A 113093-nucleotide genomic window follows, 5' to 3' on the forward strand; every position below is an offset into this window, starting at 1 on the left:
TGCCCCGGGTGCTGACAACCCACGCTACGCCACTGCAGGCAGTTTTGGAAGGGGGATTGTGGTGCCCGCTCTTACTATGTGCAGAACCGCCAAGCAGGGCTAAGCATAGCACCAGTGGATTCTGCCGCAATTTTTAGACCACATTCACAATCCATATATTTTACTATGTTCATCTTCATGGCTATGCCATGATGCAGATGGAAAAACATGCTGAAAAAAAGTGCCCCTACTAAATTCTGGTCTACACATGTTGCTGAATGAGATGATAAAATCCTGAGGAACTGGATCAACGCCCATGCTACTTGAAACTGTTTCCCCCCCTTGTTGTAAGTTTCCTCGAGCATGGTATGAATTGTGAAAAGGTGGCATACAAACAAAATTATGTACGTGTGTATGTACTGTATAAAGGTAAGTATCTTTGTCTTGGGAGAACTGCGATGGACAAACCTTTTAGAAAGTCAATAAAATCTCACAATGCTGCCAAGATCTTCTCATCAGATGCAAGGGGCAGGAGGGTGGAAGCAGGAAGAAGTTTAAAGGTAAATGTCCCAAGTCCATTAATACGGATTTGATATTAAAAGGCCAGTACCAAAGTTAATTGTTAAAATTCAAGGAAAGCGGTTGAACTTTGTGTCTGATACTAAAATGAAGTGGGTCGAGTTGCTTGAGCATAAAGCTTGATGGAACTTGGTAGGACTATCAGCTATCACGCAAAATTAAGAACTTAGGTCAGAGACATGTGGTTATTAATCTGATTCAGTCTTGTTTTGATCACTGCCAATTTATTCAACAGGAATAATAAATAAATAAATAAGTATCATATCTGAAAAACAGAAGAGTTTATGTCTTAGTTCTTCTGCAAAGAGCTGTGCAAAATTTGTAGCCACAGAGAATTTTCATAACCATAATAAATTTTATTTACACAAAAGGGCTTGATTCACAGTAAGACTCTGTGGCTAACAGGACATTGGATATGGTATCAGATGCTTCCATGCTTTGGCACATACCACTCAGTCTCAAAAACTTGCCAGAAATTGTCCATTCTAAAAATGAATAGGAAGGGTATGAACAATAGATGAGTACACCAAAGTGTTAAGTTGTGAGTGAACATATCAGACGACACAGCGATTCTTCAAACAGCTCTTGCTTATTCACAGGCCAGAACAGAACTGAACTGAAGGGTTCAGCCAGCCTGCTTATATAGAGCTCTACTACAACGCAACAGTAACAACTTTCTGTAACTATCCAATCACTGAACATCACTTTCAATTCCTTATTTGCCTATGTGAACCTGAGTGAAAACTATCTACAGTATTCCCCCTGCTGGCCCAGGGTGAGAACTTCAGTACATAACACAAAGGGCACAGGAATATTTTGGAGACATACAGAAGATTTTGGAGACATACAGAAGACTACTGCTTTTTAGTCACAGCCGAGAAGAAATCTGAATATGTCCATCAGTATCACTATGGCTTTGGGAATAGGAAATCAAAGTTAGAGGAGAAGTCTTTTCCCATTGGCATCAGAAGCTGTGTGAATTTTGGGGCTTCCGGAGGCGGCGCGAAACGAGTAATGGCGGTCCTCTTTGCGCTGCGAAGAGGGGCTCCGCAGAAAAGGGTCGTTCGCTGCGGCAAAGCGACGACCCATTAAGAAAAACTACGAGCAGAGTGAGCTCGTGGCCGTGGGATCCGGCGGGCACCTAGAGCGACCCCCAAAACGAAGAAGGGACCCCGTAAGGGGCTCCGGAAGCGCGGAGGGGAAGCGGTGCTGTGGATTCATCGCTCTTTCTGCGGGAGTGAAGCCGCGCGGCTGTTGCGGATGAGCGCCGACCTTTCTTCCTTTTACATTGGATTACAAACCAACTACTCGTGAGTAAGATTTACTCAAAATTGGATTACAAATTTACGAATTTGGCTGAAAGCGGGAGGCGAGAAAAAGGAAGTCCGTCTCCCGAGGATGCTAGTGATCAAAAGCAAAGATTTGACAAGCTGGAAGCAGTGCGGAGAGATTTTAAAGTGAGACATCATACGTTCGGAAAAGTCGGAAACTGAAGCAGGCAAGTTACCTTTATTTCCTTGCTATTTTCTGTACCCTATCTGGGGACTTTCTCCTCTGCCGGACTTTTTTAAATTTTAAAGACTTTAAAACCCCCAGTCCCGGACTTGCAGTGGGACAAAAGGCTACTTTGCGGATACACTTATAAATTTGAAATGGACACTTAGAGGCATTACTGTTGGATACAATTAAACAACTGTACTTTTGCACCTTTTAAGAAGCTTATGGCAACATTGTGAGAGCTCTGCTAGAGGGAAAAGGTCTTTTCCAAGGATCAGCGTTAATTTACTTAACTTAAGGAACTTTAATGGCGTCTGAAACTTTGTTTCTTCTTCCCTGAATTGCAACTTACTCCCTCTAGTGGAACTTGGGACTTACAATTTCCTGAGAACTAACTTTGCTTTGTTTTTCTGTGGTTGGATTGTTTACGCTTGTGCCTGCCTTTCTCATGAAACTTTTGACAGCCTGACCTTGAATCCAAAGACAGGTGTGGAATGAGCGATAAAGTAAAAACAAGAGCTGCGTCGAAGGCAGGGAAAGGCAAACTGACACAAACAACCCTGTTTTCTCAGGGACGCAGATCTTCAGTCCCTGCTGTTTTACAGACTGCACCCTCGCCAACAACACCAGCTGAAGAAGCTGAACAACCAATAGGTGAGGATATGGCATCTGGAGGATCTAACACTCTTTTAGAGGAAATGTTACAACAATTCGCAATTTTGAACAAAAAAGTGGATGATCAAACTGCAAAAATTGACTTAGCCACATCTTCAATTACCAAACTTTCGGAACAGGTGGCTAAGCATTCACAGGATATTGGAAACTTAAACGACGTAACATCTGAAAATCGAAAATTGGCGGAGGCTGCGATTGGGAAAGCAGAGGCCGCAGCCAAAGGAGTGGAGGAATTGAAAGGAGAGGTAAGACCGCTCCACAAACATATCACAGACCAGCAGGCCTACCTGTCTTTGGTGGAACTGCGAAACAGGGAAAATAACCTGAGATTACGCTCTATCCCAGAGATTGAGAAAGAGGACCTGACCGGCTTTCTAACGGCAGAATTTTCCAAATTCTGGGGTATAAATCAAGACACAGATTTCAAAATAACGACTGCATTTAGATTGGGAAGAGTCGCTGGGAAGGACAGGCCTAGAGACTGTTTGATTATTTTAAGGACTAAACAGGAGAGAGACAAGCTACTTGATTTACACTTCAATAAAGCACTTGTGATCCAGGATAGAAGAGCACAAATTTACAAAGATATTCCCAAACAATTACTGGATCTAAGAGCCAACTACACTGACCTAACTGGACTTCTGAGAGGTAACGGAATACCTTACAGGTGGGAGTTTCCACAAGGCGTCTTATTTAAATACAAAGGAAAGAAGATAAAAATCAAAACGAAAGAGGATTGCCAGAAGTTCCTACACGATCACGGAGAAGACCTACAGAAAGGAGCAGCTATTTGGCCACCACCAGAGTCTGGGAAAGAGTTACCACCTTCGGACTCGGACAAAAAAGAAGACACCCCACAAGACTAACAACAGATTGATACAAGATGTCTTTGCAGCTGTATAGTTGGAACATTAATGGCGCGAATTCCCCAGAAAAACGCAAACGGATCTTCCATATCTTAAAGAAAGAGAACTTGGACATAATTTGTTTGCAAGAAACCCATGTGACAAGGGCTCACAGGAAGGTGTTAACAAATAAAAGATTAGGCCAAGAATTTATCTCATCAGATAGAGTCAAGAAGAGAGGCGTGGTGATTTACGCCAAAGAGACTCTTTCACCGAAATTTTTGTTTAAAGATGAACAAGGAAGAATCCTGGCTATTGAGATTTCGACCCAAGGAGAGAAAATTTTGATATTAGGAATTTATGCACCAAACGAGGGGAAATCAGAATTTTATAAGAAGCTGCATGAGACATTATTGGACTATCTGGACTATTCGAACATCATTATGATGGGAGATATGAATGGGGTTGTCTCTACCTTTATGGATAAGTCACAGAACCAGAATTTGACTAAAGATGGAAGACTACCAAAAACTTTCTTTGAACTAACTGACAATATGGATTTAATTGACTCATGGAGGACGAGAAACCCCCTTGGTAAAGAAGGAACTTTCTTTTCTGAGGCCCACCTGTCATGGACAAGGATCGACCAAATTTGGACAACTAGAGGGCTGGCACCTAAGACCACAAAAATAGAAATCTGCCCAAAGACTTGCTCCGACCATAACGCTTTGAAAATGGAAATGAGATTTACTACTGCCGACTCCTTCAGATGGAAAATGAATGACAACCTGCTAAGAGATCAAGAGATTGTAAAGAGGGCCCAAAAAGCTTTAAAGGATTATTTTGAAATCAACTTGAACACCTCGGTGGAAAAAAGAATAATCTGGGACGCGAGCAAAGCTGTTATGAGAGGGTTTCTGATACAACAGAATACGATTAAGAAAAAACTCTGGAATGGTAAAAAGGACAAGATATTGGAGAAGATAAGGGACGGCGAGAAAAAATTAAGATTAAACCCAAAATCCAAAGAGACCTTAAGAGAAATTAAATTCCACCAGTCACAATATGCGCAACTGATCAACCAAGAAGTGGAATGGAGAATTAAACAAATGAAACAAAGATCATTTGAATCGGCGAATAAATGTGGGAAACTGCTAGCTTGGCAGTTGAAAAAGAGACAAAAATTAAACTATGTTACCAATCTAGAAGTTGAAGGAAAGAACATCCAGAAACCGGGAGAAATTAGAAAGTGTTTCCAGAAATATTTTAAAAAATTGTATACACAAGGACCCGAGGATGTAACCGAGATAGAACAATTCTTGAAAGAAAATGGTCTTCCAGAAATATCTCAAGAGAAGAGATCAACCTTGAATTGTAAAATAACACAACAGGAAATCGAGGATGCCATTCAGAATATGCAGCTGGGCAAATCTCCAGGACCTGATGGACTTACCTCCAAGTATTATAGGACGCTAAAAGACTATTTGATACAACCACTAGAGGAGGTTTGTAACCAGATTATGGGGGGAGGGAAGGCACCAGATACGTGGAAAGAAGCATTCATCACATTGATACCCAAAGTGGAAACTGAAAAAACTCAACTTAAGAACTACCGTCCCATCTCACTCCTAAATGTGGATTACAAAATATTTGCGGATATTTTGGCCAACAGATTTAAAAAAGTATTAAATGAGATAATCCATAAAGACCAGGCCGGCTTTCTCCCAGGTAGACATTTGTTTGACAATACCAGGAACATTATTGATATCTTGGAACTTTTACAAACAAATATTAACACTAAAGCAGTATTGATCTTTATAGATGCGGAGAAGGCCTTTGACAACATTTCCTGGAAATTTATGAAGAAAAATTTGGAAGGGATGGGAGTGGGAAGGGGGTTTGAGAATGGAATAGAAGCAATCTATTCAGAACAAAAAGCTAAGTTGATAGTGAACAATGTGGTGACAGAAGAACTTCATATTGAGAAAGGAACACGACAGGGGTGCCCCCTATCCCCTTTATTGTTTATTTCAGTCCTGGAGGTTTTGCTGAACATGATAAGGGAGGATCGGCAGGTACAAGGAATACGGGTCGGAGCGAAACAATATAAACTGAAAGCATTTGCAGATGACCTGGTTTTAACACTACAGGAGCCAGAAGCCAGTACAAAAAGAGTTTTAGAACTGATCCAGAAATTTGGTTGGGTGGCGGGTTTTAAATTGAACAAGCAAAAAACTAAAGTCTTAGGGAAAAACTTGACGGCCATGGAAACAGAAGGGTTTCAGAAAGAGACAGAACTAAATATTGTTAAGAAAGTGAAATACCTGGGGGTCAATCTGTCTTCTAAGAATTTGAATCTATTTAAAGATAATTATGAGAAATGTTGGTTAGAAGTTAAAAAAGATTTAGAAATTTGGTCAAGACTGAAACTATCCTTGTTAGGCCGAATCGCAGCTATAAAGATGAACGTTTTGCCAAAGATGTTGTTTCTGTTTCAAGCCTTGCAGATTGTGGACAGAGTGGAATGTTTTGGAAAGTGGCAGAAGGACATTTCTAGGTTTGTCTGGCAGGGCAAAAAGCCCCGAATAAAGTTTAAGATATTAACTGATGCAAAAGAGAGAGGGGGGTTTGCCCTGCCGGACCTAAGGTTATACTATGAAGCGGCAGCCTTCTGCTGGATGAAAGATTGGATTCTATTAGAAAACACTGATGTCCTAGATCTGGAAGGCTTTAACAATTCGTCAGGTTGGCATGCGTATTTGTGGTATGACAAGGGTAAATCATATGGAATGTTTAAAAACCATATTGTCAGAAAAGCAATATATATGGTCTGGAAAAAATACAAAGACTTATTGGAAAGTAAAACTCCGAGGTGGATCTCACCAATAGAGGCCAAAGCTCGGAAAACAACCAATATGGAGGCTTATTGGCCGAAATATTGGGAAATAATAGAAAATATTGAAGGTAACTGGAGATTGCAGAGCTTTGAAAAATTAAAGGATAAGGTGCAAAATTGGCTGCATTATGCCCAAATTAATGAGGTTTTCAAGTTAGACAAAAAAACAGGTTTCCAGGTGGAAAAATCGAAACTTGAGACAGAGTTGCTTGAACCAAAGACCAAGTTATTATCCAGAATGTATAACTTGCTGCTTAAATGGAACACTCAAGATGAGACAGTTAAATCAGCAATGATAAAATGGGCTCAGGACATTGGTTATAATATTATGTCTGATGACTGGGAAAGGTTATGGACCACCGGTATGAAGTTTACTGCATGTAATGCTTTGAAAGAAAACATTATGAAAATGGTATACAGGTGGTACATGACCCCGGTTAAGTTAGCTAAGATTTACCATCTGTCCGATAACAAATGTTGGAAATGCAAGGAAGCTGAGGGAACATTCTTTCACCTCTGGTGGACCTGCCCAAGACTGAAGGCCTTCTGGGAAATGATCTATAATGAGTTAAAAAAGGTGTTTAAGTACACTTTTCCCAAGAAACCAGAGGCCTTCCTTCTGGGCATTGTCGGCCAGAAGGTGTCTAAAAAGGATAGAACCTTTTTTATGTACGCTACAACAGCAGCAAGAATTCTTATCGCTAAGCATTGGAAGACCCAAGATTTGCCCACACTGGAGGACTGGCACACGCAACTGATGAACTACATGGAATTAGCCGAGATGACTGCAAGGATCCGAGACTTGGGAGAAGAAGCAATGGAGGAGGACTGGAAAAAATTTAAAGACTATTTGCAAAAGTATTATAAGTTATATGAAACATAAGATGTCGTGTGATTGGGAATCTAGCCCCAGTAACAAAACTTAATTATTTATGAAATTTGATAAGATTTACGAAAGAACCAAGGTTTAAATGGGTAAAAACGATATTATGGTATATTGCTTAGAGTATATGTTGATCAAGAGGTTTAAACTTAAATTGTAATTGAAAATAGAAAGAAACACACGAAATAAGGATATAATTTGCTGATAAATTTATTGTCAAGAAATGCATTCTGCGAGGGATGGGGGAAGTCCAATGGAAATTTGAAATGAGTTATCGAAATGGTTGTGTTTTTCTTTTTCCTTCTTTTTTTCTTGTCTTTTTTTCTTTTTATCTCTTTGTTATTTCTGCAAAAAATGTAATAAAAATTATTATATAAAAAAAAAAAGAAGCTGTGTGAATTTTGGTTGTGTACACAGTCCTGTTTATTCTGGCTCCAGTACACTTCTACCACTAATTTGTGAAGTGTTGTACGCACAATGTTCAACCACAATGCACATCTATCCTGTAGGTTCTTGAGAAATGCTGCATTTTGATGTGCTTTCCCGCAAACCAGCTTTGATCTGATTTGAAAATCCAAGCAGTATATAGACATCCATGCCCCTTGACCAGCCACTGGTGTGGACACAGAGCAGGCAACTGGTTTTCCCCTACTGCAGATACTCCTGGTTAAGAAAAACAATGGACTATTAACATATCCACACCTGCAGAGTGTGTTCTTTATTGCTATTTTCCCTTCCTTTTTTAAAAATGTTAAGGCTCCTCCTGTCAATCCCCCCCCATGCTTAACCAATTACTACTTCTTTCTACCACAGCTAATCTGATTTCAGGGCTCCTCCTGCTTGCCTGTTGGTTTAATTACAGTCTACCACACCATACATTCAAAGCACCTGGCTTCCCCTAAAGCATTCTGGGAGCTGTAGTTTACCAGGCACAGAGCTACAATCCTCTGCACCCTTTACAAACTCAACTTCCCAGGATTCTTTGTGGGCAAACACATGCTCTTGAAAAGGATGGGCTGCAAAGAGGGAAGGAAGGAAATGAGTTGCAACTGTTTTAGATGGGTAGAATTTGATTTATTTATTTTTAATGTATTAAAGCACACAAAATATTTAACGGCTAGAAGAAAAGGTCCTCTATGCAGATTCCATTACTGTTTCATGCTGAGAATACGTAAGTAACTGTGAGGGGTTGGGGTTCATGCTCACTATGTTGTAGACTGGACATAAAGACATGTACATGGAAAAGCCCTGTACTATTGTAGGTACTCTGTTGTAAATTTTGGTTGCACCATAAAATGGAAAAGCAGCAACTAGACATTGCTGAGCCCTCCCAATTAGAAGACTTGAGAGAAACAGTTTACCAGTTTTAACTAGTTCACTAGCTGTACGCTTTACTTTAAATACAGTGGTACCTCGGGTTAAGTACTTCATTTGTTCCGGAGGTCCGTTCTTAACCTGAAACTGTTCTTAACCTGAAGCACCACTTTAGCTAATGGGGCCTCCTGCTGCCACCGCGCTGCTGGAGCCCGATTTCTGTTCTTATCCTGAAGCAAAGTTCTTAACCCAAGGTAATATTTCTGGGTTAGCGGAGTCTGTAACCTGAAGCATATGTAACCTGAAGCGTATGTAACCCGAGGTACCACTGTAATAGAAAGTAGCTTTAGATACTCCTTGTAAGGCTCCAGAAGACCTGAACTGAGAAATCTGGCAGCAGATTTTTCTGCACCAGTAAAATAGTTCTAGGGCAGAGAAAGTGATTGCTCTGCTCTGCTGTGTTGGCCAGAGAGGGGTATTGTAGCTATTTGGCCCAGGTGATAGGGAGAGCTTACTGGGGTCTGGTTAGCTTTAATTAATTGTTGCCTTGTTCTCGGTTTCTCTTAACAACTTGTCATGTGGTGTATTTGCCCCAGAGACCTCTGTGCATTGCATTGTTTACCTTACCGGGACTTGCGTACTCACCATTCGTCCTTCAAACTGATATCTTGCAGAGCTGATGTTGCAGGGCTGTGACACTCCTGCTCCAATTATGTCCATATCTATTAAGATGTCTTGGAAACTGCAACTGGTCTAAAAGGTGGGTGCCAGAATAATCCCAACATCAATTACAGTGATTCCTTTTCCCCCCTGGGTTCCATTTAATATGCTGGTGCCAACCCTGGAAGCCCTCAACAGCCTTGGTAGGACCAGGTTCCTTTAAGGCTCAGCTTATGAACCTGCCCAAGCCCTAAGACTGACTGCAAAGAGTCTGCTCTCTCTCTCTCTCATTATTGCTGGAGGAAGAACAAGTAATAGGGCCTTTTTAATGGCAATGCCGAAACTTAGAGATGCCCTCCCTGAGTATATCCATTGGTTTCTCTTTCTGCCTTTGTTTGGGTGGCTTTGGAAAATGATCTGTTTAAACAGGCATTTATTGTGCTTAGTGATTTGCTGTCTTAAGTTCCTTTTTGTTTAATCCTACTGCTCATAGTTTTTAATGGTAGGATTTATTTCTTAGGGTAGGATTAAGCAATCAATAAAACCTATCCTTTGCCTATGTATTTATTAAATGAAGAAACACTGTCAATATGTAATCTAAATCTATGATCAAGTGTATGTCTACTATGGATATTTTTCTGGCATTCAAATCTGTTTCTTTGTGTTCCAGCATTTGGATATTTTAGGTTTCATCTTCATTCTTATCCCCCCTTCTCCTTTGATCACCATAGTTTACACAGATTCTATGGAATAAACTGAGATGAGATTTTTCTAAACCATTTTTAATGGCTGGTGTGGGTGCACTGATGGCCTTTGGGAAAGCCAGTACAGATCATTTGGAAGATTATTTGTGGTTCTACCTCGCAAAGATTTTGATGTGGCCAACCAAAATGTTTCCTCTTTTTAGGAAATGATTTTATCCTTCTCAGAGCAGTTTTCACGTACAGGCTCTTAATTAATCTTGGGGGAAATCCCAGGTACTTTAGGCAAAGACCTTTTGTGAGCAATTTTGACAGTGAAGCCAAGCCAAGCCATTCAGTGCCTGCCTTTCAGGCCACCCAGTTAAAGACTGTTGTTATGCTGGTGCCTGCAGATGTGTCTTTTCTATCAAAGAAGCTTGTGTCTCCCCCTTATTGGGTACAGGACCCCACAAACTGGAAGGAACTCGAGGGATCATGCAGACTGAACCCCCAACTCAAAACAATGTTTTTTTTTGTGGGATGGGTTACAGAGATGTTTTCCCTTTCACTTCCTCTCCTCGATGTTCCAAGAATACCTGGGGATGGCAGAAGGCTCTTTCACTTCCCCTTCAGCACACCCCAGGAAATGCAGATTGAGCAAGGCTGATGGGTTAATCCTCAACAGCCCCACCAGCGGCAAAGTGACAATCCCATCTTTCAGGGATCAAGCTGTCTCCTAGAAGTAGTTCTGTGTTGTGTCTAAGTGAGGAAAGTACTATTTCCAGGTTCCTCAAAATAGTGCAATGACTTCAAAAGTGAACTTGCATCAACTTTCAGAACCATGTGATTCTCACCACACGATGACTGAAAACCTAGACCAGGCGTGTCCAAAGTCTGTTTCGGGGGCCTAATTCGGCCTGCCGGTTGGTTTAATCTGGCCCCTGTGGCAGTTTATTTCCTGGGGTAAAATCACAAAAAAGGTAAACAACTTCAATCCTAACAAAAGGTCAACAACTTTGGTTGGCCCTTTGGTCGGCCCTCACAGCCCTTCACTTCATCAAATCTGGCCCTCTTTGAAAAAATTTGGACACCACTGACCTAGACCTTGGGCCATTATAAAGAGATTTAGTGGTTCTTAATTGATTGGTGATGTCGTAATGTTGTATTGTATTATTTATGCAAATTGATTTTCTCTGGAGTTAAAGATCTGACTGGGACAAACCTTGTTATGTTGAGCTCGTATTTTGCGCAATTTGTATACGGTGTCTGTTTGATAATGTGTGGTTTGCTATGCCTAATAAAGGATATATTTATTTAATAATAGGAAATTGGTGGCCACCTAAAGCTACAAAGGAGGAAAGAGGGGTCAGGCTTGAAGGAAGTGCAGCAATAAGATTTTGCATCTAGCAATGTGGAGCTTGCCTACCTGTCTTGCTAGGTGCTGAATGCGCATACAATATCTGAAGAGTCAAAATGTAGTGCTAGCAAATAGCTTTTGCTGTTTCATTCAGCTCCCTTGGCTCCACCCTTATTCTAATAGGAAGCAGAGCAAGTTCATCTAGAATGAGCTTCTTTGAGAGAGCTGGAATTGCTTGAGAGATGGAGAGAGCAGGTGAGAACACCCACCCCACTGGCCCAGAAAGGAAGGGAAAGAATCAATTGACTTGACCTGGATGATAGTGTACCTGTCTACACCTACTGGTTTCCACTAAATGCCTTAATGGGAGCAGCTGCACGTATGCCAGGAGAACAGGACTACGTGCATCATCTTTATCTCAAATTCAGCCCCTCCCTTTCCTCCCCCATCCACTCGCTGCCTGTCATTTTCCTGTGGTGTGTACATTCCATTCTCAAGCAAGGCACAGGGACGTCTTGTGTTCCTGCATATGTGTATCCATCTTCATTTTTAAGGGCTCAAGTCCAAGAAGGGTTTTCCCCCGTTCCATCCCTTTTCCTGGGAAAACCCACTGTTTACATCAATGAGGGACTCAGCTACGTTAGTCATAAAACAGTGTTTTGAATGCATTATAAACTTGTAACACCAGATGGTGCTGAAGTGCAATTTTTTTTTTTTTTGCGGTTTTCCATAGCGGATTTTTTTCTTTTGTTATAACGATTTAGCTTCTGACAGATTTACATTTGTTCCAATTTAATGATATACAATCGGTTTTCCTGGGGAAAGGGGCAGGATGGGGGGAGGGAAACTTCTTGGTCCCATACCTACAAATCACAGTCCTGTGCCTAGAAATTGCAGCACAAACAGAAGTGTGGATGAGCCCTATCACTCAAAATGCGGCCATTAGTGGTATTAGTTGCAAGCTCTTGGGATGGGGTGAAGGACTTTTGGCCCATGGCTCTCAGCCAGCCAGTTATTAGGTAGACAGGCAAATCAGTTTAGTTTAACTGTTTTTGGTCTCTGCTTTTATTTCAAATCATGGATAACACTGTTAAATGCAGGCCCCATCTGTACGGTACAGTGGTACCTCGGGTTAAGTACTTAATTCATTCCAGAGGTCCGTTCTTAACCTGAAACTGTTCTTAACCTGAAGCACCACTTTAGCTAATGGAGCCTCCCGCTGCTGTTGCGCCACTGCCGCACGATTTCTGTTCTCATCCTGAAGCAAAGTTCTTAACCTGAGGTACTATTTCTGGGTTAGCAGAGTCTGTAACCTGAAGCGTATGTAACCTGAAGCATATGCAACCCGAGGTACCACTGTACGTTTAAAGCAGTATCATAGCCTTTCTCCTGAGAGTTGCTAGGAGACCCCTAGTCCCCTACAGAGCTACAATTCTTGGAGAGATTTAACAGTCAATGCCTCTTCCCAGGGAACTCTGAAAACTGTAACTTTGTGAGTGAAGTTGGTGCCCCACAACAACTGTCAGCGCCCTTAACAAGCTGGGCTTCCCAGGGGGAAGACATGGCCACTTAAAGCGGTATGATACTGCTTTAAATGTACAGGGCAGATAGGGCCTTAGTAAGAGCTGATGTAGTAATTGGGCTGCTGGCGGATAGTTGGTAAGGAGCCTTTATTATGTTCATGCAGTGAAGTTATCTCCAGACAGTTCAGTGGGAGACTGCCCTGTGCATTCAAAGAGTGTGCACAGCGAACTCTCCTAAGCCACACAGAGCATATCTGAGTCCCTGCAGAACTTTGGACTGATCTAACTCACCTCTTCCTGCACAGCAGCTGCTCCTGTTGTATTGAAACAGGAGTCACCAGCTCTTGAACTCCTGCCCGCAAAGTTTGTCCCTTAATACTGAACTACCCACCTCCCCTTTGCCTCCTATGGTGCTGCACTCCCCAAAGATCCCACCCCTAATGACTTGTCTCCCTGTGCTTATGCTGTGTTCCTATTTCATGGCAGAGGAACCTCATTTAGAACCAGGAGTTGGCGACATCTTTGCTGGGAGACATATTCCTACTTGGTGAAAAGGGATTACAGAAATGGCCTGTGGGTGGCCTGAAAGGACACCTAAAAGGATTGCAAAATTTGAAAAAGCTTGGTTATGGGGAGTTGGCATCCATTAGTGATTAGGCCTCTTAATCTGGAATTTGACTAATGTGGGTTCTACATCCTGTTTTCCCCATCTCCCCTTGTGATTCTGGGCTACCCAGAATGCAGCCACATGACTGCATGCATTGATGGTTATTAGCCATGCTGCAGCATGTGCTCAGCTCATGTGCTGTGTGGGTTTTAAGTAGGACCAGATACTGTTTGGTAATAGCGGGGGGGATGTGAATGCCATGAATAAATAAAAATCGAGGCCTGCTTCAGTACTGAATGGGTGTGCAGTTGCACCTTCAACCATGCTCCAAATGTCATCCTTGCAACTGGCTTTAGTGGGACTGCAAGTAAGCAAGGTCATGTCGCCATCCTGCTTTCTCCCTATTGCTTCAGTTTCTTCTTTAGTGTGTTGATGACTGCATTGTCCTGGTTCAGAGCAATGATGTAATGACAACCACAATAAAGTTTGTGTGAAGCTGAGACAGTATAGCAATGCCACCATATCATGCAGCCTTGTAATTATATCTGCGTTATACAGGTGCGCACTGTTACTGCTTGCTCAACGCAGCAGCTGGTGCTTGTGACTAAGATAGACATTAAGTATTAACAATGGGCATTGCAAAACTGTTAAGAAATACCGTAATCAATGCTGAGAACACAGAGGGTGATGTGGGAAGAACAGAGGAAAAATGAATATAGTTTAGTAAATACTTAAACATCACTTGCATATCATTTGTGGAGAAAGCCCTGCAGTCACTACTGATCAAGTCCACCAGATTGATACCTATTATGGGCATGAGACAAATGTGTGGACGTTAGCAATTTCTGCTTCCGTTTCTGTCTTTGTTGGACTGCTGACACCCCTAGTTACTTCTGAGTAAGCCTGCATTAGATTGTACTGTGAGTACCCGTCCTGAACAATTCCTGGTCTTGAGGTAGCCGTGTTGGTCTGCCATAGTCAAAATAAAAAAATTCCTTCCAGTAGCACCTTAAAGACCAACTAAGTTAGTTCTTGGTATGAGCTTTCGTGTGCATGCACACTTCTTCAGATACACTGCATGCACACGAAAGCTCATACCAAGAACTAACTTAGTTGGTCTTTAAGGTGCTACTGGAAGGAATTTTTTTATTTTGACCCTGGTCTTGAGGGTATGCAAAGGTGGAAGCCTGTTCTCTGTGCTCGTATGTTTCTTGAAGGCATTTGACTGGTGACTCCTAAGACCCTGGACCCGAGGGACCCTTGATTTAGTAAGACAGGAACCTGGGAATTGCATCACTGTCTGCTTCGCTCAGTACTGTCTACACAGACTTGCAGTGGCCCTCCCAGCCCTTCCTGGAGGAAGTTGGGGATTGAACCTGCCACCTTTGATCTAGCAAGGCTTCTTTCACATTCTTAAGGGTGTGTTTATTGGAACGCTGGCATTTCTTAGATGATCATTATATTTGGAAAAAAACTTACTGAGAAGCTGTGTGAATTGCTTTTAATTCTCAGACATTGCTGGGCAGACAGCACCACAGTCGCCATCAGAAAAAGAGGACCCATTTTTGACTGGGTATGCAAGTTTCAGCACTTGGACAGATGCCATGGTTTCAAAAAGCAAGCACTGACTGAGGCGACTCACAGTCAGCAGTGGCACCTGCCTGGGAATCTGCTGGAATGTGCCATCTTCTGCATATACCGAATGTAAACGAAGCCCCGAGAGAGAGGAGCACAGAAGAAACCATGCAGACAAACCAGAGGGGATAGCGACTGCATTCCTAACCAGTGCTTGCACCAACTTTGTTTCACTTTACACCCAACCCCCACAAAATATTGCAAGAAATAAAACCAGGGGCAAGGACACAGTTTTGCATGATTTTGTTTCCACCCAGCAAATAAAGTTTGAGATGTGGCTCTCATTCAAGTTGTGGCCAATGTGCAGACTTGGGAGTCAGCCCTGCTGAACTCTGGGAGTTGTCTGTGAATCAACATGCACAGGATGCGATAGGACATATATTAATAGTCACAGTAGCTTCAGTTGAGATGCTTGCACAATTGCAGTTTGACTTGAAATACAGAAGTACAAGAACAGGATTCCTCCCCCCTGCCTCTGTCCATGAATGGCATCCGTCAACTCATCAAGAAGCTCAGTTATGCCAGAGATGGTGTTTGGCACAATATTACAGATGTACAAAGCAGAAGCTCAGCAGAATAGAATTCTGGACTAACATTACCTGGGTTTGTAGAGCAGAAGAGAAGCACCCTTGCCACTCACCAAGTGACCTAGGGCCACTGAGACACGACATTTCCTACCTCCTAGGAAGAACACCCATGACAAGGAAGCCAGTGTGGTATAATGGTTAGAGTGTTGGACTCAGACCTGGGAGACCAGAGTTCAGTCTCCACTCAGCTATGAAACTCTCTAGGTGGCCTTGGCCCCTCACTGTCTCTTAGCTTAGCCTACCTCACAGGGTGGTTTTAAAAATAAAACAGAGAGGGAGAGAACCATGTTCGCCACCGCTTTGGAGGAAAGGTAGGCTACAAATGTGACAACTGAAAGTAATAAAGAGGATAAGCCAGAGAAGATCCATAAACCAGAAAAAAAAACTTCAGAGAGCTCTTTTTCCCCTGCTCACTGAAAAAACCAACAAACAGCCCCTCTCATCTGTTCCAAATGCTAGTTGCTCTAGGACTGCAGAAATTAAGGGAGCAAATTTCGATTTCTGCTACCTGTCAGGACATTGAGAGCACATGGGAGGCTGCACACCAGCCTGCCAGGAAGATCATCACAGTAAAGGGGAGACAGCTGGATGTGGTGTGGGTTCAATTCAGGTACAACAGAAAGTAATTTGTAGCACAGGAAAGAATTCTTGAGTTCACCCTGCCAGCACAGATGGAGGCAAGTAAGCGTCTGATGGTAGGAAACTGATAACACCCAAACTTCAGAGCACATTTATACAGTTCCTGAGAATCTTATCATAAGAAGATAATTACTCACTGCCTAATTTGTGAGCCTAATTTGTCTTACTGCTTCTAAGCAATCCCTACAGTTTTACAATGTGTAAGGGTTTGCCCATGCTCACTGAATTATTTCCCCTAAACATTCCTAAAAGACACATGGAGACATGTATATATCTTCTAGTTAAGGAAAGTTCTATGTTTCCTTCAGCAAGTCAGCAAGTGAATCCTAACATTAATGCATCAACTGTAGGCTATTCTTCAAAAAATTAATTATAGCTTGATATATACATAACATGTCATCCTAACTTACAATTCTACATCCATTAAAACGCCAGTCAACCAAAACCAACACAGATTGTCAATTAGTACTCCTCTGTCTTACCCATTCTTCAATAGGGGAAAATAAACTTTGGTTATATTGGTAGCATATGACTTAGTCCTATATTGGTGGTATCCAACTTTCTTTTAATATGGTACTGTTGGTATCCAATTGGTCTTTTCCTGTTTGCTATCAAATTTATAATCTCTAATTGTTCCTAGTAGTGATGTATGGAAGTGAGAGCTGGACTATCAAGAAGGCTGATCGCCGAAGAATTGATGCTTTTGAATTATGGTGCTGGAGGAGACTCTTGAGAGTCCCATGGACTGCAAGAAGATCAAATGTATCCATTCTTAAGGAAATCAGCCCTGAGTGCTCACTGGAAGGACAGATTGTGAAGCTGAGGCTCCAATACTTTGGCCACCTCATGAGAAGAGAAGACTCCCTGGAAAAGACCCTGATGTTGGGAAAGATGGAGGGCACAAGGAGAAGGGGACGACAGAGGACGAGATGGTTGGACAGTGTTCTCGAAGCTACAAACATGAGTTTGACCAAACTGCGGGAGGCAGTGGAAGACAGGAGGGCCTGGCGTGCTCTGGTCCATGGGGTCATGAAGAGTCGGACACGACTAAACGTCTAAACAACAAATTGTTCCTAGATTTTCCTGACACTTTCCCATTAGCTTGGGTTCCTACTGTTTCCAGCTCATGGCAAAGAATATCTTGGCAATGGTCACATAGGAAATTTGCATCTGGTATTCCTTTATAACTCATCGGCCTTGTTTATAATTTAACAGGAATAGTTATGGTTCTGCCACCATCAGGATCTTTAAAATCTCCCAGACCATCTCCTGTACATTTTCCAAAAGCATTGCACTTTATTACAAGCCTACCACACGTTAAGAGTCTCACTTTAATTCTTGACATGTCTAGCCATTTCCATCTGCTAACTTGTTGACCACCTTTTTCATGGAGTCCAGTGCCATTGGGCTGCCATCTTAGTATAATTCTCTTTATAAGATACTGCAGTTGAGTAGTTTGAACACATTTGAAACAAATGCTCATACTATGCTTGGAATCTTGCTGTTCAGATCCTCATTCCATTTTGCCATCTTTCTTTAGGTTGTTATCTTGCGTATCTTGCTAATTATTGTATACAGTTTTGATAAATACCTGGACTTGTCAGCCTCTAATAATAATGCTTCAAACATGGTCTGTTTTCTCCAAATATCTTGGCTTCTATCTAAGCTATTCAGGAACTAATTGATTTGTATGTACTTGAATCTGTCAGGGTCGAACCCTAATTTATCTCTTACTTGTCTCACTGACCTTTCCAGTCCTGAAATGTTTCCAACTTATTATCATTCCCAAACTACAAGTTGCAAGACTGCCCATCTCCATGAGTATTTCTATCTTGACATCCATGTACCCAGCTTATCTTGTTTACACATTCCACAATCCAGATTTATTGACCATTAATTGATGAAGAAAACGTTGCCTTTATTACCTTAAATGATGGATCGAGCATTTCCCAAACATCAGTTAAACCTTTAACCTCAAATATTAGTTTTATGGTCCAAAATTAATGTATGTCTATAAAACCGACCATTCCAGCTTGGGAATTAAGCTGATATCTGTTACCCACGATTTATTCTGAACTTGCTTTGAGTTAGTGTCCTTCCTTCATAATGTCACAGATCCAGGGTACCAGAGTCTGTTAGTGAATGGTAGAAATTATCGTAATAAATGGTAGTATTTAGATAATACAGTGGTACCTTGGGTTACATACGCTTCAGGTTATATACACATCACGTTACAGACTCCACTAACCCAGAAATAGTACCTCGGCTTAAGAACTTTGCTTCAGGATGAGAGCAGAAATCTGGCTCCTGGTGGAGTACAGGATCAGGTTTAAGGTGCTGGTTTTAACCTTTAAAGCCCTATACAGCCTAGGACCCTTGTACCTACGGGGCCTCCTCTCCTGGTATGTCCCACAGAGGACCTTATGGTCTACAAACAAAAACATCTTGGAGGTCCTGGGCCAGAGGGAGGTTAGGCTGGCTTCAACCAGAGCCAGGGCTTTTTCGGCCGTGACCCCAATCTGGTGGAACGCTCTGTCACAAGAGACTAGGGCCCTCTGGGACTTGACATCTTTCCGCAGGGCCTGCAAGATGGAGCTGTTCCACCAGGCCTTTGGCCAAGGCACAGCTTGGTAATCCTCACAGAACTCTAGCCCAATGGTTGCCATTAATTTGATTTTGAATTGATTTTAAAATGTATTGATTTTAGAACGCTGTATTACTTTTACTGTTGTTAGCTACTCTGAGCCCGGCTTTGGCTGGGGAGGGCGGGATACAAATAAAATCTTATTTATTATTATTATTAAAAGGGTATCATTGGCTACTAACCATAGTGACTGTGCTCTGCCTCCATAGTTACTGAAGGCCACAGGTTGTGGGAGTGCTCTTGCACTCAGACTGTACTTGCAGGCTTTTTATAGGCACCTGGTTAGCCACTCTGAGAAAAGACTGGTAGCTAGATGAGCTACTGACCTGATCCTGCAGGTTCTTATGTTCATAATAGTTTTTAACAGAGTTGAAGGTCATACGATGGACCACTTTCTATCATGTTATTTTGTCCAGCTGTTGATGCTTGTCACATCTTGAAATACTGCACTGCAAAACCTACTAAACCTATAGCTGGAGAAGATAATCAGATGAGTGTGCGCTTGACAGATACTTTTGGGGTAGGCACTCCTGGATCCAGCCTTAAGCTACCTTCTAACTCAGGCTTCTCCAAACTTGGGTCCCCAGCTATTTTTTGGACTACAACTCCCATCATCCCTAGCTAGCAGGACCAGTGGTCAGGGATGATGAGAATTGTAGTCCAAAAACAGCCGGAAACCAAAGTTTGGGGAACCCTGTTCTAACTGTGCAAATCACTAGCCAAGGGGTCGCACGATCAACATGTTTTTTTTTTTTAAGTTAGTAAAATCTGCTATGAAGCTATAGCTGGGTGGCTGGCATAATGGGGTAGCAGAGACAGCAGAAGTGGTGAGAAAATCTACCCGGGAGCTGAAAGAACAGGAGCACGACTTGTTGGCAAACTTTCTTGTGCCAGGTTCTGGGTGCCCTGATCTATTGGAACAGCAATGTACTTGAAGAGTGATTCAGTCTAATCTTGTGCCATAGAAAGGGGCGGTGACTTTGTTTTGTTCAGCTTCTCCTGTGCTATCATTAGAGGGGGGGGGGGGAGAAAAGAGAAGGCACAGCCAAGTGCAGCTGGCACGCCTCCGGGTGGCTCTTATATAACCTGGGCTCTCCCAGGGCACTACCGTTGGAATAAGGTGAAAGATTCTTAAGGAACTCCTTCTATTGCTTGCGCTGCCATTGCAGGGATTCAGATTGCTGTGGCGCTGGGACTGTTCGGAAAAGTGTGATCTGGGATCCTGCTCTGCTCTTGGATCAAGTTAGGAAGCTGAAGAGGATGGCTTCAGATGAGCTGGTCTTCTTTGTCAATGGCAAGAAGGTAGGGGAGACCCCTCACATTTAATTTTCTTTTAATTGTATCTCAACCCTTGGATTAACTTCACAAGTTGCAGATTGCACTTGAGAACTGTGCTCCACATGCAGCTAAACAGCCTTGAACATTTATGAAACTGAAAAACCATCATTTCTAAAACAAGCAAACTTTATTGAACTACTAAAACTTTTTTCAGCGTAGAGTAAGGGAGACACGTTAATCAAATGACCAAGTTTGCTGCTATTGCCCTCTCTCTCTTTTAGAAAGATAGTATCCAACTTTCTTTTAGCCAAAAAATAATAATGATCTGTAATGCTTTTCAGCCTTTTTCTTCCAGAGAATGCTTCTGTTTCATTGCTGAAATAGTTACGTTTAAAAAAAGATAGACCCCAATTCAATAAACACCCACATTTCCTAAACTTACATTGAATAAAGCAGAGTGGAAGAAGGCTACTGAAAGATGCCCAGTGAATGAAGTACATGCAAGGAAAACCATCCTGTGTTTGCTTTCTATGTCATTTTAAAAATATGACTACCTGTCGGATAACATAACTATTCTCAACACCCTCTGCCTGTAGCTTGTCCAGCCAGCAACAAGCAACTGAGTGACAGCACTGGGCAGTTGCTGTTGGACTGATACCCTCCCTAAATTAAATTACAGAAGCAAGCACGATGATTGCTACAAACCCACAGCGATTTCCACCTCTCCGTAAAGAGATCAAATGCTAGCGATTACCAGCGAAGCAGCTGCTTGCCAGGGGTGGGGTGGCAGGTTGTTCCGTTCCTAATGCATTTGAGAGAGAGAGAGAGCATTGCGCCTAGTTGTTCTGTCTGACCCAGCAAGGCTATGCTTAGGTTAATTTAGCCGGAGCTGCCTGACTGTGTGGAGATTTTGCTCCGGCCACGAGACTGCAGTACACAGACTGAAACGAATCAGCACCTCCCCTCTATAAATAGTGGTATTAATCTGATTCAGCATGGTGGAATTCTGTTCCTCTGCCCGGGGCTGGAGCTGACCTTCCCGAGCAAACAGATGCTTCTATGTTGCTACTGCCCAGTGGTGTCAACCAGGGCGCACCTTTGTGCGCTGGGAGCTCCAGAGAGCTTCCATATGGGTTGCACGGTTGGGAAGGGCCCAGGGGTGGAGACGGGGGTTGAGTTGCATCAGCAAATCACAGAGCAAATTGACTTGTCCGTCCTGCGCTTTGTCCTTTAGTGGCAGCAAGGCTGGACCTAGGAAAGCAGAGTGCTGACATCTGACTGCCCTAATATTTGGGCAGGAATCTGGCCCTCTCTGCAGTGCGTGTCCTACAAGTGTCACTGTAGAAAGCAGCAATAATGGAAGGCTTAACAGGAGTCAGCAGCTTTTCCAGAAGCCACCAGGGCACAGCTGGGACCTCATTTACACACTTGTTTCTGAGATGAATTGTGCACCTGCAACTCATAGGGTTGAAGGCTGCATATACCTTGTCCTACCCCTACCTCCCCCCACCCAGCACCGCTTGCTAAAAGGATATTGGGTGGGAAGGCAGGGCATAGGACCTCCAGCCAATGTGGTGTAGTGGTTAGAGTGTTGGGCTCGGACCTGAAGGACCAGGGTTCAAATCCCCACTTTTGGGAAGGTGGGATATAAATGTAAAAAATACATCTCTTAACAACTAAATTGGATCAGGCAATCCTGGGCTAGGTGGACCTGTGGTTTGACTCAGCACAGGGCATAGGAAGCTGCCTTACACAGTTGCACCATTGGTCAAGGTAGCTCAGTATTGCCTGCACTGGCTGGCAGCAGCTCTGCAGGGCTTTGGACAGGAGCCTTTCCCAGCCCTCCCTGGAGATTGAGCCTGAGACCTTCTGTATGCCAAGCAGATGCTCTGCTTCGGAGCCGCGGCCTTTTGTACTTGTGCCACTGCCTCCCTATGCCATTTCCACTTGGGTTAGGGCTGCTTCACACATTGTATATTTTAAACTGCATTTAGACTGACGGCAAGCGCTCTTTGGCAGTGGAACGGTCTCCCTCGGGAGGTTGTGGATTTTCCTTCCTTGGAGGTTTTTAAGCAGAGGTTGGGTGGCCATCTGTCACGGATGCTTTAGCTGAGATTCCTGCGTTCCAGGGGGTTGGGCTAGATGACCCTTGGGTCCCATCAACTCTAAGATTCTATGATTCTAAGTGCACACTTGCATTTCACAAATCCAGGAAATTGCCTAAGGTTAGTACCTCCAGATAGGCTGGTATTTTACCCATCAGCCCACCCATAAGGATAGCTTACAGTAGAACCTCGACTAAGAGTGGTGGACTCGTAATCTGGGGAACCGGGTTCGCGTCTCCGCTCCTCCACATGCAGCTGCTGGGTGACCTTGGGCCAGTCACACTTCTTTGAAGTCTCTCAGCCCCACTCACCTCACAGAGTGTTTGTTGTGGGGGAGGAAGGGAAAGGAGAATGCTAGCTGCTTTGAGACTTCTTAGGGTAGTGATAAAGTGGGATATCAAATCCAAACTCCTCCTCCTCCTCCTCTTCTTCTTCTTCTTCTTCTTCTTCTTCTTCTTCTTCCCACAGCCCCATTCGTGAACAATCCAATTCACGACTACGGCAAACCTGGAAGTAAATACTGGGTTTGCTGCGATTCCTGCATGCGCAGAAGCAGCATCTGCCGACTGCACATGCGCAGAAGCAGCTGCTGATGTCTGCACATGCGCAGAACGCCGCCGCCGACGAATGTGCGCACACAGAACGGCGCTTCTCACAGCAACCCGGATCGACTCACAAACAGACCTCCGAAATGTTTTCCATACCTGAGTAGAGTTTCCACTGTATTTAGCACTGCGCGTGTGCTAAATAAAGCTGACCAAACCTGCAAGAGGTGTAGTGGTTAGAGTGATAGACCTGAGGGGCCAGGGCACTCAACCAGGAAGCTCCTTCAACCAGCCATTTACTGTCAGCCCAACAGGGTTGTTGTGAGGATAAAACAGGGAGGAGGAGACCATAACCTGGAAGCTCTGAAGATTGAGCTCTATTCCAAACCGTTTGTTCAGATCCTTGCAAACACAGCAGCAAGCAGAGGCCCGTCATTATGCAATGCTTACCGGAACAGGAGGCTTGAAGTACGTATGGGCGGAGCATTGCAACACACCCTCTGGGAATGTTGACCGAGAGCCTGGAACAGAACATGATACCTTGTCCTGCAGCTGCTGAGAAAGGTTACTTCGTCTCTGTTGCCGATAGCCTGACATCGCAAAAATAACCAGTGCTGTATTGTGCTGCGTGTGACTTCAAGGCTATGGGGCCGGGCGATAAGGGACAAACGATAAGATACGGCTTTTGCAGAGGCACACAAGCTACAAAGAAACTTCACCAGCCAACTCTTATTTCACAGGCAAATCTGCTGGTGTGTCTTTAAGCACCTGTTTCATTTCTGCAATGTATCGGCTGCTAAGATAACGTCCCTTGACCGCTTATGAGAGTGCAGCATGATTGTAGCTGGAAACTGTTTTTTCTTCTTCTTTTTTTAACATCTTGCTCTTGGGGAAATAGGTGTGTTTACATGTTAACCACATAAAGATAAAGAGCAGTAGCATGGGGAAGGCTTGTAAACCATTCATTTATTCATTTACACACTGCTGCCCGGACAAAATGAATTTACCTACTAAAGCTGCTAGCGCTATCTGAGGGGGAAGCTGCTATGGGAGCTCTGAAGGGGACTTTCCTTGGGATAATAGCACCAAAAAAACTCCACCCGCTCCTATGCTGTAGCTCCAATCCTGATGCCCCTCTCCCTTGCTTCAATTTCAAAACATGCCCTCAAAACATGTACAGGGCCAAACTATATGGTGCCTTAGGGAAGCCCCCAAGCTAGGCTCTGAGGTTAATAGCTCTTTGTTGGTTTTCTGCTCTTCCCCAGCTTGTGTTCAGTGGTATATGGCCTCTGCATATGGAGGTTCCTTATAAATAATCAATCCACCATTACAGCGAATAGCTGCTGCCATCCATATATTTGTCTAACTCACAATTAAAGCTGAATGAGTAGGTGTCTCCATGTCTCGTGGCATATATGAGTTCTGCGTATGATTCAAAACTTGATTGAACCCAGTGACCATGAAATATACTCGGAGTCGAGAGTGTATTTCATGCTCTTTTTCAGCTCATAGTGGTGAGAAGGAATGGAAGTTCCCCCAGAGTGTCTGCTTTATATACATTATTTACACAATGGGCCCGTGATTGGCTAATTCCGGGATTCTCCAGGACGCCAATCAAGTTGCGGATTCACTTCCACCTGGAGCTGGATTGGGTGGCTCCTGTGGACCAATCAGACTGCTGCATTCTGAATCCTATTGTTCTAGGACCAATCAGGCTGCTGCATTTTGGATCCTATTCAACTCAGTACATAACAGAGCAGGATTAAGAAAGGAAGGGAGAAATAAAAAAAAAACCCTGAAGCACTTTATCCTAAAGCGTATAATAGAACTGAGATGGCTCAGTTGGTTAGAGCATGTGGCTCTTAATGCCAGGGTTGTGGGTTCGAACCCCACATTGGGCAAAAGATTCCCGCATTGCAGGGGGTGGGACTAGATGACCCTGGTGGTCCTTCCATCTCTACAGTTCTATGATTCTAGGGTAAAATAAGATGAAGAATTCCCATAGACCTCAGTAGAAAGGGTAATACAGGAATCATAGAAATTGTAGAGTTGGAAGGGACCACCAGGGTCATCTAGCTCAACCCCCTGCAATGCAGGAATCTTTTGCCCAAGGTGGGGCTCAAACCCACGACCCTGACCTACACGAGCCACAGATTCCATAGATAAATTATGTGTTATGTTTGTCTGCCCTGAGTCTTCTGCCAATCTAGGTGATGTAAACATCGAATAAACACTTTTCAGTTGCCTGTGCAGTGGTAGGAGCTAGGAGCACATGATCACCTTATTGCGCATGACTAGGAAATGTGCTTAGATAATCTGTTAATAATAATCACAACAGAGACTCCATGCCCTACGGCCAGGAAGAGAAATGCAAAGGAATGTTCTCCTTCTGACCCTAAGGGCAAAGTCTTTGAAATAAAACCTAAGTGTCTAGCTAATAAGGGCAGATAAAAGTAAGCAGTGTTGCTAACAACAGAGGCTGAGCTGGCTGGGATGTTTCTGATTAATAGTTCTCCAGAACCAGCTCTCGCCTTTAGAGGTTCTGAATGAATTAAATTAATCAGGGGTCAGCAAACTTTTTCAGCAGGGGGCTGGTCCACTGTTCCTCAGATCTTGTGGGGGGCCGGACTATATTTTTATTGGGGGAAAATGAACTAATTCCTATGCCCCACATATAACCCAGAGATACATTTTAAATAAAAGCACACATTCTACTCATGTAAACACACACTGATTCTTGGACGTCCGCCAGATTTAGAAGGCTATTGGGCCGGATCCGGCCCCCAGGCCTTAGTTTGCCTACGCATGAATTAGAAGGTAATGAGGAGTTGCGTCAAATTGCGCTCCTTGGCCAGAGCAACATTTTGGCCTCAGGAGGCTGTGTTGTGGGGACATTTGCCCTTGTTCTGACTGGTCATTATTAAGTCAATCAGACTTGAAGTCAATGCTTCCTGCACTCACTCTGCAGCCTCGTTGTGAGGGAAGAGGATCTCCCAGAGGCACTGTCACCACTAAAAGGTAAAGGGACCCCTGACCATTAGGTCCAGTCGTGGCCGACTCTGGGGTTGTGGCGCTCATCTCACTTTATTGGCTGAGAGAGCCGGTGTACAGCTTCCGGGTCATGTGGCCAGCATGACTAACCCGCTTCTGGTGAACCAGAGGAGCACACGGAAACACCGTTTACCTTCCCGCCGGAACGGTACCTATTTATCTACTTGCACTTTGACGTGCTTTCAAACTGCTAGGTTGTCACCACTGCCAGGTTGATAAAACAGGTGGCAGCAGCTTAAAGTTGGCAGGGCAGTTTTGTGAAACTTTCCGCCTTTCCCAAGGGATTTCAGTTTCAAAAGACAATGTGAGAAGTCAGAACAAAGAAACTGCAAATTTTTACTAAAATATACAAAATGGGACAAACTATAGCAATGAATGCAGTCGTGAGGCGGATTAGCTGCAAATTTACAGCCTAATGCAGCCAAACATCAAAATGAACAGGCTTCTAAGCACCATAAAGACATACGTTGTATACAGAAAGATGGGAGAAAATGGCCCAGGAAGCTATCCTAGAATGATAAACCACCACCTTCAGTTTGCCACAACAGTCAGCAGGCAAATGGAACTTTCAATGGCCAAATGTGTTTCTTCAGTAGCACAGCTTGAAACATTAAGTCCTAGAATAGGCAGTGGATACTTTCAAACCCTGAAGGTGGATGGATATTCTAGTGCTGCTTTTAATCATGCCTGTAAAGCAGCTTGCACATACAACAATAACATGCAATTCTTTCTGTTTTAGTATAATTTGTAATTTTATTAAAAAATATGGAAGGGCTTGATGGAGGCCAAGCGTTGGAAGGAAAGAAGGGGTTCTGTTTCCAAAGAGGAAAGAGATGTCAGGAATCCTGCCTAGCAAACTGCAACAGTTACGACGGTTGGGTAAATTGTTATGTGTGCAGGGCACGGAATACCTGGGTATAGCAGGAAAGGATTAAAAAAGAAGTTGTAGAGCAAGTCAAACCAAATGAGAGACAAGTGGTTATTGTCTCGACACGTTTGGAAAATCAATCTCTTCATTGGGGAATTTCCTTCAGTGTTCCTTAAGAAGCTGCTTGGCACACCTTCTCTTCCTGCTAGAATTCTCAGAATGCGCTGGGACAGCAACAACTTGTACGTAACTGAGCGCCCCGAAGAACACAAAGAAGACCCTGTGGGAGCAGACCAAAGGCCCATCTGGGCCAGTATCCTTTCCTCACAGTAGCCAACCAGATGCCTGTGGGAAGCAGGAGCAAAGCACAACAGGGCTCTCTCTACCCAGCAATTGGTATTTGGAGGCTTTACCGCCTCTGGCAGTTAATGGAGAATGTCACCATTTTGGCTACTAGCCACTGACAGCTTTGCCATTCATGGATTTTTGTCTAATCCTCTTTTAAAGCCAGACAAGTTGGTGGCCATAACTTCCTCCTGTGGGATTGAGTTCTATTGCTATAAACCCTGTAAATTAATAAATGGTAGGATTTTGAATTTTTGGAGTATTGAAGGGAAGATTGGAGGTCAGCGGAAAAATACAGGCTAAGCTTCCTTTCCAAGCCAGGGCCTCAGCTGGGATAAGAGGCATTCTCGAAGCTACTAACATGAGTTTGACCAAACTGCGGGAGGCAGTGGAAGACAGGAGTGCCTGGCGTGTTCTGGTCCATGGGGTCATGAAGAGTCGGACATGACTAAACGACTAAACAACAACAACAACATGACAAAAGGTGTTGATGGCCACTGTGAGAGGAATCTTGGGCCTGGGCAGACTGAGGTTGCCATGGTGAAGAGGTGTGTGAGAGAAGTGGCAGGAAAAGACTGCTTTTGAGCAAGGTGTGCGGGGAAGAAGGGAGAGAATAAAGACGGGGCTCCAGGTTAGGCAGGCCGGCTGAAGGCTGGCTGGGGGAGTTGCCATTGAATCCTGAGCTGCACTTCTGTGGGGAACAAGCCTTGCTTGAGATGACCATGCTGTAGGATCTGGACTCCTTCCATGCAAACTGAAGGTGTAAAAAGGTGAATAAATCATATTTCTTAAAGCTAGGACAGTCTCCACTGTGTCTTCAATTCTCCAAAGGAGCACAGATCCTGGAAGCTTTCTACCACTCGGCAGAGAGTGAGGGGTGGCACCCAACTTCTGTAACACTACGAACCATGTGGAGAAGTCCTTAGTGCGTCCTGATTCTTTCAATATTCAGCTTCACTGAATGTCCCTGAATGTACTATGAGAGAGGGAGAAAAGCATCTCTTTTCCTCCGCCCCGTGCATAATTTTATGGAGCTCTAAAAGTAAAAAGCCCCCCCCCCCCGGCTGCCATAATCCCCAAGACTGTATGCTTTGGAGGAAGTTGCAGCCATACCTAGCAAAGCTGGGGATTAAAGCTGGGACCGCCTGCCAAACCACTGTGCTATGACCCATACATATGTGTACAACACATGGCTTGTAGGTACAGTGGTGCCCTGCAAGACGAATGCCTCGCAAGACGGAAAACCCGCTAGACGAAAGGGTTTTCCGTTTTTGAGCTGCTTCACAAGACGATTTTCCCTATGGGCTTGCTTTGCAAGACGAAAACGTATTGCGAGTGTTCAGATTTTTCCCCGCTCCCCCCCTTTTTCTAAGCCGCTAATCCGCTAATAGCCTTTTAGCCGCTAATCCGCTAAGCCTTTAATAGCTGCTAAGCCTTTAATAGCCGCTAAACCGCTAATAGCGCTAAGCCACTAAGCCGCTAAAGAGACTCGCGGAACGGATTAATTTCGTCTTGCGAGGCACCACTGTACGTACTTTGGATTAGCCTACTGAGAAAGCCAGTGAAGGTCATATGCAAGCAGCTATTGCACAAGAGCTGTTTTGTTGCAAAGAAATGGTTAATTTGGCTAAAGCCATGAGAGGAGTTGGCAAGGCCAAAAGTGTTAAGCCAAGACTGTAGGAATGGAGGGCAACTTGAGGTGCCACAAAGTCTGCTTTGCAGTAATAAAAATGTGTGCTTCCCCATGCCTGCCTTCTACATGTAGGAGGAAAACTGTGCCATTTTGATCTTGACAAAAAGTCCTGTCCTGATCCTGTGGGCTTGCGATAGCTGCAGCGGCAGGAACAAAGGCTTGTGCTGCCACAGGCATCTGAAGTTCCATCTAGAACCTGAGAGGCAAGGTAAACAAAGAAAAAAAAAAGCACTTCAGATGTTGTCAGGCAGATTTTAAGCTTTTACTGCAGGGGTCAGCAGCAGGGCACCCATGAGCATCAGTTTGCTTGCCAGTACCTCCTATGGCACCCATGGGGAGGTGTCAGTCAAAATCCCCTCAAAAAATCACAATGCATGAAAGTGCCCATAGCTTAACTGCTATTATTATCAATTTTTATTTTATTTTATTTCACTTATAAAGTGCCCAAAATTACCTGCCCTCCAATCACCGTACATATTTTGAAAGATAAGTGGTACCTGCCCCTGTATATTTTGTACACACACAAAAGGAAAAGCAAATGGGGAGGGAAGAGGAAAGTAAGCACCGGAGTGGCTGCTCTTTCATTGGCTAATGGATAAGACAATGCTGGTCTTCCCTTTGCCTTTCCGCAAGAGAATACAGTACACATGGTAGTTAGCAAAACTTTTATAAAAACAAGTAGAGTGTGGTGCTGATAATGCTCAGGTTGCAGGTTCAATCCCCTGCATATTACTGCGTTCCAGGGGGGGTTGGACTCAAGGTCCCTTCCAGTTTTAAAATTCCACGATTCAACAAAATAGAAAGGGGGAAAGGCACTTGGAGCTTCTAAAACAAAACAAAACACTGCATAGGACAAAAATACCACAATATAGTTAGTGTCATACTATTATTTATTCTATTTTTTTAATAAAAATAATTTTTATTAAAGATTTCTTAGTTTACAGTCACCCAATAAGAATAGCTCTCCAGATGATGTACAAAATTAAACAGGTTGAAAATCACAATTCCCATAAAACAAGAATCTATCAAGCGGCAAATAAATAGCAAACAACCTTTCCAACGAAAAGATCCATCAAGTCAAACACCATAATACAATCGCCTAGAAAACCAAAGGGATAAATCCTACAGTGCTAAAATACCCATGCCATAACCATAGCATAATGCAGAGAGCTCTTTTGTTTGTTTGCTTGTTTAAAATGATGGTTTGGGAGATTTACTGACAATCATCAGAATTTTCTGACTTCTCAAAATACTTTCTGATGCTGGTGACTCACTGACTATAGCGCATGCATGAACACATATCTTAAGAAAATCATGTTTCTTGTCTTCCAGGTGGTGGAGAAGAATGTGGACCCGGAAACTACTTTGCTAACCTACCTTCGAAGGAAATGTATCTGATGTCAGCTGGCACATTCTGCATGCGATTTTAAAATGGCCAAGGCATAGTTGTATAGATGGTCCTGCAGAATTTGAGCGTCACTTGAATTTAGAACTGGGCACCTGCTAATACTGTTTCGCCTGTTATTCCTACACCTACCATTCCCAGTCTCAGTGATGCTTAACGTAGCTCAAGACTGAGAGCAATAGCTTAATATGTGGAGATGGGCAGTCTCTTTGTTGTACCCCCCCCCCTTTTTGGCTTCTGTCAGATTGGCTCTGAAATTCGTTGAGCCACCTACTCCCATGACCCACAACTGAAAAACAGCTTGATCTATTTCTGAGTGAATTTGACTTCGTAAACGAGTCGGTCTCCCTCACAGACTTGGAAGTCTCCTGTTTGCAGTAGTTGACAGGAAGCCATGGGTAGAGGGGAGGGTAGTCTCTCCCAGTCCTGTCTCTGATGCCAGGGAATGAAGTTAACTACTTTCCTCAAGGCCTCATGGTCCAGTGCATGGCAACACACCATGCCAGGTGCAGAAATATGTCCCTCCCTCTCCCCGTTTTCCTCATGGTTTGGTCCTGCTGGAATACTGGTTTGGACCTGCTGGATATTGGTTTGGGAGGGGAGTTGGATAATCAACAGATTGGAGAGAGAATGGCTGGTTGGGTGGTTTGGAGGAAATACCTCTCTGGTTTGGATTAAAATTGAAGCAAATTCTGCAGTGCTGGGGGTTCATATGTGGTAACATAACTGATTTTTAGGGCCCAACTATTTGTTTTTTTCCACAAAAAAAGGGCTGGCCTGTATTTTCATGGACAAGTGGCCATGTAGTGCTAACTAGATTAAGAATACTTTTAAGGCAAATATCATGCATTTTTTCATCCAAAGATATACGCTAACATCCATAATAATCTTTATCAGAACTGAACATCTATGAACTATGTTGGGGAAGTGATGCCTAAATCTGATGTTTCTTTAGCTGGTCATGTGTTGTTAAGAAGTAAATATAGCATGTGTTTGTAAACACAATCTTACATTTCTTTTTCACTGGCTGATCCACTCCAGCAATTAAAAAAGGATAATTCATATCTAGATATTTAAGACCATTCTTCTGTACTTTTGTATCAGCTGATATATTTATTTGCACAAGCAAAAATAAATGAATTACCAGTAACCTTGGGCCTGTAGGAAACCAGGAAACAGAAATGATTTGGTGGAAGGATGATGAAAAACCCTAGGCCGCAATATGTTTTTGTTGTGTCCTAAGAAAGTGTTGGATAGTCCTAGACAAATTGGATAACTCAATATTTTATTTACTCTGTGCATCTGGAAACTGAGCCTGCTATAAGAAGCAGTGGCTGTAGATATATTTAAGAATTTCTTGCTCGGTTGGTATGTTTTTCCTTAACTGCCATACTGTTAGTGGGGTTATGTGGAACCAAGCTGGGCTGTGGAGAAGGTGGATGTGGTGCCTGTACTGTTATGATTTCCAAGTTCGACAGATCCCAGAAGAAAACCATGTATCCTTTGAATGGCAAGTGATGAGATGGGTGAATGGGTTTCTAATGTAGGTATCGGCAGTACGGAGGACAGATTCTCAGTGGGTGGAAAAATGTAATTGTGTAAAGCCAGTTCCTCCCATAAATTTTCAAATGTATTTGATAACTTTGTTTGCTCTGTTCCTTTGATGGGTGGCAGAAAGTTTGCCTATGATTGGAAACCTGCAGCCCTCCAGAAATTCTCGGACGCCAACTTCCATCAGCGCCAGCCAGTGTAGCCAATGGTCAGAGATAATGCGAGTTGTACTTGAGCAGTTTCTGGAGGGTCGAAGGTTCCCCATCTCTGAGCAATGGTCATCTAGGACAAAATGCAATTTATTTTAAAAATATTTGCCAAAGTAGCTGCTTGGCACTACATTCAAGCCTCATGCAGCTCCACAATATGCCAGCTGGGTCTTCTTTTATGTAATCATTTGGGCTGCAAGTATATCGTCATTCATGTGGGAGTAAGCCCCACTTACTTGATGTTGGGAAAGATGGAGGGCACAAGGAGAAGGGGACGACAGAGGACGAGATGGTTGGACAGTGTTCTCGAAGCTACAAACATGAGTCTGACCAAACTGCGGGAGGCAGTGGAAGACAGGAGTGCCTGGCGTGCTCTGGTCCATAGGGTCACGAAGAGTCGGACTTGACTAAACGACTAAACAACAACAACAAGCCCCACTGAGGACTTGCGTCTGAACAGACACGGTGCTTAGCATGGTGCTGTTAGTCTTCCTTTTAAAATGCCGAGAATTGGGGCTGGCTCACACAACAATCTCACTGTATAGAGTAGGGGGAACCAACCTGGTGCCTCCAGGTATGGTTTGGCTCTCAACTCCCATCAGTCCCAGCCAGCATGGTCAATGCTCAGGGACGATGGGAGCTGGAGTCAAGCAACTCCTGGGGGATGGCAGCTTCATCACCCCTGGCCTGTGCAATCCTTTTGGTTTCCTAGAAATGGCAAAGCACATGATTACTGTGTGTTACGGCACATCCAAATGTTTTGCCCCCTGCTGTTATCTTGATTTCCTAGCTTTAGCATCTGATAAGGGTGCTTATTAAAACCCACTGGCCTTTCCCAGATTTGTTTGCTTAGTAAGATTAATGTTTGCTTTAATGTAATGGACAGTTTTGTGCCAAAGTTCAGTGTCAGTATACTGAGTGAATCTACTCTTCTCTTGGTCTCTTCTTAGCGCATCTTCCCTGCTTTGCTTCCCTTTGTCCTGTTTCTCTTCACAGCAGCACAAACTTAATTTAAATCTTTAGGAGTTCATAGCCCACCCTTTTTATCAAACTCACCCATTTTCAGAATGTTGGCTTTAGTAGTTTGTATGGGCTTGCTTTGGAAATGATTGTTCAGCATTTTGGGGGCTGGGGACCTGGGAAACTTTATTGGGTTTCCTGTGAAATTCTGAGCATGAATTCCTTTACTGGGTTGGGAACCATGTGCTCAAATGGAACGTGGATGTATATCTGTGCGCACATCCAATGTGATACCTGCCTGTAGTGCTTGAGGAGTGTGTGTGCTATCTTCCCATCCATCTCACAACACAAGAGGCACAGCAATCACTTCCATCCTATGTCTTGAGCTTCTAGTTGCATAGAATACCTTGCAGCCCATGACTCTATCTGGGTCGGAGCCCATGTTGGATTTATATCATTAAGGCTATGTACAGTACACCTTCCTGGCTTAAAACAAGCTCCTTTCAAATCCTTGGGTGCAGCTCATCAGGCCCTGGTGATTTGAATTCCTTTACTGTAAAGTAACTTGCCACTTCTTTGCCTATCTCAGGCTGCAGCTCTCTCCTTGCATCATTTATCCTGTTATCACCAGGTTGGTCACTGCTTTCATTTTGGGTGAAGACAAAGGCAAAGTAGGTATTGAGCAGCTCCACCCTCTCTCTGTCGCCCAATCACATTTCTCTATCTTATCCATGCAGAGGGCTTGCAACTGTTGATTATCATGCAATGAAGGTCTGCCTGTCCATGTCGGATCTCATTTCTTACTGCGTCACAAAGAGAGCCTCTCTTCTTTCCAAATCTTTCACAGAATAAAACCTTTAATTCTTATTGTTTTCCCCACACAGTTTATTTTTAGTCCCACTTGCAATTGGTCGTTATGGCGGTTCTTCTAAGGGGGAGGGTTGTTAGGTATATCATGTTAAAAAAGTAGAAAGTCCCCCCCCTTTTCGTTCTGTTCCACATACCAATATGTCTGCGATTCTTTGATGTTATCTCTGTTCCTTCCGTCCAATCTTCATCATCTCAGTGGTGGAATTATTTAGCAGATAAAACACTCCTGATCTTGCTTGAAGCATGTGCGTTTACTTCTCCAATTTTTTTTTACTCTTAAGCAACGCAACCAGTTTCGCTCTTGGAAGCAGCGTCGGAGAGTTCCAAAGCCTGCCTGAGGGCTTTCCGCCCAGTGCCTCTCATCCCCTCCTTCTTCCAAACTCGGGGATGATTTATGGCAACAGCGGGCAAGTCAACATCTCCCCATAACCCAGGGAAGACAAGGGAGACTGATTTACTCCCCGTAATCAGCCTCTAATTACCTTGTGCAGGCTGGATAGATGGTATTGTCGGCCATCTTCCAAGGCGCCCCTAGCGGCCCCCCCACCCATTGGATTTCATTAGTGTTACCAGCAAGCAATTTTACAAAGTGAATAACTTCCTTAACTCACGGCTCTAGACATTTTTCTGCAAATGCTTGTTTATTCCCTATCTGTGCTCTCCACCATGTAGCAGTAACTACCATTGAAGGCATAGGAAGCACTAAGACAAGGTTGCACCCAGTGCAGGTAAGGTGTGGAGTTGAACCTACATTCTAACAGTCCCTGGCCTTCCATATTACCTTGCCCAAGGCACAATGAATTGCTAAGCCTTATGTGTTTTGTAAGCCCTTTCCCAATCAATTCAGGCATTGTATGGCAGCCAAGGAGCTGGCTAAAGGAAAGAGGAGGATGCTCTCTAGTTGGAGAAAAGTGTATGGTTCACCAAGAGTAGATACAGTTCATCAAGATGAAGTCATTGCACCCTTCTGCGCTATTTTGTAGTCATCTTGGGAGCAAAGCAGGAGTATGCTTATTACATTTACTGATGGAACCAAGTTGAAAAGTTATTGCAACTATGTATTGACAAACTATGCAGGGTGAATTGGGAAGTCTCACAGGAAAAATGGACACTGCACGAAACCCATAGCAACAGTACCGAGATTGTGCTCTTGTGCACATGGGTAGGAGAATGAATGTGTTTTTTTCTTTAACGTTTCAACCGCTGAAAGAAGAAATATTATAGTGATTATGATTGAGTACATCACTACTGGCAGTGAATCCTCAAATGAAGAATGTGTATGTTTTAGGCACGTGTTTAAGCATGGTGTTTCCATTAAGGATAAAGCACAATTGCACACATACCACAGCAGATGTGGTTAGAGATTACTTACGAAATTAGGCCTCTGAACTCTGTGCCTTCTTCGGCAAGACTTTGTTCAGTCCTGGATCAACTAAGGGGACCATTGTCATACTAATAAGAGCCTTATGTCCTTGCCTTCTTCCAGGAAAGAATAGCCAAAAGCCATGGGTCTCAGTGTGGTTTCTGCACTCCTGGCATTGTTATGTCCATGTACACGCTCCTTCGCAATCAGCCTGAACCCAAAATGGAAGCAATTGAAGATGCTTTCCAAGGTGAAAGGTTTTTGAATCTTACTAACTTTTGTCCAACCCCCACGACACAACTTGATTTTTTGGGGAGGAGACTGCATATATGATTGGAGAAGTGATGGGCTGTTACATGTTCAACCTTACACCTTGGGTATTAAGAAAAGAAAGCCAGCTGCCATCCTTGGCGGTGGTGGGAATGGCCCTGTCATTGTGACTCAGCAGAATATGTGTGCCTTTTTAAAATAAAAAGTTAACATACCCCCTCATGCATTCCAATTAGACTGTCCTTGCTGATAGAATCAGATCATTGCAGGGTGGAGGTGGGAAACTGCACAGAAGTTATTCATCTCTTTTACCATCTGGCCCTCAGATAATCCTTGTAAGGTGGAGAGCTTACAAGGCAAAATTTATTAACTAGTAATGTAGCAGCAAAGCTGGGCAAACATTTGGAAAGGAAGTTTGGCAAACAGTTCAGGTCAATTCTGTGTCACCTGGAGGTTATGGTTGTGGTGCCATTTGAGATTAGAACCCCATTTTCAAAGTTATATAGAACCACAATGATACTTACTCATTTCTCTGGGGGTGAATTTTGGATATCCTCAGAAAGTTTAATGTCCTCCATGGTAGAGCAGAGCCAGAATAAATATCATTTTTTTCTTGTACATCCTTAAGTGACTCCTAACCTCTGCAACTTGATTTGGTGATTCAGGAAATCTCTGCCGCTGTACCGGATACAGGCCCATTCTGGAGGGTTACCGGACGTTTGCAAAGGTAAGAAGCCAGAGATCAAAAGCATTTCGTAGAGTTAGGCTAGCTTTTGATCAATGCCAATGGATTATACACCTAAAATAGAAAAGGTTAGTCTGCTGTGTCCAATGTTAGTCCTACTCAGAGCAGACCCATTCGTATTAATGGTTGTACATTAGTCATGTCTTTGAATTTCAGTGGGCCTACTCTGAACAGGACTAACATTGGGTACAAACCAATTTGCTTTCACTTCTCGAGTGACTCTTCCATTTTTAGCAATCTTGCCACAAATGTTGTTACAACAAAGGTAGCGAACATGGCATCCTCCAGATGTTGTGGGACTCCAAGTCCCATCCATCTGTGGTCTAGCAACATACGGAAGGCACATTCCACAATGCGTACCTCTGCTTTACAGAGCTAGCACTTCTAATGGGGGCGGAGAGGATCTGTTCTAAAGTCTGGATTTTCTGGAACAGATCATGATTCTTGGAGGAGTTCTGGTGCAAACTCTATTGAAATTAATATGGGATGTGAAAGAACACTCTGCCCTTCCATGGCTCCCATTCATTTATGTAGGACTGGTACAAGTAAACATCCTTGAAGATGATATCCCATGTTGGCAAATTTATTTCAAACTGGTGTTCACTTCATTAATTTAAGTCTGTTTAGGAAAAGGGATACTCTAGAAAGGAGATGGTATGAGAAAATCTGGATTAAGGGAGGATAAAGTGTATTTAGGCAGTGATTTGCATGATCCGCAGTTCCCTAGTGGATAATAAACACACGGATGCAAGTATTTAGGTTTATGGGTTCAAATAGGCCACAACTTTATTGGTTACAGATGTGAGCGGTTTAGCTTAGACATTGGGTGAAGCCAGGCTATATCTCGACTCCTGCCCATCTGCAGGGAATCCATCAGCAAACCACCAATAGGGGGAGCCCTATGACTTAAATCAAATACGGGCATCCCGAGGGGTCCCTGTTGGGGTTGTGGCATGGCCCTAGCCCATGTCTGGGCATCAGGCAGAATCCACACCCCCGGATCCCTTTAACAGGATACCCTTAATGAGGAGGGGCAGGCGAAGGCTACAACTCCCCTCCATCCAAACAAAGGCTTACACAGTGCCTAATCTCACAGAGTTGTGATGATTGCTATAAGGTAGGTGAAAGCCAAATGACTGGTGCCAATTTGCCGAGTGGGAAAAATTCCCACTTGGCCCCAACAATATGGCGGCTGACGTTTGTCCATAGCAAGGTTGTGTCATAGAAAAGCATAAAAAGAGGGTGGATGGGGTGGGAGATCCGGGGAAGGGCACGAAAGGAGGGCTCCTCGTGGCCACGCCTCCCACAGTTGCTGATTGGTCAGCAGGGCCACCCATGGGCGGGGCCCCGCCCAGCACCAGTGACACAGCCTGGACAGTGACATGGAGGGCGCCAATTCCAGCCCCCCACCGGATCACTGCAGGGCCCTGGATGCCTGGCTGCAACGCCGCCCACCTGGAAAAGGTGAGCGGACTTGTAGCAGAAATCCATACGGAGTCTGGAGAATTAATGGAGGTATGGGAACCTTACTTTCCACTTTTAATGAATGAATGAGCCCTAAATCTGTATGGTTAAATGGTTTCATTAGTAAATGTGTTAAATTAATATAGCTTTCATGGAGCTTCTTTTGAAACATTTCTTTCCATCTAGGATGGGGGATGCTGTGGGAATAAAGTTAATGGTCTTGGTTGCTGCATGGCTGGAAAGCAAAATAATGTGGTAAGTTGGTTAATGGTTTAAGGTTGGTTGTCTCTTAAACCCGTCATACATTTCCAAGAGGAGAAAATTATTATTATTTTGTGTGATGTACTTTAAATCACTGCAATTAGGATATTTCATACCTGTCTTTCCCCAAATCACTATTGCAGGTTGCTGAGGGCACAGAGAGTTCTGTTGAAAATTTTCCTAGCCCCCTCAAAACTACTAGGATTCTCTCGGGGAAAGGAGAATGACTATTAAAACAGGTTTTAAAGTTTGTCGGTTATATTCTGAGATTCCCATGTCTGGTTTCAGGAAATAGTAGTTACTGTAGTATTGGAATTTCAGGAGCTTGTAGACTGCAATTCTGTGCACACTTAACTTGAGACTAAGCACCACTAAACGTACCCAGATTTACTTTCAAGTAAACATGCAAATGATTATGCTCTTAATATGCTATATGATTATATATTATGCACCAACCATCACAGCTCTGAATTCACTCATTGGCTAAAAGCACTGAAAGGTGGGAGCAGCCAGACAGGGTCATCTCACAAAAATAACTTGGAAGGTTGCTTGAACATTTTGCTTCATAACTTTCTTTCTAGAAGGGTCAGAGACTTAGGGATGAATTCAGCAACGTGCACAAGCTTTTATGCTTGTCAGATGGACTGATCCCCCTTTCCTCACCTACATTCTCTTTTGGGGGTACTTCTGACCCTTCAGAGTGGAATCTGAAAGGGATCCGGGGGAAGGACGGGGAAAGCTGTGCTGTGCTGGTATCCCCTAGTAAACCTTATTAGTTGAGTCTTGGCCTTACTTTTAAAAAAGAAAAAGAAAAGAAAGCCCAGAGTCTGGGGTACCTGCTGACTATGGGTCTGGTATACCAGTACCCCAGAACATGTCTCTTGGCACTCCTGGATATAAACATAAGTCTGCAACCATGTTCACACCTGCCTGGGAGTTTGCTCTACAGTGGTACCTCGGGTTACAAACACCTCGGGTTACAAACACTTCAGGTTACAGACTCCGCTAACCCAGAAGTAGTACCTCGGGTTAAGAACTTTATCTCAGGATGAGAACAGAAATCACACAATGGCGGTGCAGTGGCAGCAGGAGGTCCCAGTAGCTAAAGTGGTACCTCAGGTTAAGAACAGTTTCAGGTTAAGAACGGACCTCCAGAACGAATTATGTTCATAACCAGAGGTACCACTGTATTTAAAACATACTTATTTCAGTGCGGCTTATTCTCAAGTAAGTAGGGTAAGGACAGCTGTATTTGTTAGGATTTTCTCTGTTCGTAATCATCTGAAATAGTGTGTGTCCTTTTAAACCTTTTATGTGTGTGCCTTATATCTTAGTAGTTGCTGTTTTAAATGGAAAGAGAGAACAAATGACATTCCATCTCCATGTAAGAAAGTTCCTGATTCCCATGTTGCTCTTTCTCTCCCCTCCAAATAGGGTCAGGGTTGCTGTGGAGAAAAAGTGAATGGCTGTTGCATGAATGGAAAAGAGAACAATACCGTAAGTTCCTATTACTGTAGTTCCTCTTCTTCCATCTTCTTTTGTTGAAATAAATATATAGAATATCAAGCCATGCTTAAGCAAAGTACAGATAAAGCTATACCTCTATTTTTTGGTCTTGAAATGGTGTGCCCAGCAGCCTTTGGAACATAGTGAGTGATGTCTGAGGGAGGGAGGCGAACAATGAGCTGAGCCCCTTCCTGTATCTTGTTGGGAGAACAGGTTGTGAATGGGAGTTAGCAGAAGCAGTGCACAATTTAATTCAACTGCAGTTGTTCTTGTTAGGTCATGGAGGTCCTCTGTGGACCAAGGTGCTTCCATGCTATTGATGGAATGTGTATCTATATAGCTATTTAAACCATGTTAAGTATATTAAAAAGTTAAATGTTCATTATTAAACAAATATTGTGATTGTTTCAAGTCCTTTTCATAGCATGGATTTTAATTATTTTTTAAAGTATCACTACGAGGATTTTACTACTGCTCTGTGTTGGGCTAGTAATATTGATATGCTTTGTATAAGACATACAAATAGTAATCTTCTTTAACAGTGAGAAAAAATATATATGCACTAACCAATGACAATTTCTTCAGGGATTGATCTCCTCAGAGCTGTTCAATCCATCTGAGTTCCAGCCTTTAGACCCTACCCAGGAGCCGATATTCCCACCAGAGTTATTGGTAAGAATGTTCTCTTCTCATGACTTTCTTGTGGTGTTCCTCCTGCATGGAAGATTTACCTATCCATTGACTTCTGTGCATGGGCTGAGAACATGTTGAGATGATGCACTGTCTTGGGACAATAGACCATGAATTCACTTCAGCCTCTGTAGTTTAAGCAGTGAGTCACTTAAACACAAGTAGGGAGAGGGAGAATCAACAACCATAGGCAGGACTGAGCCACTGGTCTTTCAGCTTTGGGAAAATATAGTTGTACACAACAGAAGGGCTGTTATCTCTGGGAGTTTACAGTTCCATAGGGAAAAGCACTTCCTGTGACCCAAGATATGAAGCAATGGAGAACAGAACAACTTGTTATTCCATGTTTGTGTAGACTGGAGTTGTTGCATCGGTATAGCAATCCTAGGATAGCCTTGGCACAGAGATATACAACTTCTTAACTGCCTTTGTGTCTTGGTCTTTCCTCATGAAGTTCCTGGAGATGGACATATGATTGTCCCATATTATCATTCCAACTGGCCTGTGGGGTAGGATATTCTGAGGTAGTGAGTGGCTGAAGGCCGTCCATTGACCTTGAGCGATGGTTGTTAAGCTCTGCTGGTCCCCTGGTCATTCATTGTCCTTGCCTTGGTGGAGGACCCTTATTTGTGTCCAGATAATTGTCTTCAACCAGACACTGAGCACAGCCAGGAGAAGAGGCAAAGCTCAGTGGTAGAAGACCCCAGGTTTAGTTTCTGGCACTTCCAGGTAGGACTGGGAGAGAACCCTGTCTGAAATCTTGGAGAGCTTCTGCCAGTATGTGTAGATGACACTGAGTTGGACAGACCAATGGTTTGATTCACAACAAGGCAGCTTTCTATGTTCCTACATGACAGGTGCGGGCTACTTCCTGTTCACACCCACACCTAGGGGGTGGGACCAACCTGTGCATTCAGTATGATGTCAGTTGATTTGACAGGTGCATGGTCTGGCCCACTTTTCAAAGTTGGTCCAGCAGGGTGGGGGAGATCGAGATCAGGTCTGCCACACCATAAAGGTTCCTCAGCCCTGACCTATGAGGATAGGGACATCTGAACATGAGGCTGGCACATGCATCCCATCCAAACTTCATTCCTCCAGCTGCTCTATGTATGCTTCTGACAAAACTCATCTAAGGGCAGTGCTATTTTTCTAGGAAAAAGAGGTGCCGGAACTCACCACGAATATATACCTTGTTCTCTTTAATGGCAAAGGTGCCCACCTGAGAGGTGCTGGAACTGAGTTCCATGTGAGTACCGGCAGAAAAACACCTGCTTAAGGGTCAAACTACACATGACAATCACACTCCCACCCCTCCTTAAGCAAGTTTGAAAGGTCTCAATTTCTTTATGAAGGTACATGGAATTAAAAGTGGCTGAGGTTCATAATCATTATGATCTGCCCAAAGCATTGGAAGGTTAAACTTCAATGACTTTTAGAAGGCTGTTTGCTACATGTATATTGAAGGACAAAGTTACCTTGTGGTGTTGCTTTCACCTAAGATATGGTTTTGTTTTGCCTATGAAAACTTTGCAAGGTACCCTATAAAGGTGTGACACACCAAAGCACAACAGTAACAGTTGACTACTTCTAACTTTTCTGTTTCTTGTCATAGCTTTATGGTTTCAATCTTGCTTCGCCATAGGAAGAATCAAACAGAGCCTAGATTTCTTGCTCCTGTGCCAATGTATTGTGATTTTAAGCTAAATCTGGTATTGTTTCCTCAGACTCACGCTGATCAGCCTCAGAAGCAACTGTGCTTCAAAGGGGAGCGAGTGATGTGGTTTCAACCCTCAAGCCTCAAGGAACTGTTGGTGCTCAAAGCTCAGTACCCAACTGCCAAGCTTGTGGTGGGGAACACTGAAGTAGGTAAGGAAAGAACTCGGTTTCTGTTTGAGTTTTTTGTCAGTACAATGCAAAGGCTAAGGGTTCGTCCACACTTTTGCTTCTGTCAGGCCCAGAAAGCATGGGTCTGAGTGGTTTGCTATTTGCCCCACTGCTTTCCCTGGGAAAAAAACCCTCTAAATCAGAGTAAATGTCAATCTATGGAAAATCTGACTGACATTTGCTCCGATTCAGCTGTAAAGAGCAGATTTTCTCTGGAGGAAAGTAGCGTCACAAACAGAAGTATGGACAAGGCCTTAAATTGCCTGCCTGGTTAAGAATCTACCTATTCCTTTCTTTAAACCATCTTAAGAGATTGCCCTGCCTTCATTGTAACAGTTGAGATTTTTAATAGTTGAGCTTTGAGGTATAATTGATGTGCTCCATCTGGAACATAGGAAACTGTCTTATACTAAGCTGTACCATTAGTCCATCTAGCTCAATCTTGTCTGACACTCCCTGGCAGCAGCTCTCAAGAGTGTCAGTCCTTCCCAGCCATGCCTGGAGATGCCAGGGATTCATTCTGGAACCTTCTTCATGCAAAGCATGTAGTGCCTGAGATTGACATGAAGAATCTGAGCATGCCCCACCCTTGGCCAGGCTCCTGGCAAACTGCACCTTCCAGTGCAGATGTTGGGGCTTCCAGAATCTAATGGCAAGTTGGTTTTGTTACCCTCTGAGAGTCAGAGGTGACCTTTACATATTTGAAAACAATGCACATTTTAGGTAAGGAGTGGAAAGCAGCCAGACTAATTAAATCTCCCGAAAACCATCCTTTCTAAGTCTCTATTGTCCCCATTCTTGATGTTTACCCTCGTGGTTTCCTAATGCCATGTTAGCTAGAATCTTGTAATTTCCCGTAGAAATCAAACTGTGTGTGCTGAGGAAGTGTTTGTTAACTTTGCTAGCTGCAATGGAGAGTCCCTTTGGCTCTTGACCTTAAACTTCCATGGCAAGACAGTGCAAATGCTTTGTGGAGCGATTGTTCAGCCAAAAGCTCTAAGAGTCACTATAGATATCGTCACAGAAACAGGCTTTGGTGGGCTGGGCCTGTTAAGTAACAGCCCTGCTCTTTCATTGGTAAACCTGTTAAGTCTGGCTGGCTGCCATGTCTGCATTGACCTCATTGGATTGTGTTTCCTTGAGGTATTGAAATGCGGTTAAAGAACATGCTGTACCCTGTGATCATAGCACCAACTTGGATCCCTGAAATGAACTCTGTTCAGCACACAGAGGAGGGTAAGTAGCAACATGCTTATCGCCTCAGGAGACAGGCCGTGGGCCTGAGGAATGTGCAAGGAAAGACTTCTAAGCAATGCAAAGGATTCTGGATGTTGATTTGTCACTAATTAGGTCCACAGGCCTGTCTCCCGCCCACTACTGATCTAGTGAGTAGGTGGATCCCCTGCTCTGATGCCTTCTTTGTTCCTGAGGCCAAGGTGTACCGCTTGCATTTATGTAGGCAGTTCCAAAATGAAAATAATTGTCTACTTTGCATACTATTAGTGAGCATGCTGCTGAACAAACCACCTCATTTTTTTCTTTAAGGGAGTGAACCCCCATGTTGTAGTGTGTCTGTCTACGCTGATAATACACCCAGCACAGCATAGATTCAGTCACTCCTTGCATTCCTCGCAAAAAGTGGCACATCTGAAATAGTTTCCTGCCTCTGCATCCTCTAAATGTGGCAACTGGCTCAGTGGTGGCTGGTGCCCATTGGGGCTGGTGGAGAAGAAGGAAGGGAGACCAGGACAGGTTGGGCACTGCCTCTTATGGCCAAATTGACCAGTCTCCATTGAACTTGACATTCTGACAGCTTTAACATCCTTTAACTGTGCTTAGAGTCCCTGGTGCCCCAGGAACTCCCAAGATATAAGCTGAAGGTAATACAATGCTTCCAAGAAGCCACAGCCTCTTGGTTTAGAGGTCTTAAAATACTACCAAGGCCCAGGGGCGAAGGAAGGTGTCGTGACACCTGGGGCAGGCGTCACTACGTATGGTGCACGTGCGGCATCGCTACATATGACGCATGCGTATATGCTGTATAGCAGTTTGCCGCTGGCGCCGCTCCAGTGCCTTACGGACGATGCCGGGATCCTCTGCTTGAGGCTGCAGCCGCAAACGGAGGATCCTTCAAAGGTGGCTGCAGTGGCACAATGGTTGCTTGCACCGCCACGAGCCCCTGCGGGGTGGCTTCTTTTCACCCCCGTAGACATGGAACCCAGGGCATACCGCCCCCACCCCCCCCATTGCGACACCACTGCCAAGGCTTGCCAATGCCTCAGGCCAGCTCTTTCATCTTGAGAGACTACGTTATAGCTACCAGCCAAATCCCTCTCTGCTTTTCCAGGAATTAGTTTTGGAGCCTCATGCACTCTGAGCCACATGGAAGAGGTTCTGCAGAAAGCGGTGGCTCACCTTCCTCCTTACAAATCAGAGGTGTTTCAAGCGGTCCTAGAACAACTGAGGTGGTTTGCAGGGCCTCAGATCCGAAATGTTGCTGTAAGTGCTCTCAAGACCTTTTTTCCTTTTGATGTGAGCAAAGGCAGCTTTCAGGACAGTTGTTCCTTGAGACTTCATGCCAATACATTTGCACAAACTTGCACAAGATTACACGGTGCCTGTGCCTGTTGCTCATTCATCCTGACGTGTTTGCATGGAGGTTATATGATACTGACAGCTATCAGTTGCTATGCTGCAGTTTCCAGTGCAATTTTCTGTCACTTTTTGTTTGTCAGATGACTCACAGTCAGAAAAGTGGAACAATAATTGCACTGAAGTGCAGGCTAGTAATTTGTTGTTATTTTTTGTTAAAAAAATAAATAAACAGTCTATCTGGAAGTGCGGAAAGACTCAAATGAGATAATAGCAGACAGGCACGATGCGCCTTTCCTTTGAATCTTGCCTTGCTTTGCAGTTTTACTTCCAATTTGACTCTAGGCCCTTTGCACATTACTCACATGAAGGGGCATTATAGGTGAGAAGTGCTGGAGTTGGGGAATGACCACTCCACGCTTAAAACGGGGGGCGCCCTTTGTGTGGACGCGCGCAGCCCCTAGATCTGGAGCGGCTCCAACAGCATAGGCTTGGTTTTGCCTTCCCTCAGGTGGGATACCTGGAGGTCTCTGCCTACCTCAGTCAGTTGCCCAATCCCACCTGGGGGAAGCGTTGCCAAGGAGACCAGGCCAGGTAGGGGAGGGATTACCTGCCCACACAATAGAGGGAGGATCTTACCTGGGAATCCTCACTTGGCTCCAGAGCTGGGGACTGGGGAGGGAGAACGCCCAATGCCTGAGCCAAGGTCTACCCACATTTGAAATTTAATAAAGTTGTGGCCAATTTAATCCCATAGCACGTTGTCATGAGTCGTTATTTCACATGTCGGGGGGGACCGCGCGGGATTTGGGGACTCCGCCTGTCCACGCAAAGGCACTGAGCAAGAGAGCTCTAGAGTAGGGCTGGGGAACCTCAGAAAAGCCCTGATGGATCAGCTCATAGGTCCATCTGGTCCAGCAGCCTGTTTTCACAGTGGCCAACCAGATGCCCTGGGCAAGCCTGCAAGCAGGACCTGAATGCAGTCTCCTCACTAGTAATTCACAGCAACTGGTATCCAGACATATATTGTCTCTGATACCACGCTCTCCTCACCCCTGATTGTTGTCTGGTTCTGATGGGAGCTGAGATACAATGGCATATGGAGTATACAGTAGGCAGAGAGAGGCTCAGATTGGGTCCCATTCCTGCAAGTGGACTGGCTTGGGCTCCAGCAGATCCCTCACTCATGTTGCTCCACCCCTGTGTTGGGTGCTGCCCCCGCCTGGATTTGATAATTCAGTAACAGTGTTTAAACAGAAAGAAGTATTCTCACAATGTCTTTCCAGCTGCTTTCTAACCCAACCATGTTCTGTATTTGGTTTCAGGCTCTTGGGGGAAATATAATGACTGCAAGTCCAATATCTGACCTAAATCCAGTGTTTATGGCAAGTGGGAGCAAACTGACCCTGGCATCAAATGGTAAGCTTTAAGTAAGAATGGCAGATGGTGCATCACCAACCATCTTCTGGCTCGCTTAGGACAATGATAAGAGCCCAGGGAATTTTGTACCTCTGTTCTTTCTGGGGTGAATCTGGTAGCACTGCAGCGCCTGTTGTTTCCATCAGCTTTGGTGGACAACACTTGGTAGCATTGCTCTAGTAGATCCTTCTTTTGCTTTGTTGATTTTGATGGCGAATCTTTTCCAGGTCACTCTGAATGCACAGATAGTCTCTAAATGCCCTCCAGATATTTTCATTAATTTCAATGTTGGAAATTTTGCAGTGTTTGGCAGTTGATATGAGGCAGTATTTTGTATTTGGCAGTATTGGTAGCTCAAATGCAGTGGTGTATCCAAGTGGTCAAAAATTTTTACACTGTTCACAGATCAATGTCTGTCAAGGAACCTCTGCATTCCTGTCACAGAATCTTTGACCATTAAAGAGGATTGTTGGACCAGTTCATGGGTGCACACGCAGTTCACATGGAATAGTGTTGGGCAACTGTACTTGTGAGCTTAAGTGTGTTCCCTAACACACCCACACCACCCCTCTGTGGTTGTGCTTTGGCAAGCTGGGTTTGATCATATATGAGAAGGTGCTCAGACAAAACCCTCTCATTAAAGCTTGCAGGGTGCAACTCTCCTGTTGACAATCATCTCCTTCCCTGTTGCCTCTCACGCCAGATTCCCACTGAAGCCATCACATAACCACAAACACTTAGGGTGTATATATGAAACCAACCTGCCTCTCAAATGTGGCTACCCCACCCAACATCCCTCCCTCCTTGGCTCTCACCCAGAGAGGAAAATCTATGCTAATACAACCAAGAGAATCCCCACCCCACCCCTTGCTCCTCCCTAAAGGGTGTTACTCCTTTGGGGTCTCCCCATGCTGGGGATGCCCCCTGCCACAACAGTGCCTCCTTTTAGCCTCTGACTTGATACCAATTTCTGCCTGTCCTGGGTTCATGATTTTGACTTCCCAAGTTTTGTCAGCAAGGATGTCCTGCTTAACCCATTTAGAGTGGTCTTCGGGAGACCCTAACCATGCAAAAAGATGCTGATGCCAGTCAGTACCTGACAGTACACAAGAGAAAAAGCACACACATTATGGGAATAATGTCAAGAAGGACACTGACAAACTGGAACGTGTCCAGAGGAGGGCAACCAAAATGGTCAAAGGCCTGGAAACGATGCCTTATGAGGAACGGCTAAGGGAGCTGGGCATGTTTAGCCTGGAGAAGAGGAGGTTAAGGGGTGATATGATAGCCATGTTCAAATATATAAAAGGATGTCACATAGAGGAGGGAGAAAGGTTGTTTTCTGCTGCTCCGGAGAAGCGGACACGGAGCAATGGATCCAAACTACAAGAAAGAAGATTCCACCTAAACATTAGGAAGAACTTCCTGACAGTAAGAGCTGTTCGACAGTGGAATTTGCTGCCAAGGAGTGTGGTGGAGTCTCCTACTTTGGAGGTCTTTAAGCAGAGGCTTGACAACCATATGTCAGGAGTGCTCTGATGGTGTTTCCTGCTTGGCAGGGGGTTGGACTCGATGGCCCTTGTGGTCTCTTCCAACTCTATGATTCTATGATTCTATGAATATACTTTACAGCATGACTGTAGCTGCTAGAATATATTCTTCCATTAAGTATAGCTCCATAGTAAGAATGAATGAAATGGAATATGATTTCCCTACACATTCCACCCACTATGTACTGTCTTTTTTTGCAGAGGGAAGGAGGACTATAAGGATGGACGAGACATTCTTCACTGGTTATAGGAAGACTAAGCTTAAACCTCAGGAAATATTGCTCTCGGTTGAGATTCCCTTCAGCAGGAAGGTGAGGTGATTGGAATACAGTATAGCATTGCTTTGAAAGCTAGGTAGAGAGCAACAGTTACTTTAATGGGAAGGCAAAATCTCTCTTGGTTCTACTGATCCCTTGAAGGAAAGGTGGGTATGTTATGATTCCTCAGGAATGCAGTAAGATTACAAAAATGAAAGGAAAATGAAGGAAAGACTAGTTCCTAGAAAATAACCAATATACTCCCCAGCTACTTCAAGTGAAGTGCAACCCTGGGACATTTTGAAATATGCACAAGAAGGAGTATGTATGTAACACACACACACAGAGAGAAAGAGATTACCACATTATTCAGCTCCCATTGCTTCTCAGGACCTACTTCTGGGAAAAGAGCCCATTGATTAATATTTTTTGATAGTTGCTCAGGAATCAGCCCTTATATTTAAAATGGTATTATTTATTCATGTATTTATTTATTTATTTGGGGGAAGTTAGCCTAATTTTCAAGGAAACTCAAGGCAGCTAGTTAAAGGAACCAAGTTTGTTCCTCTTTTTTGCCTCTTTTTGACTGAAGTGAAAGCATTTGTTTGGGAATAAATTGTAAGGGTTAGTTGAGGACAAGTCCCTCTTGAACTCCTCCAGCTTACAGTAGTTTTCCAGCAATGGAATTCCATTATTTTAAGTGAGGTCATGTAATATTTATTTTAGGTTTTCTTTGTTCTCAAGGATTCAGCACTTGTTCCAATAGAGTATACCGTTATTAAGTTGGCATGGAATAACTGTTTCTGTGCCACAAATGAGGGACCAGAATGAACATGTAATTCAGGGGTGAGGAACTCACATTCCTCCTCCCAGCAGGCACACTCAATAGTCAGGGATGTTGGGAGTTACAGTACAACGCCTGGAGGGCCAGAGATTCCCCACCTCTACTCTAAATGGAAGGCAGGCGTATCCCCTTCCCCTGCTGAGTCCTTTGCTTTCCAATATATTAATCAGAGCCAAGTGGCTTTGTTACCACCTACCTGTAGAAATGTAACTCGGTCAGAGTTGCTGTCCTGGGAAAAGATGGGCAAAGATTGTGACCTCCTTTCTCAGTGAATCAGGCTGATTTGCACTTCATGAATTTAGGTGTACATGTAAAAATAAATAACTTAAAGCATGGCTGAGATAGACATGGAGGATATGGACACCCTTGTGAGAGAGCCAATCAATCAATCAATCAATCAATCAATCAATCAATCAATCAATCATAAGCCTGGGTTTGCTGTCACAAAACTCTATTCATGGATATGTAGTCAGAGTCTGTTATGTAGTGACTGTGCAGGAGTCCTGTTGTCTTTTACAATTGAACCCCCCCGCCAAGTTCACTGACTGGTCTGGTTTGGTCCTGCCCCTCTGTAATCACTGGAGGATTAAGGGAAGAAGCTGAGAAGTAAGTGCCCCAAAGCCTATCCTCTGAAATACAACAAACAGAAGAACTACATTCAGTGGAAAGTTTGAAAAACAACTACTCCATGCTCTAAAGTGATATGTCCTTGCATTATTTTTCAGGGCAGAGCAATATGGATCCCAGAGGTGCTGTGTCTCATAGTGCAAGATAGAAACTGGCACTGACTGCATGAAACCGTTGGTTAGATTTCCCTTTTCCAGTGTTATATCAGCCTTGGGAGGAATCCTGCTTTGCAGGAACGTGCAGCAGTGTAGTTTCAGACTCAGTACAAAGGACTGACCCAAACACTTATGTTTTGAATTGTTGCAGTGGGGTGGTTTAATCCAGGGATGAGGCATCTGTGGTCCTCCAGCTATTGTGAGAGTACAACTCCCCTGATCCCTAACCCTTAGGCATGCTTGCTGGGGTAGATGGGAGTTGAAGTTTCACAACATCTGTTCACAGGTTCCCCATGTCTGGTTTAACCTCCTTCCTATTTCTACAGTTCTGTGATTCTGTCTGCCAGTTAGTGAATTTTGCTTTTTAGAAATATAGCTCACAGCACCCTCTGCTGTGCATACATAAAACAACATTAAATCCTGCTCGTTTTAAGAAGTCTCATTTGGAAGTAACCCTGTCCAAGACTGCAGCCTCTTCTGCCATCTTACATGTGGTAGTGCCACTTGACTGCATGGCAAACTGGGCACGAAACACTAAATTCTGATACTGGAGGTAATGGATAGTCAGCTAGCCCGGGGCTACTTTAACCCACTCAGAACTTTGCTATCCAGACATTCCTACTTTTCTGTTAGTGACCAGTGTTCATAGAGAAGGAAGTGCGTGAACAACTAGCCTTACACATTATGCGCTGTTTAGTGAAGAGGTCTAAGTTGCAGAATGAATTGAGTGTGTGATGTTGTCTTGTGTTTTTACTATTTTTTTGTGGGGAGCTGCCTAGAGTGGCTGGGGCAACCCAGTCAGATGGGCAGCAAACAAACAAACAAACAAACAAATGAACGAGCAAATGAACAAATGAACGGCTAATATTGTTGATATGCATTAACAGCTGCTTTTTTTGCACTTGCTGCCCTGGGTTGAAAATGAAGTACATATTTTTGGGAACTTTCTGGTTTTTAGTTCTGGACTATGAACCTGTCCATTCTCTTGATCCCACCTGTCCTCAAAGAGAACAAATTGAGGCCAACATTTGTTTCCTTTTCTTCTCCTAGGGTGAATATTTCTCAGCATTCAAGCAAGCTTCAAGGCGGGAGGATGACATTGCTATAGTGACCTGTGGGATGAGAGTCCTCTTTCAAGAAGGAACTGATCAAGTGCAAGATATTAAGCTGAGCTATGGAGGAATGGCTCCCACAACTGTATTGGCTGTCAAAACTTGTCAGGAGCTCATTGGAAGGTAGGAGAATTAGCCCCTGATGTTGTGTAACAGAGGAAATTATTGTTGCACACCACCCCAATCTCCACGTGGTGCAAGGCTCCAGGGGTTCCCAGCATTCCCAGGGTTTGCATTTTTTTCAGAATGTGGCCCAGTGGAGACTGTGGTGTCTTTATGATATATGGTTTATTGACACATATATACAACATTGAGCCTACAGTGGAGAGGTTCACAGCAAAAAGGGCCTTGCTTCATCCATCTTGCAGCCTCTGATTCAAACAGATTCTCTATCTCTCTTTCCAGCTTGCTGTTTTTTCTTCTGGCTCACATCACTTCACTCTTCAACTCTCACATTGTCCTTCTAACTATCTGTGAGCTGAGGGCTCATTTGCCATCTCACACAGACCCCCTTTTCATTATTCCCCTTCATGGCCCATCGCCTGGGTGATCACCTCATCAGGAAGCTGGTGTGGCTTATATTTCAAAGCATGCTGGATCCAGGGGTTAGAAGGGTCTTTGCATATGCCCTACCCCTTCAAGGAAAAAAACCCAACCTAATAACATCATGTACCTGCATGTGAGCCTTGGATGCCAAACCCCTTGCTGACAGTTTCTGCTACTGTGTTTTTATTTATTTTGTATTTCTTAGATTTGTATACCACCCTTCATCAAAAGATCTTGGGGCAGTTCACAAGATAAAAATACAAGATAAATACAAGATAAATGTTGACACTGCTGGTTCTTTTTGCCCTTACCCCATCAGCAATGCAGATGCATTGGAGAGAAACATAGTCTAAGTTAGCAAAGGGGAACCTGTTGCTATCCTTATGTTGTTAGACTACAACTCCCATCATTCCTGACCATGCTGACTAGAGTTGATGGGACCTGGAGAACCCCACATAATCCGGAGGGTTACAACTCCCCTGACCTGGCCTAAGGACTGTGGAACAAATGAAATGAGTTTTGGGTTAATTTATGGTTTATGCCCCTACAGGGAGTGGAAGGAAAAGCTCTTGCAGGAAGCCTGTCGCCTGCTGGCTGGCGAGATGAACCTGTCCCCTTCAGCCCCGGGTGGCATGGTGGACTTCCGACGGACCCTTGTCCTCAGCTTCTTCTTCAAGTTCTATCTCACGGTGCTTCAGAAATTAGGCAGGGAACTCAATGGCAACGTGAGTGGTTCCATCCTCTTGCTGGGTTGAGGGTTCAGCAGGAATCCATAGTGTGTAGAGACAGATTCTATTGAATTCTAGGGGTTCCTTTAGAAATTGGCATACAAGAAGGCTGGAATGGGGTACCTGTGGTTCTTTCAATATTGTTGGACTCCCATCAGCCCCAGCAGGCATAGCCAATTAACAAGAATGATGGGACTGGTAGTCCAACAATACGTGGAAAGCCACAAGTTGCCCATCTCCACAATAGTCTTTTGTGGTAGGTGTTTTGCACTGTAGGTTCTGGGTCCTTGAAGCTTTCTGGCATGGTCTATAGTGGGCAGTTGTCATAACAGACTAAAAGAGGAGGAGGAGGGAAAGGGGGAAATCTGGAAAGGAAAAGGGGACTTGTTCCCTACTCAAATCACTCCTCTAACAGTTAGTAATGGACCAAAACTGGAACTTTGAGTGATTTGATTTTTTACACAAGTCACAAAGAGGGAAAGTTGCATAGGTAGTATTAGCTGTTCATAAGTTTTTGGGTTTGTATGTTTTTAAAAATAAGAGTAATGCTCTGTGCAAAATGCAAGAGGCATATGAGTAGACTTACACTGGATTTCAAATATGTTTTTACAGAATAATCTTGCTGATACGGTCCCTGCTAGGTATGCCAGTGCCACTCAATTATTTCACAAGGATCCTGTTAAAAATGTACAGTTTTTCCAGGTAAGTAAGAGGAACCAAATGATCATGCCTTCCAGTTCCCAGGTCTATAAAATGTGCTACTCTTTGTCTCCGTTCCCCAGGTCTCATATTGATCAAGAACTTATTCCCATTCTAACTTTGGCCTTCTTTCCTCTTATTTATTTGTTTAAATGAGCACTTCTTCCTGCATAGAATGAGCTCTGCATGAGGCTGAATGTGATGATGATTACTGCTCTATGCATCCTCATGGCCGCATTGCCAGTACTGGAATTTTAGCCTTTGGAGAAGATACTATATTTGCCAGCAATATTATCATCAACATTTGACCACTAGTCCTGGGCATGTATGACCAGCCTTTGGTTTTGTTACAGGAAGTGCCTCCTGGACAGTCCGTTGAAGACATGGTGGGGAGACCCCTTGTGCATCTTTCAGCTGCCAAGCAAGCAAGCGGGGAGGCAGTCTATTGTGATGACATTCCTCACTATGAGAATGAGCTGTACCTAACACTAGTTACCAGCACCAAAGCCCATGCCAAGATTGTGTACGTATTGCTTCTGCAACAGATATATTTCCTTACACTAGTGATAGCCGAGTGCCCACCACTCTGGCAGTTAGAGGATCACTTCAGAGGCACCAAGCACCTCTGCCTCCTCCACTCTCAAGAATATTACAAAACAACAACAACATGTAGCCAGTTTCCATCACTGAGAGTAGCTTGCAAGATGATGGGCTGGAAGAGTCAAACTGTGCTATGACTCCAGTCTGCCACATGGCAGCTGGGCAACTTAGGCTTTGGGACTTTGGCCAAACTTTCTCTAGGGAATCCTTTCTTCAGAGACTGCTTATGTGAGCTGTGGGGCTAGATAACATAGAGTAATGCTTCTCTGTGCTGTTCTGTTTCCTCAGTTCTATTGACACCACAGAGGCCCAGAATGTCCCTGGTTTTGTCTGTTTTGTCTCCGCTAAGGATGTTCCAGGGAGTAACGTCACTGGGATTGCTAATGATGAAACCGTCTTTGCAAAGGACACTGTATGTAGTTACCTTTCCCCCTTCCTTTTGTAAAATGTGCAAAACTGTACCTAAGGCAAGAGTGGCTAACCTGCAGACTCCAGCCCCAACTGCTTTCTAAGATCTCCTGATCTGTAAATAAAGTGCAAAGTACCACAAATCTCCTCCTCCTTCTCCTTGGATATTGATATTGTATCTTTAAACAGCAACAACGCCCCTCTCCAAACAATACCCCAGACCAAGAGTCTGTTCAGCCACCTCAGCTTTTGTAGTTGGAGTCAGTCAGGGCCTTGCTTTCCCATGCCAGGTGGAAAAGGCTTGCAAGGCACTTGCAGCCAAGACTGCAGATAAGATAGGAGACACACAGAGAGTACCCTGAATCTCCACTTCAAGTCAGCATTTCAGACTGCATTAACTGCTGAGTTGGTGGCGGGGTGCTGGTTTTTTTTACCCTTGAAGAGGAGGCAGATGTCTTTCTCTCCAAGCTTAATGCTATAATGCTTGAGATCAGGAGATAAAATCCATCTGCCTGTTCTTTAGAAAGGATATTCCCAAATATTTGCTTATGTTTCCTACCTAAAGGCTTCCAGTACCTTTTCACCCCTGTACTCCCCTTCAGAAATTAATAGAAGAAATTCTGTAGTGAATTAGTAGATTTATGCATGTTCAAAAAAAGAAAAGAAAAGAAAAAATTGAAGAGAACCTCTACTAATGAAGGAGGATACGTGGGACAAGGGCTGGAATTAAAATAATTGCACAGATAACCTGCAAACTAATTGCAAGATGTTGATGCCTCCCTGATGAAGTATTAACAGTTATTCATGTCAGGAACTTGTTAGTAGAATTCTAAGCATGGGAATGAATGGCAGAAAATAGGATAAGGCACAAACTTGCTGTACTTGAAATGATAATCAAGGGGAATCGAGCTGGTGCAGACATATTGTGCAAGGCTTACATCTTGTCTACTCTTATGTGAAAAACAAGTACTCCCACTTGAACTCAGTGGGTCACTTCTGATTGTGTGCATTGAAGTTTTACCTCCTACTGTTATTTAACTGCATATCTTAATTCAAAATCCTGCCCCACCCCCTTTAAATGAAGATGCATTTCAAAGATACTGTGTCCAAAATTAAACGCCACAGCACAAAGAACAAAACAGAACTGAGATTCCCAGAAGTCAGTGAATAAACTGAAGTCTTTTGACTTGTAGGTCACATGCGTTGGCCACATCATTGGTGGAATATTGGCAGACACACAAGAACATTCCCGAAGAGCTGCCAGAGCAGTGAAGATCACATATGAAGACCTTACGCCGATTGTCACCATTGAGGTAAGGTGACACTAATGCAGTCCCCTTCTGTTGGGTTGAAATAACCGACAGACGAGTAGCAAGTGTCATGTGGGAGGCATCTCTTGAGCAAGTCTCGAGGAGTCCCTTTTATTGAATATTACAGCAATTGCCACGTATGTGCTTATTGCTGATTGGTTAACACAAGTACAAAGCAAAGGTTACATATAGGCATTAATCACCAATAGATTAAAGGCTGGGAAAGGGAGCACAGAACTAGACAGGCATGAAAACCTCCTAATTAAATTATAACTAGTGATTGAATATCAAGACTTAAACTATTACTAATGATTGATATTGCATGACATGACACAACCTAACAATCGCGTTCCGTAGATGTGGTCAACAATGCGTTAAGAACAGGTCAGGGTACTGAACTCAATGTGAACTGATCAGAACATTCTCAGACTCATGTGCAGAGGCAAAAACTTCCCAGCACCCTTCTAAATGATTAGTCGAGATTTTTTAAAAAATCCTCTGGAGGCAGCTATTTGAGTTTTTACTACTATGATTCTGATATGGATGGGTGAAAATAGAAAGAGAGAATTAAGACACAGAATATTCCTTTTATTTAATAATTTATTTAGATCCATACAACTACTGTCTCTGTGCTATATGTGTACAGCCTGTGTTCTGTCCATAGGGGGCAGTCTTTTTCTGCTCTTGGGCCCCTTCTGACATACAGATGTTGGCCCCTATTCCATTGTGTTGTCCTACATGCATAAAGCCCATTCCTTATAGGCCAGAGCCATACAACCTATATCCCTGAGCTGATGGTCCTAGATTGTCTCCTATCCAAGCGTTGGCTGGACCCAGACTTGCTTAGCTCCAGCAGGGACACCGCTTGTGATTTTATCCAGTTTATATCCAGTGCTGGGCAGGTGGACCTCTGCACAGTATCTAGAGGTCCACTTCCTCTTCTCCATCTTGCAACCCACCATACACCCTCAAAGCCTGCCCTGGAGGTCCTGCAAACCTCTGGAGAAGATTTTGAGGGCATGCTAGAGGCTGCACTGTGGAAGTGAGTAAAGGAAAGTCCTGTCATGTGAGTGGAAGTCTGTTGCACTTATTTCAGCAGCAGGGTTAGATACTGATGTTAATCCCGATGAATAGGAGATCCAAGTAGGGTGGCTGCATCCAATAAAGAGATGGATCTTGAAGCTCTGGGAGTTGTGAAGAACGGAATTGGGTTGTGTGCTGCTTTTTCCACCCCTCAACACTTACACTGCTTCACCAAAGTGTTTTTTCTTCCACACAACTGTCAAAAGTAGAGGATCTCTGCTCTGTATTGCCCCTAATCCCAGATGCAAAATAGGTGAGGTTATGTTTTAGAAGTGACCCAACCATGGCTAAGTTATGCAGCACTTTATCAAGCAGAATGGAAAGGCAGAGATTCGAGGGCATCTATACACAGCAAGCCAAGCTGTCTGTTGCACTTCCAAATATCCATCATTTTCCTGTAATTTTCCCAGGAAGCCATTGAAAAACAGTCCTTCTTTGAGCTTGTGAGGAAGATTGAGAAAGGGAACATCCAGAAAGGATTTGAAGAGGCTGATCATATTGTAGAAGGTGAGATCCCTTTTTCTTCTTTGTAAGGTTATGTGCATCTAAGAAAATCATTAATGTTATGCAATCTTCACATGAATCATACTAGCGTAACAAGCTTGAGATTCCAATTCTGGAAAAATGGTTAGAAATGGGAGAACCATCAGTAAAACACATTGGTTTGGTCCACGGTTTAGCCCAAGCTCTTCCCATTTCCCAGAATTGGGTGAAACTTGGCAACATTTCCTTGAGCAAACTGGTTGGTTGGAGGATCCCAACTTGTCTGAGGGCTCCTCCAGGTTTTATCCTGATTTGCAAAGCTTATCTCGTGGAGGTTGGAGTGTATCTGATCTTCAGATATCTATGTGGGGAAGTTCTGTGACAAGGAGTTTTCATCCTGCTTGAAGAGTGTTTATACATCTCCCCATTCTCATTTGTTCATTCCACACTTTTCAATTCATCCCCCCATCAACTTCTTAACTGCAAAAAGTCCATTTCTTCCTAAAAGTAGTTTTGTTGCACTTGAATTGTGTGTAAATCTAAATGTCCTGGTATGCGCTTGAAACCCACCCACCTACAAAATACCGACAGTTGGCTGTTGATAATGAATCATACTAGCGTAACAAGCTTGAGATTCCAATTCTGGAAAAATGGTTAGAAATGGGAGAACCATCAGTAGAACACATTGGTTTGGTCCACGGTTTAGCCCAAGCTCTTCCCATTTCCCAGAATTGGGTGAAACTTGGCAACATTTCCTTGAGCAAACTGATTGGTTGGAGGATCCCAACTTGTCTGAGGGCTCCTCCAGGTTTTATCCTGATTTGCTTGCACAAAGCTTATCTCGTGGAGGTTGGAGTGTATCTGATCTTCAGATATCTATGTGGGGAAGTTCTGTGACAAGGAGTTTTCATCCTGCTTGAAGAGTGTTTATACACCTCCCCATTATCATTCGTTCATTCCACACTTTTCAATTCATCCCCCCATCAACTTCTTAACTGCAAAAAGTCCATTTCTTCTTAAAAGTAGTTTTGTTGCACTTGAATTGTGTGTAAATCTAAATGTCCTGGTATGCGCTTGAAACCCACCCACCTACAAAATACCGACAGTTGGCTGTTGACTGCTCTGGCTAAGAGCACAATGGAGTGGTCTCTACTCTGGGAGGTGTGGCTCGTTTGAGGGCTCTTGTGATGGGAGACTGTAGACTGTTGCATGCCACCCCGATCTCTGAGCGGTGTGAAAGTCCAGGCAATCCAGTTTCTTCCTGTTAAGAAGAAATTAAAGAGAAGAGGGAAGGAAGAGAGACTGTTTGGGAACTGGGAGAAGTTCCGCAGGTGGTGCTGTAGGTGGCAGCAAGGTGATGAAGGCAAGAGATAGACACAGGATCTTCACTTCCTCCCGAGCTCTTAGATTTTGAGCACCCAAAAGAAGAAATTTGGTGGCTGGAAGGCTCATTTAAGTCCCAAATAATCCTTTGGATTTAGATAGTTACTACATTGGGAGGTTTCTTCTTTCCCCCTTCCAGGTGAGATATATATCGGTGGACAGGAGCATTTTTATCTGGAGTCTCACTGTACTATTGCTGTGCCAAAGAGAGAAGATGGAGAAATGGAGCTCTTTGTATCTACTCAGAACCTAACGAAGACACAGGTGAGGCAATCCCTTGTGAAAGCGTTAAGCTGGCGAATGAAGCTGTGAAATTGAAGTACAAAACCTGTGCGATATTGCTGAACAAAAACCCACCTGGTTTGCATAAGTGCTTTGCGATTATGTTTGTCTCCTTTTATAAATACTGGATGCTTATGAAGAAGCCACAGGGCAGTGCTGGAGTAAAGGCATCCTGTGGTTTTTGTGGAGTACCATCTTTTGTTGTTCTGTGATTTGAGGTTGCCCAGAGTGTGATATTCAGTCTCCCTGGCCAGCTTGGTTAGCAGGAATTTATGGCCTGGCCTTCTATGAATTTGTGTGATTTCAGTTTATTTGCGGCACACCCATTTCCACCTCAGACGATGTGGAGCCATCTGCTGGTTGGGACCAACTACACATGTTGTTAAACTCATATTTGCATCTAACATGCAGGCTTTTAAAAGCGCATTAGCATCAGTGTAGGATGGGCTGAGAAATGGAATCAGAGAAACAGAATGTAACATTTCCCTCCTCCACTATAGACCTTTGTACCAGTGAGGAATCCACCAATACAGATGTTAATTTCAGTAGAGGAATTCTCCTCAGCCTATGTTTTACTTGAATATTAGCTGCAATGCGCTCTACGTGGGGCTACCTTTGAAGGTGACCCGGAAACTACAACTAATCCAGAATGCAGCAGCCAGACTGGTGACTGGGAACGGCCGCCAAGACCATATAACACCGGTCTTGAAAGACCTACATTGGCTCCCAGTACGTTTCCGAGCACAATTCAAAGTATTGGTGCTGACCTTTAAAGCCCTAAACGGCCTCGGTCCAGTATACCTGAAGGAGCGTCTCCACCTCCATCATTCTACCCGGACACTGAGGTCCAGCACCGAGGGCCTTCTGGCGGTTCCCTCCCTGCGAGAAGCCAAGTTACAGGGAACCAGGCAGAGGGCCTTCTCGGTAGTGGCGCCCTCCCTGTGGAATGCCCTCCCACCAGATGTCAGAGAGAACAACAACTACCAAACTTTTAGAAAACATCTGAAGGCAGCCCTGTTTAGGGAAGCTTTTAATGTTTGATGTATCATAGTATTTTAATATTCTTTTGGAAGCCGCCCAGAGTGGCTGGGGAAACCCAGCCAGATGGGCGGGGTATAAATAATAAATTATTATTATTATTATTATTACTGCTGAGAATCATTAGTGGGGAGAGTGCTATTGCATTCGGGTCCCTTCCATGGGCGTCTGGCTTGGCTGCTTTGAGAACAGGTGTTGGACTAGATTCCCAGGGCTCTTCTCATGTTTTTAGGACAGCAGCCAGGGAAATAAAGCATTTCTGCTAGCCTGCCTGCCCTGAAACCACAACTTGTCAGCACCTCCCCTGATGATGCTATTTGCACTTGAAAAACAAAAACAAAACTCTGCATGCTAGATTTGCACCTTCAAAAAGCTGCATGTTTGTGGAGAAATGGAGGCATTTATATTTTATTCTTCAAACCTACCAGTCCTTCTTTCCCACTCAACTTTGTAAAAAGTCCTGTGTAAATAAATAGACACCAAAGAGACTTGGACTTCGTGCTTCTTTGTGCTATTAATTACAGGTGAGCCAGTAAGCTAGTCAAAGATGTTTCAGAGCAGTACTAGAAGTTCCAGTGAGACGCTCATTAATTGGTGACACCGTATTGTAGTGTATATATAAATGTCTTTTCAAGAGTAGGATTGCTCTTGTGTCTTGTTCTCAGTGACTCTATTGTTGCCTGTAGGCTGATGTGGTTTTTTGTTTTTTTTGGTACCAGGAATTTGTTGCCAATGCCTTAGGGGTCCCGTCAAATCGAATTGTGGTTCGAGTCAAGAGAATGGGAGGAGGATTTGGAGGCAAAGAGACAAGAAACACCATTGTCTCTACAGTTGTAGCAGTGGCTGCAGATAAGTAAGTTGTGACGAATGGCCACATTGGGATAACCTGAAGCTGAATATTAGGATAACTCTTGGTTGTTTATAAGAGGATCAAGATAATGGACTTGTTTCAGACCTAGAACATCTGCATTTACTTTGGCAGGGTGGTTACCCTGCTCCTTTCACCACTTAGGAGTTCATAACTCAGTGATTCTGAGAACATCGCATAAGATCACTGGATCAGGCCAAAGGCCCGTCTAGTCCAGCATCCTGCTCTCAGTGGCCACCCAGTTGTCTATGGGATATGGGATACCCACAAGCAGGATTCAACCACAATAGCACTCTCCCCTCCTGAGGTTTCCAGCAATTGTTATTCAGAAGCATTACCACCTCTGACTGCGCAGACAGAGCAATAGCCATCATAGCTAGCAGGCACTGATATACTTTTCCTCCATTAATTCATCTAATCCTCTTTTAAAGCCATCCTAGATGATACTGGAGAAGACCTCCATTTTCTGTCATGCATATAGCCTCCTATTTGACAGGGGTCTTCCGCATGAATGCTCAAAGGCAAGGGAAATTTGTGGGAAAAAATTTCCATTCCTTTGCGTGAGAGAGAAACAGTGTGAACTAGACATCCACATAACTGAGCATCTTTATTTGTGTTGCTCTAGGCTTGATGGGGGACTACTCTTCTCCAATATGGGGAAGAGCAGCAGCCTCCACTGCTGTGAAGGAACATGATGGAAACCAGTTTACGGTGCGATTTGACTTTTGACTTGTTTGCTGTTGATTATAAATGTGGTGAGGTATTGTAAATGGTCAGCCCACCCACATCTTGTATCTTTAGAGAAGGTCACTAGTTGAACAAGGACTAAGTTTTGCAGCCACTAGACTCCTGGATCAACAGGCTAAAGGGATTCCCCCTCCCCAACACAGCTTTGATATTCAGAACTATTTATATCTTCCCTGGGATAGCCTGCCCCTCTCTCTACTCCACAACAGAACATGTTTTTCTGAGTTTTAGATGTTAGCCCCAGTTCAAAAGCAGGCCTTCGATGTGGTTGAAACTAAATTCAGAAACAAAGATTTTCCCATTTTTTGTTCGTGAGCTTTTTTTGCTCTTTTTTGGGGGTGGTGGTCCTTTTTTATATATCTCCTTTTTGTTAAATTTGTGAAATTTGAATAAGACTTTTAATAAAAGACTTCGGTTTTTAAAAAAATGAAATAAAATGAAATAATGAAATGAAATACTATACTATACTATACTATACTATACTATACTATACTATACTGCACTGCACTGCACTGCACTGCACTGCACTGCACTGCACTGCACTGCACTGCATTGGCTGGTACAATTGGGAGGTGAAGGAGTAAGTGCAGAATCCTATTGGAGGTGGCATGGGGTTGGGGTGGGGTGTAGTGACTTCAAAGCTGTTGTGGGGCAGGGGAGCAGAGCTGGACAGTAATAGGTCACTGGCGGACAAATCAGAAAAACTCAAGCCAAATTTAACTTGATCTAGCATGTTCATCTTCAGGAGACTCTAGGAAAAGTAGATGAAAAGTATCTTCATGGTTCATTGCAAAAGAAGAATTCTTCCTTCTAAGGCAAGCAAAAAACAAAAGCAAGCTTAATTATTAAAGTGAGACTGTTAATTTTCAACACAGTTAGTTCTGCCAACAGACAAATTCTGCATCACAGAAGCTACCAGAACCACCTGGAACCCACTGGTGGACAGAGCAGCTGTGGTCCTCCAGATGTTATTGGACTAAACCCCCACCATCCCTGAGCATTGGCCACGCTGGGCCAATGGACATCTCAAATTTGTGTTTTCAGGATCAACACTTTTATTATGACTGTTGTCTGTTTTAACTGTTTTTAATCTAAATATTAAACTGTTGTAATCGACCCTGGGGCATGCCGATGAAGAGCAGCTAATAAATTTAATAATGACAAATGACAATAGGATTTGGAGCTCAACATCTGGGAGACCATAGTTTTGCCGCCACTGATGCAGAACTTCTGGATTTCAAAACAGGCTCTGGAAGGTGTGGGGGGATCCAACCTTCTAGTTAGAACTATAGAATAAGATAATTAGTATTGGGTACTTTAGGCAGAGAAAAGAGCAGAGCCTTTAAAAGCAAGTCCTACAACAATTTATTTTAAAGTGGCAACTCCAATTCAGTGGCATGGCCCAAATTCAGAAATTCTGGAAATGGATCAGTGAGTAAGATTCATGAAATAACAGGGATTTGGGAGGCTATAGCACTACTTCCCGTGCCTTTGAAATAACTTGGAACAGGACAGGAAATTGCCATTTGCTGATGGAAGCAAAGTGATGGATTAAAAACTTTGAATGCTGATGACATTGAAATGAATTGAAGGGGTTCTAGCAACAAGGTAAAATGTAAAAGGGGATTAATAATAGATAAACTAATAGGACATGAATTTGCTGAACCAATTTTTAAAAAGGGATACGAAAATGGGAGACGTGAGGAAGTCAGGAAAATAAGTTAACTAAAGATGAGAAATTAAGAAAGAGGGAAATTTTGTTTTTCTTTTATATGTGTTTTTTCTTTTTCTTTTTTGTGTGTTTAATGTCTGTATTTTTGTATTTTTCGACTTTGTAATTTTTGTATTCTTTTTGCTTTTGTATTTTTCTAAACTTTTCTATTGATAAAACCTAATAAAATATTATAAAAAACAACAAAGTGATTGATTAAAAACACTGGGAAGTGAAAGGTCTACCATTAATTAAAATATGGAGAAATAAATGTTAGGATGTTTTCAGCTGTCCACAGTAGACTTATTGGATAAAGAGGAAGGATGATAAAATACACAGGATTCCTCAGTGAATTTTTCAATATTGGAGCAGACACACTGGAAATATTAATTACAGCTTTGTCAATGAGACACTGCACAAATTGATGAACTGGGCACCAGGCAAGAACATTTTAAAATTTTTCCCAGGCCTTCTAACTTATGTTGTAGCTTCGTTTTGCTTTAGCCCTGTGACATTTAAATTGCTCTGCCTTTTAGTTTTGATTCATTAAGGCTGCCCTCCTGTGTGCATTTATCTGGGAATAAGCTACACTGAACACAGTATGATTTACTTCTGAATAAATATGCCTAGGATTGCGTTGTTAATGTTGCAAAATCTTTCCTCCTTTACTGTTTCAAAGTCATTTTTTATAGTGATGCTTTATAATCAGTTACCTTGTCTCACCTGCATTTTATTAACTTATCGTAAGTTCGTTTTTGTTTTTTAAATCCCTGTAAGTTATTCAAATTCGGTTTTTGGGATGGCCTCTAAATTGTACATGTGTATGTATGAAAATCTTAGTCATGCTGGCCACATGACCTGGAAGCTGTACACCGGCTCCCTTGGCCAATAAAGCAAGATGAGCGCCGCAACCCCAGAGTCGGCCACGACTGGACCTAATGGTCAGGGGTCCCTTTACCTTTACCTATGTATGAAAATAAATTGTGTCAATTATATGACACTGGCTCATTCTCAGCCTGATTTTGGTGCCCTTGCAGGACTGGTCGCCCAGTAAGATGCATGCTGGATCGAGATGAAGATATGCTGATTTCTGGTGGAAGACATCCCTTTTTGGGGCAGTATAAGGTAAATTGAAATGTTGGCTGTTGTTGTTGTTTTAAGAGAAGTAGGCCATCTTGGGAAGGTCACATTAAAAAATGTAAGGGGATCTTTAGGTCCAATGGATTGTTCATTCCTACACAACAGGGATGGTCAACTTTTTTTCAGCTGACGGCCATAGTCACCCATTGCCAACCCTGTGGGGGCTGCATGTCAAAGATGGGTGTGGCCAAAGTGGTTGATTTGGAGTATAGAGCATTTGGAGATATATGGATTGCCAGTATTAGCAGTACAGTCGTACCTTGGATCTTAAACGTCTTGGCTCCCGAACAAATCAGCTCCCGAACGATCAAAACCCAGAAGTGAGTGTTCCTTTTTTTAATGTTCTTTTGGAAGCCGAACTTCCGATGGGGCTTCTGCAGCTTCCGATTGGCTGCAGGAGCTTCCTGCAGCCAATCAGAAGTCGCGCTTTGGTTTCTGAACGTTTTGGTAGTCGAACAGACTTCCGGAACGGATTCTGTTCGACTTCCAAGGTACGACTGTATGTGGAATGCTGCAGATAGGAAGAAGAACACCACTAAACATGGCTGCTGGAATCTACCAATAGCTATCTTTTAGACTTTGGGTTTATGGAGCATGAGGTATAAGACTGTAGCTCAGTGGCAGAGCACATGTTTCGCATACATCAAATAAATCCTGCGTCAATAAATCCTGAAGAGCCACTGCCTCTCAATGTAGACGGTAGTGAGCTAGATAGACCAAAGGGTCTGACAGCTTCCTAGATTCGTTTCTTCCTAAAACATCTGTAATTGTAACAGGTGAATTCTGTATTCCTCCGTCCTTTGTTTCTTCCAGGTTGGCTTTAAGAAGAATGGAAGGATTACTAGTCTAGATGTGACATATTACAGCAATGGAGGGAATTCTGTTGATCTTTCTCATGGCGTGAGTCAAGGATACATTCTGCTCTGTTTCATTTCTGATTCTAAGAGGGAGAAAAAGTAGTTTGGGGCGACTGGTTGAGAAGCATACCCAAGCCTCTGTATGTGTATACACACACACACACACACACACACACACACACACACACACACCGCACCTACCTCCTTCAGTCAAAATGGTCCCATCCTGAAATTGTGCTTCATTAAACAAAGATCAGTTGTCCCCAAGCCTTCTCTAATGGGGACAGTTTTAATGTTTGATGCAACATCTTGACCACTACTTAACCTGCAATTTCAGTTAGGGATTTAAATAGAAAGATGACAGTATTGTTGTAAAAATTCAGTGCTCCCAATAGTTATTTATTTATTGTGTCTATACTACATCTTTGCCTCCAAGGGGCTAATAGGTCTACCTATTCTTTAATTAGTTGCCACAACCACCCTGTGTGATAGGCTAGGCTGAGAGGCAGTGACTAACTCAAGGTCACCCACTGAACTTCATGGCCAAGTGGAGATTTGAAATTTCATCTCCCGGGTTCTAGTCTAATCACTGCACCACGCAATATATGAGGATGAGCATACATTTGCTGCAGTTGGTGTGTGGGTGAAAAAAACATGTAAATGATAACTTGTTAGTTAGTGCAACTTATGATTGTAGAGTCAGAAGAACAAAAGCATTGTTCGTAGATTAAGTCTTTCTTTTAAAGTTCATAAGTCTATTTTTGACCTGCTTTTTATTGGTGGTCACCAGGTTATGGACAGAGCATTGTTTCACATGGACAACTCGTACAACATTCCAAACATCAGAGGCATAGGCAAAGTCTGCAGAACCAACTTGTCCTCCAACACAGCATTCCGTGGGTTTGGGGGTCCCCAGGGAATGATGGTTACCGAGTGCTGGATGAGCGACATTGCCATGAAGTGTGGGCTGCCAGCAGAAGAGGTATGTGCAGTACTGGATTTAGGTTTTGATGAGGCCCTAAGCTACTGAAGGTAATGGGGCCCTTTATATGTCCAGCTGTCCTTTGTCAACAACAAATTGTCACTGTTTTTTGTGTTGAATATATGCTATATGGTAATTTATGTACCTAATAGATATCTAAAGCCATTTGCACGTGTTGCCATGTAACCAACCAGTCCATGCAGAATGTAGGCACCCTATATATAGAAATGAGCAAACCGGTGATATTTTAGGGAGCCGGCTAGCCCATTACTTAGCATAGGAGCCTACACAACACAAAACATTGTTGCTATATGTAAGTTTTATTTTATTTGTTTTTTATCATATATTTTGGAAATGTACATCCAGGGTTTTCCCCCCTTTAATTTTTTTGGGGGCCTCCAAAAGAGTGGGTCCCTAAGCTATAGCTTGTTTAGCTTATACTGTATGTAAATCAGGCACTGGATATGTGCTCTTAGAGGAAAAGGCTGGACATTTCCATAAACCCTGCATGCTTCGGTCGAAGGATGTTAAAGAAATGAGATGTCACCAGTTTGGTACCCATGAGCAGCTTTACATTGGGTAATGTAATCTCAGCGTTGACAATGATTGTTAGAGTCCTTTATGGGTTGGATATCTAAATGATATTACATATCAAGGGTGTTGTGTGTCATTCCTTTATACTCCAGTGGGAAGTGGTTGTTAGCCTCCTTCAGCGCAACACTTCACCCAGCCGGAAGAGTGAAAGAGAGAAAGAGAACAAATGGGTGAAGTGGAGAGAGGATGGGTGTCTGTGTGTTTCTGCTTTTTATGAATGGATGCATGTGTATGTTTGTTTGTTTGTGTGGGTGGGTGGGTGGATGTGTGTGTTTGTGAGATGGATGAAGTGTGTGTGGGGGTTGTCCCTCTGTCTACTTTTTGGTTTGGCTGTACTGAGCACCATTGCTGTGTAGCCCCCTTCTCTAAAAGGAATGCAACCCTTGACCCTGAAATGGCTGCCCACTACAGAATTTTTGGAGAGCTGACCTCCATGTTTAGGAAGGCGTGTTTAGGATCAAGATACCCAGCATTCCACATTCTGTTAAAGTCATTCTTCCAAAAGACTCGTTGGTGACCTTGACCATGTGGGTTTTGCTTTGGAAAGGTTCGAAAACTCAATCTCTATAATGAAGGAGACCTGACTCACTTCAATCAGAAGCTAGAAGGATTCACCTTGCGAAGATGTTGGGACGAGTGCCTTGCAAATTCAGACTATCACTCCAGAAGGAAACTTATTGATGAGTTTAACCGGTAGGTATCTTGCTTTTCAGAGTGATATCAAATATACTTAAATATTCTATAAAGGCCTAATTAGTAAGCCTGGAATTAAAGTATGAATCAAATTTGTCCCCCATCCATACAAATCATCTTTGCAGAAGGTGTAATCATTTTGGGAAAACATTAACCCATTGTGTTTTAAAAGAGAAGCTCAAAATCAATGAAAAGTGCAATGTTGATTTGTTGATTTCAGTTCCCTTCCTGGACCCATTCCTATGAAGTCTTGTTCTGATGCAAAATTGTGTAGGAAAAGAGAGCATGCCAGAGAAAGCAGTTTAGGGATGGGTGCATGCTGCAAGGGAACAAGAGTCTGACATCATTCTGTTTCCCCAGGAAGAATCGCTGGAAGAAGAGAGGCATGGCCATTATTCCAACCAAGTTTGGGATCAGCTTCACAGTTCCCTTTCTGAATCAGGTTGGCAAGCGCCCTTAACTTTTACAGCTGGGCGGCAAGGTTCTGTGGCAAAATGCTTCTTCAAGATTCTCCAGTAATGGGAATGTTTGAAGCGATACATCCAAGGCACATTTTAGTTCCAATCTTGTGTTAGATCATGACACTGCCCCAGCCTTGGTTATGTTGTATGTCATCCACCAGTCCGCCTTCATTCTTGTGCATCCTTTGTGACTCTTGTTTTGCTAATGTTGGGGGGGGGGTGGTACCAGCCCCCACCCTAGTCAGTGAATACATGAGCTGAAGAGAAATGAAGTAGTGCTTTCTTAAGTATTGAATCCATCAAAAGTTAATTTTTAGGCTTATTGGATCATATCTGTCTTCTCTCTCTCTCTCTCTCTCTCTCTCTCACACACACACACACACAAACACGTCTATCCAAAGTAGCATTCAATCTCTTGTTCTAATAGAGCAAGTATTTGCCCTTGCACAGTGGAACTCCGCCCCCCTTCCAAATCTGCTCTGGGGTTTCTTGCAACCCTCCAGAGCAGAATTGAGGAGGGCAAAGGGCATGCACAGAGGGAGGAGAAGCGGAAGCAGTACAGTAGCATAAATGCAAATCCTTGCGCCAATGGAACAAAGGCCTTGGATACTGCCTGAAGCGAGGAATGTTGATTTGTATGTAGACGATGCCTGTGAAGTGTGCTTCAGAGAGCTCCTGTGTCAAAACAGTCTTTGACAGCCTGTCTCTCTGATTTCTGTTGTAGGCTGGTGCCCTGGTACATGTGTACACGGATGGTTCAGTGCTGCTCACGCATGGTGGGACTGAGATGGGCCAGGGCCTCCATACCAAGATGATCCAGGTAAACTATGAATGCATTAATTGCCTGATGCTGTTTTGATTAACATTATCCATTAAGCAGCCCTGCTTAGGGAAGTTTTTAATGTTTGATGTTTTATTCTATTTTTAATCTATTGGGAGCCGCCCAGAATGGCTAGGGAAACCCAGCTGGATGGGTGGGGTAATAATAATAATAATAATAATAATAATAATAATAATAATAATAATAATATATTATCCATTAAATGTATTAAAATGTACTGCAGCATTCGTTTTCAGAATGTTATCTTACAGATGTTGCAATTTCACCCCACATCCATTCTAATTTAAATGTGGATATGTAGGATGAAATCCAAAGAATGGGTTCTTGTGGGAAGAATTTAATAATAAACAAACTTTTACTCAGAGCAGTCATGGCCATTAATGTCTACCCTGAGTAAGAGTTGATTAACTACAACCCTTACTTTCTCACAAGGTATGGAGGATGTGTAGCAGGATTACAAAGCAGCATTCTTCAGACGCGTAGCAACTTTCCTATGTGTTTTGATTTTACTTGCAAATATAAATTAAGATGGATCAGGAAAATATCCCACAGTTGCATAACAGGACAGAATACAGGACTATTCAAAAGTCTTTGGAGCTTTGTGGACTTGGAATAAGAAGAACTGTTTCAAGTCCTATGAATTTCATCGGTGGTGATGACAACTGTGGTGAAGTTCATGTTTGGGCATTGTCTCTCTGCAGGTTGCCAGCAGGACTCTTGGAATTCCCACTTCCATGATCTACATCAGTGAGACAAGCACCAACACAGTGCCAAATGCATCTCCAACAGCTGCTTCTGTTAGTGCTGATATCAATGGAATGGCCGTCTTGGTAAGGGATAGAACTCAACACACTGCTCTACAAGGGATGATACCGATTCTGTCTGCAGTCCACTGCATTTTCACCCCAGAAAGAATCTGTCTCGTTGCCTCTATGAAGATAGGCCTTGTGGGAGGCTTCTAGCAGACTTTGCTTTAGGAGGAAAGCACACTATCAGCATGTGTGCTGCTTAAAAGTGCTCAGTGTGATGACTTTAACAGTAAAGGAGCCAACTACAGTGGTACCTCCGGTTACAGACGCTTCAGGTTACAAACTCCGCTAACCCAGAAATATTACCTCAGGTTAAGAACTTTGCTTCAGGATGAGAACAGAGATCGTGCTCCGGCGGCGCAGCAGCAGCAGCAGCAGCAGGAGGCCCCATTAGCTAAAGTGGTGCTTCAGGTTAAGAACAGTTTCAGGTTAAGAACGGACCTCCGGAACGAACTAAGTACTTAACCCGAGGTACCACTGTATGTGTATTCTCTGGTGATGTGGCGAATGTTAGGTTGTTTCCAAGTTGAACAATGGTATTAACTTAGGAAATACGTTAATGCTACATCGGAAGCTCTCATCTACTGTGTCAAACCACTGGTGCGTCTAACTCAGTGTTGTTGACATTGATGAGCAGCAGCTCTCTGGGACTTCAGGCGATAATTGGTCCCAGGCATCTCTGGGGATGCTGTGGATTGAACCTTGGACCTTGCCCATTTCTAGCCAGAGCCTTCCGTTAAAAGCATAATTAGTCAAAAGAGTACAGGACGTTCTGAAGCCTGTGATATGTGGACACCTGTTGTCACATCTAGATTGATGAAAATGAGAATACCTGGTGGCAATTTGCTGTGATATCAAAAGATGCATTCTGTTTGCTTTGAACTGTTTTTCTTTCTTTCTTTTAGAATGCTTGCCAGACCATCCTGAAGAGATTGGAGCCAATCAAACTTGCTAAGCCAAAAGGTTCCTGGGAAGACTGGGTATGTTTGTGTCTGCTGCAGTTTGGAAGCATGGTGTGGATTTGCTATCATTAGGAAAATCTCAATTATCTATTAATTCATTGTGGCGTGACAGGGGCTAAAGGAGCTAGTAGAGAACTGGCTGATATTCTTGCAACTCTTCCAGCAGTTCTGTAAGTCCCAAACAAGTATGACTTCAACAAGAGAAACTTGGGGTTCTATATACCCGAGGTGGTGATGCAATTGATACACCTCTGAATTGTGATGGTTTGTGAAACTTAAGCAGCTTCCCCTCCTTGCTCCTTCCTTTAGCTTGGACCCTGTCCCAATTTATCTCATCATCTTGTGCCTACACCATCCTACACTGACTTTCTGTGTTGCGGCTTCAACGGGTTGTTGCTGGCACTCTGTTCTGCAGTGACCTCTGCTATAGGATGGGGTGTTTTCTTTACACACACACACACACACACACCAGAAAACAGTCTGTCCATAGAGCCAGTGTGGTGTAGTGGTTAAGAGCGGTAGACTCGTAATCTGGTGAACCGGGTTCGATTCCCCGCTCCTCCACATGCAGCTGCTGGGTGACCTTGGGCTAGTCACACTTTTCTGAAGCCTCTCAGCCCCACTCACCTCACAGAGTGTTTGTTGTGGGGGAGGAAGGGACAGGAGAATGTTAGCCGCTTTGAGACTCCTTCGGGTAGTGATAAAGCGGGATATCAAATCCAAACTCCTCCTCCTCCTCCTCCTCCTCCTCCTTCTTCTTCATATGAGTTGGTGAGCATAATTTTGACGTGATTAGTTCTTGTGATCTATTTTATTTTGGGCTTTAGTTTTTCTGTTGTAAATTGTTATTTAGTGTTTTGTGATGCATGTAAATCCCTCCATGAACTTGAGTGGCATTTCTGATGTTGATTTATATGACGATGATAACAGATGATGATGATGGACTAGGCTTCTGAAAGTTGCCCTTAGATTTTTTTCTCTTTATGATTTGGAATGAAGATATCTCTCAAGAGTGGAATCTGTTTAACAGCTCCATTTGTGCACTATTTCACAAAGTTGGGCTTGATGGGTCTTGAAATATACTCAGAGTCGCAAAGTGATTTCATGCTCTTTATTCAGCTCATAGTGGTGAGGAGGAATGAATGAAAGTCCCCTCAAAGTATCTGCTTTATATACATTATTTACACAATGGGCTGCACATGATTGGTTAATTCTGGAATTCTACTGTAAGCCAATCCGGTTGTGGATTCACTTATATCTGGAGCATGATTGGGTGGTTCCTGCCAACCAATCATACTGCTGCATTGTTCTTGGACTAATCAGACTGCTGCATTCTGAATCCTATTGTTCTAGGACCAATCAGACTGCTGCAATTTGGATCCTATTGTTCTAGGACCAATCAGACTGCTGCAGTTTGGATCCTATTCAACTCAGTACATAACAGGTCTAGAGGTGTTAAATGTAAGGTTTGATGATAGTAGTGCTCCCCTTTTTGAATATGGATAGAGTGCACTCATTTGTATTTTGTTAAAAAAACACACCCATTGCTAGCTTTTCCAGAATGCATTGTAGCTATTCTAGTTCAGCAGAACTAACTATAAAAAAACAAACCCCAGACACAAAGAACTCTCTGTGTTTTCATTAGGTGTCAACAGCCTACTGTGATTGTGTGAGTTTGTCGGCTACAGGATTTTACAGGTGAGTCAGAACAGGACCCAAGTGGGATTCCAAGTAATGCTTCTAAATGTTATTGAGTGCTCTTTATCTCTACTAGTCCGATACTTCAACTAATTTCATGAAGTGTGCATATAATAAAAATATATGATCTAGTAATCAAAGGCATGCAGATCTCCAAACTTTGGCTAATCATGATTACTGGTCTGATCCTCAAAACTCCCCGAATTCTTGTTGAGTCCAGTAACTTACATTTTTGCTCATCATGAAGTGATTCAGTGGGGTAAGAAAAAGAACTTTCTGGGATCATGGGAAGATGCTTCTGTCGTGCTGATACCAAAACAAGGACAAGACCAGATGCTAATTAAAAACTATAGGCCCATATCACTGCTGAACAGTGATTACAAAATATTTGCTGGCATTCTAGCCAACAGATTGAAAAAATTATTAAACGAAACTATACACAAAGATCAAGCTGGCTTTCTGCCAGGTAGATACATACACAGCAACAGATTTACTAGAATACCTAGAGGAAAGATCAGACAAAAAGGCTGCTTTAATATCAACAGATGCGGAAAAGGCATTTGACCAGGTGTCGTGGGACTTCATGAAAAGGGTCATAAAGGAAATGAAACTGGGGGAAGATTATATTAAAGCTATAGAGGCAATATATAGGAAATAAAAAGCCAAACTTATTCTTAATAATGAAATAACAGAAGAATTTTGTATAGAGAGGGGGTCAAGACAAGGTTGCCCCTTATCACCACTACTATTTATTGTGGTACTGGAATTATTGATGAATGCCATAAGAAATGATAATAAAATAAAAGGTATCTCATTAGGGAAAAAGGAATATAAGATCAAAGCATTTGCGGACGACCTGATTCTGACTGTTGAAAACCCCAAAGAAAGTATAATACAGATAATTGAAAGAATATTAAGATTTGAGAAAGTAGCCGGCTTTAAGTTGAACAAGAATAAAACCAACATGATAGTAAAAAATATGACCAAGCACGAAAAGGAAGAACTACAGGAGATATCAGGATTAACAGTTGTAAATAAGACCAAGTATTTGGGAATTTAGCTGACGAATAATAATAGTAATCTATTCAAAGATAATTACACAAACACCTGGAATGGAATCAAAAGAGATTTAGAAATCTGGAATAAGTTAAGATTATCACCTGTTGGCAGAATATCGGTGGTTAAAATGAACGTATCTATTCCAAATGATACCGATAATTGGAGGAGTGGGAAGTCTTAGATTATGGCAAAAAGAGATATCCAAATTCATATGGCAGTATAAAAAATCAAGAATTAAACACAAACTTCTATTAGATAAAAAACATAGAGGTGGACTGGCGCTACCTGACCTAAATTTATATTACGACACTGTCTGTCTAAATTGGCTAAAAGAGTGGATTGTATTAAAAGATAGTGATTTGTTAGATCTAGAACGATTTAACAGTCGTTATGGTTGGCATGCGTATTTAGCTTATGAAAAAGGGAAAGTACACAGGGGATTTATGAACCATGTCATTAGGAAATCATGTTTCTGAAACGAACCTTCATTATTAGAAAAAGTGTTATTACAAAACCAAACCAAGGTAATATCAAAAGTGTATGATACATTATTGGAGTGGGAGGTCAAATACGAACAGGTCAAGGAGGTAATGATCAAGTGGGCTTTAGATATTGGGAAAACTGTTAACTTAACAGCATGGGAAGAATTATGGAGAAAGAACTGGAAATTTACAGCCTGTGAAGTATTGAGGGAAAATCTAATCAAGATCTTTTATAGATGGTACTTAACACCTACCAAAATAGCTAAAATGTATAAGACAAAAAAAAAATCTGTGCTGGAGGTGTGGTAAAACAGAGGGGACACTTATACATGTTTGGTGGGACCTGTGAAAAAATCAAAAGCTTCTAGAACATAGTATATGACAAGCTTAAAAAAATGTTTACGTATAACTTTATAAAAAAAAATACAGAAGCTTTTCTACTAGGGATAACGGACGCAGGTATAGCAAGAGAAGATCAGAAAATATTCCTCCATGCCACAGGAGTGGCAAGGATCCTAATTGCTAAAAACTGGAAAAAAGAAATTGTGCCAACAAAAATGGAATGGCAAGACAAACTGTTAGAGTATATTGAACTGGCTAGATTAACAGAGGCAATTAGAGATCACACTAGACAAGAATTTCAAAAAGCATGGGGAAAATGCAGAGAATATTTCACAGAACAGTGCCCTAAAATTCATACCTGGACTTGTTTCGATTAATGTCTGCAGGAGACTTTGTGGATATTTAAGTTATAATTAGAAAAATCTTAATAATTATTCATAAAGGAAACAGCTTATAAGAAGTAAATAAGGATGCCAGAAATAGGATAAAGGAAGTCTTTTATTTGGTTGTTTGTATTGTTGTATATTATGCTTGTTGTTTGTTACATTTGTGTCTGATGGGGGTGGATTTCTGTGTTGGGGGTGGTGGGTTTGTGTTATGTTGTAAATATTTTTTTTTAAAAAAAGACCTTTCTTTTAGTCAAGTGATGAGTAAAATTCCTGCAGATTTCATTTTTTCCTTCTTTCTTGCCACCCTTAAGAATTCCAGACCTTGGGTATGACTATGAGAAAAATGAAGGAAAGCCCTTCTGTTACTTCTCTTATGGTGTGGCTTGTTCTGAGGTTGAGATTGACTGTCTGACAGGTGACCATAAGGTAAGTAGGCTAGGCAGATTTGTCAAAAGTATTTCTTTGTTCTGGTGGACTGGGAAAGTACCTAATAACCTGAGTATATTTGATAAGGAAGTTTATTTCCAGCTCTGGTTTTCGTTGAGTGAAATACCTGACTTCTCTGTGTATATCAGGGATGGGCCACCTGTGGCCAACCAGAGGCAGTTGAACTCCAACTCCCATCAGCCCCAGCCAGCATGGCCAGGGATGATGGGAGATATAGTCTGAACTTCTGGAGGAAACACATATAATTGGGCAATTATATACTTCACAGTGATTATCTTCTGAGAATGGTTTTCACACAAGCCACTAGCTATGAAGACTTATGCCCAAGTTTCAAAGGCTCCAGATATTTGACTTCCATCCAAGAGCCAACACCTTTTTGCTGAAGTACTCTTCACGTCTATTTCCCCATTGACCTTTGCAATAATCGTGTAACTTAGGCCACCTCTCTTAGCTCAGGCTAGGTTATTAAATAGCAGCTTCTCCCAGACAACATGGCACATTCCTGGCTGAGCTGAGAGTTCATCTCTTCCAAGTCAAAGCTCAGGCTCAGAGCTACTATGTGACAATTCAGGTTCAAGTGAGACTTGGGGAAAAGGCACATCTTAGTGGTAGAGCATCTGCTATGCCTGGAGCAGGTACTGTACTGAGTCCTTAGCTTCTCCAGGTAGAGCTGACGAAAAACTCCTGCCTGGAAAGCTGGAGAACAGATTAAACAGATGGGCCAGTGGCCTGACTCTAAGGTAGCCTCTTGATGTTCATATGCTCCCCTTTTAATTCATTGCATAAAGTGAGTCCTGTACTTACTCAGCCTTTGCTTTTGCCGATATTTAGAATGTCCGCACAGACATCGTGATGGATGTTGGCACCAGCTTGAACCCGGCTATAGATATAGGACAGGTAAGCAATACAACACGATCCTGTTCTGTGGCGCTGTAGCATGTCTGCGTGCTAGCTGGATTATTAAATTGGTCAATGAGCAGCAACAGGCCTGATAAACAGCAGCATGAACTGTTGTGGCAGGAGAGATGGTTAATTGCTAATTTATTATTAGCTTGTTTTTGCTCATCAAGATTTTGGCAAATGATTCATTTCTGCACAATGAAACAGGGGAAAAAATAGATCTAGTGTTCATTGCACTGTTCCTAAGCTTTTGTTTTGCATTCTCCAAGTCAGTTACTCTAGAGTAATTCTATTTACTTCAATAGCCCTATTGCAGCAAATAGTCAAAGGAGTCTTGTTTTAGAGAGACTAAACCTCATATTTTCGGGTTTATTTTTCATTTTAACCTGCATACCGACCAGAACCCTTAAAACTAGATATACTAGCCTAAACTTGAGGCTTCCTGTACTAGCAACTAAATACTGAAATTGGGCAGATACAGATAAATTTGTTTATGAATCATCACTCATGATGACCATGTGCCACAAGGTCATTCTGCTATTATTCCATAAATATTTGGACTACCAATATTTATTACTAATACCAGCAGTGGCAGCACTCCTGCCACTCCTGCATGATGTTCATTTAGCATCAAGCATGTCCTAGCCAATGAGAAAAATTAACTGAAAAGTTCCACATGGCTATGGGATGAAAACTGCCTTACTCATTTTGGAGGACTCCTACTTCTCAATTCAGTTCTGATTGGGGCTTCCCCAGGAGATATCAGTGGCCTTGGGTGGCATTCAAATATGTTTTACTCAGAGTAGACTAGTTGAAATTAATGAGCATGACTGAGTTAGGTCCATTTATTCCAGTGGGTCTTCTCTAAGTAAAATTTAGTTGAATACCACACCATGAGTGCTCTCTGCCAGCTTTGGTTGGAGCGGGATGGTCTTGCTGTAGTGATTTGGTCATGTCCAGACAAGACTACTGTAATGTGCTCTGTTGGGGGCTGACTTTTGAGGCTGACTTTTTATTTTGTGTCTGATTTGATTTTTGTGTGTTTACATTTACAGATAGAAGGAGCCTTTGTCCAAGGAGTTGGGCTTTTTACCTTGGAGGAGTTGCGTTATTCCCCAGAAGGCAACCTGTACACCCGTGGGCCTGGAATGTACAAAATCCCTGCATTCGGTGACATCCCGACAGAGTTTCACGTGTCTCTTCTCCGGGACTGTCCAAACAGCAAAGCCATCTATTCATCCAAGGTACAGTGCCATCTGGAGTTGCAGGTTTTCCCACAGACATTGCACATTTTGACACAAAATAAACAGCAGTGATGGAATGAGGAATGCTATTTTGCCTTATATTTCTTAGAGCAGGGGCTCCCAAACTCTGATCCATGAGATTCATTCAACTGGTCCATGGCATATCTGGGTTTGTTTCTGGGATACAACCCATGTACTAAAGAGACCAATGGACTATAATAATGTGGCTTGATCTTTACACAATATTGCCTTCTTCTGGACCTACCAGGTTCAATCCCTGGCATCTCCATATAAGGCAAGGAGAGAACGCTTCCTGAAACCCTGGAGAGCCATTGGCAGTCAGTGTAGACCATGGACCAATGGTGTGAGGTGGTCTAAGGCAGGTTACTATGTTCCCAGTACAGTGGTACCTCGGGTTGCGAACACCTTGGGTTACAAACACCTTGGGTTACAGATTACTAACCCGGAAGTAGTACCTCAAGTTAAGAACTTTACCTCAGGATGAGAACAGAAATCGTGTGGCGGCAGCGCGAGGCCCCATTAGCTAAAGTGGTACCTCAGGTTAAGAACGGTTTCAGGTTAAGAGCAGCCCTCCGGAACAAATTAAGTTCGTAACCAGAGGTACTGGCCATGGGTACTGTATACTGTGAGCTGTGAATTAGTAGTGGCTGGAGCAACGCTTAATGCTATTCAATCTCTCTAGGCTGTCGGTGAACCTCCCTTGTTCCTGTCAGCCTCCGTGTTTTATGCCATCAAAGATGCCATCGTCTCTGCCAGGGAAGAATCGGGACTGAAGGAGCCATTCCGACTAGACAGCCCAGCCACCCCAGAAAGAATACGCAATGGTTGTGTGGATAACTTCACCAAACTGGTAGGTTAACTGGCCTTCTTTCTCACGATTTCATCTTCTGTAATGAAATTCAGTAACCATTCCTTGGTTGTCCGCAGCTTTCATTTCAGTGGGTTCCCCTAACACTAATTCAGGGGCGCCGACTTATAAAAAATATTGGGGGAGCCCATGAATAATAAATAATGAATAATAAATGAAAGCTCATGAATAATAAATAAACTCATGAATATGCAAATAAAGTGGCGCCGCCTCCTCGTGAGCGAATAGGGGAGAGCGTGCTGCGCCTATTAATCAGCTCCGAAGGAAATTGGGTGGAGCTTTTGCTCGGGAGGGAGGGCAGGAGGCATGCAGCCCGCCCCTGTGCATTTTGGGCTGGGGGAGGGGCGGCGGCGGCGCTCTGCTGGAGGGGCGCCCGAGATTATTGGGGGGGCGGAGCCCCCCCAAACGAATTTTTGAGGGGGCTCGGGCCCCCTCAGGCCCCATGGAGTCGGCGCCTATGCACTAATTAATGAATGCTTCATTAATTCAAGTGTGCCATATAAATGCGTTGCTTATTGCATTCCTTAACAATAACCCCATGAGGTAAGTCAAAATTATTATTAGGAACAGGGGACAAATTTGATTCAGTTGGCATTTAAAGGCAAACTTACTTAATTCACAGTTTCCAAAGCAATGGGTGAACAAAAATGTAGCCATCCATTGAATGCCTCCCAACTTGCACTTTGCCAAATTTTGCAGAGAAGTTCTGCAGCCAAACAATGTGTACAAAAATTCACGTGGGACTGAACCAGATATGCCTACATCCTTATCATGTAGCCAGTGCTTCTAGAAAAAGAGATGCTGGAACTCACTATGAACGCCTCCCTTGTTATCTTAGAATGGCAATGGTGCCCACCTGAAAGGTGCCAGAACTGAGTTCTGGTGAGTTCTGGCTGAGAAAGAGCTCTGCATGTAGGAAATGCCAGTCAGCCAAATTAAGTGCTCAGCTTGGCAATCTTGTTCTGTTTGGCTACCCCTGATTTACACAATGTGGTTGTCCTCTAGCTGTTGTTGGATACCCAACTCTCATCAGTCCCAGTGTGGTGAAGGGACAGGGATTATGGGAGTTGTAGTCCAACAGCCCCTGGTGTAGAAGATAAGTAAATCTGAAAATGGTTACATTCAGTAGTTGCCCAGCAAAGGCCATGCCAACTTTGGGACATGGTCTAGACATTTCAGATGAAGACAACTGTTTATCATCCTTCTCTTTCAATTATTTCACTCTTATTTTTTTATCCAGTGTCCATCTGCTGAGCCGGGCACCTTTAAGCCCTGGTCTGTGAGAGTATGAATAAAGTAACCTCTAGGAACCATCTCCACTCATCAAGCTGGTTTCACCTCAGGGGACCAAAAGGAAGCAATGACTCACTGCTGAAAACAGATCTGTGTTCCTGCACCTGCCCTGCAGATTCATGAAGCTTTATAATTTAATAGCTGAATCGTCCATTGCCTAAGGAAAGGGTTCCTGTTGGTGGAATACAGCTGGCGTGAAATGTAACAAAGAGGGGGGTAATGTATGGTTTTGCTCTCTGTGAAATCTGAAATCCTTACATAGTTCATTTAAGCTCATGGCAAAGATTAGCGAAACCCGTTTGCTAATATGTTCACTTTTACAGTTTAATCGCGACATTCAATGAAATGCTAATTTGAATTGATTATGATGCATCCATTCCCCCCTTTTCAGTTTTCCATCCTTCCTCTTTTGGATGTATGATTGCAAGCAACAATGAGGGCAGGACCCCATTGCATCCTCTCTCTGAATCATAAGGATGTGGGAAGTTCATTAACATTTAATTAATGAGATCCCAGCCTCCACTCCCACCTTCTACTTTGCTTTTGTATGCTGAGGATATGAGATAACACTGGAAGCAAATGCACAAGGGTTGGCTAATGTCATGATCCTCAGTATAGTTACTGAGTAGGTAGATATGTTGATTTCAGTGCCACTTACTCCAAGTGTGATTGGAGCTGATGTTTAAGAGTTAGGGGGAAATAGCTATTACCTAGGTGGTTATGAATTATGGAGAGCCAGTTTGCATCCCATAATTAAGAGGGCCAGGTCCAAAAGTGGCCAGGATTCCTGTATCTTTTATTGACTGTGCAGAACAGATGACAAGCTATGCCTGATGAAATCCTCTCTTCTATGCAACTATTAGAAGAGCAGAAGTCTTGCCCGGTTTGTGCATCCAGCCACCTCACTTATGGTGCATTCCCCTCATTTGGTTTTGCTGAAGGTAGACCAGGGTAAATCTGTTAGGTTGCAAAAATATGAATGTGTTGAGGCTCACAACGGACTGCTTTCGCACATTACTTGGCCATACAGAGGGGTTATGAAAAACACTCCATCAGAAAGATATTTAGCTAGGCTTTCCTTTATATTCTCCATGAGCTATGATGCTTTGTGCAGCAGGCACTAAATCCCATTTGCTAGCCATTTGCAAATCTCCTAGAGTTACTATTCTATCATTCTGCAAACTTGTCGTCAAAGTTTCAGGTGAACCCCTCCGAGTGAACTGAAGCAAATTGTACAGTTATATCTGAAATTTCATGCAGATTGCTGTGATCAGTTGACAAAAGAATAGTCCTCAAACAATGGCACAATGCAGAGAGTCTTGCCAGTTGGACAGGTTTGCTCCGAGATTAACCTGTGTTTCCCAAAGGTGTATCAGTTCATAACAGAGCTGTTTGAATGAAAAGTCTGCACTCCATTTTCCCAGGCCGCACAATGTTGTATTTCCTATGCTAAACATCTCCTTTTCATATCAAAACAAAACAACCTTATGGGAACTAGCTCTCAGAGAGAATTAAACATGAACTTATCCACGAAATGTTCAGGAATCAGTGCATTGCATCGTTCAAGGAAATGGATTTGCATCATGCCTTTGGGATAGAGTTGTCTTGTTGACATTGGATGTGCTATTTGAAAGCAGAGTGCTTTCTGGAACTTCTGAGACAGAAGCATACTCAACATTCACGGATGCTTCATTTTCTTGATTGCCGCTAGTAAATGGCGTTCTCACAATGTAAGAAAATAGCCTGCCAGAAGCAAATATGTGCATGAGCCAATGACAATTGAAACACTTGCTGCTTTTCTAAGGGTTTGCTTAGTATGCTAATATGCCCATCTTGACTTAGGGGCATTAAATGCTCTTCTGGAACTGTTAAATAATTATGAGCTGACACTATTGCCATTTACCAAAATGACTCCTAGCTGTTGATAGAGAACAATTTCTGTTCTGTTGAAATAAACAGATCAATCATGTCTCCCGCGCTGGTGTTAACTCTCCTGACTTTTGTGGTTTGTGTAATACTTGTGGAGTGGGCATATTCAGAGTCCATCCCCAGTGCAATAATTCTGTACTGCAGCTTCAAGTGTGACTTTCTCTCATCCAAGAAGATCCACCCTTGACATTTGCTCTCATAGACCAACCCATGGCTTTTCTACAGGTTTCTGACCTAGAAAAGGTTCTTTTTAACAGTACCTTTTGTAGGACAAAGGCTGAGGTTTCTCTCCCTAGTCTCCATAATATCTTGCCAAGCATAGAAGCAAACTGAAAACCTGTAGTACGGTATTCTGGAAAATATGAAGCAATAGCAATAGTAACGCTGACCTACAATTGTTAGTCCACGGTAATAACGATAAGTTACCAGGAAGCACGTAGTTTTGCTGAAACTGAGGACTTTATAGAATCTTTTAAATGAACTCTCTCGTGAATTAGTGTCTTTGTGATCTGAACGTATATGAAACACTGCTTGAAATGAACTATTTGGGGGGGGGAATAAATGTGATTTGAAAAGCACTTTGTAAGTTTGCTAAATTACTCACTAGGAAAATACTGTCATTATTATGGGGGCTCTATACTGTGGATGGCTGTGCCACAAAATGTTGATATGGAGAGTAGAAGATTTTCTTGCCCTTTGCATTGGCATTCCCTATCCTAAACACAGTCATTTATAACACCACCCAATTTATAACATGAGAAGAATGTCAAGCATGTACACATATGGGAGAAAACAAAAGGGGGCACATATCAAAATGAGGTAGACAGGAGGCCAAAACTGCTTCCGACTCCTGATTACCGTACCTCGGAATCGATCCTTATTGCTTCCTGCATCGCTCCATTGTGGGTCCTGGTCACTTATAAAGCAGGGATAGAGAACCTGATTTAAGTCCCTGCTCTTAAGACACTACTACTAATTGGATGGCTTAGTTCCATTCCATTTAGTCGAAGGCCTTTACTAGGAACTGCAAGGGAACACAGTGCTGTTGTGCTCATGTCCTGGTTTCGGGCTTCCCACAGGCATCTGGCTGGCCACTGTGAGAACAGAATGCAGGACTAGATGAGCCATTGGCCTCATCCAGCAGGCCTGTCTTATGTTGCCTCCCACATGCTGTTAGACAAGCTCCCATCAGCCCCATCAAGCATGGCCCAATGGTTGGGGATGATAGGAGCTGTTATCCAGCAACCTTTTAAGGGCTGCAGATTCATTTCTCATGCTCTAGGGCAGTGTTCCCCAACCTTGGGCCTCCAGCTGTTTTTGGACTACAACTCCCATCATCCCTCGCTAGCAAGACCAGTGGTCAAGGATGATGGGAATTGTAGTCCAAAAACAGCTGGAGGCCCAAGGTTGGGGAACACTGCTCTAGGGCATGTAATAGCAGTTCAATTGCTATGGAAGCAATTACCTAGAGTGGGGTGGACTCTTCCCCACTAGAGGTCTTGAAGCAAAGGCTACACAGCCAGTTGGGGGTGTTTCAGCTCTAGCTTTCCTGCATCCAGCAGAGAGTTGGCCTATTTGGTTTACTGGACATCTCACATTGATGGTTCTATGCCAGAATCTTGGAGCAGAATATCGTGCGCCATGTGTGGGAAGAACATGTGCACAAAAACAGTTCCAAAAACTAGTGTTAATAGTGCTTTAAACTCCCATAGCGTTTCTCCGTTGGGAGCCGCCCAGAGTGGCTGGGGAAACCCAGCTGGATGGGTGGTGTATAAATCATCATCATCATCATCATCATCATCATCATCATCATCAAAGTATTCCAAAAACAACCATGAACTTACTGCCCTTTAAGCACTGATTAAAAAAGGAATACAGTGTTACCAAAACCAAAGCGTTCCAAAAGCAAGGTTTTCGGCGTTTGAGAACCAAGGCATTTGAGAACCAAGGCATTTGAGAACCAAGGTGTTTTGGAACCAAGGTACTACTGTATGGAAGGAGGGGTTTGCAAAAGAGTAATGTAGATCCCCATTCTGTATACAAAAGAGGCTGTCACTAGACCAGCTAATTTCTACTGCATTTGTCCTTGATCACAGTAAAGGCCTTTCTCTGTTCCTCCAGCCAAAACAACCCTAACCACTTCCTGGAATCAGTTACAGATAGGTAGCCGTGTTGGTCTGCCATAGTCAAAATAAAAAAATTCCTTCCAGTAGCACCTTAAAGACCAACTAAGTTAGTTCTTGGTATGAGCTTTCGTGTGCATGCACACTTCTTCAGATACACAGATACTTAGTTGGTCTTTAAGGTGCTACTGGAAGGAACTTTTTATTTTCACTTCCTGGAATGCAAGTGAGGTTCCAGAGCAAACTGCGGGGAAAGCGAAATGCGTGATAGTCAAACCGGAAAAAGTGGCACAGACCTTTCCTCTCCCTAAGGGACAGTTGGCTAAGCATCTGCTCTTCTAGCCAGCGATAGGTCCACCGGATTTTGGAGTCTATGAACTCGGGGATCTGGATATTCTCCGGAAGCCCAGCCCGGAGCATTAAATGGCGCACCTCATTGTCAAGGAACCCAAACATTATTACGTAGTCATATCGCACGAGGCACGGTCTGCACAGACTGACCGACGGTGTCCACTCCATGCTGCGATTCCTGGATCCGCTGTATAAGATGTACTGAACGAACTCCTTGAAGTTTAGGCCGTCTGCCATCCCATGCATGTAAGCGGAGATAAGTCTCTGGAAAGGCTCCCTGACAAACATCACTTTGGTGTAGGACTGCATTATAGCCTCCATGGAGGTCCGGTTATACTCACTCAGTGCCTTTCGACTGCCAAACTGCTGGTGGTGAGGAATTGGCAGCTGCAGGCTAACATTTTTCTCCAGAAGCGTCTCCAACAGCCGCTCCCAGCCTTCCACCCCAGTGGCTGGGGTTTTGCAATACAGGAAGTGCAGTTTGTGGTCCACCATAATTGAAGACAGGGCCTGGGACGCTTCTTGTTGGGTAGGTGGGAGTCGGGTGATTTTACCTCTTTCGCTGCAGAAGGACCTCAGCGCCTTTTTCCTGAGCTGCTGAATATGCAGGAGACTGTCAAATGTCTGTGGGACACCTTCTTCTGCATCCTCCATGGCCAATCTGCCTGCAAAATAGGATTGGAGGAGGGAGGGGAGTTTGTCTGTGCAAGGGGAAGGGTGCTAAGGACTGTGGACCCGGGATTAAATTATTCTCACTGGCTTGCATGGCAGCAGAATTACTATTCAGTTGTTTTATTGCCTATTACTAATCAAAATGGAGTCCCCTTGGATGTGCTTTGTTTTTTAGATGCCAGGCCTGAATCTGTCAAATGCTTTCAAATTATTATTTAGTTATCTTATTGCATTTATATCCCATCTTTCCCTCCAAGGAGCTTGAGGTGGTGTACCTGGCTCTCCCGTCCCCATTTTATCCTCACAACAACCCTGTGAGGTAAGTTAGGTGGAGAGGCAGTGACTGGCCCAATGTCACCCAGTGAGCCTCATGATTGAATGAGGATTCAAACATTGGTCTCCCAGTTCCTAGTCTGGTACAATAACCACTATACTACATTGGCTCTCCAGTCAAAGTGAATGTTAAATAGAAGAGTAAAAGCAAATATAATTTACTTGAGTAAACAGGACCAAGGAATGGGCATTTATGAATATCTCACCATATGAGATACAGTGGTACCTCGGGTTAAGTACTTAATTCGTTCCGGAGGTCCGTTCTTAACCTGAAACTGTTCTTAACCTGAAGCACCACTTTAGCTAATGGGGCCTCCTGCTGCCACTGCGCCGCCGGAGCACGATTTCTGTTCTCATCCTGAAGCAAAGTTCTTAACCTGAAGCACTATTTCTGGGTTAGCGGAGTCTGTAACTTGAAGCGTATGTAACCTGAAGCGTATGTAACCCAAGGTACCACTGTATTTTACAGAACTACCACAATTACTGCAGCAAAAGGCTACAGAAGTGCAAAAAAACTTCCTCTGTCAGAATCCTTCATTCTAAATAATTATTAAAAGTACAACCCCTGTCCTCTAGTATGCTTGATGACTGAACTCAGAGGCACTTGGCAGAATGAGAATACATTGCTGGACTGCATTGGGCTATAATTGTTTCTCAGATTGTCTTCTTATGGTGGCGGTGAATCCTACCTTGGTTCTGTGCTGTGTTTCTCCAGAGAAGGTGGTTCCACCACAAGAGGGAAATGAAAGCCAGAGAAGCTAAGGTGAGGAGTCGAGCGAGGAAGCGCATGATCTTGTCTGCGCTATCAAAGTGAACGGCTGCTAATGGAAGCAGAGGAAGCAACCTGAAGCGATGTCAGCAGGAGTCCCCTTGAGTGTTTACTCTGGGATGAAGCAACTGCGAGGGTCAGGTTAAAGTACTGTTTGCAGATTCGTGGGCATTGCCTGCTTATCTGACTCTCAGGGAAACTGGGACTGATTGAAGAGCCCCAAATCATGGTTGTGCTTCCTACATAAGGATGGTACAACATGGGAAACAACAAACAGCTTCAGGTGTCTGTGGGGAATGGCCAAGGCTGGCATCTTAATCTAAATGGAGCCATTTATCCTCTTAATACATGGTTGTAAATAAAGCCTATGAATATCCTAACTAGACATTTGGGATGCTTTGGGGGAAACCACACGCTTTAAATAGATGTGAATGGCTCTCTGATTGCTTTCTTCTGCAGAATATTTGTTATTGTTTCTAATAAAGCATTTGTAGCCACCCTTCAGGGTTAATACCTTTGTAAGGCAGCTTACAATACAATAAAAACTATCTTTAATGCAACATTTTGATAACCCCAGCTAAAAAGAAGGAAGATACTTCAATTACTTTCATTTCCCCACTGCACCCTTCTATTTCCATCAAAGGGTGCTCAAACCATGATACTTTTTAAAAGCTGTGGATGCCCAAGTATCAAAAATTGTGGATTGTCTAAAAGAGGTATTGCCCATTTCCTCTCCTACAGGCATGTCTATGTGTATTTTTAAACATAGCTTCAGTATGTGAAGATTTTGATGGAAACAAGTCTTACATTCAAGGCAAGGCAAGGCAAGGCAAAAGGCAAGGCAAAAGGCAAGGCAAAAGGCAAGGCAAAAGGCAAGGCAAGGCAAGAGGCAAGGCAAGGCAAAAGGCAAGGCAAGGCAAGGCAAGGCAAGGCAAGGCTGCTGAAATTACCTTCAGCAGACTCAGGACCTCACACTGAGCTTCATACTTTCTGGCTAAAAACGGAAGATCCACCAAAGAGGCTTACATGGAAAGGTGGAATTCATTGATTTTATAGGCAAAATCAGGGGCGTTCTGGCTAGCCTGCAGACTTTTGCACTTTAGTAGCATGGCACAGAGTGGGGAATGGGGCACAAAAGATTGTCCCAAATTTATCCAGTTCACACTTTAGAGCTACCACTTAGGCACTGCCGAAAAAGAGGACACAGATCTGTATAAAAACTGCAACTGCTAATTTATAGGGCACAGATACAGATTTATTTCTCAGTTCAAATACAGAGTACATCTCACCAAGGTGGAGAATAAGACTGTGATCAGGATGAATGCATAAACATAAGTCGTGATAAATGCATTGCAATAAGGTTGTTTTTACACACTGAATATTTATTGTTAATTTTATTATAGTTATATAGACAACTATCAACACGCCTCCCCTGGGTGGCTTACAGGACAAAGCCTAAAATACAATATTGACATACAATGCAATCAATGAAAACAATAAAACGCAGCAAATCACTTTCATTCTTGTCAGAGAGAAATGCAATCATTCAACAAACAGCTGGATAAAATAAAAACACAGGCTGCAAAATCAAAGCCCAGGTTTTAGTTGCTTTAAAGTCCCGGGTGAATAAGTTTCACTTGACAATGGAAAGACCATAGAGAAGGCACCAGCAAGAGGGTCCTCTGCTTAGTAGCCCCCACCTCATCTCAATTGGGGAGGCACACAAAGCAGGGGCTTTGAAGAGAATCTTGTTTGTCTATAGAATATTAGTGCAGGTATAAAATAAGTTATTTTGTTCTGTCTTCATCCACCTTCTCAGCATCAACAAAACCCACATACACTTGAACCTCTACCCAGACACCAGCTAAATAATGGGGTGGAGAAAAAGGAATGATTTGAAATAAGGCTGAGAAAGAGCAGCAGAAAATACCTTGGCTATTCTGTCTGGACAAGGTTCAGAATACTTATCCTAGGGTTAAGTCAAAGATGAAGGTTGCAGGTGGGAAGAGGACAGAACAGAAGAGGCCTGCTGGGTCAGATGAAAGCTCTATGCAATGCAGCATTCAGTACAGTGACCAACCAAATACCTATGGGAAGCCCATAAGCAACAGCAAGATCACCGTCCTCTGACTGATGTGCAAATGGGTGTTCTGGGGACAGATGTCTTACATCGGCTGAACAGACAATGAAAGAGTAGAGATTTTTCATTTCTGTTGTAACATCAATATCTGCGATGGAATGTAAACACACTAAATGATATTAGTCCAAAACCATGCTTGACCATAATTCAAAGTGATGTCAAATGCACTGTCCTGCTTTAAGGATAGGAAATGCGAGGAAGAGTTGCTCCCCTTGTCAAAAACCTTGATCCCCTGCCTCTGATCTTGCCATCATTTCCTTGCAAGGGATCACTTGAACTCCTAACCTCTCACTCTTTTTACCCCATTCTCCCAGCTGCACCACTGTTCTCAGACTAAAGTCACAGAAGTACTGCGGCACAGACTTACAAACTGGCACGCCGTTAACTAGAAAAGGATTTAAGGCTCTTGGTTCAAAACCAACGTTTCCAAAGCACTGGAATGATGTGGCATTTTCAGTGCAGGTTTCTCACCAAGAACCTATAAGAAAATGCAGGTGCCTAGGGGGGTGATTTTCCTGTGGACTGGTTCTCCAGAGATATTCTGCAGACAAATGTGTACAGCAGTCACAAAATTAAAAGACGCCTGCTCCTTGGGAGAAAGGCGATGGCAAACCTAGACAGCATCTTAAAAAGCAGAGATGTCACCTTGCCAACAAAGGTCCGTATAGTTAAAGCCATGGTTTTCCTAGTAGTGATGTATGGAAGTGAGAGCTGGACCATCAAGAAGGCTGATTGCCGAAGAATTGATGCTTTTGAATTATGGTGCTGGAGGAGACTCTTGAGAGTCCCATGGACTGCAAGAAGATCAAACGTATCCATTCTTAAGGAAATCAGCCCTGAGTGCTCACTGGAAGGACAGATCCTGAAGCTGAGGCTCCAATACTCTGGCCGCATCATGAGAAGAGAAGACTCCCTGGAAAAGACCCTAATGCTGGAAAAGATGGAGGGCACAAGGAGAAGGGGACGACAGAGGACGAGATGGTTGGACAGTGTTCTCGAAGCTACAAACATGAGACTGACCAAACTGCGGGAGGCAGTGGAAGACAGGAGTGCCTGGCGTGCTCTGGTCCATGGGGTCACAAAGAGTCGGACACGACTAAACGACTAAACAACAACAAGCCCGCAACATACATGCATTTAATCTGTGCACATTCAGCTTTAAGTGGTTGGCAAAACAAAACAAAACAAAAAATTAAAAAGGGCATAGAAAGGGGGCAGGTATCTGGGGGGGGGGGAGACTTTGGCAATTCCACTTGCCATTGAACCCACTATGTCTTGACTATACATGCTTTTGGCTTTCCAGAAAGAAACCCCCTTGTAAACTGTAGGCTTCCTGTACTCAATAAAAATTTTTAAAGGCACAACAGACAGGAAGGCTGAACAGAAAGTAAAGACTATTTCACAAAAATACTTAAGATCTAGGTAAGTTTTAAGCACAACTCCCATCCAGAGTTTGGGGGTCTATCAGGGATTAAAATGCTTTTCTAAAGCATCAGGGATATATGCAACAGGAATTTCAGACATTGCTTGACTGAACAGTGACAGAAACTATCACAAAGCTCTCCAGATCCCAGCCAACTTTGCACCTTCAATCTGTATCAGTTCTTATCAACAAATACATGGAAGCCTGGAAGATAGCAGGACAGAGCTAGTTGCATCTCATCATGAGAAAGTACTGGGGCTTTGCTTCACATCAGTTTCCTCTTCACATCTGAAAACAGTTCTAAGCCAAAAGGTGACCTAGCATCACTGCAGGCACAACTTTGGTACATTCCCTTCCCTTCTCTGTTCCCCATTTTCTTTCTGGTGGCTTCTCACCCAGCTAGTTTCCTCTTAGATGGGGGGATGAGATGGGATGGGAGACTCCCAGGAAGCTCATGACCTTCCAGCTTCACTTTTATAAGATGATTCGCCAAAGCAAATTCCTCATCGTCCAGCATCCCATCCTCATCGATATCAGAGAGTTTCCATATCTTGCCCAGCACTGAGTTAGGCAGCTTGGACTTCACCATCTCCCTTTTGGCATTGGCCCCCGTTATTTTCCCATCAATGGGTGACAGCGTGTAGAAGATCTCGTCGTACAGGGGCTTATCTTTGGCCACCACCCAATCTGCGTCATCAATTCCTTCTCCTGCCCCTTCCCCATAGCCATGTCCAAATGGGCCGTGGAGGGTGCCTTCAAAGGCTCCCCCTTTCACCATCTGAGCAGGCCTCCGGGACTCCTCCTGACGCACCAGGACCATGAGCTGAGCGATGTCATTGGTCAGCATATCCTCTACTGCATCCAGCAACTTGGTCTTTAGGGGCTGGAACTTGCTGAAATCCTGAGCTTGAAGCTGCTCCTGAAAAGAACGTCACAAACAGAAAAGAGGGGCGGTGAGGACTGTTTTATTGTTCAGTGTACCATTCAACATAAGAGGAGTGGCTACAACAATCCAGGCAGATCCCCTCTTCATTTGCTATCAGCTGCTTATTGAATACTTTCATATTTCAGTCAGCGGTATGGTGCGTGTTTTAAAATTCTACTGACCTTGGCTTTTTACAGCTTTTGATTCTAACGTCGTGATCCTTTCAATTTTGTTTGCTGATCGCTATTTATAGATCTGTGCTCATTTCTATTTTTATACTGCTTCAGTGTTTGCAATCGTCTATTCTGTAAGCCACTGTGAATAACTTTGTGGGAAAGTGGAGGAAAAGTAATAAACTAAACCAAGCCTATTGCTATTGTTAGCCTCACACTATATAAATCTGCCTACTTAGAAGACACCTCATTTGGATAAATTTATTGTCATTGTCCGTATATACACAGTATACACAACAACGAAAATCAAACACCCACCCAAAGACCGGGTTCACATATACATTTGCACGTATCTCCGAACTCTCATCCTATTTAGACATAATCTATAAAACATAACATAATCCAGAATATAGCATGACCTATTAAAAACATAACATAACCTAAAACCTATCTCATCCCCCCATCTAAGAGGATGCTTTTGACAAAGTGAGATTTGGCCAGCGAAAGCTTTTCCTGCATTGTGTGTGCTGTCTTTTGGGTGCCATGGGACACTTATGTTTTGACTACGACAGACTAAGATGTCTGTCATTCTGGCTTTTAGAAGCACAGCGGCTCTTCCCCCTCACAATAATATTCTAAACAAAAAACTAGGTTGTCTTTCAGGTTAAAACATTCCTTTTGAACCAAAATGTCCCAACAGAGCAGAGGTTGGTGAAACCAGCCTCCGATGCGGGCACACCAAAATCACCTATCAAACTACGGAGTGTATGACATATCTCTGTGTGGCGATGCGCCACTGTGATCGTGGCAAGATCAAACATGAAAGTAGCTTCCAGCCCTTCTTGCACTGTGGCTCAAAGGTGATTTTTTGGGGTGTGTATGTGTGTACATGTGCCAATACAGCTCCTTTCCAAGGGTGCAAGGGACCCTAGGTATGCCTCTGCAACAGACGCAGCAGCAGTGTTCATCTTTGCTCCAAACCTATTCTGTGCAATTGAAATGGAGCAGATTCTGCCATGATTCTTGGATTCTATTGTTTCTGGCCCTCACCTGCATCTTCTTCAGATTAGGAAAGTCTCCTGGTGAAATCTGATGCTCCTGTACAATCCGTCCATAGATCTCCCTCAAATTGTTCACGAGTTCTTTCTTCTTATTGTCTTTGCCAAACACCGATGGCATTTCCTTCTTAAGTGAGCTAATGATGTACGCATGAACCTAAGGGCATTTCAGAGGGTGGATACATATTTTATGCATTTGCAACAATGGGATCACCAGAACACAGCTAACATAACGTACCCTCCCAACGGATCATCTGCGCTTCATTCTCATTTTCTTCTCCCTTCTTTTTCCTTTCCTACAGCATTTCATAGTTACAAATTGCTTTATAGTTTTTCTGCCTCATTCATTCTCACTATGACTCTGAGGGTTGTTTGGGCTGAGAGGCTGTGATGTGCCCATCAAGTCTGTATCAACAATGACCAACTAGCCAACCAACCATTGTGAGAGCTGCCATGAAATCGTTGATACTGTTGGAGATAGATGTGGTGGTCTGGATTCAAACCTCCATTCTGCTGTGGAAATGCATTGGGTTTGTCAGTCACACTTTCTCAGATTCTGAACGTGAAGAAAACCCACCCCATGTAAGATCCCCATGGCAATTTTGTAGGATCACCCAACATCCTGCCTCCGTTTGCGGTACTTCTCTGTGGCTCAGACAGGGATAAACTGTCCTCGAGGATAAAATTGAGGCCCCTGAGATTTCTCACTTTCAAATCTAGAATTTTGCATAGGATCCCAGTCTGATCTTTATTCACTTTTCATTGGGTACTACTACAGCAGTATTATTACTATTGCTACAAGGGAAGACCAATGACTATGAACAGTGGTTCTTTCCCCCCCAGGGTATTAAGTAGGCATTGCTTGTGCATTGCTTGTGCATCTCATGCCATGCTTTGAACTGACCTAATCTAGTTACGCCCGGGATCTAGCTCCATTATAAATCCACCCTATGGGCATATTTTGTCATCCACACTTGTGCAATAATGGCATGCAGAGGATTTATAGATTTCAATTTCTGTGCAATTTTGGGACTGATTTCTTCCTTGCTAATTCCTCCATGACGGGGATGAACTTACTGCCAGCCTCCCTATAGAAAACTTCCTTCTGTGTCCAAATACCAAACTACCACAAGAAATCAAAAAGATTTACAGATCTCAATTTTGACCACATAGGTGGGAAACTGTTTTAACTGCTATAACAAGTCTCTGGATCTTAGACTGAGGCTCATACAACAAAAAATAATATTTAGAATATGCTGGACCCCATTACGTTTGTTTAAAAAGGGGCTATCTAAGGTATCTAACTGTTGGAGATACAATAGGGACAATGCTTCTCTGAAACATATGTTTTTTCACTGTCCTATATTGAAAGATTTTTGGCAGAAGGTAACTGAAACCATCAACAGAACTGTATGAAACAGCCTTACATTTACAGAGCAAAATATCCTCTTGAATTATATACCCAGCACATGGAACCTTACAAAAGGACAATACCACAGCAAACAGACACATACTGATGAATTGGGGAAATAAAAATGCGGCTCCCTTCTACAATTGGATTGAAGACATATAAACTCACAGCATATAAACAACTCACATATAACCGCAGACTTGCCATGGACAAATTCAATGATATTTGGAATCCATTCTTACAATACTGTAATAGGTTAAGATCTGGTGAAGTACAACAACAACCTTGTAAAATATACAGTTTTGGGTTCCCCCCTCCCCCCTTTGTTTTCCCTTCTGCATGGGTTCTGTTTCTCTTTTTCATTTTCTCTTTTTTGTTTGCGTCTCACCATGTCTGGTGCACATATAGCTATGTACTTTTTGAACTTTCAGTAAAGATGTTTTAAAATAATAATAATAAAAGAAATCAAAAAGTAAAACCTGGGCAGAGCCACTTAGAGAGACTCACCTTGGCTAGCCGTGCCCGTTTAATGAGATCATTCAGTTTCCGAAGAGCAGCATTGCGGGGCAAACTTTGGATATCTTTGAAGAGGTCTTGCTCCTCTGCTTCAAAAAGCTTGCGGTTATCTGGGATGAGCAACTGGTGTGACCAGAAGGAACCGATATAGACTCTGACTACCTCAGGCGTGTTGACAATCTTCCCCAGAGACCACATGAGAGCGCCATAAACCCTCATAAGCTGTTGGGTCTCGATCTGGTCTGCTTTGTTGAGCACGACCCTCATTTTATCTTCATGGTTCTTCAGGGCTTTGATGACTTCCGAGAACTCGTCCGAGATGTCTAGCTTGTGGGCGTCAAAGAGGAGAATGATGCGGTCCACCCGCTCGGCAAACCACTCAAGGACAGCAGCAAAGTCATAACCTTTTGGGAAAAGAAGACATCCCCATAAGAACAGAGACAAGGCCGTATGGCAGGGGCACCTTCTGCAGTCTGAGGGCCACATTCCTTTCTGAGCAGCTCTCTGGGGGCCACATTCAGTTATTTAATATAATCTTGCAAGGTGGTGCAGATCTGGTAACATGGTTTACAGCTAGAATCATAGTTATTCCAACACCTGGGGAAAGATAGGCAAATGGTGGGCGCTAACTGGTCCATCATTTTGCTTAGATCATAGAATTGTAGAGTTGGGGGTCATCTAGTCCAACGCTGTGCAATGCAGCAACCTTTTGCCTAACATGGGGCTCAAACTCATAACCCTGAGATTAAGAATCTCATGCTCTACTGGCTGAGCTATCCCAGGGTCTTAGCCAAGACCAGAGGCTCTTCACTTCTATTTTGGCAGCTAGGCTGAACGGGATACAGTGGTGCCTTGCAAGACGAAAAGAATCCATTCTGTGATTCTCTTCGTCTAGCGGTTTTTTCGTCTTGTGAAGCAAGCCCATTGAAGGATTAGCGGATTAGCGCTATTAGCGGCTTATCGGATCAGCTGATAAGCGGCTTAGCGGCTTAGAAAAAGGGGGGGGAACCCGCAGGATATCACAAGACATTTTCGTCTTGCGAAGCAAGCCCATAGGAGATTCGTTTTGCAAAGCACCTCCAAAACGGAAAACTCTTTCGTCTAGCGAGTTTTCCGTCTTGCGAGGCATTCGTCTTGCGGGGCACCACTGTAATTTCTCTTCTTTAAGCCCCCTTAACAAACTATTGTTCTCAGAATTCTTTTGGTGGGGGTGGGGAGCTACACACTTTAAACATATACTGTGGATGTGACCATAGCCCAAGGCTACATTTTAAAGGTCCTAGCATCACGTTTTAAATTAGCAGTTAGAAACAAGCTCTCCAGTGCTGTGATAGTAAGAAGCTGCAAGTGAGTTGCTGCTGTTAAAAGTATGGCTTGATCTAGGAGTGTGGCACAGGTGTGGCGACAGTTGCCTAGGTTACACTAGGCCAGAAGGCCTGACCATTTCCCCTCACTTCCTGTTAACATACCAGGAAGCCTTAATCTGCACATGCTGGCGTTGCCTCTGTCATGTAAGCCACTCAGTATCGGAAGCTGACGACTCCAAATTTGGTGAAAAGTCTTTATTTGATTTCATCATTAAATTTATACCCCACCTTTCCTGAAAGGAGCTCAAGGTGGCAATACATGGTCCCCCCTCCCCATTTAATCCTCACAACAATCCTGTGAGCTAAGAGACCGTGACTGGCCCCAAGGTCACCCAGTGAGCTTCAAGGCTGTGTAGGGATTTGAAGTCTGGTCTCCCAGGTTCTAGTCCAATACTCTATGCACTAAGCCACGCTGGCTCTCTACTTCAGCCAAGTCTTGTGACTAAAGTCTCTGCTTTCATTTAATGCACAATCAAGTTTTCAGATCCCATTAAGGAAAGTATCTCAGCAGGCCAAAATTCTCAAGAGCAATCTAAATGTGCAATTAGGCATGCTTGAATTGCTGTTAAACAATCACAGGGTGTTGTGGGGCCAATGAAGTTGAAGAATTCCACCGTTTTGGTTAGGCCTGGACCATTTGGCGATTTTACCTTCTAGATTGACCCTACGTTTTCTTTGACTAGACTGAAGCCAAACCCACAATCCCAAATATTTAGTAACGGCAACCCTGTTTAAAAGACTCCGATGCAGTGCGTATGGTGAGGATTAGTTTGCTACATGCCTGAATAGCTCATTGCTCTTTTCAAAGCATTTAGCTTTATGAACAAAATAGCCAAGGCTATAGAAAGCAGGTGGCTGCTCTGATGTAAATACCTCCATATGGGCATCTGTGCAGACTGCTACAACCCATTTCTTTGGCTGGAGGAAAATGAAATCAGAAAATGAAATGAAGAAACCTGGACAATGGAAATCTGGATAACAAACAGCCCATCTAGAGGATGCTTGAAGGAATAATGGCCTAAGCGAACAGGCCTGGTGTCCCAAAAGGACAACAGCTATTTCCTCATAGCTCATAGAACTGTAGAGTTGGAAAGGACCACAAGAGTAATCAAATCCTGATAAAAGCTGATTTCTAGTTGAGGAAATATTTGTGCAGAAATTTATAGAAAATATTTTATTTCTGGTTATTTTTTTAACATGGCAAACAAACTCAGGAGAACTGAAAGAAGAAAATGATATAAATCAAATAATATAATAATTACACACATTTACTTTAAGCTTGTAACATACAATGGACACATTCATTGAAGTTAATTGGTGCAGACTACTGGGCCTGAGAGGGAAGCATCTCAAGTTTGAGTGATCTCCCATTTTGAAAAAACATGCCTACACACAGAAGTGAAGTATAAGGTTCCAGGTGTTGTTGGACTACAACTCCCATCATCCCCATCTAGCTTGGCCAATGGTCAAGGATGATGGGAGTTGTAGTCCAGCAACATCTAAGGGCACCACATTGTCTACCCCGAGTGAGGTTAAGACTCTTTCCCCTCAACAGCGCATGACTTTTCTCTGTGTTGAGGATTTTTCATATTGTGGAAAGCATTCAAAACATGAGCTATTCTGCACCTTCTGAGCTATTCTGCATTCAAAACATGAGCTATTCTGCACCTTCTGAGCTATTCTGCACCTTCTGCTGCAGTGGTGCAGTAAATTTTACCTAGGAGATGCAGAAAGTCTGTCCCGTTTTCCCCTCTGAGATCCATTTTAAAGCTTTCTAGAACATTCCAAATCAGTGATCAAATAAAGAGTATTGTAAGGCCGCCATCTTGACTTGTGCATTTTGAAACAAGTCATAAGCTGAAACCAAAAGAACTGCACCTATGTTAATCCGCCCCCTCCAAAATAAGAAGCTGCACCTTTACCTTACCTCGGCTTATTCTTTGTTTCTCCCCTGAAAGGATCCCTGGTGTATCAATAATACTGATACTCTCCAAAACAGGATTTGGCAGCTGAGCACACATAAATCTACGGAGAGAGGTGAAGGGAGGGGGAAAACACAATAAAACGTTACAGCAAGTACAATAATTGGGCGGAGTGGGGAAGATAACAGATTTTAACAATGTGAATTTTAACGATGACTGCTTAGATGCCTACTTTGGCATTTCATGGCATATAAACACACACATAAGGTAAATAAATAAAAAACGAGTGTCTACCTGCCAAATATTTTTTGGAAGCTGGACATTTTATATAAGATGCCTGTCAAAATCCAGACAAAACCAAGTGCTTGCTCATTGGGGATCAGCTCTTTATTCACAACCCTACATTTTTGAAGTATGAAACGTCTTCAGCAGGAATAGAATGCTTATTCATGCAAAATGTTGTATGTCAGTCTTCAGATTTATGTGCAAATACAAGGGCAGAAGAGGGTCTACTGTCCAGGCCCCTGCATCCAGGCAGGAGCTGTCAAAGCTGACAGTCAGAAAAAGAGATCAGTCTATGCCACCCAGATTACAGAATGCTAAGCACGAGTTCCCATTATTTAACATGCAGAGAAAAAGATAATGAGGATTCTTTAGCAGGTTACCACAATATGAAAATATATCAAGATTTTAAAATTTAGTATGATGATTAAAAAAACAACAACCAGAGCTAGAGGGGGGAAAAAAGGTAGGATTTCTGGAATAAGAATCTGGTAAGTGTTTGGGATATGAAGCTTCATATGCACATACTGCTACATTAAAAGATATAAATAGTAGGAGTGACTAGTATAATTTACATCGTGTGTCAAGCACATATGTGTATTTCCAGCGCAATCCTTGGTGAGGTATTCAAGTTCTCCACTCTAGCTATTTGAATCATATTAAACATAAATCTCTTTGCATGAACAAACAAAGCATCTTCTTTCAAAACCCATCTTCCCACATCAAGTGGCATGCAGTCCTGTTCATCGCCTACCTTCATTCTATCACAATTATATGCACCACCCCGATCTATTCATTACTGACGAATCAGCAGAAAAACAGTACTAAAATTTCAACACTGAAGCATAACACTATCCCTTGATCGAGGGAAGTGGGTGGCACTGTGGTCTAAACCACTGAGTGTCTTGGGCTTGCCAATCGGAAGGTCGGTGGTTCGAATCCCCGTGACGGAGTGAGCTCCCGTTGCTCTTTCCCAGCTCCTGCCAACCTAGCAGTTCGAAAGCATGCCAGTGCAAGTAGATAGATCGGTACCGCTGTGGTGGGAAGGTAAATGGCATTTCCGTGCACTCTGGTTTCCGTCACGGTCCTCCGTGCGTCAGTAGTGGTTTCTTCATGCTGGCCACATGACCCGGAAAGCTGTCTGTAGATAAATGCCTGCTCCCTCGGCCTGAAGTGAGATGAGCGCCGCAACCCCATAGTCACCTTTGACTGGACTTAACCATCCAGGGGTCCTTCACCTTTACCAGTGTGGTTAGTGGTTAAGAGTGTGGTGTAGTGGTTAAGAGAAGTAGACCCGTAATCTGGGGAACCGGGTTCGCGTCTCTGCTCCTCCACATGCAGCTGCTGGGTGACCTTGGGCTAGACACACTTCTCTGAAGTCTCTCAGCCCCACTCACCTCACAGAGTGTTGTGGGGGGGGAAGGGAAAGGAGAATGTTAGCCGCTTTGAGACTCCTTAGGGTAGTAATAAAGCGGGATATCAAATCCAAACTCTTCTTCTTCTCTTCTTATCCCTTGATCTGCAGTGGGCTTACTTCAATCATCTGCACAACTGGGTGAACAGAAACAGGAACCCGCGGAGGGTACTGTACATTCAGAAGGTAGAACACATGTGAGAGCGGCTGAGTCATGGGGAAAGGAAAGAGTGGCCATGTATGTCTGAAGGAGCATGTTGCCAGTTGCCATGCTCAACTGGCTGCCCTCCAGCTGCTATTGGACTACAACTCGCAGCAGCCCCAGTCAGTGTGCTCAGTGATTATGGATGAAAGAGAGGTGCGAGTCCCACAATCTCTGGTGAGATTGGAGGAAGGCGAGTTATTATGATGATATATTTATTTGTACCCTACCCTCTCCCCCTGACAAGACTAAGGCCAAAAATAAGAACTGCTAGAAACTTTTTTTGGGGGGGAGAAACAATCATTAGAAAACAAGTAAGCATTGATAGAATTAAAACTGTGTGTGTGTGTGTGTGTGTGTGATCTATTACAAACCATATAAATAATTACAATAAAAACAGCATAGCACCAGATACAGCTACAGCTGCTGCCTGCATCCAAAGACTTTTGTTCTTCCATTCTGTTCCGCTCTGTCAGGCAAGAAGGAACAAGAACTTTCAAGAACAACGCGCATAGATTTCTAGGGAACAGGAAAAACATTTTAGCCATTTCTAATCTGGCTGCTTGTTCCGCATACCATACATCTTAAAGAACTGGGTGGGAGGGGGAGGGAACTCGTTAAATCATCCAGAATCCACTGTCTGCCAGAGGTTCTTCCTTCTTCCTAAACCACTAGAGTAATGCATATCTCTAGAGTATTCAAGTCATGACTCACGTTGTACAGTTTAACCCATTTCCCCAGCAAAGAGCAGGACGAACTGGGTGAGTGGCAGAAACTTTGCAGAAAACCAGCTTCATTGCAGCATGGTCATTTGTTGACTTTGACGATAAGAAGAACCAAAGGACCATGTAGACCAGCATCCAGATAGCACAGAATTCTAATTAGCGTACTTTTCTCTGTATAAGACTTGGTTTTGTTTGCTAAAAAGTTGGGGTCCTCTTATACATGGATAGTGCATAGGGTGGACGTTTGATTGGTTGCTGCCGTGGCTGTCAGCGGCTATTGGGCATGTAATTGGTTGCTGCGTCAATGGTTGGCACTGATTGGCTGACGTTGCGGCAACTGGGCGGACGATTAGCAGCTTCTGTCGGCGAGGAGACAATAGGTGAAATTTGTGTCACGTGCGGGGTGCGCGATTTTTTGGCAACCCCCCCTAAAGAAAACTCAACAACCCTGGGTAATTCCCCCCCATTTTTTAAAATCTGAGTCCCCCCAAAATAGGGAGCGTCTTATTCATGGGGGCGTCTTATGCATGGAAAAGTGACAATAAGAATTCCCCCACTCTGTTATTGTCGTTTCTCTCATTCACTTTGGCCTGTGTCTCACCCCTTCAGAATTCTTTAACTACAAAGAGTTTTAAATTAATCTCCAGAACCAAAGCACACAGTTTGCCACAGCTTTCAGCCCCCTCTGTTTTTTCTTTTCCTGCTCCCATTTCAATCTCCATTGACAAAAACACAGCAAGCTAGCAATTCTGATGCAGAAATTGCATTATGCGACTTGTGCGGCATTTTACCAATAGTGCACACAGTGACATCAATGCTGTTTTGTTTTGTTTTTTTGGTTGCCGTCGTATTTAATAATGCATACGAGCTCAGAGGCAAACGAACAGTAAGCTGCAGCAAAGAGCAGACTGCTATATAAACTTTGAAAATCAAAAAACTGACTAGTGGAAAACTCCTGCTATATTGGCTCCACACTGAAGACAGGGTTAGGTATTAAATCCAGCAAGAAATTTGCATTTTGTATTGTTTATATATTGTATTGTATTGTATTGTATTGTATTGTATTGTATTGTATTGTATTGTATTGTTTTCTCTTTTGCTCTTTTTTGCTTTTTTCTCTTCTTTTCTTTCTTCTTTTCTCTTTTTTCTCTTTGTAAGGTATAAAAGCAATAAATATTATTATTATTAATAATAATAATAAATAAATAAATCCAGCAAGAAATTTGGAAGAGGATTTCTGAAGTATACTTAGAAGTAGATAGATTACAGGTTACTACAGAGACTGGGGTCGCCGGGTACAAATTTTTATCCATAACACCCAAATTTGATCCAATTCAAGCCCAATATCTTTCTGTCATGGCAGTAGCATTGCAAAGCATCTTGATATCATACTAACCTGTTCAAGAAGGCATTGCCAAAGGCATTAAGTTTCCTGAAGGGTTTTTTGGGATCCACTACCAATGCATTTCCAGGAATGATGCCCTCCGTATCGCCCTGCATCACAGCAATGAAGGAGTCAGTTGTAGGTTCTGGCCCAATCCTCATCCCAGGGAAATCTTGTTCAAGAAGGTACCTAGAAATAAACAAGAAGCACAGGATGTGTCATTGGTTCAGCTTAGATGTGGAGATATAGAATGCTCAGAGGCATATATATAAAATATATAAAAGGATGTCACATAGAGGAGGGAGAAAGGTTGTTTTCTGCTGCTCCGGAGAAGCGGACACGTAGCAATGGATCCAAACTACAAGAAAGAAGATTCCACCTAAACATTAGGAAGAACTTCCTGACAGTAAGAGCTGTTTGACAGTGGAATTTGCTGCCAAGGAGTGTGGTGGAGTCTCCTTCTTTGGAGGTCTTTAAGCAGAGGCTTGACAACCATATGTCAGGAGTGCTCTGATGGTGCTTCCTGCTTGGCAGGGGGTTGGACTCGATGGCCCTTGTGGTCTATTCCAACTCTATGATTCTATGATTCTATGAGGCTTGTTAGTGGTTGCAGGTGTGGAGCTAGATTCCTTCAAAATTGTTGCACAGTACCAGATTTGTGATATTAAAACGATTTCATTTTGTTATAGGGTTGGGGGGACGTGTGTCAATCCGCTGGATATCCGTGGGTCCCTTCCAGGGCTGCGATTTTGTATCAAGGGAAACTTAGCATCTGGTAGAAGGGGCTGCGGAACCAGGAAGACCAGTTTCTTTTTCCACCTCACCTGGTTGGATGGAAAATATTAGGCCAAAGGGGGACTGTGTGGGAGACAGTTTTTGGCTGATGCTGGAAGCTGGAGACACAGAGGCTTGTCCTGCTCTGTGCTAGACCCAAAAGTATGACTTGGGGTTCTCCCTGGGAACCTAAGGGAGAGGCAAGATCTATCAGATGTTCATACACTCATAGAGTATAAAGGGACACGAGGGTCGTCTAGTCCAACCCTCTGCAATGAGGGAATCTTTTGCCCAACGTGGGGCTCAAACCCACAACCTTGAGATTAAGAGTCTCCTGCTCTGCCATCTGAGCTATTGTGCTGTGGATCTGCAAAGCCTCTTGCGTTTGGAGGGTCAGGGGAGTTAACTTCCAAAAATAATAAAAGCCTTTCAGTATATTTCCTGCCAAAAGGCAACCATAAACCATCAATTACACAACACTTTCCCTATCACTCACTTCTGTGTCTTCCTGAAGACACTCAGAGGAGCAGGGTGGGGAATGGCTTATCGTATATAAGCAATCTCCATACATCACAAGCAAGCATGTGATATATGGAGGCAGGCAGCAGCTGCGTGGACAGCCTGTCTGCTGGCTCCAGTCATGAGGCAAACTGAACATGATCATTCTTTTGCAGACAGCAGAAAATCCAGGGGGAGCAGGATGTGGATCCAGACAGCTAGGAATATCACAAAGCAAGCGACAGTCGGATGCAGGCTCTGCCAAACCTCTGGAGAAAGGAAGGCCCAGAGCCATTTCAACAGCAAAGGTTCAGCATCACAGCAAGCCTCCCTAAAAGAACCATCTTCTCCACCCTCAGCAGTTTTTAGCAAGTTTGCAGACTGCTGCCTGGAAGTGCTTTCTATTGCGAGCTATTTGTCCCCTGGAAGAGGATAGATTAAAAAAGAAGTAGAGAGGAAGGTCAGGATAAGAGCCTTTGGAAATCCTAAGGACTGCTCAACTGGAGAAATATCCACACTTATTTCCAGCACCAACCACTTATGCTTCGCATTAATCAGAAGAGGGGTCTGGGAATCTGGTGGTCTGCCTTCTGGACCAACCGAGAAGGTCAGGTCTCCACTGGGAGGGCAGCCTCAGGCTGTAAGAGCCCTTGGGTTTGAAAGCATCTCTCATTTTTTTGCCAATTTCCCCCCAGCACGTTTGATACAGCCATTCAAAGCAGGCAATGTTAGTCTAATTTCTTGGCAGATGCTAAATAATCCAGAGTACCTGAGATCATTAGTACTGTAGGATACTGTCCCTTCATTCAAATGTTTTTACATATAAGGGGGAAAGGAGCATGTCTCTGAAGATATAACATTCAGTGAGGCACGTAGACTCAAATTTCCAAGGATTTTTTTTAAAAAATTGCTTATTATAAATAATTTCTTTAACCTATGTGGACATATACAGCCTAAAATCTACAGGTAGAATTCAGCATCACACCATTACAAATATTTTGTTTGCAAGGTGGACTTATTTCCCTGTGCACAGGGTTTCCACAGGGCTGGTTACGTGAATGAATCCTGCTGAATATCATGAAATGAGGATGGCTAGGATATTTGCATTGTTGATGTTAGTTGGCAATGTTTGCATTTTGTTTCCTCTTTGTTATATTTACATTTTTTTAAAAAAAAATAGTGGGCAGTGATGGATGGATATATAAAAATATTAATGGGGTGATGTGCTCCAGGAAATATGCTGGCTTGACGAAACAGAAGGAGGTGTTGCCACTGCTGCGCTTAGTAACAACTTCTTTTCAAGTTGTTCATTAAGGAACTAAATTATGAGAAGATTCAACACTGTCCGGGAGCATCAGAGTTGATTCCACTTCTGCAATGATGGCTATTGCTTTAGAAACCAATGCTCACGGTTCAGTTAATACCACAAGCTCAGAAGGAAATCTGCATATCTGAGCCACCAAGTGGACATGCGCCAGGAATGGCTAGGCATGGCTCTCCTTACCTCTTGTCCACTGCATGTCCAAGCGTGTGGAGGGTTGTGTCTTCCCTGCAAATCATGAGTATGACGACAAAGCATTTCTTTGTGGCATGTACATAAATGTAACAATTTGTGCAGGCGAATCAGCCCACAGTCAAATTAGCCAGAACACAGTCCAATCTAGACGTGGTGTTGTTGATGTTGTTTGGTCTTGTATAGTTATAGTTTGCAGGGTGTGGGGCAGAGATGGATCAGGACTGTGGTGCGCGGGGTGTGTGGCTTTAATCCTTTGCCTCTGCTGCATGCCCAGTGTGAATAATCTCCCCCAGCCCATATCCTACTATTTGCAACGAGCAGAAAGGATTTAAAAATAAATCAGCAATGGGTGCTTTCTTCCCATTGCAAATAACATCCCCCACCTGTCTTGCACAGTGCTAATCTGGGTCCACACAGACGGAATCTCTCTGGAGTGTGTGTCTGTATGGGGGGGTGGGGTACACGCAAGGCTGAAATGATGTGAACAGCATCACATCCAGTCTGGCTCTGACTGGGACTTTTCAGAAGAATCTGATGTTGCATGAAGTACAGAAGGAAAACAGAGAGCCAGTTAGGTCAAATGGCAGCAAAACCTAGCCAGCAACTTTTGCCCAAGGAGAGCCGAGGAAATGGTGCAACAAGAATTCAGCAGAACAAGGATTTTATTATATTCAGAGTGAGGAAGAAGAGAGACAAGGAAGTTGTTGTGAGCAACAGACTGTGCCAGGACATCAAACAACACATCAGTGAAGCATGATGCATTCACTACTGGTGGAAGAATCACATGCTGGCAAGTTGATATTCTTCTCTGTGTTGCTTAAAAAGCAGTGGTGCCTTCAATATTCAGCCTGGTCAAGTGAAACAGAAGCACCTTGGCAACTTTTTCAGTTAGACTATTGCAGTATGTTCTAGGTGGGGCTGCTCTTGAAGACAGCTCAGAAACTTCAGCATTAACTTCCCACCAATAGCATCTTAGTCTTATATAGACTGAGCTTGGGTTTGTTGCCTCTCATCCAGTCCGTTACTGAGGCTAGGCTGACTGAGAAGAGAAGTAGAGTTGTGTGTCATCAGCATATTGATGGCAACACACTCAAGAACTCCAGGTGACCCCACTCAACGGTTTCATGTAGATATTAAACAACATAAGGAATAAAACTGAACTCTGTGGAACTCCCTTTTTGAAGATGTCATTGGGCCAACCATTATCCCCCCCCCCACAAGCACAACATCCTGAAACCATCCAAGTAGGAGTAGACTCACAGCAATGGTGGCCTCTACTCCCAACTCAGACAGTTTCCACAGAAAGATACCATGGTTGATGGAATCATGAGGCTGATTGATTGTAGAGAATCTTCTGACATAGGTAATCATATGGGGCAACCAAGGCAGTTTTTGTGTCAAAACCAGCATGAACCCTGGTACTACTGGTTGATATAGACCTAAAATATCAATCTTGTTCAAGGCTGTCTGGAGTTGATCCACCCACTCAAGGGCAATGTTCAGGAAGGGGAACAAGCAGGCATATATTTCTGGGTCCAAAGAGGATTTCTTAAGCAGTAACTTTCTTAAGCAGTCACTGCTGTAACTTTCAGGTGGCCTGGGACCAGGGCTTTTTTCAGTCAGAACTCGACAGAACTCAGTTCCGGCACCTCTCAGGTGGGCACCGTCACCATTCTAAGAGAACAAGGGAGGTGCTCGTGGTGAAAAAAAATATCAAGAAAAATAGCACAGCCTGGGACACTTCTCTCAGAGAGATTAATTACCTCCCTGCCAGATGTTATCAGCCATGAGAGCCAAGGGTTGAGAACATACAATGCCTGCATCCATCCAAGAACCTTGACCACAGCCTTCAGTCTTAACAAGGGAAACGCACCAATTAACACCTGACCAGGCAGTACTCTGGACAGCCCTGCGTGAACTTGTTGGTTTAATTTGGCCTGCTCTGTTCACAATTTTTATTTCTATAGATACTTCACAGGCCAGAACCTGAGCTGGTTTTGTGGTCATTTCTTCTCTGCTGAGACCTGTAGTTCAATGACAGGTGTGTGTGTGTGTGTGTGTGTGTGTGTGTGTGTAGATATCTCTAACAGCACGTTTGCAGCACGTTCTCTAAACTCCAACTCCCAAGATACTTTGAATGAAACCATGACAGCCATACTGGTTTTGTGCTATTTTATGTTTTATACCATTTTCAGTATTGCAGAGGGTTGGGCAATCCTTTCCAAGTCTACAGTTCTATGATTCTAGGGTAGATATGCCCAGTGAAAGGAATGGCACAACGAAAACAAAACAAAACTTGTGGGTGATATTGAGCCATAGAATTGTAGAGCAAGAGTTTCAACTAAATCATACACAACAGATGGACATTAATTTCTGCTTAAAAATCTCCAAGGAAGAAGAGCACATCGCCTCCAAGGCGGAAAGAGTGGTTAAGCTGCAAATAAAAGGAGAAGGTTTTTTAACACAGCCCACATGGGCAGCCAGCACTGCAGTAGTCAGTGTGTGTTTATTTTATTAATAACATTGATATTAGGCAGGTGCCTTGGTTGTACTGCTTTTGACGTCTGCTAAAACCCTTTTCTGCTTAAGCAAGCTTACCCAGGCATGCAATTTCATTAGGTGCGTTTGTTTTTAAAACCTATTGATTTCATCTATACAGTACTTGGATAATTTTATGATGTCTGAAGGATTGTATCCAGTAAAATCAGCCCATTAGTGCAAGGATTTCCACCTGCACAATAGGACATTTCCTCTTCCCCCATGCACCTCCCCCCAAAAAAAGGGTTCTGGAGAGTTAGGGGAACCCCCAGAACAGACTTGGGGAACATGCGGGGAAAAGAAGTCTTATCACACAGGCAGAAATCCTTGTGTTAATTGGATAACTTTCTTTGGATACAACCCAGTATTTTAAAAGTCTACTTTATGTTTATTTTTAAAGGAATACCAGTAGTTAATACAATTTTTATGTAAGCCACTTGCGATTTCTGTTTTGATTAAGTGGTATAGAAATCTTGCTAAATTAATAAAAATGAAATTTGTTATTAATGAGGTTAGTGGACTCAAGCCAAAGCTATCTTCTTCTTCTTCTTCTTCTTCTTCTTCTTCTTCTTCTTCTTCTTCTTCTTCGGCAATCACTCGTAGCCGAGTAAGAAGGGATGACAATATACAGCGCACTGTGACTCTACTGTCCCATCTCTCCTTCTCTGCCCCATACAAACAATATATAAAAGCTACTGCATTCAACTACAGTTTGGATCATGCTCATTAGCAGGTAGTAATGCACTTAAATTTCAAAGGAAGGTGCAACTGGAGAATTCAGCTCCAGCAGGCAGTTTGCACACTTTGGAACTCAGAGAAGATAGCCTGGGGTGAGAAAATGAGTACACAGCAGGAAGGATTCTAAGGGAGGGCTGGCAAAAGAGATCTGCAAAGAAAACGCAGTTGGATTCCCCTGGAACCAGACAGATATACTCCATTGACCTTAAGCACAGCAGGTCTCTTTTTCCTTTTCAGTTTCCAAACCCATCTAAGAATACCAAAAACCAGCTTTCCCGGCCATGCCTTTGCAACCTCATCCACCAGTTGTGATGCTGACAATTTCATTTGACCCTTCCCCTTGATCTAAAGCAGATAGCTCAAGATGTCAGGGAGGAAGACTGAAGACTAAACTGAGGCTCTTCAGCCAATTGTCTTTAGATGCAGCTTAAAGCATTATGGTATCGCGGATAGCCACTAAAGGTTTTTAATCTGTCGGGTCCAAATTTAATCTGGGACTGGATAGCTCAGTTGGTTAGAGCGTGGGGCTGATCACTGCCAAGGTTGCTGGTTCACTGCAGGGGATTAGGCTAGAAAGATGATCCTCAGGGTCCTTTCCAACTCTAAACTTCTATGATTTTATATCATGCATCTTTTAATCGCATCTCTGAAGCCCTGCTTAACTTTCTGAAGGACTTTAAAGGAGACCATTATGTGTCTGCTATTCCATTTGGTATAAAAGCAGAAGACAGTGTTGAAACATCAACCATGTACAATCCATTTTGGTACTTACCCCCTGGGTAAAACAGTTTTACATCAGAATAGGCTACAATGATAACAAGGAAGACTGCTGCTAACTAAGCTCCAACCTCACTACAGAACAGGAAGAAACGGGCGGGTCTGGAGTGATGACATGGAAGAGCAAAAGAAGAGGCTGTCAGGATCAGGCCAATGGCCCATCTAGTCCAGCATCTTGTTCTCACAGTGGTCAGCCAGGTGACTGTTGGAAATCCACAAGCAGGACCTGAACACAAGATCCCTCTCCTCTCCTGTGGTTTCCAGCAGCTGGCATTCAGCAGCATAGTTGCCTCCAATTGTGAAGGCAGAACCTGGACGTCATGAATCCTCCATGAATTTGCTGAATCCTCTTTTAAAGCATCCAAGTTGATGGCCACCACTGCCTCCTGCAGGAGCAAGCTCCATAGTTTAACTCTGCACTGTGTGAATAAGTACTTTCTTTTACCTGTCCTGAATCTTCAGACATTCAGTTTCATTGGATGTTCACAAATTCTAGTGTCACAAGAGAGGGAGGAAACCTGCCTCCATCCACTTTCTGCATGCTATGCATAATTTTACAAAAATTCCATCATCTCACCTCTTCCTCGCCTTTCCCCTAGACTAAAAAGTCCCAAATGCTGCAACCTTTTCCTCCATCACCTTGATCGTCCGTGTTGCTCTTTTCCGAACCTTTCCCCCCAGTTATATGCAAAGGTAACAAATCTACAACAGTGAGTTTCTGTCAAAAACAGAATTAGCACAACTTGTTTTCCAGTGGTGATATACTCATTTGAATAGCCTTTCATTCTTGCATGGATTAATTTATTCATGTTTGCATAGAGGTCTTCTACATTTCACCAGGAGACTATTTACAGAGCTGCAGGAGGGGCTTCCAGACTGCTGCTATTTCCAGGCTAGATTCAGTCACACACCTGCAAATTCAGGTAGTGCAATGATAGGTGATTGGCAGGTCTTGCACAGCAAACCTGCTCCCCCCCCCAAAAAAAAAACTGGACTGTTTGCAATAAGGAAAGTGATGGGGAAAGGCATAGGAAAAGCATGGGATAACCATTACTTGAACCCAGCACCCTCTAACCTCCCTGCAAACAAATCATTGCCTGGAAGCTGACATGTGAGATTTTCCTTTGAGCCATTGTTTTTGGAGTGTGATCAAAGCACAAGCCGGAAGAATAATAACCTTCAAAGTCACAAGCCAGAAACAAAGAACACAATTAGCAGCTAAATATTTATCCTGAAAGATGAACATAGGGATATTTCATACATGCATGCACTTCTAACAATACACCCTAGTGTACACCTGGAAGGTAAAGAGCTGCCACGTTTTACCTTATGAAGGTGGTCTTCCCGGTGGAATACTGCCCAACAAGAAGGACCATAGGCTTGTTGTCAAAGTCCGCATCTTCCAAGGCAGGTGAATGAAAGGCGTGGAATTTGTAGTATTCTTCCAGAGGGAGAAGCTTGGTTTTGTACAGTTTTTTAAGACCTCCACTCACAGTCTGATACACCTCCGGGTCCTTCCTTCGCCCATCTTCATTACCCAGCCAGCTGAACATTTTTGTAATTTAGCAAGAAATGCTACCAATTGTTCTTGTCCTGTCTGATCTGCATTAAATGGAAGAAGAAGGTCATAAAAAAAATCAAATCAAATAGATAGCTCTCTAGTGGAAATCTCCAAGGTGCAGAGCTACATCGATCGCCAGTATTCTTTCCTCCTTATCACTTCATTGCTTGGCCTAGGAGCAATTTTATGATGTTTGAAAATAAGCTCAGAAAGGGGGATGCTCTGATAAATCAATTGAGTTCTGAGCTCCTCTTTTCTGCAGGCTTTCCAGTTGAAGGGCGAGGGCTGATGAGCTAATCTGCAAAGAATAAATTCTTCTGCCGCAGGACCAGCCGGCAGCAATAGCAGCCAGCAGCCTCTCTTGCAAAACAGCTGGCTGTTTAAATGGAAATCGACCGGGAAGCAGAGAACCTGCCGCTGGAAGTGGAGAGCGACGGCAGCGGCCCTCATCGGTTGCGCAGACCTGTCACCTCCACCTCTGCATTTTAATAGCTCTATGTCCGCTCTCCCGGAAAGACTTGTCGCTCAGCCGCCAGCAAAAATTCACCGTAGAGATAGAAAGCTATAGAACGCAGCACCGCAGTGGGTGGCGGACTCAGCTACACCCAACGCCAGCCTAGCCAAAGCTTCCTCAGAGGTGCCTGCAAAGCCAAAGGCGCGGAGCTGGAGAACGCATTGCGCCACCTAGAGGGCAGAACGAGGATTTGAGCGAGGATTTGAGAAGTCTCTTAAGAAAATACCGCAGGCAGATAGTCTGTCTGAGGGCGCTTCTAGTGATTATACTGTACACCCCAAATAACTGTTCAAGAGAGGCAAAAGAAATGACATCTTTACAAACCAACCACATAACCTCTGGAACTCACTGCCACAAGGTGTGACTTGGCGGCCTTTAAAAGGGATTTCTCAAACCAAAGGAGAATTAAAGGGCATCAACGGCTACGAGTCAGGAGGAAATGCATGCTAACTCCGGGATAGCTCCGCATAGCTGAAGTGTGGATCTCACTCCCACAGAAGCCAGCCAGAGCCACCAACTTGGATAGCTTTAAAAGAGAATTATGCAAAATCATGGGGGTTAAGGGATCAGTGGTTACTAGCCATTATGACTATGCTCTGTGGAGAAGGGGAAGGCCTTTTTAGTGGTGGCTCCCAGACTTTGGAACTCCCTGCCTAGAGAAGTTAGACTGGCTCCCTCCTTGTTGTCTTTCTTCTGGCAGGTGAAGACTTTTTTGTTCCAACAGGCTTTGGGGAACTGTCTGCTTTTAATGAAAAGGCTAGTGCCTGGCTGTTCTTCTTGCAATTATCTGTTATGTTTTTTTTATAGATTATAGATAGATAAAATCCTATCAATCTTTAACTGTTTTAATGATTGTCTTCCTGTATGTTTTGGCTGTTTTTATTTTTTTATTTGTAAGTTGCCTTGAGTCCCTGTCAGGGAAAAAGGTGAGGCATCAGTAAATATATAAATTCAGGGTTTGCTTGTTTTTTAAACCAGAACTTGCTGGAACTCAGTTCTGGCACCTCTCAGGTGGGCGCCATTGCCATTCTAAGAGAACGAGGGAGGCGTTCATGGTGAATTCCGCCACCTCTTTTTCTAGAAAAATAGCAATGTATATTATTATTATTATTATTATTATTATTATTATTATTATTCAGCTGGAGGCAGTAATATCAGTTCCTGGAAACCACAGAGTGTTCAGGGACTGCTTTGCATATCTGGAGTTCTCTGCCATGGATTTGGCGATTTTTTTTGGGGGGGGGGCAGTCTGCTGTATAAAATGTTGAATTGTTTTCTAGCATTTAAAACTATTTTCTGTAATGTTTCCAGAATGCTTTCTAAACTTAATTTCTTAGTGGCATTCTGCATTTCATTGACGTGTGTTGTACATGTGGCTGGGATCACTGTCGTGAGTAATGCAGTTTTAGTCCTTGCTTTGTTTTTGTGACATACGTGGGAGAATGGATTGTGCAAGGACAAGGTGAGCAAAGTGTTTGCCCCAGACTGTTACTAATTTTCGTTGTGCCTTGGTCCAAATGCATAGGCTCTGACCCTTTGCAGCTCTACGCACAAAACTTTATCCGTTGGCCCTGCTGGGCCTCACTCCAGGTCAGGGAAGAAACTTCGCATTTAAAGGCAAAGTTACCTTTTCTGAATTCTGCAATGCGCTTCTCCTGCCAAGTAGTGTATATAAAAAAAATATGCATATGCCAGGAGGAAGTGTGCAAATTAATGCATATACGATTGAAAATAACATTCAAAAACACATTTCTTTAAGGAAAATTGCTTTGGAAAAAAGGTGTATATGAGAACAAATTCCATACAAAAGTATATTAGGAAAAAATTATTCTGCTAGCACAAGGACTTTTAGCTGCACAACGGAACTTCCTTGCTCTCTTTTCTTCCTGCATGTCCCATAATGCCCCAGAGCATTAGAGGAAATCCTGGAACAGATTTAGGGTTCATGGGGAGGCACGCAAGGAAAGAAAAGGGTGGAGTAGTTCTATGGTGCAGCTGAATGGCTTTGTGATAGGGTTGCCATAATTCACTAAGTTGTTTTTCCTAATCTGGACACAAAAGTCCTGTGCATTTGGACCAAGGCACGATGAACTATTTTTGGAGCAAAGTTGTTGCACTTTTTTTAGATTTGCCCAAATTTGTTGCTTTCTGGACAAAATCACACAAAAAAAGAAATCTTTGAAAATCGCCAAAAATGACAGTGCCAACAATATGTCTGGATTTTCCTGGACGTGTTTTTTTTTTTTTAAGTAACTTCTGCCTGGACACTGTTTCTGGACATATATATGGCAAGCCTACTTGTGATAGCCATACTTAATGGAAAAAAATAGAAACGCTGAGAAACCAAAATGGAGGGATTCACCCACCCTTCCTGCTGGGTGCGTAACTCTGCCTTATGACCCTCGCTGGGCTCTACCCCCAGAGCCACCCAAGTCCCCCAGTAGGTGGCAACTGAGTGATTGTTGCTATTTTTCTCCTTTCACAGCATTCTGTCTCTATATTATTCACCTGTACGTGTTTTTCAGCATGTTTCGTACTGTACTGTGCTTATATTAATAGAAAGCCTTTGGTATCTATTATTTATTGAAGACATTTATATACCACTTTATTATTTGCATTTCCTAGCCATGCACATAAAACAGTCTACAGAAGATGGATGGGACAGTAAAACAATAAAAAATGATCATAAAACCAAGCACGACCTTGACAATGTCTGCTGGACTATGAGCCTGAAGTTCAAGGAAGGGACCTGTCTAATCCCAATTAGGGGGAAGTTCCACAGGTTTGGGCCCATGACACTGACTGCACAGCTTCCATTAGTTAGAAGCCATGTATCTGAACCATGGGGGGCTACCAACTAGTGTTAGAAACAGAAATGAAATATAGGAGCTAAATGGCACCTTAAACCTAGGTTATGGGTGCAACAAAGGAATGTCTAGGCATGTTTTTTAATAACAAGAATACAAAGCTGAAAGTAAATGAACTTCAGCTAAAATATTACGGTCATTTTTCACAGGGTCTAGTCCTTCCCCTGCCCCCCCCAATATTCCTAAGAGGGGCTCATCTCCAGTCTTCAAAGAGTAGCTGGAAGCGGGGAGACAGAAAAAAGGTCCTCCTTTCCTTCCACTCTGCAGTTTTAATCTGAAATCTTAGGCACAGTACTGCACCCAGAGCTCAGAAACTGCTCATGCTAATGAAATTCCCTGTCACACCTAGAACAATGGGAGTTTCGAACATTGCTACCAACAGAAAGTCCCCCACAAATCTCAGTAATTTGGCAGGAATATAAGAGATTGGGTGGTGCTTAAGATATCCTGGACCCATGTTGCTTGTTGTTGTTGTTTAGTCGTGTCCGACTCTTTGTGACCCCATGGACCAGAGCACGCCAGGCCCTCCTGTCTTCCACTGCCTCCCGCAGCTTGGTCAAACTCATGCTGGTAGCTTTGAGAACACTGTCCAACCATCTCGTCCTCTGTCGTCCCCTTCTCCTTGTGCCCTCCATCTTTCCCAACATCAGGGTCTTTTCCAGGGAGTCTTCTCTTCTCACGAGGTGGCCAAAGTATTGGAGCCTCAGCTTCAGGATCTGTCCTTCCAGTGAGCACTCAGGGCTGATTTCCTTAAGAATGTTGCTTAGGGCTAGTAAATTAATACAAGAAGATTGAACATGGCCTGGTAACATATGGGCAGCCAGTGCCAACTTTTGAGCACCAGAGTTATGTGGGGGGTGGTTACGTACCAATCAATGCTCTAAATGCAGCCTTTTACAGGAGCTGGACTGAACCAAGTGCAAGGATAGCCTTCATAGAGTGCGTTGCAATAACCAAGTCTTGAGGTCACCACTGTATGACTCAGTGCAGCTAGGCTATCCCTGTCTTTGTTGCACTAGCCATAGCTGGTAAAAGCCACCCCTAGCGACTGAGACTACCTGAGCCTCAAGTGACAAAGTGGACCCCAAAATTATACACCTGTTGTTTCAGAGGGAGATCAACTTCATCTAGGACAAGCAGAGGATCAATCTCCTGGACACTGGAGGAACCCACCCACGGCGCCTCCATCTCCCCAGGGTTCAAGCTCAGCTTACTAGGTCTTAGCCGTTCCACAACTGCGTCCAGATGTCATTCCTGACCATGCTCAGCCTCACCTGACTCAGATATTATGGAGAAATGGAGCTGGACATCATCAGCATATCTCCTCATAAACCACAATGTCTCCTAACGCAGACAGTGAGGTTTATGCAGAAGTGTATTCCCTCCAAACCTGAGAGTGACTAACTGCTTACTCATTATCTGCTTGAAGAAAGAGACTCGCTACCTTTACCAGTGCCTCAAAATTAGTCACCTAAGAGGAAGTAGATAAATTTTATAAAAATATTTTCTTGTGTTTGTAATAGTAAATTTGGTTTAATGTCTACAAGCTTGGCATGTTAATAGGGTTGCCGTGTTTTGAAGAGCAGAAAAAAAGAACACTG

At 43.3% G+C, this 113093-nt stretch overlaps 3 protein-coding genes and 1 long non-coding RNA gene across 5 annotated transcripts; 1 reads left to right on the forward strand and 3 right to left on the reverse strand.

Annotated features, from left to right (window-relative positions):
* The first annotated feature begins 20088 nt into the window (after positions 1-20088).
* Positions 20089-80567, forward strand: XDH (xanthine dehydrogenase). The gene is made up of 37 exons (XM_082214797.1): positions 20089-20302; positions 30218-30275; positions 31690-31786; positions 34500-34608; positions 35367-35493; positions 36179-36240; positions 37909-37977; positions 39418-39480; positions 40075-40161; positions 41907-42048; positions 43210-43302; positions 44414-44565; positions 45984-46077; positions 47829-47938; positions 50561-50745; positions 51719-51893; positions 52509-52598; positions 52949-53118; positions 53484-53607; positions 54797-54916; positions 56407-56503; positions 58002-58126; positions 59902-60035; positions 63546-63633; positions 64462-64548; positions 65296-65487; positions 66629-66774; positions 67135-67216; positions 67960-68055; positions 68778-68906; positions 69791-69865; positions 71493-71545; positions 74129-74243; positions 75096-75161; positions 76220-76408; positions 77112-77279; positions 78538-80567. The coding sequence occupies exons 1-37, from the start codon at positions 20261-20263 to the stop codon at positions 78586-78588; spliced, it is 4062 nt and encodes a 1353-aa protein (XP_082070923.1). The 5' UTR covers positions 20089-20260; the 3' UTR covers positions 78589-80567.
* Positions 80568-82535: 1968 nt separating this feature from the next.
* LOC309528443 (carbohydrate sulfotransferase 8-like) lies at positions 82536-84843 on the reverse strand. Its single transcript, XM_082215838.1, has 3 exons — positions 84688-84843; positions 82852-83658; positions 82536-82656 (listed from the first exon to the last, which is right to left on the reverse strand). The coding sequence occupies exons 1-3, from the start codon at positions 84785-84787 to the stop codon at positions 82652-82654; spliced, it is 912 nt and encodes a 303-aa protein (XP_082071964.1). The 5' UTR covers positions 84788-84843; the 3' UTR covers positions 82536-82651.
* Positions 84844-86000: 1157 nt separating this feature from the next.
* Positions 86001-87827, reverse strand: LOC309527906. Its single transcript, XR_014217423.1, has 2 exons — positions 86780-87827; positions 86001-86730 (listed from the first exon to the last, which is right to left on the reverse strand). It is a non-coding gene; the product is annotated as an uncharacterized lncRNA (long non-coding RNA).
* Positions 87828-88709: 882 nt separating this feature from the next.
* EHD3 (EH domain containing 3) lies at positions 88710-108738 on the reverse strand. 2 transcript variants are annotated; one of them, XM_082214852.1, is made up of 7 exons: positions 107877-108738; positions 99722-99898; positions 95708-95805; positions 94654-94698; positions 92405-92817; positions 90479-90643; positions 88710-89249 (listed from the first exon to the last, which is right to left on the reverse strand). In XM_082214852.1, exons 1-7 carry the CDS (start codon positions 108101-108103, stop codon positions 88722-88724), a joined length of 1653 nt encoding a protein of 550 aa, XP_082070978.1. In that variant the 5' UTR covers positions 108104-108738; the 3' UTR covers positions 88710-88721. The 2 variants fall into 2 exon arrangements, with proteins under 2 accessions (XP_082070978.1, XP_082070979.1); XM_082214853.1 differs by lacking the exon at positions 94654-94698 and having other exon boundaries at positions 107877-108736.
* Positions 108739-113093: the final 4355 nt, after the last annotated feature.

Source organism: Podarcis vaucheri (assembly GCF_965113315.1).
Source record: "Podarcis vaucheri genome assembly, chromosome: 3".
In the NCBI taxonomy this organism is placed as follows: domain Eukaryota; kingdom Metazoa; phylum Chordata; class Lepidosauria; order Squamata; family Lacertidae; genus Podarcis; species Podarcis vaucheri.

What these genes read in the sequence shown, in the direction of transcription:
- LOC309528443 (XM_082215838.1), bottom strand. Translation starts at nt 84,787, where the DNA reads ATGCGCTTCCTCGCTCGACTCCTCACCTTAGCTTCTCTGGCTTTCATT. An exon ending in AAACACAGCACAGAACCAAG is followed by an intron (nt 83,659 to 84,687) that starts GTAGGATTCACC and finishes CCTATTTTGCAG; the next exon opens with GCAGATTGGCCATGGAGGAT.
- XDH (XM_082214797.1), top strand. Translation starts at nt 20,261, where the DNA reads ATGGCTTCAGATGAGCTGGTCTTCTTTGTCAATGGCAAGAAG. An exon ending in AAAATGTACAGTTTTTCCAG is followed by an intron (nt 52,599 to 52,948) that starts GTAAGTAAGAGG and finishes GTTTTGTTACAG; the next exon opens with GAAGTGCCTCCTGGACAGTC. An exon ending in CGGCTATAGATATAGGACAG is followed by an intron (nt 75,162 to 76,219) that starts GTAAGCAATACA and finishes TTACATTTACAG; the next exon opens with ATAGAAGGAGCCTTTGTCCA.
- EHD3 (XM_082214852.1), bottom strand. Translation starts at nt 108,103, where the DNA reads ATGTTCAGCTGGCTGGGTAATGAAGATGGGCGAAGGAAGGACCCGGAG. An exon ending in GAAACAAAGAATAAGCCGAG is followed by an intron (nt 94,699 to 95,707) that starts GTAAGGTAAAGG and finishes ATTTTCCTCCAG; the next exon opens with CCAAAGAAATGGGTTGTAGC. An exon ending in AACGGGCACGGCTAGCCAAG is followed by an intron (nt 90,644 to 92,404) that starts GTGAGTCTCTCT and finishes AAATGCCCTTAG; the next exon opens with GTTCATGCGTACATCATTAG.